The sequence below is a fragment of the Meles meles genome, chromosome 18, assembly GCF_922984935.1.
Source record: "Meles meles chromosome 18, mMelMel3.1 paternal haplotype, whole genome shotgun sequence".
Taxonomy (NCBI): Eukaryota; Metazoa; Chordata; class Mammalia; order Carnivora; family Mustelidae; genus Meles; species Meles meles.
In genome coordinates, this window is record NC_060083.1 from 12,006,522 (window position 1) to 12,138,051 (window position 131,530).

The following is a 131,530-nucleotide window of genomic DNA, read 5'->3' on the forward strand; positions in this document are numbered from 1 at the left end:
GGATCTGAATAAACATTTTTCCAAAGAAGACATACAGATGACAATCAGATATATAAAAAGGATGGTCAGTATCACTCATCATCAGGGAAATCCATATCAAAACCACAATGAGACATCGCCACGACCACACTTTATATTTCATTCAGAGAACCATATCTCCAAATGGAAAAAAAGATATATTTCACACATTCTACACAGCTTAATATCTGATTCTGCTAGGTTTCCAAATTGAGAAGCTTTGTTCTCAAGGTAATATAAACTTGCAACCTTTCAGAACATCAAGAAACCTCAAAATCTTGGATTTTCTGCACCTTCTATTAAGAAACAAAGAGAGTTTTGATGTTTTGAAGCTATTTTGTGACAAGTATCCATCAATTTGTGGAACTTTTAAGTTATAGATTGTCCGTGGAGTGATAGAGACTGGAGAGATGGTCACTAATCACCTGATGCCTGTTACAAGGACCGTCATCGATAAGACAAGAAATAGCAAATGTTGGTTATGGAGAAAGAGAACCCCCGTGAACTGTGGTGGGAGCGTAAACTGGCCACTAGGGAAAACCACTAATTAACTTAGTCAAAAAAACAGAGGGGGAAATGTATATACATATAGAATTAGACATAATTTTTTAAATGCGAATATAAGAAAAGCAAAAAACACAAATACAAGAAAATAAAAGCCTGCAGTTTTTTTCAATTTCTGCTTAAGAATTTGAAAACCTGGATGAAAATGATGATTTTTCAAGACATGTAAATTAATATTTTATGTTCCCGAGAAAACTATTAATGTCTAAGGTACTATTACTGTGGAAAAATTGAGGCCACTTAAAAAAAATCTATATTCTCCTCCCCTCCCCCCAAAAAAGCCCAGTAAGTTTCAGTCCATTTCATAGGTGACTTTAGCTCTTTTAAAGAGATCATTCCAAAGCTCCTTAATTTATTTCAGAGCATGGATTAGAGAAGGAAGAAGAGAAAGTTTTTGTCTGCAGCGCCATAATGTTGACACAACACCTGAGACCAAATTTCTAGGCTAGTAGCACTTATAATTCATAATGTAAATTTTAAAATGAAATACTAAAATATTCAGGAGAATAGAACCAATATCATAATATTTGTAACATGTTAAAATAATTCACAGTAACCTATAAAAAGGTAAAAATATCTCCTCAGGAGCTAAGAAAGCATTGGATAAAATCCACCATCTGACAAAACTCCTTAAAATGAATACTTTGTTGTTATGACATGATAATTGTGTGTCTGTGTGTGTTTGTGTGTTTCACCCTAAAACTAGTATGTTTAATAAGAAAACATTAGAAGCACAACCAATGAAAGTCAAAAGATAAGGATGTGCACGATTACATTAGTTATTCACCATTTTTCCTGAAATACTAATAGTGTGATGAGAATGAAGAAAAAAATCATGTTTATAAATTGTGGTTTTGTGAAGACTCTTGAGAGACTTTTCATTGTTGACTCCTTTGTGCTGATAATTCAGCATGTACTGCATTATAAAAAATGTGAAAAAATCAACTTCACAAATGTAAAAAATTTATCTCTTCGAAGTATATTTTGGTTCTTGGAATCCATGTTACATAAACATTAGGCTCAACAATTGAGAGAAAATTTTGTGGAATCCCAATTTCTATATAAACGGTTAATACATTTTAATGATGAAAAAGCAGAGGATGCATTCCAAAGTATAAAATGTATTCCTTAGAATTAAATTGTTTTGTGTTAACATAAACTGTTTCACTCTCACTCTAATCTTACTTTCCTATCTACAAAGCTATAACATGAGACCATGTTTATATGAATACATAATCAGCTGAACTTCAAATACGAAACCAAAGCCACTGTAGAGCTTCTGTTTGAAGTTACAGATTCTCTTGTGACATTATTCCATTTTAGGAAAGAACTTTTAGATGCTTTTGGAGTTAATCATGCAATGAGCTGTCACACATGCATTTGTGGGATTGCCCAAATGACAGCGCACTCCTATTAGAAGGAACTTAGGTTATGTATCACCCCCTAAGTTGATACAACACATTGCCCCTACAGCCCATCTTGTACATATGTTCAGTTACAAACTGTAAAACTCAAGGGACTTCACGAAGAAGGGATTATAGTTAAGATTGTTCTCACAGAAGACACGTGGGGGTGTGGGGAACTTGTAGAAGGTGACATTTAAAAGATATAAAGTATTATAAATACTTTATAATAAGCATGTTCTCTATACCTTTATAACTTGAGAAATGGACACTTGGTGAATCAGTAAGCATTCATATTTTCTGGAGGATCCCTATGCCCGCGAGTCCCTCATCAAAAGATAAGATTTCTGACCCAGATATTTTCTGATAAGGGGATTTTATAAAGATATTATAAAACCAAAACTAATAATAACAATAAAGCAGCATTCTATTCTTCTGTGACAGGGACAACTCTGCTCCTCAATTAATTTCTTTGTTGTCCCAGATTTCCTAGTCTCCTAAGAGTCAGGCTAGTCATGTGACGAGTCCTGGCCAATGTGTTGAGGACAGAAGGATGTTTCCCATCCATTTGGAAGCATAAGAGAACTCACAAACCACCGTCAGACCTGTTCTTTCTGGTCCAGCAAACCAGAAGCCACTGTTTTTAGGAGATGCCTCCAGAGCATGGGTCCAGTAGTGCAGCAATCCCTAGACCATGCACACTAGGCATGGAGAATGAGCACATCTCTTTCCACTCTGAAGGTTCCAGGGCTGTTTTCACATGGTTCCTTCTGATAGTACATGTCCCATGTTTGCTCCAGAGCCCTCTATGAAATGATTTCCTACAGTCCCTTCATGAGTCAGAGTCAGCAATGTCTTGCTAAACCATGACTCACTAAAGGAAACAGATACAATTAACTAATTACATGGTAGAATGGAATTTGATACTGCTCCAGTGATGGGTTGGGCCTCTTCCTCGAGAAACACCCGGATTATTCATCCCCGTTAAGTAGAGCTTGCCCCACTGGCACTTTTTCTTCCGTCTTTTCCTTAATGAACTCAATTTCCTCCATTATTTAGGAAGATTGCTGTAATATCTATGAACTAGTTGAAGCCTTGTGTTGTTGACTTGCTGAATTGTCTTAAGGCCCTGTGCCTTGAGAGATGTATCAAACACATTTATCCTAAGGTGCTCATATTGGGGAAAAACATTCCCAAACTCTGAAACAGTCTGGCTCAAAATAAGACATTTATTGTGTAAATACTCAAGGCTTCCACAAAATTAACTTCTTCGATCTCTGTGAGGGAAAATGTGCCACACTGAACTCAAGGCAAATGCTGGTCAGTAGAGTAGCAGATTATAATGGGCTGCAGGACGTGTCTCCTCAGAGTAATAATCTCTCAGGAGAGTGATCCCCATTGACCCAGGCAGGGCTGCCACTCTGAAATTTTGCTCCTCTGGCTACAGTGATTTCCCCAAGAATTGGGCATCTAATCCAACTCCGGCCCATCAGATTCTTTCCCTGGAACTGTGAGCCTCAGTGGATGTGAAGCTTATGGACCAGGACCTTCTAGAGACCATGGTTCCTGCTAAATTGCCTACAGCTGAAGAAAGACACTGAAACACATGTGAGGAGGGATGTGGAACCTGAAGTTCTGAGTGGCCCCAGGCCCATCCTGTGCAGACCTGAAGCTGCTCTGGTCACCGTGTTTCCATGTTTCTTAAGATGGCTTTTCTAGACCTTCATGTCTATGTTTTATGCTGTCTTTTGAGAGTTTCCCCTCTGTCGGCCTTTTTCTTTGTATTATTGTTTTTATTTCAAATTGGTTTCCAGTATTTAAATCCAGATTTCCTAGAAAATATGGGCCATATCAACAATTTGAAAATGGAGCAAGGGTTCTGGTGATGAGTTACTTGTCCTTCCAAGTATTTTTTAGGAGTAATTTGCACAGAAGTTGCTGATGCCATATGGTGGTTCCATAAGGAACCACCCAAGTTGGTTCCTTTTCAGCAACAGAATCATTAAGGAAGCAAGCCAAACTGAGCTAGCCAGCACCTTGGGGATTCTGCACCTTCTTATCTACCCACTGGAGCTACACTTTAGATGCAGCTTCCACTGTTGGGAGGAAACATGGCCCCAGTACTGGCTTCCTTCTGCCTCCTGTGCAGGGGAGCTGGGGAGTCTAGCTTCTATGCTTTGCATCTTTACTACTACCGCTTTCCCTACTTTGAAACCCACTGTTGTCCCTGGATATTAGTCTCCATGGACTGTCAAATAAAAAAGACAGCCTATCCTGCTCTACTTCTGTGTTCAGGCTACATCAGACCTCTTGGACTCCTTGTTCTCTGGGAAGAGATTTGAACCATAACAAAAGTGGTATCAGGGCACCAAGAGCTCTTACCAGCCTGCAGCAGGGAGCAGAGACACGGAGAAGGTGGTAAAGCCAGTTGCAGATAGATACCTGATAGACAAGTACTGGGAAAGAAGGCTGGGAATAAGACCGGAACAGGTGGCCCTCCTGATAAGACATGCTTCTGAATCTTTACAGAGAGATCACCGTGCGATAACAGATAATCTGCTGGATGCAAAAACACCTGATCTACAAATGGTACGTTGTGTGACATATATTCATGACATGGCTTAAAGTTTAAAGTTAAAATTTTAAAGTTTAAGCTTAAAATATAAATACACACACAGAGAGAAATACATGACAGAGTGGAAGCTACAGATGTTTATCCAAATTTGACTTTGATTCATTTTTCATCTCTGAGATTTTAATATGTTCACTTTTATATTTTCACATGATACAGGAGCTTTAAGCATAATTAGTATGCTTGACTTATTTTAGGATAACACTGTATTTTTTCACAGGTAAATCCAACATTAAACAAAAACAAATTCTAAAAGAACAAATAAAAGGGGGAAGGTAGCATGTCTCATGGTTAATGTGGTAGTCATGCCCTACTCCATTATCAGAACATTACAGTGTGAAGCTTGGTGTCATATTCTGGGAGTCTCATGGTAAGATAGATCTAGAGGATGTAAGAGAAGGTGTAGATGAGGGTTTGCTGAATATCCCCTCGTCCCTTCATTGAACGATCCTGGGATACAGGCATGAAAAGAAAATGCCTTGCATGTTCTCTATACTAGTTTACATCTCCCTGGTTTATTTCTTCACAGTTCTCTGTATTCCTTTATAACCTATAACAATACTAATTAATATTCTGCATAATTACCCATTTAACATTTGCCCCTTTTCCTATATTAAAGGATTTTTTTCTAAGATTTTATTTAAGAGAGGGAGAGAGAACAGGCAAACATAAGCAGGGGGAATGGCAGGCAGAAGGAGAGGGAGAAGCAGACTCCCTGCTGAGCAGAGAGACCATTGTGGGACTCAATCCCAGGACCCAGGGATCGTGACCTGAGCTGAAGGCAGACGCTTAACTGACTGAGCCACCCAGGAGCCCCTAAAAGATTGTTTTTAAAGATCATAGTTTTCTTCCATTCTGTTTGTTTATTTCCCCCATGCATGGTGAGACAGAGAGTAGATGCTCAATACCCATGTGTCTCAGGAACTTATTGGGAACAGAGGCAGACGCAGACAGCATACAGAGAAAACTCAAACAGGAATTGAGGGCTGACAGCAAACAGGTCAAATTTGCTTGGATGTATGAGTCCAAACACCATCTTGATAGTGCAGAAAAGCATACAGCTAGGATCAGCAAGTGAATGTCACAGAGAACGAGTCATTAGGAAGGAGAACTTTCTAACTCTGGGTTCATCCCCAGATGAAAGAACTCGTCAGAGACTATGATGAAGAAGACTGGTTCATGGAAACTGGAGATAAGAGGCTGAATCAAGGCATGTCAGCATAAATAAGTTAATACTGCTTAACTATAGTGGACAAAATACATCAAAGCCTGAGAAAACGAGTGAATAGAAACAGAAACTTTTAAAAAGTCAAGAATTACAAACAGTGACTGTGGAGACCACTATCGATTTTGAAGGGATCAGACTTTGTACCAGAGAACGTCTGAGCCGCTGTGAGCGCCATCTACACTTGCAGATAGTTGGGAACTGGGTGATATTTCCAGGTTCCGTGCTCTGCTCTGTCATCTGCTAATTTCATGACTTAGATAAGTGATATGACCTTGCTATTTCCTTAACTTCAAAATGCAGAAATTGAGATGATCTTTCTGTGACTTCACATCTTATGATAAATAGTGGGACCAATACCTCAGCATTTCCCCCAGTACAACCAGAGCTGTGCTGGTGTTAGAGACAATGATGGGAAGAAGACTGAGAAAAGGGGAAGATAATGAAGAGGGATAAATGCTTGTGACAATCCCAGACATTATGGGATCATTGAGAAATGGTTCATTTTATTGGCTGTTTGAAGGTACAAACTGCACACTGTAGTAACACTTTCTCAGCATTTATTGAGATATGTTATTTATTTTTTTAGTAAAACTAATAAGACAAAGTGTGATTTTTCAGAACAGGCATTTCCATTGATTGGAACCTGTAGCTTCGATGTTGGTCACTGTTGATCAGTCAAAGTAAGGGGTTAGAAGTTATCAACAACTCGTGAAAATGCATACCAACAGCTTTCAGAGTTATGTAAATTTCCATATTTCTAAATAATAGGTTCACCTCCATTTGCCAATGCATTTATTTCCTTATCTATTTTTAATTGTAGTGAGACCACTTAACATGAGTTCTAGCCTCTCAACAAATTCTAAGTGCACAGTAGAGCGTGGGTTAATTACAGGCACAGTGTGGTACACTACTCTCTAGAACTTGTTCATCTTGTATGAGGACACTTTACACCCAGGTAACAGCAAGCCTTCTTTCTGCCTTCCTCTAGCCCCTGGCAACCACCATTCCGGTTTCTGCTTCTATGGGTTTGACTTTTTTAGATACTTCCTACATGTGGAACGATGCAGTGTTTGTCCTTCTGTGACTGGCTTCTTTCACTTAGCAAAGCGTCCTCTAGGTTTACCCTTATTGCCATAAATGGCAAGATTACCTTTTTATAAGAAGAAAACTATTCCATTGTAAAAAATTCCATTGTCTCCATATCTCACATTCTATTTATTCATTTATCCTTTGATGGACATTTAGATTTTTTTGTGTATTTCATACTTTGGCTAGTATAAACTATGTTCCCATAAACATGGGAGCCCAGAAACTTCTTTGGGAACCTGATTTCAATTATTTTGAATATATACCCAGAAGTGGGATTACTGGGAAACTGGACATTCACATTCAAAAATAATAAAAGTGGACCCTTGGCTAACTTACACAAAAATCAACTCCAAATGGGCTGAGGAAGAACATGTAAGACCTGAAACTGAAAAACTATTAGAAGAAAATGGGAAAAGCTTCATGACTCTGGTGTAGGCAATTATTTCTTGGATGTGATACCGAATGTAGAAGCAACAAAGCAAAAACCGACAAGTAAATTACATCAAATTGAAAAGTTTCTGTCCAGGAAGGAAAATAATCAACAGTGAAAAGACAACCAATGGAATGTAAGAAAATATTTGTAAAACATTTATCTGATAAAGGAAAATTTCCAAAATATAGGAGGAACTCCTACAACTCAACTTAAAAAAAGAAAAAAAGAAACCCACAAACAATCTGATTAAAACTTGGACAAAGAGTCTGTACAGTCATTTCTGAAAAGGAGACAAACAAATAGCCAACAAGTTACAAAAAGATGGTCAATGTCACTCTTCATCAAGGAAATGCAAATCAAAACCACAATGAAATTCCACCTCATTCTTGTTAGGATGATAATTGTAAAAGAAACAAAAGAAGTATTGGAGGATTGAGAACACTTGTACACACTACTGGCTGGAATGTACATTGGTGCAACCATTATGGAAAACGGTAGGGATGTTCCTCAAAAAATTAAAAACAGAACTACTTTATGAGTGTCAGTGCATTTTAGATCATGCAAAGAGAGTGACATTTCTTCCCATATATCAGAAATCGTCAGCAGTGTGTGTGTGTGTGTGTTGATTTACCAATCCAGAACATATCACTGACAAGTGAGCATCGTGCGGAAGACACTATTTCTCTCACACACACGTGTGTATATGTGCATGTACACATATACGTGGCTTCCATTATAGATGGAAGGAAAACAAAACCACTAAACTAAGAATTACGTGACCTGGTTCTCACAACATCATTATTAGTTGTATCAAGTATGTGTATTCAGACCACTCATACAGAATAGACTTTATTAAATTCTCTTTTGGTGGGGCAACTGGGTGGCTCAGTGTGTTAGACCTCTGCCTTTGGCTCAGGCCGTGATCTCAGCGTCCTGGGATCGAGCCCTACATCGGGCTCTTTATTCAGCAGGGAACCTGCTTCCCCCTCTCTCTCTGCCTGCATTCTGCTTACTTGTGATCTCTCTCTCTCTCTCTGTGTCAAATAAATAAAATCTTAAAAAAATTCTCCTTTGGTATTACATGATTGGTTTCTATTAAGAAATTTAAAAATATAACCCTGTGAATCTCACTATTATGTTTATTATAAGGATGTTCCTGAAGCTAATTTTCATCATATTATATACAACTTATCCTACGAAGACCCAGGGGACATACTAGTTTCCTATAATTATTTTTTAAAGATTTTATTCATTTATTTGACAGATATCACAAGTAGGCAGAGAGGCAGGGTTTTGGGATCGAACCCCATGTCAGGCTCCCAAGCTCAGTGGGAAGTCTGCTTGAGATTCTTTCTCTCTCTGTCCCTACACTCCTGCCCCACAATAAATAAATAAACAAGTCTTTAAAAAATAAATATAGACTCCTAAGCAGGAAGTTGGAAGACTTTAAAATATGTCAATACTGGGCTGCCTGGGTGGCTCAGTGGGTTAAAGCCTCTGCCTTCGGCTCAGGTCATGATCTCAGGGTCCTGGGATCATGCCCCACATCAGGCTCTCTGCTCAGTAGGGAGCCTGCTTCCTCCTCTCTCTCTACCTGCCTCTCTGCCTACTTGTGATCTCTGTCGGTCAAATAAATAAATAAAATCTTTTAAAAAATAAATAAAATATGTCAATACTGTTTTCTATTTATGACATCTTTGAGATTGGTGGGAAGGGGTGAGGGTCAGAGTTTTCAGGAGAATGGAGAGTTTTTATTTGCCGCTATATAGAATAAAGGGAGAGGTGATTAAGGAACCATAGGATGACCTGGTAACTTTTCAGTCCTCAGTGGAGGTTGACAACTTTAAAGTTTTAGTGGTAGAGTATGCAAGAAAAAGTCTCTCTTGAAAAGCTCTTATGTAGGTGGGAGGAGACTTGGAGTTAGATTCCACTGAGACTGGTGTTTCTCCATGACATCTTTGGTAGAAGAAGACATCTTTGGTAGAAGAAGACAAGACAGGGAGGGAGGGAGGGAGGGAGGGAGCCGAAGATGCTGCAGCAGCATCACCCAGTCTGACGGCTCAATCTGGAGGAGAACGCTGACGGATATGAACAGAGGATGATGTGGACAGGCTTAAGGCATGAAGGAAAAATAAAAAGACATTAAAAAAGGAAAAATAAATGGTTCTGAGCACATAACCAGCTCTAAACCTATTATTTCACAAAGGGAGTAAGTCTAGTGTACGAGAGTTGGAATCAGAGCAGTGAAAGCAGGCAGCTGAAACCTTTGGTCCTTTGGGTTCCAGGACACAATTACAGTGTGTGTGTGGAGGCTACCCCACACCAACAAGCAGTTCAGGTGTCTGAGACTTCACCTCAATTCTGACACTATGTGGAGACAGAATCAGATTCCACAGGTCAAGGGCTCATTCCCACAAGCCTGCCTCCACTTCAGGTGCCAGTACACTCTCACGTGATCACCTGTACTCTGACTGATGGGCTATAAACCAGAAATTCGCACAACCCTTCCTTAGGTTCAACTAATTTGCTAGAGTGGCTTGCACAGATTACTAGTTCATCACAAAGGATATTAAAAGATGGGAATCAACAGCCACACGCAGAAGAAGGAAGGATGAGGCCCCAACAAAGGAGCTTCTCTCCCCGTGGAGTTTTTGACCTGGTACAGTAGCACATGGAAGGGTCCTGGCTTCTCGACCTGGAAGCTTTCTGAACCCCATTCTATTTGGACATTTATGGACACTTCATTACATAGGCATGATAGATGAAACCACCGGCCATTGCTAACCGATTCTGCTGCACTCACTCTCCCTTTCCCAGGAATCGGTTCCACCCTTCTCTCTTCTACCCACCTGTTTGTTGACCTGACCAAGCGTCCATCCTTGGTATTTTCCAGTATCACCTCATTGATACAGGCGTCCTCCCTCCCCCTTCCCCCCCACTGTCGTGGGAGGGGGCTTGTTATGATTACCGAGACAATCACCTTTAGGGCCCTGAAGGATTTCAGGAACTGGGGACAAAGAGACAAATATTAGAACAAGAGGAGCTCCCATTGCTCTTACCTCTCAGAGAATTCCCAAGTTCTGGGGAGCTGTGAGCCAGGAACCCTGGGAGAAAACCAAATACATGTAGAGATATATTCTGGTCATCTGAGTAAGTAAACTGAGAAAAAATAGACTCTAAATAATGTCCTCAAAGCTAGGATGGATCACAGGCTGAGATTGAAGTCCGAAAGTATCAGATCGAACCTGAACTTTTTCTTATTTCACAATCCTTAGACTGTTCACTCTACAAAAGCTACAGAAAATACCTGAATAGCCTTATACTTCACAAGACAGCTGTTCCTAAGAGTACATTCCCAGTTTAATTAGCAATATATATCTATATACATGCATATATATGTATGTGTGTATATATATAGCAAAGTGAAGCAGTGCTGGTTTTGCAATATTCTCCGTTTAGGCGATGATACATTCGGTATAATTTCCACCCAGGCTCAGTCACAGAGATTAATGTTGTTACTAAGGACACTGGGGAAAAGACCCCATATGATGAACAATTTTACTAACTGAAAATGATTTACATTATAATTTACTTTTTACATTTGAACAAATGAATCAAATTGCCAGTTTGACACTTATTAGCCTAGTATCAGTTTCTTGAGTTTTTAAAATTTTTTAAAAAATTTTAAAAGTTTTTTAAAGATTTTTATTTATCTATTGGACAGAGAGAGAGACAGCAAGAGAGGGAACACAAGCAGGGCAAGTGGGAGAAGGGGACGCAGGCTCCCCACTGAGCAGGGAGAGTGATGCTGGGCTGGATCCCAGGACCATGGGATCATGACCGAAGGCAGATGCTTGAGCCACCCAGGCACCCAGAGTTTGGTTTATTTTACTTATTTATACTATTTTTTTTTCATTTTCTTTTATCTTACTCTTTTTTAGTGCTTTTTAATTCATTTTTATTTAAACTCAATGAATTTAACATATAGTATTATTAGTTTCAGAGGTGAAGTTCAGGGATTCATCAGTTGTTTTATTCTATTTTGTTTCATTGTGGTAAGAACCTGTAGCAGGTTTTAAGTGTACAGTAGATAACTGTGAACTGTGAGCAGGATGCTGCACGCCAGGGACCTGGAATTTATTCTTCTGACATAACTGAGACTCTGCCCATTGGAGAGCAACTCCTCTTTCCTCTTCTCAGCCCCTGGCAACCAATTCTACCCTTAGTTTCTATGCGCTTGGCTGTTGTTGATACCTCATATAAGTGGAATCGTGCGGTGTTTGTCTTTTGGTCACTGACTTATTTCACTGAACCCTGCGGGTTCACCCATACTGATACAGACGGCAGGACTTCCTTCGACAGGTATCCAGGTGTCTGCACTCTGCTGGCTTCTGTTAGTGCCTAGAACTAGATCCTCTGGAGCCCCCTTATAGCTGGATTGTTGGGACCCCTGTCTAAGGAATTCCCCTCTAGGACTAAGCACAGGTGTGGGATTTTTCACCTGTTTACTCTTCGCTGAACCAGGAGGAGGCGCTGTGGAGACCAGCTGTGTGCTCAGTGTGACAGCTGCCCTTGCCACTGACCTGCGGGCAGCTGGAGTATGCTGGGGCTCAGTCCTGCTAGCACTCAGACAGAAGCTAGCCTTTTGGGCAACCCCAGAAAAGCTGGGACACTGGGCGTGTGGTACAATCTTTCCCTCCTCAAGAAGATGCTGGGGGCTGGGGTTCATCTCCTTCTCACCGTGCGCCGAGATGGGGACCAGAGTGTGGGAACTGTCTGCAAAGGGGGGGGGGACAATGTGCCACCCCAAAATATGCCACTTTGTATACGATTGTTTGGAGTTTTTTGTTTTTTTTAAAGATTTAATTAATTAATTGAGTTTAATTAATTTAATTTTAAAAATTAAAATGATTTAATTAATAAATTAATTTAATTAATTAATTGAGTAATTTGTTTATTAATTTATTTGACAGAGAGACAGAGAGAGCACAAGCCAGCAGAATGGCAGGCAGAGGTAGAGGGAGAAGCAGACTCCCCCGCGGAGCAGGCAGCCTGACTTGGGGCTCCATCCCAGGACCCTAAGATCATGACCTGAGCTGAAAGCAGAATTTAACTGACTGAGCCACCCAGGCGCTCCTTATTTTGATGATTTTGAACTAAAGTGGTTAAGTACAAGAAGAACACTCTGGCTTCTTTTGTCCTTCTGAAAGCAGAAAACAAATTCCCTACGGGAAAGGTACCCTCTTGTACCAGGAGGAAGAGAGACATCCTTATCACCAGAGATAGGGAATTTAGGGCTGAGAAGGCTGTGCAAACAAATCTTGTTCCTTCTTCATTAATTTACTACCCCAAGCCTAAACCCCTTTGTCTTGTCAATTCTCTACAAATTTATTGTCTCCTTGTCTAAAACACATGAAAGCTGCCTCTTTTGGTTACTTCCTTGAGTCTCATATTTCTATGAACTCTTGTCCGCATGAAATTAAATGTGATTTTTTCCTGTTAATCCGTTATGCTAATTTAATTATTATGCCAGCCAAGGAAACATAGAGGAGAAGAAGGGAAAAGCTTTCCTCCCCTACACTTGCATGCTAGTTCAAACCATCACCTGGCTCTGGACAGTCCCTTGCGGGAATGAGGGTATGGCAGCCTGCACAGCTCTCCAGGCAGGCAAGACAGAAGCTTCTCTTGGGAAAAAGCTAGAAAATCTGCAGCACTAAGTCAGTGCTCCTCTGTGACTCCTCAGGGCTTAGCTGGGCACTGAAGTTCCTTTCTCAGTTCCCTATAGCATGGTCGGTGGTGGTGATGGGTGCTCACACTTGCCCAGGATGCGGGGTGTTTCAACTAGATCCTGGATTTCTCACAAAGAGAACTGGTTTGTGTGTGTTGCTGCTAAACCCCAGTGTGTGGGGGGAAGGGAGGTAAGGAGAATCAGTTGAAGGCTTCCTATTCCAGTGTCCTGCTGAAGTCACTGTCACATAATTTGGACAAAATCAAGAAAATAGTATTTTCTTGAAATAGTTTGAGAAACCTACTGAGGATGTTATATTTATGTAGAGAATATGTACGAAGCACCTTCGTTCTTACTTAATCCCCTGGGAATAAATATACCTGTGTGAGAATTGTGACCATTGCTTAAAAGAAATAGAAAATAAGGAGTGGAAGGAAGTAGAATGGGAAAAGAGAAATCACAAAGGACTGAGGTCTTCACTCATGGAACTGAATCAATTTTGTAAATCCTGATCCACGATCTGTCCCTGCATGATCCTAAATTAATAAATTTATAATCATTATGATTATATATGATTATAAAATTATAATCATAATGGTGGTCTTTAACATTTTAAGTATTTTTTTCTTCTTGAACATTGTGCCTACCACCAGCACCAATCTACAGTCAACCAACTCTACCTCAAAGAGGAAAGAGGAAGAGTTCTGTGAGCTGCTAAAGGCTGTCCTGAACCTCACTTCTAGTCATTAAAAACTCAACACAATCTCTTCTTTGGGTTATTACTTGAATGGCATTTTTAAAGGTATGATTCACTTTGTGTCACTGCTTTTTATTTTCGAGGAAACCCTGATGACTGACAATTAAAAAAATGAGACTTGGTGTTCCGTGTCATGTATTTTTGTAATGATAGGATAAATTGTAAGTACATCATAAATAAATAAATAATCTTTGTATTTTCCAGAGGGGCAGTGAATTCATGCTTCCTCATAATGTCCTCTGAAAGTTACATGACTGAACAGACCCATGGTTCCAAAAGGCGAGGGGGTGGGGGAAATAAGGATGGGGATGAAGGAGTGCGCCCGGCCGGATGAGCCCTGGTTGATTACGGAAGTACTGAATCACTGTATTATACACCTGAAACTGATGTAATACTGTCTTTCAGTTATATGGGAATTAAAATTTAAAAATAAAAGAAAAACAAAAGTAAGACTTACAGACTCTTGGATGCTTTAGCCTGGTTTTCATCCCAGTAGGTTCCAGGCCAGCAGGTGCCTCAATCTCTTCCCTGGTAGAGTGAGGTCATGCCCATCTAGGCAAAAGAGGAAAATCAGATCAGCCACCACGGCTAAGAGAGAACTGCGACACTACCTTCACAGTGGCCCGTGGGGTACCCAGGGAGAGAACCCACTGCATGAGACTTAGTCCATTATTTATGTGGGTTTTGTAGGTCCATCTCAGGTCTGCCGTTTGAACTAGTTTCACATTTTGACACTGAACATTTAAAGGCAGCTGCTAATCCCCCTTTAAGGCATTCATTTCTTAAAACAAACATTTCTAGTTCATTTTACCATCGGATCATACATCATCATCACCTCGGTGTGTCCAGACCACAATTTCATTGGTGGTTCTCTAAGTGTTGATTTTGGCACCTAGATGCAACAACAGTTACTGAACTCTAGTTTGGTGGCATTTAGGTCAAGTGGTTGACTTACACCGGCAGTGAGCTAAAAACCCAGAGGTGTCTTACTTAAACTCCCTGCCATGAAGCCAGATTTACCCTTTACTGCCTGCTTCTACTCATGCCCAGTTGGACAGGATGATGTGCAAACCATCTGAAACCAGCAGTGTGCCTCCTTAAAAGTGTTACCCAAACAGAAGAAGGGTTTAATGAATCAGATTTTAAAGGACTTACAACCAAGTGAAAGGAACAAAAGAAACCATTAGTCTACGCATGGGAGAGAAGTACAGTTCTTCTGTAAAGAAGTCATGTATATTTTCATGAGTTCCAGGAAGCCATTCTACCTCTCTCATATCCCAAATAAACCGATCTTCATCAATGTAATTCTAAACATGAAAACTATTAGAAGGTTTTTATATGATAAGATACAACGCAAAAGGTATTCTATCTTTTAAAATTAATGTTTGCAATGAATTGACTTTTGGGAATCCATGAAAGTATTTAATTTCTTAGACCAAATAACATGTATGCAAGCTAGGAATTCAAGGTAGAAATTTTATTACAAGTTTCTATTGTCATGTTTAAAATAAAAATTGCATAGATTTTGCTTATCTCACATATGTAAATAAATATAACACTAAATATTAATAATATAAACAGTATAATAATTATATAAAAATAATATATGAAGTATAATAATACAAAGATATTAAATATTTAGATATAATTTATTTTTATTTTCTTTTTAATTTTTAAGAAGTTTTATTTATTTATTTGACAGAGAGAGAGAGTGCACAAGCAGACTGAGTAGCAGGCAAAGGGAGAGGGAGAATCAGGTTCCCCACTGAGCTAGAAGCCTGACTCAGCGTTCAATCCCAGGACCCTGGGATCATGACCTGAGCTGAAGGCAGACACCTAACCATACAAGCCACTCAGATGCCAAAAAATATTCAGGTAAAATTTAAATCAGAGAGCATTACTAATGAAATGGCATGGGATATGATTTTTCTTCATTTCAGTTTAATATTAATAAAAACTCTGCCAGAAATTTTATATGCAAACAAACCTCCAAATCATACACATTAATTTACTTATTGCTTGAAAACCCTTCAGCATAAATAATCTAAGGTTTCTGCTGATGAACTCTTGATGACTATAAAGATGGTTCTAATTGGATAATAAAAGAGAGATACAATGGTACCAAGTAGCATAACTGAAAAGTAGAGGTTTTCTCTTTTTTAAAAGTGCAGTTCAAAAAGGAACCTCCAAAGCCTTGCATTTCTCGGCTTTATAAAATAACTATCCTTGAAAATCAACAACTGTAAACTTTCTCATAAGCTTCTTCTTATAAACAAAGTTTTGATTTCATGGTTTAAAAATAGTGCATTCTTCATTATGGCTAGTTTGAAGGACATGGGATGGGGGGAAAAGGAAGGAAGGAAGGAGGGAAAGAAGAGGGAGGGAAGAGAAGGTGGGAGGGAGAAAGGAAGGAAGGAAGGAAGGAAAAGAGAGAGAGAGAGAAAGAACCAGGAAGAACCAAAGGAGAAACAAAGAGGGAGCAGAAGGTAGGAAGGAAGGAAGGGAGGGGAAAGAAAGAGAAAGAGAGAGAGGAAGGAAGGAAGGAAGGAAAAGAGAGAGAGAGAGAAAGAACCAGGAAGAACGAAAGGAGAAACAAAGAGGGAGCAGAAGGTAGGAAGGAAGGAAGGGAGGGGAAAGAAAGAGAAAGAGAGAGAGGAAGGAAGGAAGGAAGGAAGGAAGGAAGGAAGGAAGGAAGGAAAAGAGAGAGAGAGAGAAAGAACCAGAAAGGAAGGAAGGAGATGCAAAGGGGAGGAGGAAGGTAGGAAGGAAGGAAGGAAAAGAGAGAGAGAGAGAGAGAGAAAGGAAGGAAGGAAGGGGGAGGAAAGGAAAGGAGGAAAGAAGGAAGGAAAGAAGGAAGGAAGGAAAAAGAAAACAAGTTCCCATAATTCCCATCCAACAATTCTTAGTAGCATTTGGGTGTTCCTGATTCCATGGATGCGTTGTCCACCAGTACATAGTGGCACTTGTGCGGACATGCAGGCGAGTATGGGAACTTGGCAGCGTTTCTCCTCACCCGCTGCTCAGTGCCTGGGGACCAGGGAGGGTGCTCTGCCTTAGGGAAGATCAGTGCCGCTGCCATAACGGTAACATATTCTAGCTGAAAACAAGAAAAGTAAAATTGCTCCAGAAAAAGGTGCTAACTTGGAAAAAAGTTAGAAAGGCGATATACAGATAAGAGAAGATTTTATGTCCTGGGACCGGCTGTCACTTTTAAAGGAGGAAGTAGTATCTTATTAGGGCATCCTGACCATTTCTTAATTAGAAAATCATGCTCTGGAGTTCGTGAGCTTCTGACTAGTTAACCTTTGTTAAATCCTCAGGGCACCATGTACTTGAAGATAATGTTTTGTTTTGTTTACATACGAAAGGCAGATATATCTGAAATAAATATCTGTACTTGCGGATGCCAAACCTAGTTATACAGTGTATGTAAGTGATTTGCAGAGACCTGCTGGAACAAATAAGAAAGTTGAGTAAGGTCACAAGGGTGAAATAAATGAGTATTCAACCCATAAACAATCAGAAAACAAGATATAATTTCATTTATATTAGCATCACACAATGTTACACATTTTAGACTAAATGTAATGGACTAAGTACAAGACCTCTCCCGAAATCAACAGAATATTTTTACACAGAGATGATAGGCGGGTCGGCAAGCCTCAGTACGGATTGGTTGTCACTTGTCTACAAATTAATAGGCAGATTCAAGGCAATCACAGTGAAAAACAGCAACAGGTTTGTACAGAAATTGGCAAGTTTATTCCTAAATTTATACAGAAATTCAAATGACCTAAAATAGTGAAAGCAATTAAAAAAAAGAAAAAAACAAATGTAGAGAATTTAAATATCCTGATTTGAAGACTTGTGAAGATTCCAGAAATCAGAAAGTGGTGCCCCGACTTACAGAAAGACGCAGATCAATGAAACAGATTACTGATTGAATAAATAAATTCACAGCATAGGGTAATTTTCATCAAGGAAAGAAAAGTCTTTTCAAAAAAATGGTGGGAGTTCAAATCAAGGCAAAATTGTTTCTAGACTAAAATATAAATGGTAGCTCTATTTTCAACTTTCTGAGGAACCTCCATATGGTTTTCCAGAGCGGCTGCTCCAGCTTGCACTCCAGCTGACAGTGGAGGAGGACTCCCCTTTCTCCCCATCCTCTCCGACATCTGTCCTTTCCTGACTGGCTCACTGTAGCCCTTCTTACTGGTGTGAGGTGGTCATCTCATTGTGGTTTTGATTTGTATTTCCCTGATCCTGAGTGATGTGTAGTATTTTTCTTTTCATACATCTGTTGGCCATCTGGATGTCATATTGGGCAAAATGTTTGTTCCTGTCTTCTGCCCATTTTTTGATTGGATTATTTGTTCTTTGGGTGTTGAGTTTGACATGTTCTTTATAAATTTTGGATACTAGCCCTTTATCTGATTTTTCATTTGCACATACCTTCTCCCATTCTGTCCCAGTGGTTTCCTTTGTTGTGCAAAAGCTTTTTTATCTGGATGAAGTCCCAGTGGTTCAGGTTTGCCTTTCCTTCCCTGCCTTTGGAGACGTGTCTAGAAAGAAGTTGCTGCAGTCGAGGTCACCGAGGTTGCTGCCTGTGTTCTGCTCCAGGATTGGGATGGATTCCTGTCTCCCATTTAGGGCTTTCATCCATTTTGAGTCATTTTTGTGTCTGCTGAAAGGAAATGGTCCAGTTTCATTCTTCTGCATGTGGCTGTCCAATTTTTCCAATACCATTTGTCAGAGAGACTATCTTTCTTTCCATTGGATAATCTTTCCTGCTTTGTTGAAGATTAGTTGACCTATTAATTATTATTATAATTATTATTTAATATTTTATTTATGTATTAGAGAGAGAGAACATGAGTGGTGGGAAGGAGAAGCAGACTTCCCGCTGAGCAGGGAGCCCAACTCGGGACTCAGTCCCAGGACCCTGGGATCATGACCTGAGTAGGAGGCTGATGCTCAACAGACCGGGCCACCCAGGTGCCCCACTGTTACATTTTTTGAATAGTTTCTCTATCCACAAAGGGTGTCCAATGGACTGAGGACCACAAAGGAAGGATGGGTTTTTGTCCACGGATATTTCTGAATCGTACTCATGAGACCGGCAGCGCTCACACTGGCTGAGAAGAGTCCAGGCAGCGTGCCCCTGGTGAAATTTTCAGCTCCACTCTGGTGCCCAGAACCAGCCCAGTGTGGGCCGGGAGGTGCCTGGGAGAGCCCATCCTTCACCTGACGGATATCCCTGGCCTAGAGTCCCGTGGACAAATTTTCCAAGGCTCTGTCTGTGGCTGAGGTTGTATCTTTACGGCTGGTGCAGGCTGGCGAGCTCATCAAGACACATGAGCAGTTAATGGATGAATATACAGATGATTCTGGCTTTGTTATCTTGTGAAATCCATGTCAGTTTGCATTTAGCGTTATAAACTATACTTCTTTGGCTGGTTTTAAAATTTTGTATCTATTACCTGAAAATTGCTTTCTTTTTTTCAAACACTTAAGACTTTTAGGAGAATATAACTATGTTATGGTGTATCTTGATTTTACACAGTAATCTTCCATTAAAAATATTTGAAAATGATAGAATAGTAATTAGTGATGCCTGCACTGTGCCTAAATTTCATCTAATTCCTCTCCAAAACTAAAACAATGTCTTTGCTCCTAAGAGTGGAATGAGGCTTCAGATGTCATCAAAGAAACATACGTGTTGTTTTTAAATTTTTAGGTTAATTTTACTATGGCAGGTTACTCCTTTCTGTTAAAGAGAGTATCTGAAGTTTTGGGTACTTATTTTTTCCCCAACATATAAGGCCAGTATACAACAAACAAACAAACAAACACCACACACACACACACACACACACACACAAATAAAATCCCCAGATCTTGGAACTGATAAAGATCTTGGAGAAAGTACCTGTGACCCAACACTCTGCACACAGAACCAGGCTGAGTTCTTCACAAGGGATTGAGTTCCCTGAGCTATGAATTCCATCCACGTTCACACAGAATATAGAGGAGACAGAACAGGAGGAGGAGGCAGGCTTTGAGGATGAACAGACAATCCAATGGTAAATAGAGAATCCATTCTCTCTCAGTTGTGTGTGCGTGATATGAATGCCAATGATCGTTCTCCCGAGTTACAGAATATTCACTTGTCTGGAAAGGAGAGTCTGAGATAACTCGAGGAATACTGGAGCTATTATAGTCTTGATGCCAAAATAAAATAGCAAAGAGAAAAGAACACGATAGGTTCAAGGCCTTTGGGAAATGATTGTGTTGATCAGATTTCATCTTCTCACAGCCTGGCACCTGTCTTTTCCTTCTAACGAATTCATCAGCTGAGAGAAGCTGTCTTGCAGGACATGCAAGTCATCCAGCAAGTAAGGATGAGGATCTAGCGTTTTCCACATGCAAGTGTTTCAGATTCAAAGTAGCTTTTGGTCTCTTGTACTGAGTGAGCAGATGGCTTGTCTTGATGACGTGCAAAAGTAAAAAGGATACAGTGGGTGCTGAAGAGCTGAGCTGCAGTCCTTTTCTAGCATTTCCAGATCCCTTGAGATCCTTGGGAGTATTTCCAGATATTATCAGCCTCTTCAAGCTCTTTTACGTTCAAGATGGCATGTTTTTAAGTAATCTCTATGCCCAATGTGGGGCTTGAACTCATGACTCCCAGATCAAGAGGCACATGCTATACCCACTGAGCCAGCCAGGCACCCCTCAAGATGGCATTCTAGAATAACAGTGCTTTTAAATACTAAAATCTGTTTTGTCCTTCATGCCTCTGTGCATTTATTTTTCATCACACAATTTTCCAAGTTGAGATCAAATTCTCAGGGCTTTCACTGAAGACCTTTGACAGCAGAAGGGCCTTGCCAGAGTTTGTGGGGCCCACACAAAGCAGATCATAGTCTGGTCATGCAGGTGGTGGTCCCTTGCTCAAAGTGCTCTAAAACACTGATAATCCCTGTACAGAAACACTCAGTTATCTGGAGATCAGACACCTGGCAGTCTAAAGCATTGGGAGCAGCTCACAGTAAGGAAAAGGAGCATCTCTGGCTCCCAGTGAGTCAATCGTTTTTATCATAAAATTTTTATTATTTAATACTTTGTTAATGTATTACTTTATTATGTTTTAATGTAGTTTATCACTTATGTTATCATAATTCTTATAAATATGTATAATTACATACATACTATAAGCATGATATATCGATTATATAATTTCATACATATTAATGTTTATACATTGAATGATATGTAGGTGATTATAATTATTATTGATCATTATTGTAATTATTATGTATAGTACTAATCATAGTTGTTATGGCATATAGTTTCTCTATCCATAGAAGGTGTTCAGTTGTCTGAAGACAGCTTAGGAGAGGGATTCCAGTCTACAGAACATTCTAAATCTGCCAAGAAACCAGGCAGGGCTGGACCCACAAGCTCTGCAGAGGCCCTCCTGGAAAGCCAAGCCACATCTCTGCAGCGATCGGCCCCAGATAGCTTTTCTTGTTCTTGCTCCCAACTTAGCACACACACCCCCGTACTTGAGACCACGAGGGAAACAGATATGCTCCTCGAATATGGTCTATGACATAGAACAGTCCTGTTCTGTCAGCTCCCGTCCTGCTCCCCCACCCCAACAACCTGTCATCGGACCTTCCCCTTTCACCACCCAGAAGCTTTCCTGCTCCTCTGCCTGCCTTTGACTTGATTCTCTGCCAAATGCAGGGGATGGAGATGCCCCCCGACTCACTGTCCTGCTGTCAGTAAGTAGTTCCCGTTCTGTCGTGGGTGATGTTTCTTTACCTCAGGATTCTCTCTCCCTCTCCCTTACCCTCTGTACCTTCCTCTATTCAAGAGCTCACACACGCAGTCTCTCTCAAATAAATAAATCCAGGACCCCTGGGTGGCTCAGTCAGGTAAGCATGTGCCTTCGGCTCAGGTCATGATCGTGGGGTCCCAGGATCAGACAGAGTTCCACATCGGGTCCCCTGCTCAGCAGGAGAGTCTGCTTCTCCCTCTCCCTCTGCCTGCTGCTCCCGCTGCATATGCTCTCTCTCCCTCTCTTAAATAAATACATAAATAAAATCTTTAAGAAAAATAAAAATTCACATGAAACTTCCAAGTTGTATTGTGGTTCTAAATCAGGACCCTAGGTCAGAAAGTAGCCAACTGAAAACAGTCCTTGGCACTTATTGTGACTTAGGAGAGAACAGTTCTCCCTGTGGAGGCCAACCCAGACAGAGCCATGCATGCCTCCTGGAGCCCCTGCTTCAAACAGCCATGAAAACAGAGTAGTGGGCCCTGCAAGCAGCCCGTCAGAGAATCAACCGAGTGCCCTCGGGAAGATGCAGCGCAGGTATAGACACGACACAACAGGTGGACAACTATCTGCAAAACAGCAAGATGTCACAGCTGCATTAGAATTGTATTATCCCAAAGAACTGTTTAGAAGCCAGTGTTATCCAATAATACAGCCTGTAAGTGCGCAAATGCGGAGACCGTGAATGTGGCTAAGAATCCGGAGTCTGTTAGTGGTTCCGATGAAAGAAAGACATTTGTGGATTCAGGAACTTCTGCCCTCCAGCAAAAAAAAAAGGGAAAAGTTTGATTTGTCATGGCATTATGAGGAGGCTGTGTCTGAAAAATCCTAACAACAACAACAATAATGCTGCCTCCTTCTGCAAGGGTCTGGTAAGTGTGGGATGGAGCACTGTCTTTCCGTGAAGGAGACAGGAAGCAAGTGTGAGAAAAGGTACATGGGTCTCACCCAGGCATCGTGGCAAAGCTATCTCTTGAGGTGCCATCCACTTCATGTTGGGAAATCTGAACTTCTAGGTCACCGCATGGTGTGCAGGTCCCACAGAATCTGGAGATTTCCTCAAATGTGCCACGTGACTCCAAGAGCCTCTTCCCTGGAGTTTGGCAGCACAGGGTTGGTTAGCAAGACCTGATATGGGCCTTTCCAAAGAGCTTGAAGAGATTTTTTTCTGGAGCTCTTTTCCAGTAGACAAGATCTCCAGGTTGCAAGATGGGATGCTTAAGGTCATCCCCTTAAATGCACTGGGAAACCACTCCTCTCCCAAAACATGGTTATTTTTAACATGAACACTTAAGCCTTTAAATATTGATTTCCATTCATTTTATTTACAAATTCCCTTTATTAATTTTCATAGCCTGAAATTCACATTGCCTGTGTGGACTGAGAAATCTAAGCCAAAATGTGAGTTTACTACATCTACTCCCATTGGAGGTACCGAGAGGAATACGTATACTCTACAGGAATATGCTTTAAAGCCAGGCATTAATATATTCCTATTGAAAAACTTTTGAGGAAATAATCAGAACCCATACAACAGTGCAGAATGTGAACCAAAGAAGAAAGTGGGGGAGGAGGAGGGGACTGGGGGCAGGGAGGGGAGGGACAACAGTGCAGAATGTGAACCAAAGAAGAAGGTGGGGGAGGAGGAGGGGACTGGGGGCAGGGAGGGGAGGGGAGGGGAGGGGTGGGAGAAGGAGAAGAAAAGCTTGCAAAGACCACATACTGCAAATTACAGGCTCTGTATATTTTCAAAAGAATGTATTGACATCAAGATGAAAGATTACCAAAAATGTCCAGACATTTGAAAGGAACCCAGGCGAAACTTCCAGAATTGACTAATGAAATAACTAAAATTACAAACTCAGCTAGAGGGCTAAGCAGATACAGAGGAATTAATTAACTAGGAGCCAGATTTGAAGGTACTCTCAACAATGCCACAAGGATTAGAACATGGAAAATGTGGAGAAAACTCTCCATGAAATTTCAAAGCGCTTAAAAGGTCCTCAAATGCACTTGCACAGCCTCCTAGATGGGAATCTCTCTTTTCTTCCTCTGTGACCTCATTTGGTATCATTTCCCCGTGACCCAGAAGCTTCATTCACTCTTGTGGAATATGCTGTGATGGTTCATTTTTTGTGTTGGCTTCGCTGGGCCACAAGGTACCCAATTGGATGAAACTTTGCTCTGGTCCTATGAGAGTGTTTCTGGATGAGACTAACACTTGAATCGGTTACTCAGTAAAACAGATTGCCACCCCAATGCTGCTGGGCCTCATCCAACTGGTTGAGCCAGAACAAAAAGGCTGAGTAAGGGAGACGCCCCTCTTTCTAACCCTCTGACTTTGAGCTGGGACATTGGTCTTCTCCTGCCTGGGCCATAACCGTGTGAGCCAGTTTCTAATAAATCCCTCTCTAGAGAGAGATTACATGGAGATGTAGGTATAAACAGTCAGTTGTTTCTCTGGAGAATGCCAACTAATACACATTCAATTCCTCCTCCTGACTTAGTTCCATTGATTTAACTCCTTCCTTTCTTTAGGAAATGAGGATCCCAGTTAGATGCCCTTTCTGACCTAAACAAATTTAGACCACACAGATCCGCAGGTCCCGCCCCAGTGAATGGAAACACCACTCTGTTGTCCAGATCGTGGATCTACATTGTCACAGCTCTGTCCTAGGGAGGCTTCGGGTAGTTTGCTATGTTCCCCCAGGGCCACGAGAAGCCCTTATTATTGCCAAGTGGGCTGCTAAGAGGCACATCCTGGGATAAATAGAGCAGAACAACAAGTGGATGAACAAAAGAGCAGACCACTTGCAAATGAAAAATGAAATGAAATGAAAAACTGAAAGAAAAATGAAATGAAAAAATGCTTTTCAACCAATTCTCATGTAAATTAGGAAATCTGAGTTGCAATTCACATAAAATCAACAATTTAATATGGCAGATGGGTGTTTTGAAATTTTTCTTAGGAAGACAGGAGACCTGCACCAGGGAGTGTTAAAATCCCTTTTAACTGATGATTAAACAAAAAATTCAAATGATTTATTTGACCAAGAAACAGTGGATCTCAATCTAAACAAATCTCAAGGGAAAAAAAAAAAAGGACTGATAGAATGAGAGTGCAGATTTAGACATTAACTAAAATTGAGTAGAGAATATATGATGGATACAGAAATATCACTGAAACCCAGTGACTTGCCACATTCCTCATGTCTAAATGTCCAGTCAAGTACTTCTACTTATGCTCAAGTCCCAGGCCATGCTGTGCTATGTGATACATCCCAGACCCATATTACCAGTCATCATGGTGGTAATTTCACTGTGGATATTAAACAGCTTCAAGATACTATTCAGGGCATTCCTCAGTATTCTTACAATCAGTTCCAAGAGTGAGTTCCACGTAAAGGATTAATGATATTCTGTCTGAGGTAAACTCCTTCGCTTGGATCAAAACACTGGTCTTGGCATTATAGGTGGAATGATGACACTTTTTATTGCTATAATCATTTTATGCTTAGTCCTCAGATGCTCACGGAAATCTTTCTGATGACTAACGGTACGACAACTTGCAAACGGATTTTGCTGCTTCTGCATTAACAAAAAGGAGGAAATGTAACCGTCCCTCAGAATGATAGACTGCTTAAAATATCACCAAGTGGTGATATTTTAATAAATAATATTTTAATAATAACAATTAAATTTATTAAAATAATAATATTTTAATAAATAAATGAGAAATGGTACTGGTCACGCAGCATGCTTGAGGATGACCTTGAGAAAACCTGTACTAGCAGCAGGCCTCCGGTGGAGAGGAGGATACACGTCCTTGGAGCCCAGCAGCTGGGGATGCCCTGGTCGCTCAGGGTGGAACATTGCCTGTTTCCCTTTTCCATTATCTCCCCGGCCTCATTAAAGCCTTCTGTTAGAATAATCCCTTTCTGTGCTCTTGCTCAACTATAAATTTCATGCTGCTGGGCCAGGCACACCCTACTCTGTTTACCTACAAGACTATGATCGATGTAGGACTCCCATTCCTTCTGGTTGGCCTACAAGACCCATGACTAATGTATAACCTCCTCCTTTGTTGGTTGTTATCTTGTATCTAATAAATACGGGACTGAGGAGTTTTTTGGGGTGACAGTCCTTTCAGCTGTTGTCCTGCTCCCTCTTCAGGTGACTTGTTTGCACCTCATTCTTCTCCTGAGTGCCATCAGGAAGCAGCTCCCCAAATCCCGGCAGAGGGAAGAGATGCACTGAGGGAGGCCTGGTGCTTGTGTGAAGTGGGATGTCACTCAGCACTCAGGGAGCTGTCACACCCTCACGGCAAAGCTGTCCTCCTTTGCCCTGAGCCTCAATCTTCGATGCCAGACCCATACTCTAGGCCAGGAGTGTCTTTACATTGCCCTAGGGCTGTGAAGCAAAAAGATTCCATGGGGTCCCCAGTGGGAGAGAAGTGGCGCTTCCAATAGGGAAGGGTGAGTCTCCCCCACTTGCCCTCCCCAGGCCAGTGTTCTCCCAGGCCCATCCCCGAAACTGAAAACCTACTCCCACTCTTCAAGGGTCCATCCTTCTAGCCCTACCCGCTCTGCTGGGCCATGGGAACCTGGAAACGATGGCGTCTGGCTTCCCATGCCAGCACCCACTCGACTCCCAACTTTTGCACACTTGACCCACAGAAGAGACTCAGGAGAGCTATGCAGAGAAACAAGAACAAGGCTTTAATGAATGAATGAACACTACCTAAAAGTTCTGGGAAGAACATGGGGAGAAGGGAGGGGAAACCTGTGGCAGCAGCAACAGTCCCGGGAGCTGTGCGGGTCTTGAGGCCAAAGGGACACGGATCTCCGTGTACTGTCCCAAGGCCGATGGCTCCTGGGATCACACATGAGGCCTCAAGCCCTCATGTTCTTTCAAAATGGTGGGTCAGGGATTGGGAAGTTTCCCCAATGCTGGCTGGCTGGCTGGGAGCCTGGTTTTGCTCCAGGACCCGCTGGATTTGTCTCCCGTGCCACCCTATTCTTTACCGGTGTCACCTGGAAGGAAGCAACACCGGCTACTTCTCCAGGAAGCTACGGGCTCAGCCGAGCCTCCGCCTCTTGGGCCCCAGAGGAGTGGGCTGTGATGTGGAGGAAGATGGCTTGTTGCATGGTGCAGCTCGTTTGCGTCTCAAGCGCTGGGCAGGGGATGAGCTTGTCTTGGTGGCAAGGCTGCTCTGGGCCGTGCTGACCAGCGAGGTGGGTCCACTAGGAAGAGAGACCGGGACGCCCCCGCTCCCGCAGGCGGCCTTGCTGGCAGTGCTGTGGCCATCTGAGCTGGATGTCTGCTTGATCAGGTGCCTGGGGATGTGACTGGAGGGAGGGGCACTCGGGGCTCCCGACACAGGGTGGTTCATCGTGCTGGCTCCCGTGGTCCCTGACAGGGTGTTCAGGCCCAGGCTTGCCCTGGAGCTCTGCGGGCCGCTTGGGGCGCTGCTCATTCCTGCTGTGATGCTGAGAGCCCCAAAGCTGGAGCACAGATCCGCAATATCAGCACCTCTCCCCAAACCTGGGGGTGCTGCCGAAAGCCCCACCCTGATGGGTACCGCCATTCTGCTGCCAGCTGTGGGGCGGGGCTGCTGGTTGTTGGGCCCAGCATGGGACACAACGCGGGGCACCTGGGGGGCAGCTGCCAAGCCAGGGGCAGCGGCCGCTCCAGGGGCGAGTACAGCAGGGGTGGTAGTTGAAACTGGCTGGGCACAGGCACGGGTGCCCTGGGAGGCAGATGCAGGTAAGGGAACCACATAACCCACCTGGGTGCCGCTGCCCAAGGATAGCTGGGCTAGAGCTGTGCTCAGGGCCTGGACTGGGTCTGGAACCTGAGCTGCCGGCCGTCCATGCTGGGGAGAGCTGTGAAGGGTGCTGGCTCCGGGCCACTGCCCACCCACAGCCCCGAATGCGGTCTGGGCAGTGGATCCCGGGTTGCCACTACCCCCGGGCAGTGCAGGCAGCCCTATGGGGACTGTGACTGAGGCCATGCTGTCCCTGGATGGCATCAAGGGGGCCTGGGTAGATGCACAGTTGCTCCCACTGCAGCCAGGGTGAGACCGCAAGAGGACAGGCTGCGAAGGTGGGGAGCTGTCCACGGGGGTGACCTGGGTGTCAGAGGCTGGCAGGGGAGCAGCCACTGCAGCAGACAGGGACAAGGCACTGGATGTCCAAGTTGGGCCAGAGCTGCAGGTGTCCTCTGTGTCCCCTCGAAGAGCATCTTGGATGCGCTGGAGAGCAGCTCTCTTTTCCCGGTCCAGGTCCTCAGCAGTCACTCGAAACCCCAGCTCAGGGGGTGACGGCAGCCTCAGAGGCTCCCCTCGCCTGTGTGGCAGCAGACAAACCTTGCGTTTTCGGGCTCTGGAACAGTCAGCTGGGGATGAGCTGTTCATCTGCGTTGCCTTCTGCCTGGTGGTGGTATCGGCATCCTTTTCCAGCTGGTTCTTCTTCTGGCAAAGTGCAGGCACTCTGGCAGGACACACGGGGCCCTCTTGGCTGACTTTTCTGGGGGACCTCGGGGGCTGCGAGGCCTGACTTGTGGCCAGACCCCTCCTCCTCTGCCCCAGGTGGAAGCCCCTGGTGGAACTGTAGGAACTCGTGATGGCATTTCGAGTGGGGCAGGAGCTCCTATGGGAGCTGGGGGACTTCTTTTTGCATGGGTCTTCTGAGCTCTCTTCCCGGGGGAGGGCTCTCAGCAGAGGCCCAGGCCTGGGCACAAAGGATGAGAGGCCTCCGTGGACCCGTAGGGGCCTAAATGCCCCCTGTGAGGCCCCAGTTACTTCAGGGTCCCTTCTGTGAGTCTCTCGGTGGACCATCCCTTTGCCGCTATCTTTGGGGTCTCTACACACGCTCTCCCCTGTGGAGACATTGTGGACATTCCTGGGTGCTGAGGGCAACAGCCCGGTGACGACCTGCTTCTGCACCACACAGGGGGTGACCGTGTCCACGATGGACTTGCAGCAGCGGCGGCAGGACACCTGTGATCCAGCAGCTGACAGCCTCGCCATCAGCCGGCAGCCCCATCTGCAGAAGGAGGCGGGGAGCCCCAGAAGAAAGCGCAGGATCTCCAGGATCATGGAGTACTTTAGGCAAGCTGCAAGCACTGAGCATAGTTGCCAACTCGCGGGGTACTTGGAGGACCGCCTGCAAGTGGACGCCGGGGCGTGGACCGCCGGGCGAGCCCTGGGCGCCAAGAGTAGTCTGCGGCCACAGTGAGCGGGATTGGGGTGGACCAGCCCTCCTGGCAGGTGCAGACCCCACAGAGACCGGGGCTGTGGAGAGGGGCACGGCCTGCTCAAGGAGGTGCCCATAGAGCAGTCAGGTAAGGCCAGATGCTGAGGATACCAAACTAGGCTCGCAGCACTCTCCTTCAGCTGCCAAGTCGCGGCAGAAGGCCTAGAGCACAATGCAGGGCCTGTTGCCAGGACACAGCTTTGGAACCTGGAACCTGAGGAATGAGCGCACGTGCAGGAACCCCTGTGCACGCGCACAGCTTCTGTTGGGCCGCCGCCCAGTGCATGAATCAGGCCTGCAGAGGTGCCTTGTAGGGGTCGACTCCCTTGTTCCCAACCCTCAGGGGGTTCACAGATCTCTCAGGCTTGAAGGCTGAACTGAGGAAGAGGAATGGGAATGCAGTGGGTGCCAGCCATGTCAACTGGCTGGGCCCCAAGCCGTCAGGGACAGGAGCTGGTCCCACAGCCGTGCCCCTGTGGACCCGTCAGGCGGGCATTGCAGGGCTACATGCATCCTCTCTTCCCTCGGCAAGTGATCGCATTTTCTTCTTCTCTGGGTGTCAGGCCCTTTGGTTCTGGGTGACATCCCGGACAGTGGACTCACAGTGTTGTGCGACTCTGGCCTCTAGGAGACGCTCTGAAGACCTTTAGGGTTCTTTCCCCATTTTGATTAATCAAGCAACAGAGTGAATGTCCAAGTGGGCTTTCCATCTTGCCTTTTGTCCACCATTCCTGTTCCAGTGCCCATGGCCTGCCCTTGCCATGCTCTTCATATACACTTTACACACCCACGTCTGCGGTTACAGCTACAGCTCAGTCTCTCCTCTACTCTCCCTAAGATCCCATGGACTGTTTTCCATTCACAGAACTTTCCTTACTTTCTGACAGCACCAGCACCCACTGTGGAGTCTCCTTGGACAATCCCCACAAGCACAAACTGAAACCCAAAGGGCAATTGTTTCTGGTAACACCCTCTCACAGAGACCCCAGGGTCGGTCCCCTGGCGCATGTGGGTCCACACGGCAACCAGTGGTAAGCCCCCCGGTCAGCTACAGCTTCGATCCTGGTGGTCTCTGCGCTTTTCTCTCTTGCTGCTGCTGCCACTCAGAACCGAATTCTCACCACTGCCTGTGGCAACTGCAAGAACTGCCAAGTTCTTGATGTCTGTCCATCCCTATCCCACTCAGAGGCACATTAAGAAGGAGGGAGTCTTCCCTGTTCCGTAGTTGGGGACACTGAGACACACAGAGGATTCACCGCCTGTCCCGGGTCACCCAGCTGATAGGCTGCTGCCACCCTGAGTCCATGCTGAGAACTGGGTCCTAGAGGCTTGCAGGCCTAGTTAGAACTCAGGCCCTGACCTTCCCTCATCCGTATAGGTCTGAGAGCTTGCTGGAGAAGGGTGGTAAGGGGGAGAAGGTGCTGAGCAGTCCCCACACTGGGACTGGGGCCTGAGCGGGGCCCGTTCCCTGTACCCTGGCCCTGACCCCAACAGCTACATTTTCAGTGTGGCCCATAGGCCAGGTGGACCCCCGTCCCCCACAGGGCCGCCTTTTGCCACTCTCCCAGGAAGTACAGCTTGAGCTTTAAGGATGCTGGCCTGAGCATGCAAGAAAGGTGGCCTGGGGGCTGAGAGACGACGCTGACTGTCCTGGACGCAGTGGCAGGTGGTTGGGAAAGATGGGGCAGCAAGCAGACAGAGAAGCAGAGAAGGGACAGCACTGCAGGAGGAGGTGGGAGGGGAGAGGAACAGAGGGGACTGACAACACACACACACACGCACACACACATACACTCACATGCACATGCACACACAGAGACACAGGGCAGGTAGGAAAGAGGGGAGGAGCAGCGACCCAGGGATACAGTAAGGCCATCTAGATCTTGCCCTTCCTCCTGGCTGCACGTCAGGACCCTAGTGGGCAGCTCACCCCCGCTGTGTCCTAGTCAGTCTCTTCCTCATCTGCATAGCACTTTGGTGGGACCCTGTTCCTGCTTGCACGAGTGGGTAGCATCTACTGTCCCCTGTGTCCAGGGCTGGCCTAGTACCAGAGCTTTCATCTGCTCAGGGCCCAACCCACACCACGGGCACACAGAGAAACTTTAAGCAATGACTGCTCCCGAGGCCACAGACATGCTGCTGGGGGCTCAGGAGGCTGAAAACTTGGCCTGGGAAGAGAATTTCTTTCCCTGGGGGTTTTCTGCTGAAAACGATTCCCCCCAGGCCAGGAGCCAGCTGTTTTCTTGGATAGTCTGTGGCCATGGAGCAGCAAGAAGACCCCCTACCCCATGTGGGAAGCCTGGGAGGTGGGTTTCTGAAATCCTGAACTGTAATCCCATCGGTAATAGTCCAACAGTTTGCTTTGACCAAAGATCCTTTGTATTTGAACATGCTTTCCAATTTTTCATTAATGGGAGTCCCAACATAACACAGCTCACATATTTTTATATGTGGGTATAGATTTTTATCTATCCATAGAGAAAAATTATGAAATCCTTTGTTTTTGGAGGTACTCTCTCATACCTGAATTCATCTCTACACCCAGGGTGGGACTCAAACTCACAACCCTGAGACCAAGCATCACACACTCCACCTAATGAGCCATCTGGGCAGCTCATCATTTTGAAAGTCATTTCTAAAATTCTGCCTTAAAATTTTTTAAAGATTTTATTTACTTATTTGTCAGAGAGAGATGGAGAGCACAAGCAGGGTGGAGGGACCGAGGCAGAGGGAGGAGCAGACTCCCCTTTAAGCAGCGAGCCCAATGCGGGACTCCATTCCAGGATGCCGGCCTCATGACCTGAGAAGGCAGATGCTTAACACACTGAACCAGTCGGGTGTCCTGAAAATTCTGCTTTGAAATGTAACCTGGGCAATTATCAATTTATTTATTTTATTAGTAGTTTTATTATGAAGATGATTATTAATTTTTAATATTTTATTTGTAAATTACTTTTTAATTTTATTAATTTTATTTTTAAATTTATTTTATCATTTATTTTTATTTATTTATTTAAGATTTTTGCAATTTATTTGACACAGAGAGAGAGAGGTCACAAGTAGGCAAAGAGGCAGGCAGAGAGCAATGGCAGAGGATTAACCCCCTGAGCCACCCAGGAGCCCTGGATTCATTAACAAGTTACCTTATAATAAAAGGTCACCTTTTAGAGTACAGTCTGGAGGACAGTTTGATTTTTCGGTGGGGGAGCTGTTGGGGTCTTGGAAAATGACAGTGTCCTTAAGGAGCTCAGTCTGAAGTTGCTGTACCAGTTAACAATGGACAGGGTCCGATCGTAGAACTTAATGTTACCTCTATTATCACCTGTGACAATATAGCTGAAATGGAGAAAAACGGTTTGGGAACTAACCGTAGTAAGTACCATCTCCTGAACAGCTCATTTTGGGTCCAGCTCTGGACTCCAGGTGTTGTACAAATTTCACTTTAATACCCTCCTACGAGGCTGATTTTACATTTGTTCCACTTTACATCTGGGAAACTAAGGCTCAGAGAAGTTGAGAAATTTGACAAAGCCTGGGGTTGCCAGATTTAGCAAATAAAAAATGCAGGATGCCCAATGAAATTTGAATTTCAGTGAAACAAGCAGTAATCTTTCAGTAGAAGTATGTCCCAAATACCGCTGGGGACCGACTTACACACGGCAGCTTCATCAGGCCCGGTGGCTAGACTGTGCAGGGACCCAGGAGTACCTAATGCAAAGCACACGCTCTGTCTCGCTCTCCTCTCCCCGGCCTCTCCCATTAGCCACGTGCAGTGACGGTGGGCATTGATTGACACTCTCTGCCACGAGACCACAGAGGACACAAGAGTCTGTCCACCAGCCCTCTGAAATCACACTTGGCAAAACCACACAATCCACTGCCCTCAGAGCCATATAAAACCTTGTTTAATGGTCACAGCCAAAGGCAGTGTCCTGTGACAAAATGGCTTTTATTTCCAGTTCTCAGATCCATCCCAAATGTTTTTTTTTTTTTTTATAAGCTTCTGGCATAAGTCTAATCACGGGGGGGGGGCAGAATGGGGGATGAATTTCCTCTTATAGATGCAAAGTGATTAAATGCAGTTTCTGATTGATCAGCAAGGCAGGTGGGCAGAGTAACTGATGAGAACATCTTTCACTGCCCTCTGCTGGAAATAAATGGGAAAACAGGCCAAGTGTTTTCAAGATCCTTGGTGGGCTCCCTGGTCCTGGCTGGGTTTTATTTACCATGGAGAGTGGGGAGCACAGGACTGGTCTTTACTGGGCCCTAGCCCCCAACTAATTAAAGGCTGATTCACCATCAGTTGCAATTCTTCTACTGTATTTTCCACACCCCTGAGTGAGGACAATTTGCATTTCTCTTTATAAAGACATGCCAGGACCTCACCGCTCTCTGTATTAAAAGAAATGAAAAAAAAAAAAAAAAAAGCAGGGCTTTTGGAAAGCAGTTGGCACAGGGACTCCAAACACATGTGCATGGTCCCTGTCATGAGGCAGAGTCCTCCGTCCCTTTCGGGAACTTCTCAAGCATACAGATAACAACAATTTCGTCTAGAGCTCCCCTGTGCCAGACAAGGTGCTAGAGTTTTACGTGGCTTGTCTCACAAAAATTCTCATAAAATCACTCTGAGGGAGAGTGTCGTCATGCCCATTTTGCACGTGGAAAAATGGAGGCTCAGCCAAGTTATGTCCCTTGCCCTGAGTCCTTCAGCAAGGAAGGGATATGTCTGGAATGTGAACCCCTTTCTGTCGGAGACTAAAGCCTTTAATGACACTGTATGAGCCCCCACAGCCTCTTCAGTCAGCAAACTTTATAAAGTTCTGTTGTATTTCATCTTTTCATACTGGGTAAGTGTTGTTTTGTAATCAGAAGAAACAATATAGTTATTTATGCCATTTCCTTAAAATTAAAGTACATACTATTTAGGGTGAAAATGACTCTAATTAGTGTGGAAGGAAAAAACCAAGTTTTTGTTTCACCAACACAAAGGGGTTCTTTAAAAGTAATACATGGCCATGATTTAAAAGAAAAAAAAAAAAAAGGCAAACCAGGGAGGAGTCAGGATGGCGGAGAAAAGTAGCCCACTGAGACAACATCAGATAGTAGGAGATCAGCAAGATAGCTTATCAAACCATCCCGAACACCTACAAGTCTAACAGGAGACTGAATAGAAGAAGAGCAACAATTCTAGAAACAGAAAATCAACCACTTTCTGAAAGGTAGGACCAGCGGAGAAGTGAAATCAAAGTGATGGGAAGATAGACCATGGCGGGGGCGGGGGGGGGGGCGCTCCCAGCAAGAAGCAGGGCAATGGAGCACAAAATCAGAACTTTTAAAAGTCTGCTCCACTGAGGGACATCCCTCCAGAGGCTAAACCGGGATGAAGCCCATGCGAGGAGAGCGTGGCCTCAGGTCGCTCAGGCTCACAGAAGGATCGGGGCTGTCTGAGTGTTGCAGAGCTCATAGGTATTAGAGTGGGGAAGCCAGCTACAGAGACGGAGTTGGGGAGCGAGCTCTCAACTTGGGATTACCTTATCGTGATCCGTGGCACAGGCCATTTCTCTGTGAGCAGGGACCCCATAAGATCCGGGGAGACCCCCCTGGAAGAACTCAGGGATCGGAGGGGTTCAGAGACTCCAGGCAGGGTTGTGTGCCAGAGACAGAGAAGCTTGGTCACAGTTTGGAGGCCAGGGAGATGGGAGTGACTGAGCGCTTTTCTCCGAGGGCGCACAGAGGAGTGGGGCCCCAAGCACTCTGTTCCTCTGGGCCAGAGATTGGGAGGCCGCCATTTTCATTCCTGAGCTCTGGAACTCTACAGAAAGCATTCAGGGATAGTGAACCCCAGCGGATTACGTAGCCTGGCCCCTGGTAAGGGCGATGCATTTCCGCCTTGGGCAAAGACACTTGAGAATCACTATAATATGCCCCTCCCCCAGAAGGTCAATAAGAAATCCAGCCAAGACCAAGTTCACGTACCAAGAGAACAGCGGAATTCAGAGGAGGAGAAAGCAAAGCATGGAATTCATGGCTTTCTCCCCATGATTCTTTAGTCTTGCACAGTTAATAAATTTGTTAAATTTTATTTTTTTCCGCTAAATTTTTTTTAATTTTACCCTTTCCTCTTTTAACATTTTTAACTAGTTTCTCTTAACAATACCTTTCGTAAAAAAAACAAAAAACAAAAAACAAAAAACAAAAAACATTTTTTTGGAGGCTTCATTATTAAAGTCATATTTTATCCTTCATTGCATCTAACTTAATTTTTTGTTTACACATAGGGTTTTTTCTTCTAAATAAAATTTTGGGTTACAACTTCTTCTAATAGATCAAAATACACCCTATAACTAGCACAGGGCTTTGTTATAATCTCCAGCTTCAGCAAATTGTCTCCAATTTCTTATTCTTTATTCTCCCAACCAATTTATCCTTATCAATTCCTTTTATAGAAATTAAAAAATTTTCATCTTTATAATCATATTCCATCACTTCATTGTGTTTACCATTATATATTTTTTTCATTCTTTAAAATTTTGGGAGATACTTTCTTTAGTTTCTTCTAAGAGACCAAAATACTCCCAAAATTAAGTGGGAGACCCTATTCTATTCAACAGTCTAATATATATATATATATATTTTTTCTTTATTTGTTTACTTAAAAAATTTTTTTCTGAACTTCTTTTTACCCACTTTCTTCCCCCCATGATTTGGAGTCCCTTCTGATTTGGTTAAAGCACATTTTCCTGGGGTCTTGGCCACCCTTTGAGTATTTTATTCACTCCTTCATATATTCTTATCTGGATACAATGACAAGGCAGAAAAACTCACCACAAAAAAAAAAAAAGAACAAGAGGCAGTACCGAAGTCTAGGGACCTAATCAATACGGACATTGGTAATATGTCAGATCTAGAGTTCAGAATGATGATTCTCAAGGTGCTAGCCAGGCTTGAAAAAGGCATGGAAGATATTAGAGAAGCCCGGCCTGGAGAAATAAAAGCCCTTTCTGGAGAAATAAAAAAGAACTAAAATCTAACCAAGTTGAAATTTAAAAAAGCTGTTAATGACGTACGATAAAAAAATGGAGGCTCTCACTGTTAGGATAAATGAGGCCGAAGAGAGAATGAGTGATATAGAAGACCAAATGACAGAGAAGCTGAGCAAAAGAGAGAGAAACAACTACTGGACCACAAGGGGAGAAACTGAGAGATAAGAGATACCATAAGATGAAACAACGTCAGAATAATTGGGATTCCAGAAGAAGAAAGAGAGAGGGGAGCAGAAGGTATATTGCAGAGAATTATTGCAGAGAATTTCCCTAATATGGCAAAGGGAAAAAGCATCAAAATCCAGGAGGTGCAGAGAACCCCCTCAAAATCAGTAAGAATAGGTCCACACCCTGTCATCTAATAGTAAAATTTACAAGTCTTAGCAACAAAGAGAAAATCCTTAAAGCATCACAGGACACGAAGTCTGTAACATACAATGGTAAAAATATTAGATTGGCAGCATACTTATCCACAAAGACGTGGCAGGCCAGAAAGAGCTGGCATGATATATTCAGAGTACTAAACGACAAAAACATGCAGCCAAGAATCCTATATCCAGCTAGGCTATCATTGAAAATAAAAGGAGAGATAAAAACTTTCCAGGACAAACAAAGAATTTGTAAACACCAAACCAGCTCTACAGAAAATATTGAAAGGGGTCCTCTAAGCAATGAGAGAGCCTAAAAATAGTAGACCAGAAAGGAACAGAGACAATATATAGTAATATTCACTGCAGAGGCAATACAATGGCACTAAATTCATATCTCTCAATAGTTACCCGGAATATAATGGGCTAAATGCCCAATCAAAAGACACAGGGCAGGGTATCAGAATGGATTAAAAAAAAACACCAAAACCATCAATAGGTTGTCTATGAGAAAATCATTTTAGACCCAAAGTCACCTCCAGATTGAAAGTGAGGGGTGGAAAACAATTTACCATGCTAATGTTCAAAAAAGAAAGCTGGGGTGGCAATCCTTATATCATATCAATTAGATTTTAAGCCAAAGACTATAGTAAGAGATGAGGAAGGAGATTATATCATCCTCAAAGTGTCTGTCCAGGAAGGAGATCTAACAATTTCAAATATCTATGCCCCTATCATGGGAGCAGCCAACTATATAAACCAATTAAGAACAAAATCAAAGAAACACATCAATAATAATACAATAATAGTAGGGGACTTTAACACTCCATCATTGAAATGGGCAGATGATCCAAGAAAAAGATCAACAAGGAAATAAAGGCCTTAATGACACACTGGACCAGATAGACATCACAGATATCCTTAGAACATTCCATCCCAAAGCAACAGAATACACATTCTTCTCTAGTGCACATGGAACATTCTCCAGAATAGATCACATACTGGGTCATAAATCAGGTCTCAACTGGCATCAAAAGATTGGGATCACTCCCTGCATATTTTCAGACCACAATCCTCTGATGCTAGAACTCATTCATAAGAGGAAATTTGGGAAGAACCCGAATACATGGAGACTAAAGAGCATCCTTCTAAAGAATGACTGAGTCAACCAGGAAATTAAAAAAGAATTGAAAAAAATTATGGAAACAAATGATAATGAAAACACAATGATTCAAAATCTGTGGGACACAGCAAAGGCAGTCCTGAGAGGAAAATATATAGCAATACAAGCCCTTCTCAAGAAACAAGAAAGATCTCCAATGAACAACCTAACCCTACACCTTAAGGAGCTGGAGAAAGAACAGCAAAGGAAGCCTAAACCCATCCGGAGAAGAAAAATCACAAAGACAGAGCAGAAATCAATGAAATAGAAACCAGAAAAACAATGGAACAAGTCAAAGAAACTAGGAGCTGGTTCTTTGAAAGAATAATAAGATTGATAAAACCCTGGCCAGACTTATGAAAAAGAAAAGAGAAAGGACCCAAATTAAGTGAAATCATGAATGAAAGAGGAGAGATCACAACTAACACCATAGATATACAAAAAATAATAAGAACGTATTATGAGCAACTCTAAGCCAGCAAATTTGACAATCTGGAAGAAATGGATGCATTCCTAGAGACATATAAACTACCACAACTGAACCGGGAAGAAGTAATAAACTTGAACAAACCCATAACCAGTAAGGAGATTGAAACAGTCAAAAAAATCTCCAAAGAAACAAGAGGCCAGGGCCAGACACCTTCCCAGGGGAATTCTACCAAACATTTAAAGAAGAATTAATTCCTATTCTCCTGAAACTCTTCCAATAATAATAATAATAATAAAGGAAGGAAGGAAAACTTCCAAACTCAGTTTAGGAGGCCAGCATCACCTTGATCCCAAAACCAGACAAGGATTCCATCAAAAAAGAGAGTTACAGACCAATATCCTTGATAAACACAGATGCAAAAATTCTCACCAAAATACTAGCCAATAGGATCCAACAGTACATTAAAAGAATTGTTCACCACGGCCAGGTGGGATTTATTCTGGGGCTGCAAGGTCGGTTCAACATCTGCAAATCAACCAATGTGATACAATACATTAATAAAAGAAAGAACAAGAACCACATGATACTCTCCATAGATGCTGAAAAAGCATTTGACAAAGTACAGCATCCCTTCCTGATCAAAACTTTTCAACGTGTAGGGATAGAGGGCACATACCTCAATATCATCAAAGCCATCTATGAAAAACCCACTGCCAATATCATTCTCAATGGAGAAAAACTGAAAGCTTTTCCTCTAAGGTCAGGACAACAGCAAGGATGTCTATTATCACCACTGCTATTCAAAATAGTACTAGAAGACCTAGCCTCAGCCATCAGACAACAAAAAGAAATTAAAGGAATTCAAATGAGCAAAGAAGAAGTCAAACTATCACTCTTTGTAGATGATATGATACGATATGTGGAAAACCCAAAAGACTCCACTCCAAATCTGCTAGAACTTATACAGGAATTCAGTAAAGTGTCAGGATATAAAATCAATGCACAGAAATTAGGTACATTTCTGTACACCAACAAGAAGACAGAAGAAAGAGAAATTAAGGAGTCAATCCCATTTACAATTGCACCCAAAACCATAGGATACCTAGGAATAAATCGGACCAAAGAGGCAAGAATCTATACTAAGAAAACTATAAAGAACTCTGGAAAGAAATTGAGGAAGACACAAGGAGATGGAAAAATGTTCCATGCTCATGGATTGGAGGAACAAATATTGTGAAAATGTCTATGCTACCTAAAGCAATCTACACATTTAATGCAATCCCTATAAAAATCCCATTCTTTTTTTTTTTTCAAAGAAATGGAACAAATAATCCTCAAATTTATATGGAACCAGAAAAGACCTCAAATAGCCTGAGGAATATTGAAAGAGAAAGCCAACGTTGGGGGCATCACAATTCCAGACTTCAAGCTCTGTTACAAACTGTCATCATCAAGACAGTATGGTACTGGCACAGAAACAGACACATAGATTAATGGAACAGAATAGAGAGCCCGGAAATAGATCCTCAACTCTATGGTCAACTAATCTTTGACAAAGCAGGAAAGAATGTCCAATGGAAGAAAGATATCCTCTTCAATAAATTGTGCTGGAAAAATTGGACAGCCACGTGCAGAAAAATGAAACTGGACCATTTCCTTACACCACACATGAAAATAGATGAAAAATGAATGAAGGACCTCAATGTGAGAAAGGGATCCATCAAAATCCTTGAGGAGAACACAGGCAGCAACCTCTCCGACCTCAGCTGCAGCAACTTCTTCCTAGGAACATCGCCAAAGGCAAGGGAAGCAAGGGCAAAAATGAACTATTGGGATTTCATCAAGATCAAAAGCTTTTCCACAGCAAAGGAAACAGTTAACAAAACCAAAAGACAACTGACAGAATGGGAGAAGATATTTGCAAGCGACATATCAGATAAAGGGCTAGTCTCCAAAATCTATAAAGAGCTTAGCAAACTCAACACCCAAAGAACAAATAATCCAATCAAGAAATGGGCAGAGGACATGAACAGACATTTTCGCAAAGAAGACATCCAGGTGGCCAACAGACACATGAAAAAAGTGATCCACATCATTCGGCATCAGGGAAATGCAAATCAAAACCACAATGAGATGGTACCTCACACCAGTCAGGATGGCTAAAATTAACAAGTCAGGAAATGACAGATGCTGGCGAGGATGCGGAGAAAGGGGAACCCTCCTCCACTGTTGGTGGGAATGCATGCTGGTGCAACCACTCTGGAAAACAGCATGGAGTTCCTCAAAAAGTTGAAAATAGAGCTACCCCATGATCCAGCAATTGCACTACTGGGTATTTACCCTAAAGATAGATATGTAGTGATCTGAAGGGGCACGTGCACCCAAATGTTTATAGCGACAATGTCCACAATAGCCAAACTATGGAAAGAACCTAGATGTCCATCAACAGATGAATGGATAAAGAAGAGGTGGTATATATATATACAATGGGATACTATGCAGCCATCAAAAGAAATGAATTCTTGCAATTTGCAACGACATGGATGGAACTAGAGGGTATTATGCTTAGCGAAATAAATCCACTGGAGAAAGACAACTCTCATATGATCTCCCTGATATGAGGAAGTGGAGATGCAACGTTGGGGATTTGGGGGGTAGGAAAGGAATAAATGAAACAAGATGGGATCGGGAGGCAGACAAACCATAAGAGACTCTTAATCTCACAAAACAAACTGAGAGTTGCTGGGGGGAGGGGGGTAGGGAGAGGGTGGTGGGGTTTTGGACATTGGGGAGGGGATGTGCTACGGTGAGTCCTGTGAAGTGTGTAAACCTGGCGATTCACAGACCTGTACCCCTGGGGCTAATAATGCATTATATGTTTATAAAAATAAAAATTATTTAAAAAAGCAAACCAATTAGTACAAATGAGATCATAAGAAGAGGTGAAGCCACCCCCACCCTTGATCCCGCTTCTCTGTTCTTTTCCTCAGAGGCACCAAACATTCCCAGTTAATAAGGAATTTCTCCAGAAATATTCACTGCATATACAAAATATGTGTATACATCCAAAAGGGTTGTAATATACTTTGATAATCACTGATAGCTGCCTTTTTATTATGTTAATTACAGATCAACTGTAATGAACACAGTGATCCGCTCTTTCTGAAAATGAACCAATTTACAAGGTTTGATTTGAGGAAAGCCCACAGAGGCGGAGGTAGGCTATGGTGGGCGGTGGATGTCCCAGACAACCAGCTTCCTTTCCATTGTCGTGGAAAGTATTTGTGTTAAATTCAAATGAAAGTAGCCGCAAGACTAAAGCTAGAACTCAATCACAAGAGGAAAGCTGGAAAGAACCCAAATACATGGAGACTAAACAGCATCCTTCTAAAGAATGAATGGGTTAACCAGGAAATTAAAGAAGAATTGAAAAAATTCATGGAAACAAATGATAATGAAAACACAACAGTTCAAAATCTGTGGGACACAGCAAAGGCAGTCCTGAGAGGAAAATATATAGCGGTACAAGCCTTTCTCAAGAAACAAGAAAGGTCTCAAGTACACAACCTAACCCTACACGTAAAGGAGCTGGAGAAAGAACAAGAAAGAAACCCTAAACCCAGCAGGAGAAGAGAAATCATAAAGATCAGAGCAGAAATCAATGAAATAGAAACCAAAAAAACAATAGAAAAAATCAATGAAACTAGGAGCTGGTTCTTTGAAAGAATCAATAAGATTGATAAACCCCTGGCCAGACTCATCAAAAAGAAAAGAGAAAGGACCCAAATCAATAAAATCATGAATGAAAGAGGAGAGATCACAACTAACACCAAAGAAATACAGACAATTATAAGAACATACTATGAGCAACTTTACGCCAACAAATTGGACAATCTGGAAGAAATGGATGCATTCCTAGAGACATATAAACTACCACAACTGAACCAGGAAGAAATAGAAAACCTGAACAGGCCCATAACCAGTAAGGAGATTGAAACAGTCATCAAAAATCTCCAAACAAACAAAAGCCCAGGGCCAGACGGCTTCCCAGGGGAATTCTACCAAACATTTAAAGAAGAACTCATTCCTATTCTCCTGAAACTGTTCCAAAAAATAGAAATGGAAGGAAAACTTCCAAACTCATTTTATGAGGCCAGCATCACCTTGATCCCAAAACCAGACAAGGATCCCACCAAAAAAGAGAACTACAGACCAATATCCTTGATGAACACAGACGCAAAAATTCTCGCCAAAATACTAGCCAATAGGATTCAACAGTACATTAAAAGGATTATTCACCACGATCAAGTGGGATTTATTCCAGGGCTGCAGGGTTGGTTCAACATCCGCAAATCAATCAATGTGATAGAACACATTAATAAAAGAAAGAACAAGAACCATATGATACTCTCAATAGATGCTGAAAAAGCATTTGACAAAGTACAGCATCCCTTCCTGATCAAAACTCTTCAAAGTGTAGGGATAGAGGGCACATACCTCAATATTATCAAAGCCATCTATGAAAAACCCACCGCAAATATCATTCTCAATGGAGAAAAACTGAAAGCTTTTCCGTTAAGGTCAGGAACACGGCAGGGATGTCCATTATCACCACTGCTATTCAACATAGTACTAGAAGTCCTAGCCTCAGCAATCAGACAACAAAAAGAAATTAAAGGCATCCAAATTGGTAAAGAAGAAGTCAAACTATCACTCTTCGCAGATGATATGATACTATATGTGGAAAACCCAAAAGACTCCACTCCAAAACTGCTAGAACTTGTTCAGGAATTCAGTAAAGTGTCAGGATATAAAATCAATGCACAGAAATCAGTTGCATTTCTGTACACCAACAACAAGACTGAAGAAAGAGAAATTAAGGAGTCAATCCCATTTACAATTGTACCCAAAACTATAAGATACCTAGGAATAAACCTCACCAAAGAGACTAAGAATCTATACACAGAAAATTATAAAGTACTCATGAAAGAAATTGAGGAAGACACAAAAAAATGGAAAAATGTTCCATGCTCCTGGATTGGAAGAATAAATATTGTGAAAATGTCTATGCTACCTAAAGCAATCTACACATTTAATGCAATCCCTATCAAAATACCATCCATTTTTTTCAAAGAAATGGAACAAATAATCCTAAAATTTATATGGAAGCAGAAAAGACCTCGAATAGCCAAAGGAATATTGAAGAACAAAGCCAAAGTTGGTGGCATCACAATTCCGGACTTCAAGCTCTATTACAAAGCTGTCATCATCAAGACAGCATGGTACTGGCACAAAAACAGACACATAGATCAGTGGAACAGAATAGAGAGCCCAGAAATCGACCCTCAACTCTATGGTCAACTAATCTTCGACAAAGCAGGAAAGAATGTCCAATGGAAAAAAGACAGCCTCTTCAATAAATGGTGCTGGGAAAATTGGACAGCCACATGCAGAAAAATGAAATTGGACCACTTCCTTACACCACACACGAAAATAGACTCCAAATGGATGAAGGACCTCAATGTGAGAAAGGAATCCATCAAAATCCTTGAGGAGAACGCAGGCAGCAACCTCTTCGACCTCAGCCGTAGCAACATCTTCCTAGGAACAACGGCAAAGGCAAGGGAAGCAAGGGCAAAAATGAACTGTTGGGATTTCATCAAGATCAAAAGCTTTTGCACAGCAAAGGAAACAGTTAACAAAACCAAAAGACAGCTGACAGAATGGGAGAAGATATTTGCAAACGACATATCAGATAAAGGGCTAGTATCCAAAATCTATAAGGAACTTAGCAAACTCAACACCCAAAGAACAAACAATCCAATCAAGAAATGGGAAGAGGACATGAACAGACATTTCTGCAAAGAAGACATCCAGATGGCCAACAGACACATGAAAAAGTGCTCCACGTCACTCGCCATCAGGGAAATACAAATCAAAACCACAATGAGATATCACCTCACACCAGTCAGAATGGCTAAAATGAACAAGTCAGGAAATGACAGATGCTGGAGAGGATGTGGAGAAAGGGGAACCCTCCTCCACTGTTGGTGGGAATGCAAGCTGGTGCAACCACTCTGGAAAACAGCATGGAGGTTCCTCAAAATGTTGAAAATAGAACTACCCTATGACCCAGCAATTGCACTACTGGGTATTTACCCTAAAGATACAAACATAGTGATCCGAAGGGGCACGTGTACCCGAATGTTTATAGCAGCAATGTCTACAATAGCCAGACTATGGAAAGAACCTAGATGTCCATCAACAGATGAATGGATAAAGAAGATGTGGTATATATACACAATGGAATACTATGCAGCCATCAAAAGAAATGAAATCTTGCCATTTGCGACGACGTGGATGGAACTAGAGCGTATCATGCTTAGTGAAATAAGTCAATCGGAGAAAGACAACTATCATATGATCTCCCTGATATGAGGACATGGAGAAGCAACATGGGGGGGTAGGAGATAGGAGAAGAATAAATGAAACAAGATGGGATTGGGAGGGAGACAAACCATAAATGACTCTTAATCTCACAAAACAAACTGGGGGTTGCTGCGGGGAGGTGGGATTGGGGGAGGGGGAGCGGGCTATGGACATTGGGGAGGGGAAGCGAACCATAAGAGACTATGGACTCTGAAAAACAACCTGAGGGTTTTGAAGGGTCAGGGGTGGGAGGTTGGGGCAACCTGAGGGTTTTGAAGGGTCAGGGGTGGGAGGTTGGGGGAACAGGTGGTGGGTAATGGAGAGGGCACGTTTTGCATGGAGCACTGGGTGTTGTGCAAAAAGAATGAATACTGTTACGCTGAAAAAATAAATAAAATGGGAAAAAAAAAAATTATAAAAAAAAAAAAAAAAAAAAATTCAAATGAAAGACTGACTGGCTAAATTTTCCCACGAGCTTGTTGAAGGTCTGCATTTCAGAAGACAGATTACACATTACGTTGGTGATAAATATAAAACAAGCATTTGTCAGTATGGCATATTTTATAATATTACATTGATTTACAGTAGGAAAAAAGACAAAATCAAAAAACCAATCACTAAGAAATCTCGTCCCCGTGAATTGCCATAGTGCAGGCTGTTCTGAACCTCTGAAGGTTTGCTAGGAGCAAGTGAAGGACTGTGTACGGGGTTCATGAAACTGTTTGCTTTAAGCAAATGAAAAAGTGTTTAACCACTTGTTTATACCTATTCAAATTCTCTTACCGAGGTTTCATAGATTGATAAAAGAAACTAATGTCTGTCTTGTGCAAAAGCATGCTCCAGTTGTAAGATATCACAAAATAATTATCCCAGTCTTATAACTATAAACTTTTCCCATAAACTATTTTCCCATCAGAAGAAATTAAGTACTATACACAGACATGCCCCTGACACCTCATGAAATCTGTGCTACATAAAAAAAAGCACGAGAGCCATCTTTTTTTTTCTTTTTTGTATTTTTAAAGATTTTTTTTTATTTATTTATTTGACAGAGAGAGATCCACAAGTAGATAGAGAGGCAGCCAGAGAGAGAGAGAGAGAGGGAAGCAGGCTCCCTGCTGAGCAGAGAGCCTGATGCGGGACTCAATTCCAGGACCCCAAGATCATGACCTGAGCTGAAGGCAGCGGCTTAACCCACTGAGCCACCCAGGCGCCCGAGAGCCATCTTTCTTAGGCAGTGTCTTGGAGACGAATTGTAGAAAGAACCCAGAGTGGTGAGTGGAGCCCCACGATGAATGTACAGCAAATGAATCAAACAAAGAAATGCCTTCATTTGTCACGTGATACAGCAAGTTTGCTGCCCCCTTCTCTAAAGACACAGAGAAGACCCTAGGCTCACCTCTTCTGCCCTGAGCACAGGAGGGTCAGAAAAACAATAACTGGTCAAAGGAGGGCATCAAGTTCTCCCCAAGAGCTGCTCTACTTCCATACAAGACATTGTCATGGCTTGTGGGTTGTGTATTTGCAAACTCACCTACTTGCTACAATTTATAACCCCAACATCAACCCTTGTGGCCCTTTCATGATGGTCTGCAGACATGTGCAAATACGGAGTGGCAAAAATCTGATTCTCCCTGTGCACACATTCCTAGCTGAGTCCAGTGAGGACATGCTCTGCCTTCTTATTCCAGCTTTCAAACTGTAAACAAGTGTCTTTCCAGGGTCTGCTTAGTGCCACGTGGGTCACGTTTTTGAGGTGCTTTTGTTGGTGAGGGCAGTATTTAAGCTAATGCAAACACGGTACTGAAAGGCAGTCTAGTGATGTACCTTCCAGAGAATATACCTGAGTTAGATAAATGTCATTCAGGCACGTGTTTCAGAGCTGCTGGCTGTGAGGCAGCGCTGATGCATCAACATTATGTATTAAATGCGATGTCTTCAAAAGAAAACACACAGAAGACAAGGTTATGTATCTATCTGTTGGGGAAACTTATGACCCAAGGCTGGCAGGAACGTAATCCTGTACTTCTCCTAGGAGCAATGATTTTGTACTCACTGAGGTCTGCAGAGATTTTGTGCAACTTAACTGCCACACATAATGAGAATTGACTTTATTGTTTGATAACTTTGATTTATGAAAAAGAGGTTTGGACAGAATCATCTTTGTATTCATCCATCTCAAAATTTTTTTTTGCATGTCCTCTTAAAAATAAATTTCTATAAATCCTACCAAGAGTGAAGAAAGGAAGCAGAAGAAACACCATAAAGTGCTCACTGAGGGCAGATTACATGGGTGTCAAATGCAGAAATTGTGGCAGGAGACGAGACCCGAGGTCCACCTCAGATGCGACAATGGCTCCAGGTGAGCAAGCAGGAAAGATAACCTGTTTCCTCCAACACCTGACGCACCACCTTTGTACTGGCTCTGAAACATCTCAATATCTAAGATCATGTTTTATTATTCTGAAAACCGGCTAGCCTAAAAATGAGCCACTCATGTTCAACTCTTTATTATATCACTCCGAAATAACTTTTCACTCCTTGTCGTATGCACACACATATTAGTAAAGCCATCACTTTTGGGGGGGGTATTTTCTCAGGGTAGTCAAATTTCTCTTCCATAATATTTTATTTTGAACAATGGTTCCATTACTGTATTGACAATTCAATATAGTAAAGGACCCAAGTAAAAATGTCCAATGATTTGACCACGGTGTACTATCAAGACAAACAAAGAGTAGCCCGAAGTGACTAAGCTTACACATATTTACTCTCCACAGCATCTGGCATATAAAAATGCAGGAAGCATACTCACTTTTTCTGTTCAACGTGGGGCACTGTGAGCAAGTATACCTCCCTCTTCATACTGAGGGGTACAGAAAAAATAATCACCACTACAAAAAGACCTGGTTTCTAAAAGAAAGAACGACTATAACCACAAAATCAAAAGGAATGCATCTAAACAGGGGCAGAGCTTTGCAACCTCCTCAGATAAGAGAACCTGCCTCAAGGAACAGCTGAAAGCATTCTGAAAGAAAAGCAAATGTGTAAAAAAAAAAATGCCACAAATGATTGTGAGTTTAAATGATAGTAAATGAAAATCTGAATGCTACATTTCTAAGGCATTAAAGCTACAACATGTACCAGAAGTAACAACTAGCACTGAAAATTGGTGATTGAATCTTGGGTTTTGTTTTGCATTGAAAATTTCCATTTTCAATTGAGGTAAGGTTCACCTACCATAAAATTAACCATTAATCATTTTATTATTTTTTAAAGATTTTATGCTTAAATATTTTTAAAATTTAAATTCAATTAATGATAACGATTTCATTTTGAGAGGTACCTGGGAAGCTCAGTGGGTTAAGCCTCTGCCTTTGGCTCAGGTATTGATCCCAGTGTCCTGGGTTCGAGCCCCACATCGGGCTCCGTGCTCAGCAAGGAGCCTGCTTCTCCCTCTGCCTCTTGTGATTACTTGTGATCTATGTCAAATAAATAAATAAATAAATAAATAAATAACGATTTTATTTTGAAGCAAACTCTACCCCAAACAACTCCAAGATCAAGAGCCACGTGCTCCACTGACTGAGCCAGCCAGGCTTTCCAACCATTAGTCATTTTAAAGTGTACAATTCAGGGACACTTAGTGCACTAACAATGCTGGGCACCATCCCCTCTGTCTAGTTCAGGACATTTTCATCACCCCAAAAGGAAGACCCCCTCCATTAAGTTATCATACATGCCCTTCCCCAGGCCCAGCAACCACCATTCTGTACTTTGTCTCAATGGGTTCTCCTCTTCCAGACATTTCACATCGATGGACTCATACAGCACATGGTTTGTTGTGTACGGCTTCTTTCCTTTACCATGATTTGTACGAGGTTCATCCATGTCGCAGTGGGCATCAGTGCCTCGTTCCTCTGTATGGCCGAATCATAGTCCATTGCACGATGGGCCACATTTTGTTTCTGCATTTAGTAGCTGAGGGACATGTGGTTTGCTTCTACCTTTGGTTACTGACGATCATTCTGCTGCTACAAACGTTTGTATGTCTGTGTTTGTCTGAATGCCTGTTTTAAATTTTTAAATTCTTTTGGATTTAGGAATTGCTGAGGCATGTGGTAATTTTATGTTTAAGTTTGATTTTTTTTAATCTCACAATTCTGCCCTGTGTCAGCACATACATGCTGATCTCTTTTCTATGTCCTTTCTAAAAGGGGGTAAAAACCAAGGTCTTGAAAAACCCTGTATTTTTTAAACATGTTAAATACATTCAAATAAATATTTGCGTTACTTTAAAAAAATTAAATGAAATTTAAATTTCTGCCTCTGATTTAATACACTAGTTTCCAATGAGATTAAAGTAAATGCTATAATTAAATTGAAATATTTTAATAGGGGGGAGGAGTCAAGATGGCGGAGAAGTAGCAGCCTGAGACTACATCAGGTAACAGGAGATCAGCTCGATAGCTTATCTAAACATAGCAAACACCTACAAATCCAACGGGAGAGCAAAGAGAAGAAGAACAGCAACTCTAGAAACAGAAAATCAACCACTTTCTGAAAGGTAGGACTGGCGGAGAAGTGAATCTAAAACGACGGGAAGATAGACCGCGGGGGGAGGGGCCGGCTCCCGGCCAGTGGCGGAGGAACGGAGCACAAAATCAGGACTTTTAAAGGTCTGTTCCACTGAGGGACATTGCTCCAGGGGCTAAACCGGGGTGAAGCCCACGCGGGGCCAGCGTGGCCCCAGGCCCCGCAGGGTCACAGAAGGATCGGGGGTGTCGGAGTGTTGGAGAGCTCGCAGGTATTAGAACGGAGAAACCGGCTGCAAAGACAGAGCCGAGGACTGAACTCTCAGCTCGGGGTTACCTTGAACTGGTCGTGGGCTGGGTGAGCTCAGAGCGCGGCTAGAGGCTGGGGATACGGGAGTGATTGGGTGCTGTCCTCTGGGGGCGCACTGAGGAGTGGGGCCCCAGGCTCTCGGCTCCTCCGGGCCGGAGACTGGGAGGCCGCCATTTTCATTCCCGTCCTCCGGAACTCTACGGAAAGCGTTCAGGGAACAGAAGCTCCCAAAAGCGAACCCGAGCCGATTACTTAGTCCGGCCGCCGGTAAGGGCGGTGCAATCCCGCCTCGGGCAAAGACACTTGAGAGTCACTACAACAGGCCCCTCCCCCAGAAGATCAAAATATCCAGCCAGGACGAAGTTCATCTATCAAGGAGAAAGCAGATTCAATTCCTAAGACAGCAGAGCAATTCCAGAGGAGGAGAAAGCAAAGCACAGAACTCATGGCTTTCTCCCCATGATTCTTTAGTCTTGCGGCTACGTCAATTTTTTTTTCTTTTTTCAATTTTTTATTTTTTTTTCTTTTTTCAATTTTTTTTTCTTTTTTCTTTTTTCTTCTTCTGCTAAATTTTTTTAAAAACTTTTTCCTTTTCTTTTTTAACGTTTTTTGACTAGTTCATCTAAATATATATATATTTTTTCTTTCTTTTTTATATTTTTTTATTTGTTTTATTTCTTAAATTTTTTCTTTCTTTTTTTTTTTTTCTTTTTTTTTCAGAACCTGTTTTTTATCCCCTTCCCCCCCCCCCCACAATTTGGGGTCTCTTCTGATTTGGTTACAGTTCTGATTTGGTGAATAATCCTTTTAATGTACTGTTGAATCCTATTGGCTAGTATTTTGGCGAGAATTTTTGCGTCTGTGTTCATCAAGGATATTGGTCTGTAGTTCTCTTTTTTGGTGGGATCCTTGTCTGGTTTTGGGATCAAGGTGATGCTGGCCTCATAGAATGAGTTTGGAAGTTTTCCTTCCATTTCTATTTTTTGGAACAGTTTCAGGAGAATAGGAATGAGTTCTTCTTTAAATGTTTGGTAGAATTCCCCTGGGAAGCCCTCTGGCCCTGGGCTTTTGTTTGTTTGGAGATTTTTGATGACTGTTTCAATCTCCTTACTGGTTATGGGCCTGTTCAGGTTTTCTATTTCTTCCTGGTTCAGTTGTGGTAGTTTATATGTCTCTAGGAATGCATCCATTTCTTCCAGATTGTCCAATTTGTTGGCGTAGAGTTGCTCATAGTATGTTCTTATAATTGTCTGTATTTCTTTGGTGTTAGTTGTGATCTCTCCTCTTTTATTCATGATTTTATTGATTTGGGTCCTTTCTCTTTTCTTTTTGATGAGTCTGGCCAGGGGTTTATCAATCCTATTGATTCTTTCAAAGAACCAGCTCCTAGTTTCATTGATTTTTTCTATTGTTTTTTTGGTTTCTATTTCGTTGATTTCTGCTCTGATCTTTATGATTTCTCTTCTCCTGCTGGGTTTAGGGTTTCTTTCTTGTTCTTTCTCCAGCTCCTTTACGCGTAGGGTTAGGTTGTGTACTTGAGACCTTTCTTGTTTCTTGAGAAAGGCTTGTACCGCTATTTATTTTCCTCTCAGGACTGCCTTTGCTGTGTCCCACAGATTTTGAACTGTTGTGTTTTCATTATCATTTGTTTCCATGAATTTTTTCAATTCTTCTTTAATTTCCTGGTTGACCCATTCATTCTTTAGAAGGATGCTGTTTAGTCTCCATGTATTTGGGTTCTTTCCAGCTTTCGTCTTGTGATTGAGTTCTAGCTTCAGAGCATTGTGGTCTGAAAATATGCAGGGAATAATCCTAATCTTTTGATACCGGTTGAGATCTGATTTGAGACCCAGGATGTGATCTATTCTGGAGCTGGTTCTTTGAAAGAATCAATAGGATTGATAAACCCCTGGCCAAACTATCACTCTTCGCAGATGATATGATACTATATGTGGAAAACCCAAAAGACTCCACTCCAAAACTGCTAGAACTTGTTCAGGAATTCAGTAAAGTGTCAGGATATAAAATCAATGCACAGAAATCAGTTGCATTTCTGTACACCAACAACAAGACTGAAGAAAGAGAAATTAAGGAGTCAATCCCATTCACAATTGTACCCAAAACTATAAGATACCTAGGAATAAACCTAACCAAAGAGACTAAGAATCTATACACAGAAAATTATAAAGTACTCATGAAAGAAATTGAGGAAGACACAAAAAAATGGAAAAATGTTCCATGCTCCTGGATTGGAAGAATAAATATTGTGAAAATGTCTATGCTACCTAAAGCAATCTACACATTTAATGCAATCCCTATCAAAATACCATCCATTTTTTTCAAAGAAATGGAACAAATAATCCTAAAATTTATATGGAACCAGAAAAGACCTCGAATAGCCAAAGGAATATTGAAGAACAAAGCCAAAGTTGGTGGCATCACAATTCCGGACTTCAAGCTCTATTACAAAGCTGTCATCATCAAGACAGCATGGTACTGGCACAAAAACAGACACATAGACCAGTGGAACAGAATAGAGAGCCCAGAAATCGACCCTCAACTCTATGGTCAACTAATCTTCGACAAAGCAGGAAAGAATGTCCAATGGAAAAAAGACAGCCTCTTCAATAAATGGTGCTGGGAAAATTGGACAGCCACATGCAGAAAAATGAAATTGGACCACTTCCTTACACCACACACGAAAATAGACTCCAAATGGATGAAGGACCTCAATGTGAGAAAGGAATCCATCAAAATCCTTGAGGAGAACGCAGGCAGCAACCTCTTCGACCTCAGCCGCAGCAACATCTTCCTAGGAACAACGGCAAAGGCAAGGGAAGCAAGGGCGAAAATGAACTATTGGGATTTCATCAAGATCAAAAGCTTTTGCACAGCAAAGGAAACAGTTAACAAAACCAAAAGACAGCTGACAGAATGGGAGAAGATATTTGCAAACGACATATCAGATAAAGGGCTAGTATCCAAAATCTATAAGGAACTTAGCAAACTCAACACCCAAAGAACAAACAATCCAATCAAGAAATGGGCAGAGGACATGAACAGACATTTCTGCAAAGAAGACATCCAGATGGCCAACAGACACATGAAAAAGTACTCCACGTCACTCGGCATCAGGGAAATACAAATCAAAACCACAATGAGATATCACCTCACACCAGTCAGAATGGCTAAAATTAACAAGTCAGGAAATGACAGATGCTGGCGAGGATGTGGAGAAAGGGGAACCCTCCTCCACTGTTGGTGGGAATGCAAGCTGGTCCAACCACTCTGGAAAACAGCATGGAGGTTCCTCAAAATGTTGAAAATAGAACTACCCTATGACCCAGCAATTGCACTACTGGGTATTTACCCTAAAGATACAAACATAGTGATCCGAAGGGGCATGTGAACCCGAATGTTTATAGCAGCAATGTCTACAATAGCCAGACTATGGAAAGAACCTAGATGTCCATCAACAGATGAATGGATCAAGAAGATGTGGTATATATACACAATGGAATACTATGCAGCCATCAAAAGAAATGAAATCTTGCCATTTGCGACGACGTGGATGGAACTAGAGCGTATCATGCTTAGTGAAATAAGTCAATCAGAGAAAGACAACTATCATATGATCTCCCTGATATGAGGACATGGAGAAGCAACATGGGGGGGTAGGGGGATAGGAGAAGAATAAATGAAACAAGATGGGATTGGGAGGGAGACAAACCATAAATGACTCTTAATCTCACAAAACAAACTGGGGGTTGCTGGGGGGAGGTGGGATTGGGAGAGGGGGAGCGGGCTATGGACATTGGGGAGGGGAGGCGAACCATAAGAGACTATGGACTCTGAAAAACAACCTGAGGGTTTTGAAGGGTCAGGGGTGGGAGGTTGGGGGAACAGGTGGTGGGTGATGGGGAGGGCACGTTTTGCATGGAGCACTGGGTGTTGTGCAAAAAGAATGAATACTGTTACGCCGAAAAAATTAATAAAAAGGGAAAAAATATTTTAATACATATTTATTGCTTCCTAAGTAGATACTGTACTGTTACATTACCAAAACATCTCTACTCGGGGAATGAACATCTACTTGTCCCTACATTTAAGACAAATCAAAATATTTCTGGATTAAAAGTAAGATAGTTCTGATATATAAAGTATGGAAATATATTACATTATGACAAATTTTCTGTTTCTCCCTGGCTAAGCTAAGCATTAAAAATAAATAATATTTATATTATATTAAATAGCTGAGTAGGAATAAAAAACAGAAAAGACAACAGCATTTTGTATGCAATAGGAATAGAATTGAAACCCTGAGTGTTAAAATTAATGGTCTCAAATGTGTCCCCATTTTTAGTCTTATTTATGATAATTCATCATCTGTAAATTGGAACAAGCAAAAGTAGCACAATATTCACTAATAACCTTTACCCTGTGTCCTTTTGGACAAAAACTGCTGCATACACATATCTATATTTGACAAGGCCAAAAGGTAACTTGGAGTGAATGCCAGATACTGGAAAGAGTTTCTGATTCCTGCCAACACGGTGAATAGCCTGGACTGCCTGGCTCCCTTCCCATAAATCAACCCTGTGGTAACTACGCAAGTGAGGAAACCACAAAGTGCAGAAGCTGAACAACAGCCACACCACCATGGAGCTCCCTGGGGAGACTGAGGCACGTGTCCTGTGGGGGTATGTGTGTGGGAGGGGGTGGCTGTGGCCTGAGGTGAAGGGGCAGCCCTGGGAGACAGCTTCTAGAAACATGACTTAAGTTCCCTTCCTGCCACCTCCACACCATCACCTACTCCTTGCCTGCTCCAGGAAAGTGAAGGACCAGTGCCAATGTTTGAGAAGTAATTTCAGGACAACTCAACGGCCTCAGCAGGGGTAGGGGATGGGGTGGTGGGGGGAAGGGGTGGGCAGAACTGTTGGAAGCAAATGCATGGACAAGTCCTCACAAAGGCTGGAAATCAGCGACAAATCACTGTGATTTGTGATGCGATTAATCAGTTAATCTCGTTAACTCTGCCAGATGCCAGCAAGAAGCAAAAATGAGTTTTCCTTGGAGGAAGGTATCATCCTGAGACTCAAATTATTCCTAAACTTCTTAAAGCATGACACTGGGCACCCGATGAAACACAACCAGGCATAAGAAGGAGACATTTCCAAACGACTGACAACCAAGAGGGAAGCAATCATCAGCAAGGACCCCAGGAGATGCAGGCATAACATCGACACACGCAGACTTGACAAGAACTGTGGTCACGAGGTGCCAGAGAGTAGAGGGCCACATGGGCAATCTCCACAGTAACTCTATTTTTAAAAAGAATCAAACAGAAAATCTAGATCTGAAAAAAAAAAAACCTGATTTAAAAAACTTCAAAAGAGGATTAAACAGAAAATAAAATATAGCCAAAGAAATAATCAGTCAGTACAATGGGAAGATAAATTATAGGAGAAAATGTCCAGACTGAAGGACAAAGACACAAAACAACAGACAATATAGACAATAAGACACATATAGCACAGGACGGGTCTAATGTCTGTATAATTGGAGTACCAAAAGGAGAGGAAAGAAAAAAAGGTGGTAAAAGTGATTTTAAAAGAAGTAGTGGCAGAGAATTTTGCAAAACTGAAGAAAGATATGATGTTGCAATTTCAAAGAACTCCAGAAGATATGTTTTTTTATTTTTGTTTTTTAGATTTTATTTTTTATTTATTTATCCTTTTTTCGGGAGTAATCTCTTTGTCCAACATGGGGCTCGAACTCACAAGCCTAGATCAAGAGTCACATACTCCACTGACTGAGCCAGCCAGGCACCAGTTTTGGATTTTTTAAAAAATCAACAACATATCCATATGCATACAGACACATCCTTAAAAACTGCTAACAATTACCAGAAAACCTTAAAAGCAGCCAGAATGGGGCAGGAGGGGAAAGACATACGTAACTTTCAGAAGAGGGAAAAATAAGATTGATAGTTGACTTCTCAAGGGAAATGGTGTTAAGTCTGAAGACAATAATATCCTCAAAGTATGGAAATAACTACCCCCCTACAGTCCTATAGTTAGGGCAAATAGCCTTCAGAAACAAAGATAATTACCAAGAAAAACGAAAGCATATATCCTACAAAGACTTGTACATGAAAGTTCATGCACCTTTGTTTTCAACAGCCACAAACAGGAAACGGGGCAGATGTCTTTTAACAGGTGAATCAGCAAACTGTGACATATCCATTCGATGACTACTCAGCATTCACATTTTAAAGGACACATAGAGAGGAATAAAGAGGAATAAACCATTTTTGCATACATAGATGAATCTCAAAATTTAAATCAAATAAAAAAATTAAATTGAATAAAAGAAGTCAGCGCACTCCACAAAAAGAGTCCATTTCTGTAAAATTCCAGGGCATACAAAGGAACAGACATTAATAAACAGGAGGGTAGATGCTGGGAGATGGGTGAAGGGGAAGCTTAGGGTTATCCCCATCACAAAGGGAAGCCACTCAAAGACTTTAAGTAAGAGAGTGTTATGATCTGTCCGGCTCACTTAAGAACTATCACTCTGGCTGCTGCAGGAAGGCGGGAAGGACTGGGACAAGAATGAACACAGCTCAGCCTGAAGGATGTTGTAGTCATGCAGGGAGCTGTGGTGGCAGTGGAAATGGAGAGGGGAGGAAGGATTTTGGGTGCATCTTGGGAGTGCACAGGACTTAAAAGTCATGGGAATGGATGAGGACACCCAGGAAGAAGGTGTCGCCCTAAGAGGAGCTCCCACAACTCAACCCTGAGGACGGCCAGCATTTAGAAGGTGTGCAGTGAAAGGGGACAAGCCCACAGAGGAGCCCAGGGAAGGCTATGAGCCCAGGGAAGGTGTCTTCAGCACCCACTGGGAATGGTGCTCATGCCGATGTAATAGTGCTCGCTTCACTTGGAAATGCCAGTGACTGTGATAAGCATAGATTTGGTAGAGCTGTGGGTAGGTGGAAGACAGATCAGAAGAACCAAATGTTCATCATCAGTAGGATAGATAAATGAGCTACATTATACTCAAGACAAGAAGAGACTAGATAGGCGTGAAAATAGTGAATTATAACTCAGTAATCAAAATGAATGAATCTCAGAAACAAGGCAGACAAAATGAAGCAATTATGATTCCCCATATGCACCAAAAAAACCCAGGTAAAACAAAATAGGATAGTACTGGGGGAGGGGCACCAGCTGGCTCAGCCAGTAGAGCCCACAGCTCCTGATCTCAGGGTCCTGAGTTCCAGCATGGGAATTTAAAAAAATGTGGTGGTGGGGAGGGGACCCGGGGGTCTCAGTTGGTCAAGCATCCGACTCTTGATTTTGACTCAGGTCAGAAGCTCAGAATCCTGAGTTCAAGCTCCACATCAGGCTCTGCACTAAGCATGGAGTCTGCTTGAGAGTCTCTCCCTCTCCCTCTATGTCTGCCCCTCCCGGCTCACATTCTCTCTCTCTCTCTCTCTCTCTCGCTCAGAAAAAAAAAAAAAAAAAAAGGAAAGTACCAAGAGATACTTGCTAGACAAAAGTATACAGGAAGGCATGGGAATGTGTAACACAAAATCGGGGACACTAGTTAACTAGTTAACCCTAGTTAACTTGGAGATGGGATTGTGGAAGGAGGTCAAAGGGATTTCTAGCGTTTGGGTGGTGTTCTTTCTTGATCAGGCAGTAAACACACCTGTACCTTTTGTTTCATGCCTTAAAATGTACACATTTTGGATGTATGCCTCCTTTAGCAATGAAAATATAAAGAGATCAAATATTTTGTGCACAAAAGAGTAAATGAGATATGATGAAGTCAGAAAGCAGGCACAGACAGCACCTCAGAGACATGTAACTGTGAAGAGGCGCAGAGGGCCAGAGTCGGAAGGAGACGCATCATCAGTGGTGTCCCAGAGACGGGGGAAAGGAACGCACGTGTGTCTGCTCGGGGTATAATCACCCAGCAGAGGGGGTGTGGATCGCTGCAGGAGACGGCCTCGAGCGCCTGAGAGGAGTGGCATCTCAGGCAGTGGCTGCTCTTACACGCAGAAGGGCAGGAGACGGTGGTGAGGATGAAGCAGGTTGTAGGCTGGGAGTGAGAACAGGCCGGGGTTTGTATCCGATGGCCCCCATTCTCTCAATGCAAAATGAGAGAGGTCATCAGCCTAGAGGAAGAGGAAGGGCTGGGAGAGATGAAGAAGAGAAGGTGTGAGACCGTTCGCTCTAGAAATGAAACAGCCAGCCTACTAGAAAGCTGGGCTGTGCTGAGAGCTCGCTCACCCTTTGTGACTCAAGCCCAGATTGAAGGGTTCGGTCCAGCTGGGCGGCAGGAATGCAGAGCAGGAAGAATGCTTCCAGACTTGGGGCCTTGCAGCGCTGCCCACAGCACATTCCTCTGTGACCGAGACATTGGCTCATCTGTTGTCAAACATGGCAGCTACTGGCCACAGGTGGCTGGGGAGTACTTGAAATGTGGTGACCCCAAGGAAAATGAATCTGCAGTTTTGTTTGTCTGTTTTGTTTTAAAGATTTTATTTAATTGACAGAGATCACATAGTAGGCAGAGAGGCAGGCAGAGAGAGCGGGGAAGCAGGCTCCCCGCTGAGCAGAGAGCCTGATGTGGGGCCAGATCCCAGGACCCTGTCATCATGACCTGAGCCAAAGGCAGTAGCTTACCCCACAGAGACACCTGAATCTGTAGTTGTATCTCACTCTAATCGACTTAAATCCAAGCAGCCACATGCATTCAGCAAAGTTTCGTCACACACAATCCTACAAATAGCAGTTGTGTTTCTAAAGACTAGCAATGAAAACCCACGAAGGGGATGAAGAACACCAATCCACTTATGATAGTATAAAAAGACCTAGGAATAAACCTTCGGTGGAGGGTTTGTTTGCTGCAAAGGACACTGCTGAAGGAAACTCAAGAAGATGTAAGAGAATGGAAAGACAGCCTGTGCCCATGGATTGTTTTGCTTTTTGTTTGTTTGTTTTAAAGATTTTCTTTATTTATTTGACAGAGATCACAAGTAGGCAGAGAGGCAGGCAGAAAGAGGGGGGGAAGCAGGCTCCCCACTGAGCAGAGAGCCCGATGCAGAGCTCGATCCCAGGACCCCGGGATCATGACCTGAGCAGAAGCTCAGAGGCTTTAACCCACTGAGCCACACAGGCGCCGCTGTGCTCATGGATTGTTAAGAGGACAACTGCCCAAAGCAATCCCCAGATTCAATGCAAGCTCTAAAATGTCCCAGAGCGGTTTCTGGCAGCAACAGAAAAACTCGCTATGGCTGGTGGCTACCGTATCAGCTCAGCTTATAAAAGCTGTGAGGAAATTTTTTGCGGAGACCTAGAGGGACGGTGGGGGCCAGAAGGAGAGACACGGACATGAAGCTGCAGCGTGACATGTGCCCGGCTGAGCCCAGTCACCTGGGCCCTCTGACTGGGTTCTGGATCCTGCATCCAGGTGAGCACTTTGCACAGTGTCTGGTGCATCGTAGGGTCCGAGCAGCCGTGTGGTGAGCGAAGGGTGCAAGGATGAGTACGACGACACAGAATGGAAGAGTAGACTTGGTGGGTGCCCTTGACACGTCGCTTCAAGCAAACTGAGACTAATAATTTCTGAGTCTCAGGAGCAGTTAAGAGCATGTCTAGAACAGGAAAGGCCGCTGGCCCGTGACTTCAGACAAATTATCTAGTACTTAACAGTAGCAGTCCATTGTATTTCTAAAGAACTCCTTCCCAGCACGTTTGCATGGACTGCGGGAGATACTTGCTGTAACAAACTTAGCAGAACCTGGCACATAATACATGCTCAGAACAATATTACTCACTATCAGGAAGATTAAAGTGAGATCAAGGACACGGCAGTGTTTTTTTACAAGCACTAGTGTACCATAACTGAACGCCAGTAAAACCGAAAGTAGGTTTGGACCTGGACTCGGTGTGACTGTAGACATAGCTTTACACACTCAAACTGAGCTCACCTGAACACCATACTCTTTGAGGAGGTTGAGGGTACATGCTGGGGTTTCCACGGCTGAGGTCCACCTCCAGATGCAAACTTCCTGCGAGTGACAGCAGATGGAGGAGAATGAGAAGGTTCCTGAAGGCTGTTGACAAACCTGACACCTCTCGTGGTAGCCATGTAACTGTGGCTCGGGAACATGGCACCGAGAGCTATACCTCAGGAAGAGAACCCTCAACGGGGGGCCATGGGGTCCGGTCCTTCCCTGAGAGCATCACATCACCACGTGGCCCAAGCCGAGCCAGCCCACTGAGGCCGCCTCCACGTGCCCCATACCTGGATTTCAGCATCGGAGATGGTTGCCAGATATTTGGAATCCCGGGTGATGGCTGTGGCCCCGATGCCGTTGCCTTCTGGGCAGCTGTCAAATATTGCGTGCACAGGAATGCTGCAAAACAGGACCAGGGAACCCGATTTGAGGTCTGCCTTGCTCCCCGGAGGGACTCGTTTCAAAAGCTATGGAGGAAACAAATGTGCTCCATCCATACAACAGACTGCAATGCAGCCATACAGAGGAAGGAAGCACGGACCCCTGCTGTATCAGGGGTGGACCCTCATACATCACGTGAAGTAGAGAAGCCTGACACAAAGACCACACGTTGTTCGAGCTCATTGCTATGAAGCGTCCAGAATTAGAAAATCCACAGGGACGGACCGGCATGTCAGTGGTGTCAGAGGGAATGGTAGGGATGACTGATGGCTTTGGGGTTTTCTTTTGGGGTTTTGGAACTAGGGGCATCCAGCAGGCTCAGCTGGTGGACCATGTGACTCCTGACCTCGGGTTTGTAGGTTCCAGCCCCACGTTGGGCAGAGAGATGACTTTAAAACAGCAGTTGGAACTAGAATCAAGCCGCGATGGCACAGCATTGTAAACACACTCAATGCCACTGACTCGCAGGCTTCACAGTGGCGAATTTTACCTTATGTGAATTTTATCTCATTTTAAGAAATAATAGAACTAACTCAGCATTATGCAAGCATGCTGTTCATTCTCTTCATGAAGTCGACTGTCACCCACTATTGAGCGCTGATTCCGTGTCAGGCACGAAGGACAGGAAAAAAAAAAAAGATGCCTAGGACAATACCCCAGCTCTCAGGAAAACGAGCGCCCTCCCACCTAAGCTGGATCCCAAGACTCTGAGGTCATGACCTGAGCTGAAGGCAGAGGCTTAACCTGCTCAGTCACTCAGGCGCCCCAGCATATGGTAATTTCTTAGAGCGGCCCAAGGAAACTAAAACAGTGGGTATGATCAGCCTCTCTTTTTGTAGATGGGGAAAATCACTTTACTTCCTTGGGCCTCCAAGCTGCGTTAGTGTTAACCTCCCTCATCTACTCTGGGACATCGCCAAACCAAGTTTCTCAGCCTGAAGAGCCAAGAATTGTAAATGGGGAAATTCACGAAGGTAATATCACTCGACCGGGCCTCAAGGCAACAGGACGACCAGCCTCCCCAGGCCGCTTCACCCTCTCCCGGCATCCCACCGCTGGCTTCTGCATGCCCAGACCGGTATTTCTTATTTGTTGCGGATATGCTACACTGAGTAGGGAAAAGGGAGCTTGCGCCACGCCTACCCTTGAAGGAGTCCCATATGATTATCAGGCACTAGGGCACTTTGTCGGCCGCGGCAATCCACCGCCTGTCTTCACTGATGCAGAGGCAGGAGATCACGTTAGTGTGGCCCTGCAGAAATGCAGAGAAAGTGCTCTGAAAGATTCAGGATGGCCAGAGAGGCTGGAGCCCCACAGAGAAAACTAAGCTCCTCTTCCAGGTTCATCGGGCTGAAAGTTCCACTCCGATGGCCTTCCCCTGGCATTTCTTCATAGCCAGTGGTTTTCTGATTTTCTCTCCCTCAAACCCCTAAAGTGTAAGCCACACTCCCCACAAGGACAGTGCTCCCTACAGATGTAGGCATGTGCCCAACTCTGAACCCAGGTGGGGAATAAATGTTGGGGTTCTGCCCCACCTCCAGCCCCCTTGAAGCCCTGCTGGCCTCATCTCCCTTAAACAGTGTCCACTCAGGCCACTGAGCAGATCTGGAGCAAAAGCCTCTTCGCTGGTCTCCCTGCTTTCATTCCCATCCCCCCACAATCCTTTCTCAGCAACTTAGGAACCTTCTGGAAACAAATAAGATGCTAGTGCTCCCTGCCAGGAAATAGTTCATTTCTTCCCTCCTTCCTCTCCCCTTGCTCACTCCATGCCAGTCATACCAGCCTTCTTTCTCGGCCCCATGGGCAGGCCTGCAAACCTGGAGCTCCCTGGGTCTGGACTGCTTCTCCCCAAACTGCCCCTGGTTCATCCTCCTCAGTGAGTCAGATCTCGGCACAAAGGGCATGTTTTCCAGCGCAACCCACTGAAGGGCCATCTCTCACTCCTGATCTCTCTCCTGCAGCAGCCCACATTTCCTTTGGAGTGCTTGTTGTAATTCATAATTGTGTATTTATGAGACTATAAGCTCCATGGGGGGCGGGGGGGGAGCTAGATCTGTTTTGTTCATGACTACATGCCCAGAATCTGAAACAAAGAGTTTCTGGTAAATACCTATGGAATAAATGAATGGAGGAACGAATGGGTGGATGGATGGATCGTCAAAGCCACTCCCAGCCACCTGACTCTGCAGGAGGCTGGACAGCTGCCTGGCATGGTCCTTATTTCTCAGCCTGTCTGCCTGCTGCTCCTTCCTCACTCTGCAGATACAAACTACCCCCTCTCCCTCCCATCAGCACTGTGCTCAGTGCTGCACATTCAACTAAGCTCCAAGAAGGGCTGCTTGCTGGGCCTGTGTGTGTTTCTGGACATCTAGAGAGCAAATTCTGCACCTACGTGGCATGGATCCCTGAATATGACTAGGCTTTTGGGAAACCCTCTGTGATGTTTTTGACCTACGCATTGACTTAAGGAAGGTCCTTATTAAAATATATGTCAAATGCCCAAATAAATGCCCATATATTGGGCAGCTCAGTCGGTTAAGCGTCGGCCTTCAGCTAAGGCTTTGATCTCAGGGTCCTGGGATCCAGACCCACGTCAGGCTCCCCGCTGAGCAGGGGAGTCTGCTTCTCCCTACTGCTCTCTCTTGCTTGCTCTCTCCAAATAAATAAATAAATAAAATCTTAAAAAGCAACAACGAGAACTTGCATACCTGAAGGTGCTGCTGAGTATTCTTGAAGACATCGTCGATGACCACAGTGTGAGCACAGACGTACAGAAGGACTCGCTAGTGTTCACCTCGAATGTAGTAAACGGTAAGAGAACTGGTCCATCTGAAAGACCAAGTCATGGTCTGGAAGACAAAGGCAAGACCAGCAAGACACTGAGTGTGCCGAACCCAGAACTGTGAAGCCAGGCACCCCTGGTGCAGTCTCTGGAGGGGAAGGATTTCACATCATCAGTCCAAAGTGAGGGAAATCACTTCAAGAACATCCTCAAGCACATGCTAGGGCCTGGAGGGCTCTCGAATCCATGATGCTGAGTGAAAGGGGCCACACACAGTGCAGGGTCAGTCCAATCCATAGAGACGGAAAGGAGCCCAGGGGCTGCTGGGGGCCTGGGGAAGGTGGTCGGGGAGTGACGGCGAGAGGATATGGATTTCTTCTGTGGGGGATGAAAATGTTCTGGAATCAGACAGTGGTGACAGCCGCACAACCTTGTGAACATGCTAAAAAGCAATGGATGGTGCGCTTTAAAGGGGTCACTTTTATGAGGATGTGGAGAAATTGGAACCACTGGCACTCTTGGTGGGAATGTGAAATCGTGCAGCTGCTGTGGAAAACCCCAGGGAGAGCTCTCCAAACACTGAAAGCAGAATTAGCGTATCATGCAGCAATGACACTTCTGGGTACCTAGCTCAAAGAACTGGAAGCAGGGTCTCAAAGAGACAGTCACACGCCCATGTTTAGAGCAGCATACTTCACAGAAACCAGAAGGTAAAAGGACGCCAAGTGTCCCATGACGGATGAAGGGATGAACAACATGTGAGTGCTGTTCAGGCTTCCACAGGAAGGCAACCAACGCTCTACAACGTGGATGGACCTTGGGGACATCATGTAAGCGAAATCCACCAGTCACAAAATGACAAATACGGTAGGATTCCACGGACATGGTCCCAAGAGGAGTCAGATCCATAGAGACAGAAAGTGGAATGGTGGTTGCCAGGGGCAGGGCTGGGGAACGGGGAGTTGTTCAATGGGTAGGGAGTTTCCATCTCACGAGATGAGTTCCAGGTGTTGGTTGCACCACAGTGTGACTGTACCTACTACGACGCTGTACACTTCAAAATGGTGAAGATGGTAAATTTTAGGGATGCCTGGTGGCACAGTTGGATCAGCAACTGACTCTTGGCTTTGGCTCAGGTCGTGATCTCAGGGTTGTGGCATCCAGCCCGACATTGGCCTCCAGGAATAGTCTGCTTAAGACTCTCCTCTGCCCTTCCCTACCCTCCCTTTCAAATAAATAAATAAAGATTTAAAAGAAATATGAGGGGCACCTGGGTGGCTCAGTCATTGAGTGTCTGCCTTCAGCTCAGGTCATGATCCCAGGATCCTGGGATCGAGCCCCTGCCAGGCTCCCTGCTCCTCAGGAAGCCTGCTTCTCCCTCTCCTACTCCCCTTGCTTGTGTTCCTTCTCTCGCTGAGTCTTTCTCTGTCAAATAAATAAATAAAGTCTTTTTTTTTTTAAAGATGGTAAATTTTACTTTATGTGTATTTTACCACAATTTTAAATTTTAAGAAGGTAAATTTAATGGTATGTGAATTATACCTTGCTTAAAAAAGAAAAGGAAGTCAACAGTAAACAGAAAGAACGTCCTATCCTCCTAATCCCCAGAACCTAGACTGCTCAGTACCTGACACACAGTGAGCACTTAATATTGTGAAATTCAATTTACTTTATGAAAATATATGGAAGGGGGAAGTTACAGTATAGTTACTAAGGAACTTCATAAGAAAGATAATTATTCAGCTGGGAATATCTGTATTTGTTCTTCATATACCAATTCCTCTGGAAGAATGAAGCACAAAGGGACAAAATTACCTAAGCATGATTAAAAATTCCATATTCAGGGTGCATGGGTGGCTCAGTGGGTTAAAGCCTCTGCCTTGGTTCAAGTCATGATCTCAGGGTCCTGGGATCGAGCCCCACATCGGGATCTCTGCTCAGCCTGCTTCCCTTCCTCTCTGCCTGCCTCTCTGCCTATTGGTGATCTCCATCTGTCAAATAAATAAATAAAATCTTTTTAAAAATCCATATGACCAGGAATAAATCCAAGATAAAAATTTTCTGAAATGAAAAATTAGAGGTATTATAAATCTATTACTTTTAATTCAATAGTAGCTTACTTCTGCATATTTTTTGTGTGCAAAGTCTTTTATAAAAAATCATGGATGTGATGAAAACACTTTATAAAAACTGTGGATACATACAAAAAGAGTGCTACTCAGAAATAGAAAGTAATGAACTAGCAAGCCAGGAAGAGACATGGAGAAATCTTAAATGCATTTTGCTAAGTGAAAGGAGCCAACCTAAGGAGACTTCACAGTGGGGACACCTGTGTGGCTCAGTTGGTTAAGTGTCTCCCTTTGGCTCAGGTCATGATCCCAGAGTCCTAGGATTGAGCCTTGCATTGGGCCCCCTGCTCAGCCAGGAGTCTGCTTCTCTTTCCCTCTCTCTCTCTACCCCTCCCCCAACAGGTGTTTTTTCTCTCTCTCTCTCTCTCTCTGACAAATAAATAAATAAATCTTAAAAAAAAAGGATTTCACATTGTATGATTCCAACTACATGATATTCTGTAAAAGCAAAACTATGAAGACAGGGGGGGAAAGTGGTGGCCGGGGAGCGAGGGGGTGAAGGCAGGGATGGAGAGTGGGGCACGAGGGATTTGAAGGCAGTGACACAAGTCTGTAGGACACTGCAATGGTGGATATACCTCATCATACCTTAGTCAAAGCCCAGAGAATGTCACACCACCAGGCGTGAACCCTCAAGTAAAATATGGATGTTAGTTAACAACAGTCAACATGGGCTCATCACCTCTAACAAATGTCCCCCATTAATGAAGATGTTAACAAAAGGGGAACCTGGTGGGGCACACAAGGGAGTATATGGGAACTCTGTACTTTTCATTTCGTTGGCTATCAATCTGAACTGCTCCAATAAATAGTCCTTAGGGGCGTGTGGCTGGCTCAGTCAGTAAAGCCTATGCCTCTTGATCTGGGAGTGTTCCAGCCCCATGTTGGGTGTAGAGATTACTTAAAATAAAAACATTCCATTTAAAAAATTAACCGAGGGGGCGCCTGGGTGGCTCAGCGGGTTAAAGCCTCTGCCTTCAGCTCAGGTCATGATCCAAGGGTCCTGGGATCGAGCCCCGCATCAGGCTCTCTGCTTAGCGCAGAACCTGCTTCCTCCTCTCTCTCTCTCTGCCTGCCTCTCTGCCTACTTGTAATCTCTATCTGTCAAATCAATAAAAAAAAATCTTAAAAAAAAATTAACTGAGGCCAAGTAATCGAATGTGGTAGCATCTAAAGTGATGGCTAAGTGATCAGAGACTTTTAGCAACTGACTCACTCAGGATTGACAGGACCTCCTTGCTCCAGCAGCGCTCACACTCATTGAAAGCACACGGTATCCGCTGACGCTGGGCCCTAGTGTTACCGTTCGTGGTGAACGGTTATGGAGCTAGCCGGCTCTTACAGCAACCTTCCAAACGCGAAAACAAAACGCTATGGTCCAAAGCAGATTTCACTGCGTTCGACAATCATCAAAGATTCCTTCTCATAAATGCGTGACACCTTGTTTTCTTGGTGGAAGTCGGTATCCAGGGTTATGCCTACTTACCAGGAGCACTCTGAATTATTCCAGGACTCTGGGGTAAGGCAGGGACCCCAAAGGAAAAGGAGGAGGCTGCAGGCAGAGAGAGAGGCAGGAACACACTTGTTGAAGCCCCTTTGGTGAGAACAAATCAGAAGTAACAAAAAGCGCCATCCATAACAGGGCACCGGTTGAATTTAAAATGAGGAAGTGGTTCTACACGCCCTGATACAGAAAACCCTCTGAGACATACTAAGTGGTCATGCAGAAGATCTGACCGGTAAAGAAAACAAAACCTAGCATGTGTGGTGTGTGGGTGCACACACACAGACGTGTCCACAGATGCCCAGGAAAAGGTCTGGAAAGATATACAGTTATACCAAAATGAAACGGTAGTCACTTCCAGGAAATGGATTTGGCATGGTCTGTGCGAGAAGAGGAATCTGCCTGAAAGTGTTTTTTTTTTTTGTTTTAACTTATTTATTTATAGAGGGGGGAGGGCCCAAAGGAGAGAGGCAGAGAGAATCCCAAGCAGGCTTCATGCCCAGTGCAGAGCCCCATGAGGGGCTCAAGCTCACAACCCTGAGATCACAATCACAACCCCAGCTGAAATCAAGACTCAGACACTTAACCCACTGAGCCACCCAGGTGTCCCTGCTTTCTTTTTTTTTAAAGAGCACCTATTATTTTTTTTCCATTTTATTTTTTCAGCGTAACAGTATTCATTCTTTTTGCACAACACCCAGCGCTCCATGCAAAACGTGCCCTCCCCATTACCCACCACCTGTTCCCCCAACCTCCCATCCCTGACCCTTCAAAACCCTCAGGTTGCTTTTCAGAGTCCATAGTCTCTTATGGTTCGCCTACCCTTCCAAAATTTTTTTTTAATAAACATATAATGTATTTTTATCCCCAGGGGTACAGGTCTGTGAATCGCCAGGGTTACACACTTCACAGCACTCACGATAGCACTTACCCTCCCCAATGTCCATAGCCCCCTCCCCCTCTCCCAATCCCACCTCCCCCCAGCAACCCCCAGTTTGTTTTGTGAGATTAAGAGTCATTTATGGTTTGTCTCCCTCCCAATCCCATCTTGTTTCATTTATTCTTCTCCTATCCCCCTAACCCCCCATGTTGCTTCTCCATGTCCTCATATCAGGGAGATCATATGATAGTTGTCTTTCTCCGATTGACTTATTTCACTAAGCATGATACGCTCTAGTTCCATCCACGTCGTCGCAAATGGCATGATTTCATTTCTTTTGCTGGCTGCATAGTATTCCATTGTGTATATATACCACATCTTCTTTATCCATTCATCTGTTGATGGACATCTAGGTTCTTTCCATAGTTTGGCTATTGTAGACATTGCTGCTATAAACATTCGGGTACACGTGCCCCTTCAGATCACTATGTTTGTATCTTTAGGGTAAATACCCAGTAGTGCAATTGCTGGGTCATAGGGTAGTTCTATTTTCAACATTTTGAGGAACCTCCATGCTGTTTTCCAGAGTGGTTGCACCAGCTTGCATTCCCACCAACAGTGGAGGAGGGTTCCCCTTTCTCCATATCCTCGCCAGCATCTGTCATTTCCTGACTTGTTCATTTTAGCCATTCTGACTGGTGTGAGGTGATATCTCATTGTGGTTTTGATTTGTATTTCCCTGATGCCGAGTGATAGTTTGACTTCTTCTTTACCAATTTGGATGCCTTTAATTTCTTTTTGTTGTCTGATTGCTGAGGCTAGGACTTCTAGTACTATGTTGAATAGCAGTGGTGATAATGGACATCCCTGCCGTGTTCCTGACCTTACCGGAAAAGCTTTCAGTTTTTCTCCATTGAGAATGATATTTGTGGTGGGTTTTTCATAGATGGCTTTGATAATATTGAGGTATGTGCCCTCTATCCCCACACTTTGAAGAGTTTTGATCAGAAAGGGATGCTGTACTTTGTCAAATGCTTTTTCAGCATCTATGGAGAGTATCATATGGTTCTTGTTCTTTCTTTTATTAATGTGTTCTATCACATTGATTGATTTGCGGATGTTGAACCAACCCTGCAGCCCCGGAATAAATCCCACTTGATCGTGGTGAATAATCCTTTTAATGTACTGTTGAATCCTATTGGCTAGTATTTTGGCGAGAATTTTTGCGTCTGTGTTCATCAAGGATATTGGTCTGTAGTTCTAAAGGGCACCTATTATTTTTAACAGGAAGAAAAAAAGGGGGGGGGCCTGCGTGGCTCAGTGGGTTAAGCCTCTGCCTTTGACTCACGTCATGATGTCAGGGTCCTAGGATTGAGCCCCACATCGGGCTCTCCACTCAGCAGGGAGCCTGCTTCCCCCTCTCTCCCTGCCTGCCTCTTTGCTTACTGGTGATCTCTCTCTCTGTGTCAAATAAATAAAATTTTTAAAAATAAAAGAGAGAGAAAACCAATACAGGAACGGGAAGAGAAAGGAACAGAAAGGAGGTGTCGTAAAGGTGCTAAACAAATTTGCGGAGGGAGGTGGTCTAGAAGAGTTGAGTTCTACAGTGAGCCCAAGGCTAACAGGGGCCCAAACCCCTGGCATGCAGGACACTTGCTCTCATTAGCGATATCCCCGGGTGTCATGCTAACTGGCTAAACAAGCCAAAAGTCTTCACAGGCTCTAAAACTTGATCTATCTTTCATCCTGGGCAAGCCCAAGTTTTGTCCTTGAAATCCACTGCTCAAAGTAAACCCCATTTACAGAAACGAGGCTGGCAGTTGTCTGCATCTCCCACTAGGAGTTTCCCATCATCCTCCTCATCACTACCATCCTTGCCACCACCACCGTCATCGTCTAGATGTGAACACCCGTCCAGTGCTCGCTATGTGTCAGGAACTACATTAAACACTTTACGTGCATCCGATCACTTACAAATCTTCCAAAGGCAGAGTCTACAGGAAAAAAGGGAGGTGAATCCTAGGAAGCAATTTTCAGTGCCAGGTGGAGGAGGAAGGGAAAAACTCTCCTCCTCTTCCTTCTCTTGGTAAATGGTAATATTTGTGCGGCAAAGGCAGATGCCAGTCGAGCCCCTGGTGCCTTTCTCAGTGCCTTTCCCTTTTTCATACCTTTTGCTTTCTGGTCCATCTCTGAATGCACAGTTTGAGGAGCCCATAAGAGTTTTAGGAACTTGTGAAGAGGTATCAAGCCATCTAAGGCAGAAGAGGTGAGGAGAGGAGGGAAAGGGGAAAGGCATGGAGGAGCGGAGGAGGAAGTGAGAAAGAAGGGGAATGGGGAGGAGAGGGAAAGATTGACCTTGAGTCTCCCACAAGAAAGGGCACCCTAGGTAACAGACAAAGCAGGTCCGGAATTTCCTGCCTGGGAAGCAACCCTGTCGGACCCAGATGTCAGGCCCAGACGCAGCACTCCTCTGACCCATGTCCCGCCAGAGCACTGAACTTCAAAACATACAAGTCTATTATTAGTTCAAAAGGATATTTCTGGTAGTATTTTTTTCTTCCATATGCATAAAATCCCCTTATTTCACAATGCTTTTAAAGCACTAGAGGACATGAAAAACCATGTTACACTCCCTTACCAAAGGATACACGTTGGCGCGGTCATCCTTTCAAACAACATGTCCTCGCTGGTAGACACCAGTGATTTCTTGGGAATCTCTTCTATGGACTGGAATTCTTCCTCTCGTCGCTCACTTAAGTCTGATCATCTTTTTACCTCTCTTCTTTCCCGTCCCAGTTCATCCTGGGGCATCTGGTCGATTTTCTCCCCAAGCTTGCTTGAGGGCTGTGTTTCAGGGAAACTAATCTCTGCTTCCTCAGAACCGCTTTGATCCAAATCAAGAAATTTTCCTTTTGAGCTCAAGTCTCTTAAAAGCTCATTTGTTTCCAAATGTTCTGATTCTAACGCATCCTTTGACTCGCCAAGGGTTCTCTTAAAAAAGAAATAAAAGAAGATTGTGATTCCAAAGACAGTACAGAGCTGCTTCATTCCCTCCTTTACTTTTCTTTCTGTTCCTACTCAGCCAGCCTTAGTGCTCGCCTCACACTGGAACTCTGATCTGTTTCAAAAAGGTACCTGGGGGGTGCCTGGGGGGCTCAGTTGGTTAAGTGTTTGCCTTTGGCTCATGTCATGATCCTGGGGTCTAGGATGGAGCCCCACATTGGGCTGCCTCCTCAGTGGGGCGTCTGCTTCTCCCTTTCCTGCTCTCCCCCTGCTTGTGCTCTCTCTCACTCTCTCTGTCAAATAAAAAAGTAAAATCTTAAAAATAGTAATAATTTAAAAAAATTAAAAGGAGCGTGGGACACTTCGTACTTAAATAACATGAATCATGCATGTGCCAAGTTTACTCTTGGCCTCCGAGCAGAACCACACAGCAAAACCCTTCTTCTAAGTGGCACTGGTCACCTCCAAGGATGGGCGAGTCACAGTCACTTCTCCTTGGACCACAACTGAGTTCTCCTTCAGGGGGAGAGCCTACATTACTATGATCACGCTGACTCTGTTCTAAGACAAGTGCATTCCACCTAACCCCTAGGAACTCTTTCTGTCAGCTCCTCTGCACACCTCCCCCAGGAGGCCTTCCCTGACCATCCTCCTAGCTGGGCTAAGTGTCCTTGATTTTTGTTTTGTAAATATCTCCCATGCATCACTCAATCACTGCACTTAGGATATTGTTTTATGGTGTTCATGTATCAGTCTACCTCCCTATACACCCTAGAGCTCCTTAAGAAATGGACTGTATCTTATTTGTATTATCCCCATAGCATGGCAAATGGTGAGCATTCCATGATTCTGAATGAATGAAAGAACAAATGAATGAATGAATGAATAGATGAATGACTTAAAATTACTACTTACTAGGGATGTTCCTGACATGCCTGACTGGGAATCAGTCAGGGTAAGTATCTCCCCTGCACCTGACATTCTTCTTTGTGGAGTTTCCTTTAGAGAAATATTGACCATAACCATTAGCAGTTCACTCTGTTTCCCATTTTAATTTCCTAGTGCATGAACCTATCAATGAACAGTGCAATACCTGCTCTGGTTCCTTTCCACAGGAATAAAAAGAATTTCATACTTCTGGGAACGCCTGTACCAAATCGGAAGCGTAGTGATGCCAGGGCCTCTCACCTTTCCAGGAATAATTTAGAGCCCTCTAACTCACTTTGTATATATCCATATTCCCACAGACAAGCAAAATGATAACCCAGGCATTAACAACAATTCTCATAATGTAAATAAGGACAGAAGCAGCGGTTTAGTGGTTAAACGCGTGGGCTTTGTAGTCGGTCTCTCCTAGCACCCAATCCTGGTTCCACCACTCACTTGCTCTGAGAACTTGGACAAGTCGCTGTACCCTCAGAGTGCATATTTCCACACAGGCAGGATAAAAGCAAGAACCCTAAATTCTGGGGTTGAGTTGACCTATGTAAAATGTTCAGTGCAGCTGCCGCAGAGGGCTTGAGAAAGGCAGCGATCGTTTACAAAGTTTAACAGCCTTCTAACATAGTCTCTCATTCATTTTTTTCAGCAACCTGGGGTTTGAGGCTCTGGGAGTTGAAATGACATAATGGGCTCACACCACTGGAAAGAAGCAGACCTCTCCAATGCTGGGTTCCTCCAGGTGGAAAAAGCATTGCTAAGATTTCAAGCCCAGGGCCTTGATTGTAGGGTCTGCTCTGACTGCAAACTTTGCCAGTGCATTTCGAACAGGGGCCCAAGGGAGGGGAGGAAAGTGTGGGGGGTCTGTGCGGGAGGGGAGGGGGACACAAAGGCGGAGGTGCTGCTCCTTCCTCCAGCTTAGGTCTCTCTGTGGCCGCCCTGGGCCCCTTCCCGGGTGGGGCGAGCGCCCCCAAACCCCGCGGGGCACCAGGCCCTCCCACACCAGGACCCCCAACCCTGAATCACAGAGTGCGCCCTCCAATGGCCTCAAAGGCCCTGCCCTCCCATAGCCTGGACTCCTCTGGCAACCAAGGTTTTCTCCTCCAGAGCTCCCTACCTGCGGTTGTCACCCCCAAGCCCCGCCCCAAGATAACTGCCACCAGGGCAGCAGCCTTAAACTGGAAGGCTCGAGAGTGGTCACATGTCCAAGGCTATGCCTCGATCCAGCCGGCACGCCCCCTGGCGGTCAGCAGGGGAGAGGCGCCGCCTGGGCCCTCCTACTGAAATTAGCCTTCCTTGTCCCAACCACTGTCTGCAGCTGCTCCCCCAACTTTTTCCAGAGGTGGCAAGGTCTGAGAAGCTGCATTGGTGGCTACCTGCAATTCTGACTTTCTGAAGACTAGGTATGAGCTCTTTGGTAAAATCCTCTTTGTCAAAAGCAAACTAAATATCCTGGCCTCCTGGACACAGCACAGATCAACCCTCCCCACTATCTCATGGGCATTACATGTTGTGTACAGTATTTCAGCTAGCTGGGAGGACACAGTATGTAGGCTACCATTATCTTGCTGCTCCTATCACAACAGGTGTCTTTGTTTCCAGAGGTTATTTCTCATACCTGAAGTCATCTCTACACCCAGGGTGGGACTCAAACTCACAGCCCTGAGACCAAGCATCACACACGCCACCAACTGAACCATCCGGGCAGCTCATCTTTTTAGAGGTTATTTCTAAAATTTGGCCTCAAAATTTTTTAAAGATTTTATTTACTTTTTTGTCAGAGAGAGATGGAGAGCACGAGCAGGGGGGAGGGGTTGCAGCAGAGGGAGAAGCAGACTCCCCTTTGAGCAGGGAAGCCTATGCGGGCCTCCATTTCAGGACCCCCGCATCATGACCTGAGGAAAGGCAGATGCTTAACACACATAGACATTCAGGGGTCCCAAAAATTCTGCCTTGAATTGTAAACCTGGCAATTATCAATTTATTTATTTATTATTAATTTTATTTATTATTCTTGTTAATTTTAATTTTATTTTATTAATTTTTTCATTTATTAATTTTTTATAATTTATTTTATTATTTATTATTATTAATTAGTATTTATTTTATTTTCTTATTTATTTACTATTTAAGGACAAGTTTAGGGAGTCTGTGACACTCACCCAGGCCCGCCGTGAGCCTGCTGTCTGGGACTGTAAATAGGAACATTTGCTGATAGAACTGTAGGCCAAGGTGGAAATGGCCCTCTGGACATGTATCTGGGGACCTAAAGAATCAGAAATGAAGAACAGTCACTGACTAACTAAACCTACATTCCCAGAGCTAAAAGCAGGTCCCTCTGAAAATAGAGAATTCCAAAAATAAAGTGAAAACGAACAATAGGAAAGTCAAATGACTCAAACATCAATATCAAAAAGCAAAGGCATGACATGACTGAAACAAAGCAGAAGGCACTCGAAAGTAGCCACTCTAAGATGGAAGGACTGATGTGATCAAAATAATTCGGAGAGAAAATAGGGTTTAAATACTGAATAAAAATAGGTCTCAATGATTGGGAAGACCCACGTCCATTTTAAAAACTGCAGCCCCCCCCCCCTTCCCGGCTGTCCAACCAGAACCTGGAAGGCACACACAGGTGCTGCAATGATGGGGGAGGCACAGAGACGGATGGAGGAGGCCCCCTGGTTGGGTGTCTGGGACCCAGGCGGCCCCATAGATTCTAGAAGGGGACCTTGGCCCTGACATCCCCAGGGCACAGAGCCACAGGGCACCAGGGCCCTCGCTGGTCTCAGCTCACTGTGCTTCCTGGAGCTGAGAGTGTCTACGAATGTTCCCCAGGAAAGACTTCACCTAGGCATTTGGTTGGGCAGACTTCAAGGGACTGGTCCCCTGGACAGTGATGTGATGTGCAGGAAAGGGGAGCCTCTAGGCTTCAGGATGAACAAGCTCGTTGTACCCCTAAGCCCCAAGAGCAGCAGTGGCCCAGATGACACAGTGTGGGAAACGGTCAACCTGCGCCTGCCTCCCTCCCTCCCCCCCACACAAAGACCCATCATGAGACCAACACAGTCAAAGTGCACAGTTCTTGCAGCTCCCCTTTCCTTCTGTGAATCCTTTCCTTTCTAATACCCCAGCCAAATCTGAAGGTGCTTAAAATAAAAGGTATTATGCTATGGTAATGAAAACATGTCATTTCTCTCTAGTGCTTTCCAACATGAAAGCTTGCCAAAACATGAGCTTTTATTTATTTACTTTTTTGAATGATTTATTTATTTATCTGTTTATTTATCTAATTTTTTATCTATTTATTTATTTGGAGAGGGAGCCTCTGTGCAAGAGAGGAGGGGCACGGAAGAGGGAGAGATGCAGACTTCCTGGTGAGCAGAGAGCCCAAACTGGGGCTCCATCCCAGGACCCTGAGTTCATGACAGGCAGTCAAGGCAGATGCTAGTGGACCTGGCCACCCAGGCTCCCTGAAACAGGAGCTGGTAACACGCGACCAAACCAGTTACGATTATATTATTGAACAGTGGACTTGGAGAACAAATAGAAGGAATATAAGTCATTTGAATGCTGCTTCTTTAACTATTTCCAGGGAAATAGGGCATGAACACCGGCCTCAGGTGTCCCTTTCGTTCAACTCCAGAAGCTACTGGAGCACACACCTCAGGTTGAGAAACGGTGCCATCATGTGACCCCATGTCCCCTGCATCAGGCAGGGAGCCTCCAGTGTCCCCTCGATACCAGCACCACCCCGTATGCACAGGGAAGCAGGGTTGGTCCTGGGGAGCTGTCTGTTTGCATGAGCACTGCCCTGCCTGTGTCTTCACACTTTTCCCAACAGCTCTGAGTTGGGGCAGTCAGAGCTATCCCCAAAGTCTCTTTATGTAAAGATTTTACTTAGTATTTGAGAGAGAGAGATCTTGAGTGCAAGAGCAGAGGGAGTGGGAGAAACAGACTCCCCGCAGTGCAGGGGGCCAGATGAGGGGCTTGATCCCAGGACCCTGGGATCAGGACCCAAGCCAAAGGCAGAGGCTTTAACCCACTGAGCCACCCAGGCGCCCCTGTGAATAGGTTTATTACCAGTGCCTTGAACGCCCTGGCATCCGCAGCAGCATCTTCCTCCTCCTCCTCCGGGTTTTCAGAGTCAGTGTGCTTGGACTCCTCCACCAAGTTGACCCCCTTACTGGGGGTGCCACCCCCAGCGGCGGTGCCGGCGTCCCCCCAGGTCCCACCCTCATGGCCAAAGTCCCCGCGTCTTTGCCCCCTTTCTCCTGCTGCAGGCGCATGAGGTGCAGCAGCGGGAACTCCAGCAGGTTCGCAGGCTGGTGCCTCGCCACCTGCCACCTGCACCGCGCAAAGCCCTGCAGCAGCTCAGTCAGTCCCCGGGGTCTCCATGCCTCCTGTCTGCCCCCAGGCTGCCCTCGCTGCCTGCTTGGACGGGCCTGCGGCCCTGTGGCCGCCAACCAAGCGCGCTAGGCCAGCGCTGGAGGCGCTCCTCGCTCCTAGCCGGGCGCAGCCGGCTGGCAATCTTCCTGGCTCAGGGCGCTCCTTGGCTCCCTTTGGTGGTGGTGGTGGCCGCTGAGCCAGCGCGGCCCTCGGGCAGCTTCCTCCAGCCCCCGCCCCCTTCTCTCCCCACCCCTCCCACTCTCAACCATTGTTCATTTTTGTTAATGATTTTTGTTTGTTTGTTTGTTTGTTTGAGAGAAAGAGCACACGTGAGTGGGGGAGGGGGAAGGGCGGGGCAAAGAGAGCACAGAGCTTGCCTCAGGGCTCAATTGCAAGACCCTGAGATCAGGACCTGAGCCAGAGCCAAGAGTTGGGCACTTCACTGAGGGTGCCGCCCAGGTGCACCTACCCTGTTTTGTTTTGTTTTTTTAATTTCTGGAGAGGGGCGCCTGCGTGGCTCAGTTGGTTGAGCAACTGCCTTCAGCTCAGGTCATGATCCCCGACTTCCAGGATCTCATCCTGCATCTGGCTCCAAGCTCCTTGGGGAGTCCACTTCTCCCTCTGACCTTCTCCTCTCTCATGCTCTCTCTCACTCATTCTCTCTCAAATAAATAAAATCTTTTTAAAAAATTTCTTGAGGCTTGTTTTTTGGGCTTGAATGTGGTTGATCTCATGACTATTTCCTGCGTCCTTGGGTATTCTGCATTTGTTGGGCGTTGTGTTCGAGTGCCAAACAGGTCAAGTAGCTTGAATGGATTTTTACATACATACATATATATATCTCCACTTTTTTTTTAAACTTCTGTTACTTGTAAATTAAGGTTTTTATTTTTCTCTTTATGCTATCCTGTCTCAGAAGTGCTGCTTTTTGCTGCCTGGTAGTGTCTTTAACATTACCTCCCATGGAGAGATAATATCCAAACTAATAAAATTAGAAATGACTCTAAATACTAAGAACTGTATTGGAGTAAGAACAGAATAACTACCCATCAAAAAGTAGACTTATATGATCTCTTTGAAAATCCCAATGCATTTTTTTTACAGAAATAAAAACGGCTATCGTAAAATTCATATGGAATCACAAGAGAACAAGGATAGCCAAGACAATCTTGAAAAAGAATGAAGTTGGAGTTCTCACAGTTCCTGGTTTCGAAACTTATCATAAAACAACAATACTAAAAGCAACGGAGTACTCGAATAAAGACAGACCTATAGGGCGCCTGGGTGGCTCAGTAGACTAGGCTGCTGCCTTCGGCTCAGGTCATGATCTCAGGGTCCTGGGATCGAGTCCCACATCAGGCTTTCTGCTCAGCAGGGAGCCTGCTTCCTTTTCTCTCTCTCTGCCTGCCTCTCTGCCTGCTTGTGATCTCTCTGTCCAATAAATAAATAAAATCTTAAAAAAAAAAAAAAGACAGACCTATAGGTCAATGGAAAGAACAGGGAATCCAGTAATAAGCTCTCATCTAAATGGTCCAATGATCTTTGGCAAAGGTGCCAAGATCATTCAATGGGGAAAGGAGAGCCTTTTTAACAAATGCTTTTAGGGAAATTACAAATTCACAAGCAACACAATGAAGTGTACACTTACTTTACACCATATACAAAACTTAACTCAAAATGAGTCAAAAACTTAAATGTAAGAGCTACAACTATACAACTTTTAGAAGAAAACAGGGGAAAGTCTTTATGATATAGGACGTGGAAATGAATTCCTTGATATGACAGGAAAAGCTCAGGCAGCAAAAACACAGAAAAAGTGAATACATCAAAATTGAAAACTTTTGTGCATAAAGGACATAATCAATAGAGTGAAAGGCAGCCTACAGAATGATAGAAAATATTTGCATATCATATATTTGATAAAGGTTTAATATCCAGAATACATAAAAACTCCTTCGATTCAACAGCAAAACAATCCAATTAAAACAATGATCACGGAAGCCTGGGTTGCTCAGTGGGTTAAGTGTCTGCCTTCAGCTCAGGTCATGATCCCAGAGTCCTGAGATCAAGTCCCATATCAGGCTCCTTGCTCAGCAGGGAGTCTGCTTCTCCCTCTGCCTGTTGCTCCTCCTGTTTGTGCTCATTTTCTCACAAATAAATAAATAAAATCTCTAAAAAATAAATAAGTAAAATAAAACCAAAAAATGGGCAAAGGACTCGAATAGACATTTTTGCAGTAAGATGCAGAAATATCCTATAAGTTCATGAAAAGTTGTTCAACATTAGGAAAATGCAAGTCAAAAGCAAAATGAGATAGCACCTCACACCCACTGTGATAGCTACTATCAAAAAAAGAAATAACAAGTGTTGTGAAGGATGTGGAGAAAAGAGAATCCTTATGCACTACTGTTATATTAAAAAAGGTGTAGTTACTGTGAAAACCAGTATGGAGTTTCCTCAAAAAATAAATACAAAATTTCCACAATATCTAGGAATTTCACTTTTGGTTTTATACCTATCACAAACAGAATTATGTCCCTCCAAATTCCTAAATCCTAGTAGCTCAGAAAGTGATTGTATATGGATACAGTCTTTAAAGAGATAATTAAATTTCTTTTAAAGATTTATTTATTGGGGCACCTGGGTGGCTCAGTGGGTTAAAGCCTCTGCCTTCAGCTCGGGTCATGATCCCAGGGTCCTGGGATCGAGCTGCACATCGGGCTCTCTGCTCAGCGGGGAGCCTGCTTCCTCCTCTATCTCTGCCTGCCTCTCTGCCTACTTGTGATCTCTGTCTGTCAAATAGATAAATAAAATCTTTAAAAAAAAAAGATTTATTTATTTGACAGATAGAGATTATAAGTAGGCAGAGAGGCAGGCAGAGAGAGAGAGGAGGAGGAAGGGGGCTCCCTGCTAAGCAGAGAGCCCGATGTGGGGCTCGATCCCAGGACCCTGGGATCATGACCTGAGCTGAAGGCAGAGGCTTTAACCCGCTGAGCCACCCAGGCGCCCCATAAAGAGATAATTAAATTTAAATGAGTTTGGCCCTAACATAGTATGACTGGTGTTTTAATAAGAAAAGGAAGTTAGGATATAGATTTACCTAGTAGACAGACAATACAAGGAGAAAATGGCCATTGATAGGATAAGAAGAAGAGCCTGAGGAGAAATCAAACCTATGATCTAAATTATTATGATCCCGGGGCGCCTGGGTGGCTCAGTGGGTTAAAGCCTCTGCCTTTGGCTCAGGTCATGATCCCGGGGTCCTGGGATGGAGCCCCGCGTCAGGCTCTCTGCTCCGCGGGGAGCCTGCTTCCTCCTCTCTCTCTGCCTGCCTCTCTGCCTAGTGGTGATTTCTTTCTGTCAAATAAATAAAAAATAATAAAAAAAGAAATATAACTTTAAATTATTATGATCCCCCAATATTTAAATGTTAGAATTGTAATACCAAATGTGATGGTGTTAGGAGTTGAGGCCTTTGGCAGGTAAATAGGTTGAGGGTAGAATATTCATGAACAGGATTAGGGCTTTTATAAGAAAGATCCCACAGAGCTGCCCAGCCCCTTCTACCATGGAAAGACACAGTGAGAAGTCTGCATCTTGTAAGAGAGCCCTCACCCAAACACGCCTCCAAAACTGTGAGAAATGCATTTCTGCTATTTATAGGCTACCCAGTCAGTGGATTTTTGTTACTGTAGCCCGAAGGGACCAAGACACCAACTCTGAAGCATTATTTGTAATAACCAAAAGAGGTAAAAGCAATCCAAATATCTATTTACAGCTGAATAGAGAACTAAAAGTAGAATACTATTCAGCCTTTAAAAAGGGTAGGAAATTCTGACACCTGCTACCTGTGTAAAGCTTAAAGACACTATGCTTAGTGAAATAAGACAGTCACCGGAAAACAAAAACAAAAACCCCAGTACTTCATGATTCTACTTATAAGAGGTTCCTAGAGTAGTTAAATTCAAAAAGACAGAAAGTAGAATGGTGATTGATGGGCCGCAGTGAGGGGGAAATGACGGGTTCTTCCACGGGTATAGAACTTCTGTTTTGCAAGACGGAAAGCGCTCTGGAGATTGGTGGCACAATGCGAATGCACTTAACACTACTGAACTGCATACCTAAAAATGGTTAAGACAGCAAACTTTATGTTATATGGGTTCTATCGCAATATTAAAAAAAAAGGTTAATGCAATGTGATGATCCTATGTAGCTGTTAGCAGGTGTTGTTGTCTTGAACATCAATATGAACACTGATTTGAGTATAGTGTTAGATACATAAAAATAGTTGCCAGATAAAGTACATGATACCTAGTTCAATTTCAATTCAGATAAAAATGGATAATGTTAGTATACATGAATCCCAAGTATTGTATGGCACATGCTTATACTAAAAATAACATTTGTCCTTTATCTGAGAAGCATATATAACTGTGTCCTCTGTGTTTTTATTTGCTACATATGGAGATTCTAATACAAATGCACATGTTCATGATGCCTTGCCATAAAGAGTGCATGCTGTTCCATGTAAAAGAAATGTAGTATCTAATATTTGAGTATTTAGAATTGTAAAGTGTGGGTACATCTGAGATGTCCAGTGACATTCTGAGTACCGTAGGTGGCCCTGGTAAATAATAGATATTTATTATTCATTATATTCCTATAAATAATAATTTCAACTTCTAGTCTTTACTCTGGTTTCTTAATCACTCTCCTATGGCATGTGAAATATTTCCACATTTAAACCTATTTGCCTCATTTTGAAATATGATTTTTTTGGTAGAGGTAATAACTTAAAACTATGTCCTGAAGAAAAAAAAATACCTGAGATGGAACGTAATTGCTTTACATGTACATACACACACATACACAGACTCATTTCTGTGACCAAATAAATCAAAGTTAAATCAGTTAAACTTTGCCCCTTAAAGAACTGGAGCATCAACAACAAATGAAGCCAACCCCACATACAAGATGGGAAATAATCAAGATTATTGCAGAGATCAATGAGATAGAAACTAGATACAGAAGAACACATCAACGAAACTAGAAGCTGGTTTTTTGAAAGACTCAATAAGATCGATAAACCACTGGCCGAACTAATCCAAAAGAAAAGAGAGAAGATCCAAATTCATAAAATTATACATGAAAAGGGAGAGATCACGACTAACACCAAGGAAATAGAAACATCATCAGAAATTATTATCAACAGTTACATGCCAATAAGTTAAGCAACCTAGATGAAATGGATGCATTCCTGGGAACCTATAAACTTCCAAAACTGAATCAGGAGGAAATTGACAACCTGAATAGACCAATATCTAGTAACGAGACTGAAGGAGTGATCAAAAACCTCCTAAAAAACAAGAGCCCTGGACCTGACGGGTTCCCTGGGGAATCCTAACAAACTTTCAAAGAAGAAATAATACCCATTCTCTTGAAGCTGTTTCAGAAAATTGAAGCAGAAGGAAAACTTCTGGACTTTCTTATGAAGCCAGTATTACACTGATCCCCAAACCAGGCAAAGACCCAACCAAAAAGGAGAATTTCAGACCAATATCCCTGATGAACATGGATGCCAAGACTCTGAACAAGACCTTCGCTAATAGGATCCAACAGTACATTAAAAAGATTATCCACTGTGACCAGGTGGGATTTATCCATGGGTTGCAAGGGTGGTTCAACATGTGCAAATCAACAAATGAGATAGAACAAATCAAGGAGAGAAGAACCACATGGTCCTCTCAATTGATGTAGAAAATTGACATGATAAACTTTGGAAAATTATCTACTGACTCTTAATCACTGTCACCCTAACTCAGATGAGTCAATCAAACAAAACAGTCATTTACAAATAAAGGACAGCAAAAAACACATGACATTTTTGATCAGAATGTCTGTGTTTGAATATAAGCTTTGCCACTTCTTGGCATTTTTTGGTTCTTGGACAGGTCGTATAACCTCTTCAGTAACATTGATAAGAATAATAATACCTACTTTGGGGGATCACTGTAAAAACTATAACGGAGTACAAAGTTATATATCAACCTATCTCATGATAGGAAAACATGTAGAAAGGCATTAGGACATGACTAATTTGAGAGGAATAAAGAAAGGTGAGCTCGACAGGAGGCTGGAGTGATACCAATGGAGGGTGGGAAGAAGTAGAAAGAAGGTTCTCAGGAAGCAAAGAGGAGAAATAGACATTAAAAGGCAGAAATGCATGGAAGGGATGAGGAAGACAAATCACAGATTTTCTACATATTTCTTGGTCTTTCTCACTTTTGACAAAACAAGTTAATAGAGAAAGAGAATCAGTTGTTATGAATAAAGGAATTGAGGGGCGCTTGGGTAGCTCAGTCCCATAAGCATCAGACTCTGAATACCTTGTCAAAATAGTAAAGTTAACACAACAACCGTGGTAGAGGCATTCAGTGAGAAAAGACTAGCAAATTTCATATTCAGTCCTGAAACAGCAATGCATTGATCTACGAGGAATTAAAAAGGGATCCTGTCAGTCTTACACTATTTACAAACATTAACACCAGTTGAATTAAAACACTGATTGTTTTCTGGCAATAGTGCAGGAAAATCTAGATAGCTCATGTGCAATGCTAGACACCTAGACTACCTAGAAACTCAGCATTTATTAAATGAAATTTAAACCATCTGTATCCAAAAAAAAAGATATACCAAGCAAGATAGATGTGATATATCTGGAAAAAATGAAAATGCAAATAACGGGCCATGAGTTCATTTCAGTAAGACACAAAAATTTCTTACAAATTAATCTGGAAAGACACAAAAAACAGAGTCTAAAAATGGGCAAAGATATGAATATACAGTGTACCAAGTGCAAATCCAAATGACTAACACCCTTGGGAGAAAGGAAACTGACTAATTACTAGGGAAATAGAAGTCAATATACTGATTTAACCCGAGAGAAAGTTTAAATGCTCCAGATTTCATGTTGATATGGACAGGAGGTGAAAGGGTAGGCTTAGATTTCTGGCTGAAATGTAATGTGAATTAACCGAGTTCAGCCTTCTGTTCTAAAAAGCCTCAGTATTATTACTCTGTAAAATGAGAATATGACAATACCTACTAAGAAAAAAAACCTATTCCTTTCCTAGAAAGCTATTCTGTAGAACCAAATGTACCAGTTTGTAAGAACTTATAAAGATAACTTTAAAAACTTATTTTTATTTATTTATTTGACACAGAGAGAGAGAGAGAGAGCACAAGTATGCAGAGCCGCAGGCAGAGGGAGAGGGAGAAGCGGGATCTCTGCTTAGCCGGGAGCCCAGTGTGGGGCTTGATCCCAGGACCCTGGGATCATGACCTGAGTCCAAGGCAGCTGCTTAACCAACTGAGCCACCCAGGTTTCTCTAAAGATAACTTTTACAGAGTTATTCAATGTAATGAAAAACAAAAATAAAAACAGGAACAACGAAAACCAACTCCGTATATGCGTGTATGAGGACGTACATTGGTACATATCTACATAGCTTTACACAGTCCCTGAAGCCCGAGAGAGGGTGAGGGGCCACACACCTGCTCATGGAGACTGGAGCCCCTAGCAGGAAGGCGGGAGGTGCTCAGCACGGCCTCCCAGGGCTGCCCTCAGCCCACTGGCACCGGGACTGCAGAGTGCTGGCCCACCTGACAGGCTCCCAGACTCCAGGCCTGGTCCTGCTCTACGGTTTTGCATGGAGATGCCACCCAGGGCACTGGCTGGTGACAGGGTCTCCATGCTATTGAGGTGGGCGGGCAAAGCAGGCACGTGACAGCAAGGCTCCCGCCTAAGCAGCCCTGACGAGTGTGGCCAGAGTACAACCTGTCAGAGCTGGAACATTCCAGAAGGCTCAGCAGCCAGGACCCTACTCGGGGCTGTACCACTCCACCTGGGCTAGAGGACAGCTTGTGGGCTTGGGGAGCCTTCCTGGGGCTGGTGGGAGTACGGGTCTGGACCCTGGAGCACAGCGAGGGGCCGCAGTGGCATTTCACATTTCTGGATCTACTTTTCTCCTCGTACCTGCATGGCAGGGACATAAAATTTTCCAGAATATCAGCAGCTTGGGTGGCCAAATGCAGATCTGTTGAAGGAAGGAGGGATGGGGCGAGGACGGACACCATCCCCCAGGAGCTGGTGGGAGAAGGAAGGAGGGACAGAGGGGGGACAGACACTATTCCCCAGGAGCTGGTGGGAGAAGGAAGGGGGTGACAGATACCATCCTCAGGGAGCTAGCAGAAGGAAGGAGGAATGGAGGGGGGCAGACATCATCCTGCGGAGCTGGTGGAAGAAGGAAGGAGGGACAGAGAGGGGGCAAAAACCATCCCACGGAGCTGGCAGAAGTGGCCTGAGGTCAGCAGCTGCAGCCACGTGGCCCCTTGTCAGTGACTGTGGTAAGAGGTTCGGGTGCCCAGGGTCTCAGGCGCCTGGCCCACCACACGCTGTCCAGAGTGGTCTGCTATCTGGCTTGAAACCCCCACTGACTATTTGCCACTTTCCAGACCTTGAACCCACCGTTTCCCCCCAACAGCCACCAACAGCCAGGGGCACCGTGTCTCACCAGAGATCCATTCCATCCCCACAGGGAGGACTGTCATGTACCGTGGGTGCTTCCAACTGCCGGAGAATGGTACCCACACCTTCCCAGACTCCCCGGAGCAGGCCAACATGATGGTGGATGCATGCTCAGGGTTTTGTTCCCAGAAGGTAAGGGCACTTGTGATGCGTGCACATGTGCGGTGCCCTGCACGGGGCAGGAACCCGGGCCGGACGCAGGTTTGGGATGGCCGTGTGGTCTGTGCTTGCGTGGGCACCCCAGGCTGGCCGGAGTGCTGTCCCCTGGGCCACGAGGCTGGAAGGATCATGCTTTCCCCGATGGCAGGTGTTAAACTGAGTGTTTGTTAGAGGGACGTGCTGGCTCAGGCTCGGGGAGAGTGGACGGCTTATCAGTTGTGCCGATGGACAGGGCTGGGCGCTGAACCCGGCGTAAGGGCCATGGTCTCACGTGTGTCTTTGTCTCAGCCGGGGCTCGGAGGTAATTCTGCAGAGGGCGGGCAGGGTGCAGAGGCCTCTGTCCAGGCCTCGTGAGAGAGCTCTAGGTGGGACACGGTGGTCAAGGCCAGGTGGGGCTGGTAAGCAACGGGACCCTCAGAGTGCTGAGGTCTGGTGTGCGGTCCAGTGGTCCACATGTGGGCCCCGGGGTATGGCAGTAGGCCGAGGTCAGGGCTGTTCCCATGTGCTGGGGACTGTGACCGGAGGCCACGTTAACAGTATGGGGCTAGGACGGGAGCGTCCTGGTGATGGTGGCACATATGTCCTTGTTCATCCGGTGGAAGCCACACCCCTCGCCATGTAGGAAGTCACTCTGCCCTCCTAACGGCCATGTCTGGCAGGTGCTGGGACATGCTGTGATTGTAGCTGAGGAAACAGCGGCAGAGAAGGTCACATATGCTGTCCAAGGTCACCTATCCCCTACGTGGGGGACCTGGGATTTGGACCCAGATAGGCCCCCTGGTTCTGACCCCGCTGCTGGCTTGGAGCTGTGGAAGTGGGCTTCTCGGGATGCCAGGGAGCCTGCCCTACCTGGTGCCTCTTGAGATGCATCCATTAGGGCGGAGAAGGAGCCTTTCCTGCACTTTCCAGCCCAAGCAGCAGCCTTTGGAGTGGTTCTCTGTGGCTCTAGCATTTCGGGGTATCTGGGTTGTCCTTGGGGGCTCATAGCATCCGGCTGAGGCCCGCGTTCCCATGCTCCACATGTGTGAGCAGAGCTGTGGGTGGAAGGCTGTGTGCACCTGCTACACGGGCCCTCCCAGGGCTTCTGCACACCTGCCAGAAGTCCGCAGCCCTGGGAGTGCCCACTGCCATCGCCAGTCCAAGGAGCTCGGCTGTACCAGACCTGGCCGCTCCATCTGCAAACCTGGAGGTGCCCCATGTGGCGGGTGACCCACTCTACCCTCCCGGTGCTCTGAGGGGGACACACTGCCCCCCACATGCTGCCTGAGCCAGAGGGGGTCGTGGCCGTGGAAGCAGGCACCCGTCCCATCCAGACGGTGCCGCGGTTCCTGCCGAGCAGCGTCTTGGGAGGGAACGGGCAGCTCCTGTTCCTCGCCCAGTGGGTCGGGCTCAGGGACCGCTCCGTCCTGGCACGGGCAGAACTTTCCCCATCTTGGGCTCCCTCGCGCAGACATCCTGGTGCTTTCGCGACCCTTCCCCCACTGTGTAGCACGTCTGTGGTTTTCAGTGTTCTGCTTTGGTGAGCGAGGCCACAGTGATTTCAGGGACCCCCACGGTGGAGCGAAGGCAGGGGTCCGGCTGGGCTTCTCGAGGACCGGTCTGGGTCACGCGCTGTCAGTGGCATTTGTAGCCCCAGAGGGGACATCTCCACCATGGTTTGTGGGTTGGTCGGGATGGTTCAGGAACATCACGATGTGGCCGGACAGAAGGACACGCGGGGCACCATCAGTGCCATGACCTCTGACTACCGGCGCGGGGCTCAACCAATGTCATGTGTGTCCGAGCACAGAGAGGCCATCTGGTCTGATATTCTGCGGCCATAGGGACAGACCTGCCCTGTCTCCATGCCTGGACCTGGGATGGCAGACATGGGGCCTCCAAGGGGCTCCAGCACCATGGGCAGACGGGCTGCTGGCCCCTGACGCTTCCACAGGGATCCTGCATGCAACGAGAGGTCCCCTCTCCCTGCACCTGCTCCTGGTCTGTCGGAGGGCGAGAATGAAGGGAGACAAGTGTGAGTGCTTCCTATAGATGACTGATGACTCGGGCGGGTCTTCTCGGGCTTTCCTGTGGTGCTGACCCGGCTCGTTCCCTGCACCACGGCTGTTCTGCCGGTCCCACCTGGATCCCAGCAGGTGCAGGTTGTCCCGGGTTGGGGGTGGGGCACTGCCTCTGCAGCAGGCCAGCAGTGGGGCTGTGAGCTTCTGGGTTTTGTGAATTAACCCTCTGGACCACGGGAGGTTTTTCCCTTTGCTAAAATGTTCGCTGGTCCTGTCTGCTGGTGACAACCTAGCACAGCCTTGGGGTTCTCTCACGATTTTGGCCATAAACCTGTCGATGTTACACCATGTGTGTCTTCAGAGGAAATTTATTGTGTTCTGGGGGTGGATGTCTATAAAGATAACACATATTTATTTTAGAAAATTTGGAAAACATGGAATTATATTAGAACTCACCAGTGACGTTACCACATCAGAGAAAAACACCAATGGCATTTAACATTTTTAGGTCTTTCGTTCAAAGGGTATGTTCCCGGAATTTGAATCTTTAACGTTGAATCTTTTGGGGCACGTGGGTGGCTCAGCCGGTTGAGCGTCCGACTCTTAGCTCAGCTCAGCTCATTGTCTCAGGGTCATGAGATGGAGTCCCGCCTCGGGCTCTGTGCTGGGGATGGAGGCTGCTTAACGGGGAAAAAAAAAAAAAAGGAATCTCTCCTTCCATTTTCCTTTGTTCCACGTGTCCCTCGTGGCATGAGCCCCCCCTCCTGCCCACTCTGGGCTCTTTCTTCATGGTTACAACCCATGCTGCCATGAACATTCCTGAAGGTCAACCTTTCAGTGGCTCATAATGCTCTCCTCACATCATCACACGTGGAGTCACTGGTGTGAGGGACTCGCGTGTCTCCTGCATCACTCGTGAGACTTCAGGTGCATTTCCACAAGCGAGTCACGTGGCCTCATTCCAAAGACGGTGGAAGGTGGCTTCAGAGTCTGTGACCTGGGTGCGTGTCCCTGTGCAGACACGTCCTTGCCTTGTGTTCCTGGCCAGTCTCATGGCCCTGAACCATGGCATTCTCACTGATTCTCAATGATGCCATTTGAAGCTGTGGGTTTCCATGGCAGAGGGGAGCATGAGCTGGTCCTGGCTCTGGGGCTGCCTTCCCAACCACACGGCTCCTGCTTTGCAGACGAAGAGCGTGTTCTCGTGATTCAGACCACGCAGGGGTTTCTAGAGAGAACGCCGGCCCCATGTCACACCGGGGCCACCAGCGCCCACACAAACAGGTGCGTCCTCTGTCCAGCACGTCTACGGGATGACGTTACTCCCACGGCCTTTCTAAACATTTCTGCCGAAACACTGCCTAAATGTCCTCTGGTTCAGGGCATCCTGACATGGACGTGTGAGCTTTCTTTCACCGTGGGCTCCGCGGCTAGTGAATTTCGACGCGTTCTGCCAAACTGCCCTCCAAACGCACATTGTCAACAGGATGCAAGTGTCCCTTTTTCTCTGCTGTGTTTCTAAATCTGGTATTTAATTTTGCTACATGGACGGCTAGAGAGCCGTCCTCGCCGGCTTTCCAGGAGTGTGGCTCACACTGGCTGTGTGTGCTGTGCCCATGTCTGGTTGGTTTCCCATTACGCTGTCTTTTTCCTTACTATGGAATTTGGGGATCTTCACCTTTGTCTTTTGAAACGTGCACGGGCAGGACACCCCCCCCCAACAGGACCACAGTTCACATTTCTCCTGACTTTTCCTCTGACGCGTCTGTGTCTCTCTTTTGTGCTCATCCCTCCCCTGCAGCAGCCGTGCTCTGGGGCTGTGTCCTCTGACTCCACACTCTCTCCCCAGGCAGTGGGGTTCACGTGGGACACTGGGCCCTGCCCGTTAGGGTCATAAATCCCTCAGGAGCATCTCCATTCTTTCTGGGCCCTGCCCGTGTGTATCTCCCTGTCTGCTTGATGTCACAAAGTGCCACCAACTCAGCAAACCCAAAACCACACTCAGGATCTTGCTTCCCAAACCTCGCCTTCCTTTCTGTCCTGGCAAACATGCTGTGCCATGCGCTGGGTCCCTCTCCTGTCACGGGCGTGGGGGGTGGTCTTCATCAGCTGCTCCCCCAACGATGGCTGCCACTCTGCTCTCCCCACCCCCTGCCGGCTACACTCTTATCAGCTCCAGGCCTTCCTCACGCAGCAACCAGACCCATCCCGACAACGCACAAATGGGGTCCCATCACCCACTTCTCGAACCATCAGGATAAAGAAGGCAGCTTTCCTGTGACCAACAAGACATGCACATGAAGTTGGCCTGACTGTTTTCTGCTCCCAGGCTAGCTCCCCATGCACCGTCCTCGGCCAGCTCTGTACCATGGGACCAGTCAGAACACTGGGTCTCCACACCTGTCTCAATGTCTCTGGCAGGTTTTGCCCTCAGTGGGGCTCGAAGCTGGCCCAGCCCTGGGCACATGCAGCGGAGCCTGCAGTGGGAAAGCGGGGAAGACAGGGCAGGAGGGCGCTGGGATGCCAGCGACATGCACTTTCTACGGGGCAACCATGTGGCCAGGCACACAGTCTGAGAGGGAATTCAGTTTCTACAAGCAATAAGGGAGGACAGAGGAGGGGGTGAAGTGGGGAGAAGAGAGGCCTCTCCCCCATTGGAGACACTGCCCTAGGGCAGACCCAAGACGAGCAAAGGGACACCACAAAGCCCTTCAGTGAAGTTGTCATCAGAACCACAACCCACACAGCCAACAGTGGTTCCCTGCTAAATAGAGAAATGAAACCAGGCCCCACATCCCCCACTATGAAGGACGGCACATCCAGCTCAGGATCAGAAGTCACTTCTCAGGCCGAAAACCAGCAAAACCGCGATTTCAAAGCAGTGCCGAGAGGAAATGTTACAGCATGAAATGCAGCAGACATGAGGAGCATCCCCAACCAGTTAGCTAAGTCCGTCCTGCAAGAAGCTGGGGAAGAAGAGCAAAAGAAATCCAGAGCGGGGAGCAAGAAGGAAATTATAAAAATCCGAGCAGGAATCAATGAAAGTGAACATAAGAAAACAGTAGAAAACAATCGATGAAACAAAAATCTGGTTCTTTGCATGAAAGTCAATAAAACTTACAAACCTCTGGCAAAACTGACGAAAATTAAAAAAGAAGGAGCCACGGTTCTCCAGTAACAGGAATTAAATAGGGATTATCTCTATGGAGCTTATAGCCATTAAAAGGATTAGGGGAGAAGAGGACAAACAATTTCTAATACAACAAAAAAGAAATGAACCAATTTCTAGAAAACTTAACCAAAACTTAACCAACATAAGGACACAGTCTAAACATCCCCATAACCATGAAAGAAACTGAATTCAGAATTAAAAGTACACTTGACAGAAAATCCCAGGCCTGGATGGTCATGTGGGAGAATTCTACCAAATATTAAAAAAATAATAATAATAATCTTTTTCAGAAAAGGACATGCAGATGGCCAACAGACCCATGAAAAGATGCTAGCATCACTCAGCTTCAGAGAGATAAAGGTCAAACCCACAATGAGGTATCCCCTCACCCCCATCAGAATGGCGAGAGTCAGCAGCGCAGGAGAGCAGGGTCCGGCAAGAGAGCAGAGAACGGGGACGCTCGTGCACTGCCGGTGGGAGTGCAGGCTGGCGCAGCCGCTCAGGAGAACAGCACGGAGATTCCTCAGAAAGTTAAAAATACAGCTGCCCTGCCACCCAGCAACCCCACTTCCGGGTATTTGCCCAAAGGAGTGGTATCTCGAGGGCACCTGCACCCCCATGTTTACGGCAACGTCACTCCCAACAGCCAAGATGTGGGATCACCCGCCGGTGCCCACCAACTCATGAACGGGTAAAGAAAATACAGGCTGTCCACACAACGGAATCTTAGCCTTAAAAAAGATGGACATCCTGCCATTTGGGACAACAGGAGAGACCCTGAAGGACACTATGCCCAATGACATCAGCCAGGCATAATCTCACTTACGTGTGGAACCTAAAAGTCAACTCCAGAAGCAGAGAGTGGAAGGTTGGCCGCCAGGGACTAGGGGTAAGTGGGCAGGTGTTGGGTAAAAGGGACAAAGCTTCAGTTATGCAGGACGGAGTTCTGTGTGTCACACGTGCAACACGGTGACTGTGGCTAACACCGATACAGTGCACCCTCGGAATGCGCTGGGAGAGAATTCTAGAATATTCTGGCACACACAGAAACAACTTCGTCAGGGATGGACGTGTTAACGGCCTGACCTGGTAAGCATTTCACAGCGTGTACATATAGCAGAACGCCACGCTGTTGCCAGCCAGTATACACATTTTTCATCAATTATACATCAGTAAAGCTGGGGACAAGATTAACTCCAATTTTCCACGATCTTTTTTGGAAAACAGAAAAGGAAGCACTTGCCAGCTCATCTCATGAGGCCAGGTTTTCCCTGAAAGAAAAGCCAGACAGTATACAAAGAAAGAAAAACACAGAGGCTAAGATCGCTCATGAATTAAGATGCAAAATCTCTCAACGAAACATTATCAAGGAGAATTCAATAGAATCTAACAGGTGTTCCATGTCATGATCAAGGGGATTTATTCCAGATGTGCAAGGCTGGTTGAATATTCAGAACCATCGATTGTGATCCACTGCCTCAATAAACGAAAGAAAAACCCTAGCAATTAATGCAGACAAAGCTCTTGACAAAATCCAACAGTCATTCGAGATTTTTTGAAAATCCAGGAAGTTTGCAATAGGATGAAATCCCCTCGTTGATAAAACACAGCTACAAAAACAAGCAACACTTCACGTTCTATTTAATGGTTAAAAATGGAATGCTTCCTGCCTACGAGTAGGAACAAGCTCATCTGACATAGTCCTGTACTTTCCAGCTACTGCACTAGGCAGGAAATATGTACATGTATAAAAGGCCTGCAGGTTGGAAAGGAGGAAATAAACTGTGTCTATTTATAGACGACAAGATTATCGATGTGTAACATCTCAAGAAATCAACAAAAACACTCCGACATGGAGTACATGAGCTTGGCGCATTCTAGGATATTGGACCGACTCACAAAAATCCACTTTGGTCCTGTATGCTAATGACAAATATGCCAGAACTGCAATTAAATCCACAAGGCCAAGTACAACCACCTCGAAGAGGATGAAATCCTCAGGTGTGCCCAGGATCGGCAGGCTGTACATTCCAAAATGCCGATGGAACACAGCAAAAGGCCCAAACTAATGGAGAGATGAGATGTGTTCATGGGTTAGAAGATCCAACCTGGTGAAATGAGCCCCAGATTGATGTACGGGTTTAATGGAATTTCTGTCAAAACACCAGCAAGTTTTTTTATGGGTGTAGACAAGCTTATTCTAAAATTTATTCGGAGAGTCACAGACACCCTGCCCCCAGCATAATTAAAGCAATCTTGGTGGAGAGGAACCGAGAGGGTGAGATCACTGAAACCACTGCCACAGTGATAAAGACCATGACCGTGGTACCGCGGGGGGAGAGACACAGATCGACAGAGCAGAACAGAGAACCCAGAAACAAGCCCACAGCAGTGTGGGTCACTGATGTTTGACAGAGGGGCACAGACAGTCTGGTGGGGGAAGAACGTTTACAGGTAGAAACTGAAGCTCGCCTGTCACTTCACGCCTCGTACAAAAGTTAGATCAAAATGCATCAGGGAATTCAATTAAAATGCGAAATCGTAACATTTTTAGAACAAAAAAAGGAAGAAAAAAATCTGATACCTGAGACTACGAAAGCAGCTCTCAGAGCTGACACCAGAAAGCACGGAAAATGGGTGGGCTGGGGCATATCGGAATGGGAAGGACCTTGTAAAAGGGATGGAAAGACGAGCTTGAGACCCCGAGGAGGTGTTTGCAAACCGTCGTTCCTACAGAGGACATGGCCACAATATACCGAGAAACTTCAAAACCCACAGCCAAATCCAAACGAGCAATCCAATCAGAAAATGAGAAAAACACGTCATCAGACATTTCATTTTTGAGAAAAAAGCACATGAAACATGCTTGGCATCAGCAGTCGGCAGGACAGTGCAAAGGAAAAAACCACGGTGAGACACCACAGCACATCCATCAGTTTGGCGGAAACGGACATGGGGATGGAGACGGGGAATGCGCCGCGGGGAGCAACTCTACAGGACAGTTCAGCAGCGCCTTGTAAAGGGAAATGTGCAGCTCTTACTAACCAGCGTCCCAGAGAAACAAAGGCTGTGCCCACAGAAAACTGTGGACTTGTTCACAGAAGCTTGATTCCTCAGAGCCAAAACCTGGGGCCAAGCCGATGTCCTTTGACGGGTAAATGGAAGGCATGCCCACAGCATTTCATACAGCTGAGCCATAAACAGGAGCCAAGGACAGACAGACACAGAGCCTGGAAAGCTCTCTGGGGCGCCGTGCTGCGGGAGGGAGCCGGGGCAGAAGCAGACAGGCTGTATGGGGTTATGAATGGGAAAGGGGCACAAGGGAGGTGCCTGTGGTTGGAACAGTCCAGCAGGCAGGATTGTCTTTCCCCAGGACAATAGGGGAGCTGGTGAGTGACCTGCTGTCCATAACTGAAGATATTGCACACATTAGTAACATAGTAACATTAGGAACCCTGGGGAAACTGAATAAGAGGCATGGGTATATCAATGTCAGTGTCCTGATTGTGATGTTATGAAATGTTACCACTGGAGGAAAATGGGTAAAGGCCCACAGAACCTGTGTGTTATTTCTTAAAACTGCATATGAGCCTGTAATTATCTCAACAAAAATTTCAATCTAAAAGCTAAACACATACCTGCTGTAAGATCCGACTCTCCTGCCCCTCGGTGTGTACGCACACAAGGAAAGCGTGGAACCGTCATGATGATGACTTGCAAGTCGATATTCGCTGCAGGTTCATTTGTTTTCACCCCGAACCGGAAACACCTCCACTGTTCCTCCACAGAGGATGGGGAAAACGAGCTGTGGGCATCGTGGCATGGAGAACGATTCGGCCATACGACAGGAGGGAAATCCTATCAGGGGGAAACATGGAGAGTGTTCATGACAGAGGAAGCCAGAGGCAACAAGGAGTAGGATTCTGCTTACAAAACTCTAGGAACCGCTACGTGGTCTACAATGAAAGAAAGCAGGTCAGTGGGCGGCTTGGGGTGAGGAGGGGGCAGCAGGAAGCTTCTGGGGTGAGGGGTGTGTTCACTGTCCCATGTGTGCTGAGGGCTTTGTGGGCGTGTGCACCTCAGGCTGACCTAACTATGCTCTTCCAATGTCCAGAGCCTCATGCCTCAATACAGCTGTGTTTAAGAGGAACATGGGATGTGCACATGAATGACTGGAAAGGTCAAGAACGGGGGTGCGTATGTTTAAATGAACAGGAGGGGGAAAAGCAGATGTGAGGTGGGGTGCAAGGAAGGAGGAGCCCTTGAAGAGTCTCCAGGCAGAGGCCAGACCCAGACATCCACTCTGGCCCAAGTCTGGCATTCAGACAGTCGCTGTCCTGGGTCCTGACCAAGAAGCAGGTCTCAAGCCCGGGACCTTCAATTCCGCTCTCCTGGGCCCCAGTTCCCTGGCACTTCTAGGGCAACGCTGCCAGAACGCTGGGACATGTGCTCAGAGCACGAGGGGGCAGGAGTCACCCACCGTTCCCAGCATAGGACGCAGGTCGAGGGAGTGGCGGTCACTGAACTTGGCTCTGACCCTCCCCAGGAATGGCCAGCCTGCCTCCCACCACCTGTGCCAGATGAAGGGACCCCCAGCCAGTGGGCTGCTCAGGTCCAGGGCTGGGACTCAGGAGGGTTCCAGAATAAGAGAACTGGGACAGGGAGGACCTGACCAGGAGGTGATGTGGGTGATGCCTGGGGGCAGGAGCTGCTGGGAGGGACCAACTGCAGAGCTTGGGGTGACTTCCCAGATGGGGTGAGGACAGAGGGAGCCCTCCCCAGAGCCATGCAGGCCACCTAGAAGCACCTGCCAGGTAGAAGAAGGTGTGGTGCCTGCCTTGAGGGCAGGGGAGAGAGTCCGGCCCCATCTGAAAGACTCCAAACTCCCCACCAGGTGCTGCAGACCCTCAGGAGGACCCGGAATGTGCACGCTTGTAGCTGTGCCTGAACCTAAGTCATCACGACCCCTTCCCCGTCCTGCACTGGGGAAATACAGCTGCCCAGAGCCAGGACAGGGGAGACAGCTAGCAAATACCTGTGGCATGAGGGGGAGAAGACAACCCCGAGTACACGCGTGCCCACAGGCACACACCCGTGCACCCGTGCACACACTTCAGCAGCTCTTGGAATGGTAGACGCATGGAAGGTGCCAGACCCGGCAGCCCCTGGGGTGGGAGGCCTGGTAATCCTCTCAGGTAGGGACCCCGGCTCTCGGGGGTGGTCCTCACCTACAGCACAGCTTCAGGGGGTTGGCTCCTGATTCCCTGCCTGGGGTTTGGGGGGAAGCTGAGTTTGGCCCTGGGTTGGTCCTAAAGGCTCCTTGCTGACTCTGGGGCTGAGGGCTCTGGCCCCATGGCTGAGCTGGTCAATTTGGAAGTGGCAGCAATAACTCTCCAGGTGTGGGGGATGGACAGTTCAGTCCTGTAGCAGTGGCAGACCCACAGGGCTTGTGGCCGCTGAGAGCACAGGGGCCTCTTGGGCTCCCGGGAAACTGCTGGCCCAGCTGTGCCCATCCAGGGGGTACAGACACACACTCGTGTTGGAGAAGGCAAGCAGGGCCAACACCCGCAAACTGGGTGCTCAGACTGACCCAGGAAAGGGGCCGTGGGTGGGAAGGAGCCTGGGATGCAGGCCCCACCAGCTTGGGGGGCACCCCCCGGTGCTCAAAATGAAAACAGCAGTAACAACCAGGCCACCCGAACCCCAGCCTCACAGAGCTGCTCCCACTTGTCTACCCTCCTTCCAGCCCTGGTCCTGTCCTTGTCACTCTGCAAGTATAATATGTACGTCATTTTGCATCCGGGGGCGGGGGTGCTGTCCACTTAACAATATGTAATAAACATTCGTCAAGTTTCCACACAGGTTTCATAATCAAACAACAAACAAACAACACCACACAGAGGGCCCTAACTTAATAGATAACCCCATCACTGGGTGCATTGGTTTCTGCCGAACTGTCATTACTGACAGAGGCCGCGTCTCACATTTCCAGGAGAACATTTTTTCTTTCCAGAAGTAAACTGACTGGGCCAAAAGACGGCAGTTTCTGACTATACCGCACTATACTGACTATATGTTCTGACTATACACACACCATCTGTGTAGAGCAGTGACGTCTCCTTCACCACCGAGAGGAACCGAGTTCAAGGGCGACGCCACTTTCACGCCCCAACCCCGACCCTGCCAGGGCATCTGGTGGGGGGGGGGCCCTTTCTGCCAGCTTAGCAGGTAGTATGCAGCACCTCAAGACGGCTTCGACTGCCCTCGCTCTGACGACCAGCGAGGCTCCCGGTTTTCCCAGAGCGGCTGGCTCTCTGGAACACCCCATGTGAGCAGCCGGGCTGGAACGCGGAGCCTGCTGGCAACCGGGTCACCGTTTGCCTCTCGTGAACCGTGACGAGCCCCTCGTGGGCACAGCTATTCCCCCTCTGCACACCCCAGCTGGTGCAACCACCTCCCTTCCCCTGGCCTTTCCCCATGTACACGGGTCTTGGCTTTGTTCTTGCTGTCATCTACCCATATTTCTCTCTGCGGCTTCTTGTGAGGCTTCAAAGCTGAGAGTGGTCTTTCTTCATTAGTATATAAATATTTCATTATGTGCTAACTGTCCTGTTTTTTTTGTTTTGTTTTGTTTTGTTTTTTAAAGAGCTTTGGCTCTTTGAGGCATCTGTTGTCTATTCCAGCACGGCGGGTGGGGGGGGGTGGATCTAAATTAAAATTCTTCTATGTTATCTGGTTTCTCAACATCATTCATTTTTAATTATTATTTTATAAAGTGTTCTAACGTCAGAAAGGTGAGGCCTTCTGACTTGCTATTTTTATTTTTCAAGTGTCCTATGAAACCCTCATCTGTCTGCTTCTGCAGAACCCACAGAAAAATACTGTCGGGATTGATTCGAAGGAGGCTGTGTCTGCAAATGAAGCTGGTGACCTGTTCTCCCCCTACGACGTGTACTCATTGTGAGAGAGATCATGTCTCTCACCTTGTCCCTAACCCACAGGGGCTGTAATTTTCTTTACAAAGGTCAGGCGTTTATTATGTTCCTAAGTCAGTCAGATCACCTGTTTCTGTTACAAATGGATTTTTTCATTATATTTTCTGGCCTGGGCATTCCACTATGAAGGGCTCTGCCCACAGGTGCTCAGAGCTGGCCAGGAGGGCTTGTATGCTCCAGGGGCTCAAGGACAGAGTGCACTTGGTGGGAGGGGCTCGGTCTGGCTTGCCAGTTGAGGAGGGGCTACAGGTGAGAGAGAAGCCCAACAGACCCCATTCTGAGTGGGAGGAGGCCCCAGGGGACTAGGAAGGAGGGACAGATGGAAAATCCCTTGGGGAATGAAGGAGAAGAGTGGGAACTCCAGCCCAGAAGGTGGGGCTGTGGACGGAGGTGAGAGGCTAGTTCACAAAACACAGTGAGGAGAAGCAGACAACCCTCCAGAGTTAGAAAAGTGAGGAGTCCAGGGTCCCACAGCCGCAGGTGCAGAGCAGGTGAACCCAGGGCTTCCACCCCCAGCCAGGGCTCTGTGGATGGGCCACGGTTGCTGGAGCAAGTACACCTGCAGCACGCCAGCAGGCAGGGCAGGTCCAGGGCTCCAAGCTGCCGACCCGGTGAGTCCCACAGGTGATCCCATCCCAGTGTGGGTGCTGGCCAGATCAGTGAGAGGACCCAGGGCCCTGAGAACAGAAGAAATACAGCTGGGAGTGGCTGCAATCTCTACAAAGGGGCCAGCACGCGCACCTGCCCACTGAGGCCTCACTCCCTGCAGAATCTGCCGACAGCATCAACAGGCTCTGGGATTCCTGTTCTAAAACATCCTGCTGTCGGGGCACCTGGGGCCTCAGTGGGTTAAGCCTCTGCCTTCTGCTGGGGTCATGATCTCAGGGTCCTGGGATCAAGCCCCGCATTGGGCTCTCTGCTCAGCGGGGAGCCTGCTTCCCCCTCCCTGCCTGCCTCTCTGCCTACTTGTGATCTCTGTCTCTCAAATAAACAAATAAATAAACCTAAGAAAAATAAAAATGAAACATCGTGTCACTCCCTGGCCCTACCTCCCTCCAGCCACCACCCGGTCTCTGCCCCCAGGCTCCCCAACAAAGCTTGTGAGTGCTGTCTGCAGCTCCAAGCCCTCACCTCCTGCCCTGCTTAACCCATCCTGGCCTGGCTCCTGTCCCGGCACCCCTGGAGCCGCCTTTGTCCGGACCCAGGGTCCCCTGCCCTCTGCTCTGTCTGGATCACTACTGGGATTCAGAACGAACTGCCCCAAGATGGGCCCCTTGGCCACGCAGATAATTTTGAGCTGGAAACAGTCAAGGCCCAAAAAACTCAGGAAGAAACTGTGACCTCCTCAAACTGCCTGAAAGCTTAGAAAAACTCAGGAGGAGCACTCTCTTGGTAGATAGCTGCGTCATACTGTGAGCGAGGTATGGGGAGCGGGAGGAGCCCAGGAAGGCCTGTTTGATCAGAGTTCCCTGCGTCCCAACATTTCACCATGGCCCAGCAGACACCTGCTACCAAACATGGGTCCTGTTTGTCTTCCTGTAGACTATATTCCTTCCAAGTTCCCAAGCCCTGCCCGGTCTCAGTCCCAATGACAATGCCCCTCATTTCCTTGCATTTGGAATCTCACATTTTTGCAAGAGCGGGGCGGGGGCAGGATGTCCCTATTCCTCACGCTGTTATGCCCTGCCTGGGCTTCCTGAAGGCTCCATCTGCCTGCACCGATTTGCAAATGAGGACACAAAACAGGGAGGCTCCTGGAAAGAGTCTCCTCTGAGGGGTGCGCTCCGGTTCCTTGTCCCCCCACCCTCCTGTACCCCCATCCCTGCTTCTGTGTTTAGCCATTCTAATTAATGAGCAAACATTCTTTACAAAACAATGTTTAAAAACCTTGGGGTTAATTTAATCAGATATTTAATTGCCCTGTAATTAATCATCTAAGCTTAACGAATTGAACCCAGATCTCTGGGAGTTGGGTGTATCTCACTGACTTCTGAAAATAACTATGTGTCAGAACCTCAGGCTTCCTGCTCCCACTTGATGCCTATGGCCCCTGATACCCTTGCCCCCAGCAAGCAGCCTGGGCTCGGCTCTTTGAGGCTGGAGGGCACAGCCGTTGCTGGGAGAGGTTGCCGGGCTACAGGTCACCCTAGGCTGGGGAGGCTGATCCCGCTGTGCCGTGTGCCTCTGTGCCCACCGCGTCCCCTCTGCAAGCTGCCACAGTTTCTTCATTGGTGGCAGGGGGAGGGCCCCGGCCAGCCAGTCTCCCTGGGCCCTGTACAGGCTCAGAGTGTCTCAAGGAGGGGCAACAGGGTTTATAGACTATGAAGTCTACCCCACTAGTGAGAAAGACCCTGAAACCCCACACTTGGACCCTCTCTCCACTGTCCCCCAAGTCCCTCTGGTCCCCTGCCCGTAGCAATGAAGGAGGGCAGTGGCCCACATCTGAGAGCATCTGAGGGGCTGACCCCTATTTGGGCTGGGATCTGAAGAACCCCAGCTGAGATGGCCATCCCAAGAGCCCTAAAGCCTTCTCCTGGGAGACTGGTGGAAGGCCAGGGCACAAGGGCAGACGAGGTCCTCATGGATGGGAGCACTCCCAGTGGGCCAGGCCCTGGGCTAAGGCTCACTTGCACTCATGTGTGGCGTCTTTTGAAGCCCTATGCTGGGCCGGGCAGGGTCATCCTCCTATAAGTGAGGAAAACAAGAACCAGAGCCAGCAGAGGATAGGGTCAAGCGCTGGCCGCACAGGTGAGAGATGAGGCAAGGGCCAGTGGCTGATGGGCAGGACCCCTGCACCTGCCCAGTCCTCTGGGAAGACTGTGGCTGCCCAGCTCATTCCGGGAGCCGGCTGGACTTCTGTCTCTGGGCCACCAGGGACAGAAGGCCAGACTCCTAGCCCCCAGGGCAGCCTTCCTCTGACCAAAGGACAGCAGGTTCTGGGTAGCTGCCTCTGCCCGGAGGGAATTAGCCCCAGACGGGCCAACCCCTGACTAACCCCAGACCCTCTGACGATGCATCGGCCAAGGACTGATGAACTTGTCTGACTTGGGGGCTGCCAGGCCAGGGTCCTCCCCGGAGTGATTTATGCCACCCCATTAGTTCAGGAAAGGCAGGATTCATAGAGCATCATGGGTGAGGACCCAATGCAATTCATATTTCTGTGCCCAGGCCTCCGCTAGCGGATCGGGAAGGAAGTGCAAATCTTTGGATTTAGAATCAGATGGAAAGAGGAGTCTGGCCACGTGTCCAGCGAGCGACATGGGCGCCTGGAGAGAACGCTGCCCTGTGGCTCTGTGCTGGGAGTGGCCCCCAGCGGAGTGGCCCAGGATGTCGTGCACCGCGGGCAAACACAGCCCTTCTCAGCATCACGGTCTGGACGGCCTGGTCAGCGCAGAACCCAGGACCCGCCGTGTAGCAGGGGCGTATGTCCAGGCGTCTGATAGTTTGTCTTTAAGTTACCCTGGGTCTACACAGCTATGCTACTGAGCTCGCCCACACCTCCCAGCCCCAAGGAGAGAAAATGGGGGCGGGCAGAAGGCGAGACACACTTTGGGTCCAGGCCCAGGCAATGGCCCCACTGGGGTGGGCTCCGTGGCAGGTGTGGGACGCCGGCAGTGGGCCAGGGATTTGCTGGAGTTCCGCGCCACAGACTGGGAGGCCAGACAGCATGAGGGCACGGGTTCATGGCTAGAGAGGAAGGGTCTGCTCCTAGTCCTTCCCCAGGCTTGCATGCGGCTGTCTCTCTCCCCACCATGGTCTTCCCTCTGTGCCCATATCTTTGTCCTAATTCCTCTTTATTTCCTTACTTCAGGAGACTAGCCACACTGGATTGGACCCCCAGCCTGGTGGCCTCATTTTGACTGGATTCGTCTGCCAAGCCCCTCTCTCCAAATCGGGTCATGTGCGAGGCAGTGGGGGCAGGAGACTCATCAAACCCATACAGTCTGCAGCTGGAGATATGCAGCCCCCAGCACAACAGGCCACACGGCCTCGGGGTCGGGGCTCAGACACACCAGCCAGGCGTGCCGACAGGACATCTATGCCCAGTGACAGTGAAGATGGCTCCGGGGAGGCCCACACAGCTGGACGCCAGGTGCAGGAAACCCCTCAGGGCCCCCCAGCACCCCACAGAGAAGCCACTGACCCCCTTGGGAGAGAACACTCGATCACACGCTGAGCTCTCTCTCTGACCAGCTTATGACCTCAAGAAGTCATTCTTTCTCCCTGAGCTCCTGTTTTCTCACGTGGAAGAGTGAAATAAAATTATTTAGGCTGTCTCATACCATGCGACTTTCTCCGCAGATCGGACGGGCCACCGGCTGCAAGAGCACCTTGTACCAGTCAGTTCTTGCTATGTAACAGGCAGCCACAATGATCTCTGCGATTTCATCCACATGCCCGCAGGGAAGCTGGGGCTGCCTGGGCTGGGGCAGCCGCTCAGCATCAGCCTGCAGGTTTGCCACAATGTGGTCAGTGCCACCAAGCTGGCTGGTCCATTCCCTCTGTGTTACTTCTGCTGTGGGCTGGAGGAGCAGTGAGGGCACAGGTGCCAGACGCACGGCCGCGTGTGAAGCCCATGCTTGTGTGGGGTCTGTCCACACCCCAAATAACCAACAGGGAGAGAGAAAAGGGGTGGTCAGCTGGGTCTCACATCCCCCACGTGTGGACAAGTGTCCCCAGATGGCACACGGACTCTATCGGACCCCACGGCATGACCCTGTGCAAGGCTAGCCCGGTGACAGTCCCTCTACCACAGGCACAAAGGTTTAATCTCTGCCGTTTATGTGGACAGAAATAACTCACTAAAATTTAATTTGGTAAATTCCAGTCTTTGTAAGCAGTGAATTCAACAGAGACACGATCAGACAGGGGGCAGCCAGCCAACCAGAGAACAGCAAAAGCACCGCATCGCAGACTGCTTTAAATCCCCATTCCCTCGTTACCGTGTCAAGGGCAGTCATTATGTGGTGACGGCAACATTCCCCACCTAGAAAAATAAAACATAACCTTGTGTGGGGGATTAGCATTCTCTGCCGGTTGTCAAATGGGGAGACTTTAGAAGCACGATTTCTGAATTCCATGGTCGGACGAGGTGTTAGCCACGTTAATGGAGACAACGATGGACCCAGCCCAGAGCAGTGCTGCCCAGTACACCCACCCCACGTCTCGTGGGTCCCCTTGGAGGCTTCTGCCAGAACCGGGGAGCCAGGCCCCACATGCTCTGGGGAGAGGCAGGGGCAGGGCCGACACACCAAGACCTGGGTCACACACAACTGCCCACATGGACCAGAGCTCTGGGGACTTCCTACGAGTTGATGACGACAGAGTCCGTGCACACCTGGTGAGCAGCACGGCCTGGGAAGCAGGTGACCTCAAATGTCCGTGAAAGCCTGTGCCTCGTCATCCGCATTGGACTGATTTGCTTCTGCTGGGTCCAGGGAAGCAGAGCTGACTCCCTCGGGTCAAGGAGAGAGGATGAGGTGGACCTTGGAGACCCCAGGACTGAAGTCACTACAGAAAGGCAGGTGAGAGGGGACCACCTTACACACAGTGATTGGTACAGTCGTGTGTTCGCAGGCACAGGGTGGTTCAGGGAGGCCTCCCTGGAGGTGAGTGGCTGGAGAGGCAGAGCGCTTGGGGCGCACCCAGGAGGTGAGGGCCCAGAGCCATGCATGTGGCAGGCAGAACCAGAGTTTGGGCTCTGGCCAGTGGAGGACAGGCTGAGGGCAGAGGGAGAGCAGGACAGGTGGAGAAGCCTGCTGGTCAGCAAGAGGGTGGCATCCACAGTAGAGGGGCCAGGACTGGGGGAGTGGACACGGCCAGTGGTGGCGGCCACACGAGTCTGACGGTTGGAGGCATGTGGCTCCAGAAGCTCGGGCCCCCCTCCAATCCGTCCCATTAATCCGGCCTGGGACCGCTTTTCCTTGGCTGTAGATCTCTCTAGGCCTCTAATGGTACTTGTGAGACCGGACAGGTCGGGACACCAGTACAACCCCTAACCCCGACGTGCCCGACACTTGTCGGGCAGCAGATGTGATGCTGTGGAGTCCCCGCGTCAGAGGGCGACGGGCGGGTTCTGAGATCCAGGTCTGAGTTGGGCCTTAAACCTGCCAACCACCTGGTATGAATTTCACTCATCAACACAGGGGTCCTTGGCATGGGCCCAGCAGAGGGCCCCCCCCCCCCCCATGGGGGACTGGCTTTTCTGGGACAGATTCACGTCAGGACGTCCACATTCTCCCCCCTCCTGCAAGGTACCATCAGACAGGGGTTGACAAGCGATGGTCTGCAGCCTGTTCCAGCCCCACTCGGACGGTGCTCAACTCCACCACACCCTTCTACCCACTCCAGCATCTCTGCTCATGTGACATGTCACGGCTAACACCAGTGACATCGGAAGTGCACCCTCCCCCCAACCCCAGCCCTAAGCTGCAAACTGGTGTGCTCACCGATCTGCTGGACATCGCTCCGTGGGTGAGGGCCTCCTGCTAAACAGACCCACACGGGTGGCTGGAGACCCCCTTGCCCACTCCTGTTCTCTGCTCATGTTCTACACCAGCAGCCCTGGCCATGCTGCAGGCAGCTCATGGCCCCTCAGTGCCCACATGAGAGCCTCCAACCAGGACTGCTGTGGGCCTGACTGGCTAAGATGGGTTCACATGGGAGTGGGGCGGGTCCTAAGCGGTCTGACCAACGTCCTTACAAGGAGACATTTGAACAGAGAGATCCACACATGGAGAGCATGAAGGCAGAGACTGGGTGAGTGTCTACAAGCCAAGGAGCTCTGGAAACTGCCAGTGACCTCAGTCACAGGGGTGAGGCCTGGGGCACTCTCTCCTCCCAGCCTCAGCCAGAACCAGGTCCGCCGCCCTGACCCTCCAAAACCGTGGGATGCGAGCTAGTTCTGCTGCTCACACCCCTGTGTTCGGATGCACCGAGTCGGTCATCACGGGGCGGGAGTTACAAATACCGACAGGGAGAAAACCCGAATCTGAACCAGGTGTACCGATGTGAACTCAGGGCTTCCCGTGTCTGGAGACTGATGCAGAAGTGTCAGCGTGTGCGTAACGGGGACTGACGGTACATCCGGATACGCACCATACGGCCATACATACGATATGTGAACTACACGCAGATAACAACAACACGTAACATAGTGTGACATGGTATCTCGCAGACATCTTTCAGCTCTGTTCTCAGAAAGCCGGAAAGCAGGGGCGCCCCGATACCACTGAGCACGTCTAGCATCTGCGTCTGGGCTTCTACATACCACCATACTACATACCACATTCCACTGAAAGCAGAAAGGGCTCCTCAGAGAAGGGACTGATCCCAGACCTGGAGGGGTCAAGGTCAAGCAGGAGGCATTCTTAGAATGATGGGGACAGAGCCAGGACGGGTCAAGGGACACAGAGGGCTCCCACTGGTCAAATACGAGATAATGTGAGTATGAAATCGAATGGCGGTAGTAACGGATTAGAACCTGCTGAGTAAAACAGGAAACCGTGAGTCCACATAGATGTTCACGTACAAATGAACTGAAAATGTGACGACGAGTAAAATACTGACACAACTTGAAGCACGGTCTCGCAGCGCAGAGGCATGACAGATGTCCTCCTGATGAGGGGACTGGAGCCATCGCCTCCAGCAACAGGACACATGGGAACAGGTACCCCATCCTGCGGAGGATGCATCGACACACCTTCCTCTTGAGGAGCCCCACACGGACCCAGGCTCCTGTCCCGCAGCCTTCTGCATCCTCAGGGGAAAGCCGAGGGCCTCTCCAGCCCGAGGGAGCCCAGGGAAAGGGAGAACTCAGGGAAGCACATGGTTCTTGGGCAACGCAGGTCACCGGCACAGCTGGAGGGTGTGGGCTCTGGGATCAGGCACACTGTGGCTACCCCCTGGGTCGGGGGCTATGTCCTAGTTGTGTGGGAAAATATCCTTGTTTACAGAAACATACACTGAAGCCCGTTTGCAAATAACTTTGGGGCACCAAGGAGCCCCGGAAGCCGTCCTGTGGCCCACAGCCCAGAAACCACTTCTCTCCATGCAGTCTTCCCAGTCCAGGCTGATCTCCCCTTTCCAGAGGCCATGGTGCTGGTGACTCATGACGTCTAGATGCTGCTGAGGGCTGGCCCACCCTGTGCCCGGCCTGTGGGTGCTCACAGGTGCAAGCAAATGAGACCGACGCTAACCTGGGAGCCTCTGACACTCACAGGGTCAGAAGGGGTTGGAGCCTGCAGTTTTCAACCTCGTGTGAGAAGGAACGCCTCACGTGAGATGGATGGGAACCTCCACGAGTAGGGGATATTTAGTCGTATGTGCTGACGTCTGGACAGTAACGAGCGGCCGCGGAGCTGGCTCTGCCCAGCACAGCAATTAAAGCACAACGCGGGGAAGACATCCTCACCCTGTGGGCCGACGGGGGCTCGAGGCTCGGCTCCCTGCGCATCTGAAATAATGACGCCTCTGTGTCCAGGAGGAAAATGCCCACAAGTTCCGCCCACTGCGTGTCATGGAGCCAGCGTCTCGGGGCCCCTTCTGTGCCGATCCACAATCTACCTCACGTGCACATCTTCGTCTAACAGGCTCCCGACACCAGCTGTAGGCCGCCCCCTTCCTGCCCCTCCGCACCCTGGGATCTCAGGACAGCCCAAAGGCAGAAGGGAGCCTGACATGAGGCCCATCCTTCAGGGTCCGGGTGGGTCCCACCTGCTCGCTCAGTGAGGAGCACGGGAGGGCGTCAGCTCTCACCAGGCCCCGAGATTCCTGTAGGTGGACTTTTCCCTAAACTTTCCCTGACTCCTGCCCGACATGCTCCTCTGGTGCTTCAGCAACTCCTCGGCTCCGCCCTCTAGCAAGCGTGTCGGGCTCCAGCTGCAGCACCATGTGCGAGTTCCCCACACACCACGCTGCACCACATGGGACGGGGACTTTACGCCAGCGGCCTCTGTCAATATTGCGCACGACCCAACCTTCCCTTGGCACAACTGCCACTGACGATGAAGTCCTTGAGACTGTGCTAGGGGCACCTCCGCCAGGAAGCCCTCCCTGATTACACAGGAGTTATCTTGAAGATCCTCACCCTCTCTATATCAAATGACTGTCCTCAGCTCCACTGCGTGTGCCCACACGAGCCTGCACTCCCTTAGGTCATAACATGAACCACTCTTGGTGTCACCTTCTCCACCAGACTCTGATCCTCTCCACGCTGTGGACTCTGTCAGCAGAGACTTGACCAACCGAGAAAAGCTTTCCTTTTGGGTGGGGTGGTCTCAAGGTCTGGTGTGGACCAGAGCTGGCAGGGACTCACATGGCCTTGTGACTCTGCTAAGTCCGGAGCTCCTCACCGGGCCACCGCCAGCAATGTGCCCAACTAGCCTTCCGTGCAGCACCCAGGATGCAGGGATGAGGGATATCCAGAAGAGCCGGCCCCGGAAGAAAGGCATCTTCACCGCCAAGACAAGGGATCCAGAATTTGCCCTGCATGCAACAGGGGCCAGGACAGCCCCACGCTTCATAGAGACACCACCTTCTTGGGACCTGAGCCGGCACCCCAGCAGTTGACGACTTGCTGGCTCTGAGCTCCTCCTGCAGCAGAAAAGACAGACAACCATGAAGGCCCAGGAGGCTGGAGACCAGGGGCAGCTGTCCTTCTGATGGGGATGTCCTCTTCTTGGCCATGATGGATCCTTCTGCAGCCCTCAAAGCAGAAGCCCATCAAAGCGCAGACAGAGTGACGGGGCCGCGACGCCTCCTGGACCCCGGGAGCATGCTCAGGTCTGGGCGAGATGGCGCAGAAGTCAGAGAGAACACGGCCTCACTGGGTTGAGGATTCGGCCAGTCAGAGATGATGGGCTTCCAAGGAAGCCACGGTCTCCACATCCAAACCATCTGAACAGCGTCCCAGGCTTGTGATCAGGATGCAGGCCTCGAGCACGGAGAGAGGGCAGAAGAAATCAGACGCTGCCAGGCCTCTCCCCCAACACCAAGCGCACCATCCCCAGGACCGACCCAGGAGCCCCAGGCCAGGGCAAGCACCTTCCCTGGACATCAAGACCTGGGCCTAGCCCTGGGGAAGCAGGATGGAGAGGAAGACTACGTTCTTTGTGCTGGTCCTGCCGGCCTCCTGCTCATCCCCTCAGGAGCAAGGGGCAAGAAGGAGCAAAAGACAGAGTTCTCGTCCCTGGGGATTCTCAGTCCACACGGAAAGAAAGGCCCAAAGGAGCGCCCCAGCGAAGCCACTGGAAAGTCACAGTGTCCAGCCCCTCCCTGGTTCTCCTGCACAAGTGGGAGATGCAGCTCCTGAGAGACCCCCGCGTCCAGGGCGATGCTCCCTTGCCTGTGATCCTCCACACCCATCTGAGCTGGGCCTGCAGCCCCACCCATGCAAGGATTAGCTTTTTTCTCAAAACAAGGAGTTCCCTGAGGCCAGTGGCTTTGTCAAGCCCCAAGCATGGCCTGCAGCAGGTGCATGGTCCCAAGTCCTGAACTGCAGAGACACGTGCCACCAGGCCCCCACAGGAGCTCATGCGGTGGGTGCGCCACCCGTCCTAGATCCTTCCGTGCTGCTCTCTGAGATGCAGGACCTCAGCACCTGGACGAGCAGAGACGATCACCGACAGTCTTTGCCCCAATGGAGGACCCTCCTTTCTCAGGGAAGTAGGTCCTTGGTGGCCAGTCACACCCCCTGGCCAAACCATGGGGACAACCCCTCCCTGAGCATGGCTGACGCACCCCTACCCCCACCAGGCACCATGGAGCGCAGGACATGCACGCGCTGGGGTGGGGTTCCCAGAGGTCGGCCTTCAGCACTGGAGGCCGGTGGGTGACCAGCACAGAAGGGCTTTGGGGGGTTCCAGGAGCGGGCAGACCCCAAGAAGCATTCCCCCGGGCTCACGGAAACTGTTCACGTGGGGGAGAACCCCGTCAGGCCGGCCCGTGACGATCCGCCAACGAAGAAAGGCAGGCATCAGTTTAAATATGTTGTCTGCTCTTCATTCCAGGAGACTGAAACTGGGACGGCACGGTGGAAAGATATTTCTGAACACTCGGAATATGTCTGAATGAAAACTTTTGCTTGGAGACTTTACAAGTTCCATCTTGTGCCAAAACATACACTTGACTTTTTTTTTTTTTTCCCCCAGCTGTTTTTGGTCTTTAACTTATTGATTGATTCGATTACCTAAAACTGCATAATCCTGTCTTCCAGTCGCCAAGAAAGGCACCGTGCACATGTGGCCTAAAACTTCCGGGCCACCCCAAGGTCGCGGTCAGTACTAAGACAAACTGCTCACAGCCCATCTCCCTCTTGAACTAGAGGCAGGCTGTCATGCCTCCAACGGGTTTCCCGTGGCCACTGGGAAAAGTCACAACACATTCTCTTGCAGCTCTGGGACCATGAGGTCTACATTCGGGGCCGTGCTCCTTCTGGAGGACCCAGGCAAGTGCGTTCTCTTGTCTCCGAGGAGTCCAGACACAACTGTGCCCTTGTCCCCAGGGCCATCCTCCACCTCCAGCGGCGGCGGCAATCCCCCACCTGCTTCCCTCACTCCCGGTCTGTCTCTTCCACGCGCAAACACACACACGGCAACATACACACGTGTGCACACACACGCCTCTGCCTCCCTTGTCTCACTTCATCTGATGCAGACCTGCCTGCCCCCACGTAGGAGGCTCCTCGCACTGACCTGGTGTGTGTCCCAACAATCCAGGATCACCCCACCCTCAGTGAGAACCCTGAGTCAGTCCCATAGGTGAAGCCCCTCCTGAAAGGTGACGTCACACATTCCCAGGTTGGGGGCAGCAGGACATGGCATCTTCCGAAAGCCGGGACCCCATCTGGCCCAATCCCCGGTCAGCTCCTCAGGTGCAGCTCTACAGCCCCTCGGGCCTTGGGCTGACCCTCCCCGGACAAAGCCTATCTGTGTGGCTCTGAGCAGTGTGCCACCCCCACTGCCCGGCCCTCAGTCTCCCGTGTCTGCAGGGGCATGGGCTTCCAGTTCTGCCGTCCTGCCGCAAGACCGCTCGGCACACAGGCTGACCAGGGAGGCCCCGGCCTGTCGCTCACAGCCTGGCAGTGAGGACAGCTATGTCCAGAGAGAAGCTGCTCGCCCAGTACCCAGTCATGGGATGAAGAACTCCCTCGGCTTACATGTTCTAATTGAATCGGCACAGATTTAACTCGGGTGTGACGTTCAGAACATGAGCCATAAAAATTCCACCAGTGCTGCTCTACGGGGCCAGCCGGAGGAAAGATGCGCTCAGGGGTCCAGGAAAGACCACCTGGCTGGGGCTGTTAGCCAGAGGCCGGGAAGGGCTGGCGGGAAGCATGTGAGGAAGGGTCTACGACAGGCCAGAGGATGCTACCTTCCCACCTGGACATCCCGAAGCAGAGAACGGTGTGTAGGGATGGTGAACAAGCCGGCCACGGGTCCGAGGCTCAGTGTTCTTGGCTCCAAGACGTGTGTGCCCCTCAGCATGGCTCTGAGACGGACTGAAGGAAAACCCATCGTGCTGCTCGGCCAGCAACAACCTCCAGCGGCAAGTGTCCACTAGACCTCCTGACCTCTGTCTGACCAGCCTTCGCCCAACCCCAGAAACACTCTTACTGGTTCCCACTCTGCTAGTGAGGAAAAAGCCCTCCTAATAAAAGCTCCTCCCTAATGACAAGAATCCCGTGTTGTGGAAATTTGGCACACATTCTTCAACAATAAAAATGAAAACAGGATGTCTGCTTTGCAGCACTTACCAGCCCTGGGAAGGAGACGTGGTGGACTCTGACTCTATTTTGCAACCACCCCGGGGAACGGAGATGCTGTCAATGTGAGCACGAAGGAGCTGTGGGGACAGAAGGTAGAGATGGAGTCCATGAGAGTCTAATAGATGTTATTTTTGGAATTGGATTTGGGGGCAGCAGCCAGAACCGTCACTGCTGGGGCTGTGAAGGTCACACCTGCGCTAGGACACCCGGGGCCCCAGTGTCGGAAGCAGGAGCTTCCAAGGGGCCAGGTCTTCCCCGATCCTGGTGTGGTGGATTTCCTCTGAGAACACCTCCATCCTCACACGAGGGTCCATGTCCACACAGGAGGGACGAGAAAGGCTGACACAGAGAGGGGCACGTGGGAGTGGGGACAGAGGTTAAACCCGTCGGCCAAACGTGGCACGCAGCCACCAGGTAAGCCTGCGAGTGGTGCCAGGAAGGTGCCGGAAGACGTCCTGGCAGAGAGGGTCGGAGAGACTGCCTCCCCTGCGGACGCAGGGCGTGAGCAGGAGGCCAGGGTCGCCTATTTACCGGACTTCCAACTCCTGAGGGCTGGCTACATTCTGCCTTGTCCATCCCTCTATGTCCCATGCAGAGGAATGTGCCCAGCAGACAGCAGGTCCTCACAACGTGCTAGGGGGCTGAAGGAAGGATGAATGAGTAAGTTCCCAAGCACACGGTGCTGAACCAGCTCAGGGCTGAGCCCTCGGGACTCCAGTGCACTCTGGTGGGGGATCACCCAAGCCAGGTCATCTTGAGGACCCCCCCAACCAGCTGCCCTCCACGCAGACTCCTCTGGCTTCTCTGGGTCTCCTTTACTCAGCCCTGCCTGATGGCCGGCTGTCCATGGGATGGGACCTAACCCAATGCAGGGGCTCCTGGGGTTGCCTGGACAGCTACCTCCCAGTCCCGCAGCCTTTTGGCCACCAAACCCTCCTCATTCCACCTTCCATCCCCCTTTTGCCTTACAGCTAGATCCCCGCGTCTCTGCCAGCCCTGAGTCCTGCCCCACGTCTTGGCCCTCCGGCCGGCGGGCCCCAGCCGGCTCTGCTGCACTAACAAGCAAGCCCCATTTCAGAGCCGGGGGCCACCATCACTGTCACCTGAGGCAACCACGGCCACTCTACCGTCACAGCACCCAGTGTCCAGGGAGGGGAAGTCCCATCTGGGACACAGCGTTTTCACAGCACAAACAGAAGCCAAGCCAGTGGTGGAAAAACTCAGTGCCTCCAGATGGTTCCATAGCTGGTCCCCAAACATGTGATGCCCCTCTCTCCATGAGAGCGGGTTATTGGCCCCACTGAAGCTGAGCGGGACTACTGGCCCACTGCAGCCAGCAAATGTCCGCCCGGGTTTCCTGGAACCCCTAGGCTGTGGCTGCAGGGCCCCCGGGCAGCGTGCTGGCTTCCACCTGTGCCCAGAGGGCTCTGTCTCCACCGTCTGGGTGAACCGGATTTCCACCGTGGGAGAACGGGGTGCAGGGCATTGCCTGAACCCTACACCAGCAACGGGCGCAGAAATGTGTGCAGAGAGGCGGGACAGCAGGCCTGCGACAAGACTGGGACACACCGCTCACACCCCAGTAGACTGCAGCCTGGGAGTGGAGACCGGGATCTAAGTGATGCCCTTGTCCCCAGCAGAGGGGAGCTCCCCAATGACCCCACCAGTGTCCACTCACAGCACCCTTCCCCTGCCTCTCACCTCGGGACACACCGTCAACCTGCCAGGTCACGCAAGGAGACTTATCACAAACCCGTGTCGATGGCAGCACCCCTTCCCCCTAAAACCTGCTGTGCCTCCCAGTTCCAGTCGCCCACTACCGCTCCAGCATCTGGGGGCGCAGAACCACAGGGTCACATCATTTCCCGTGAGTGGGGTTGATGGGGCAGGGACACACGCGCAGCGGCACTCTGCTGGCCGGCTGGGGTTGGGAGCGCTCCTACAGGCTGGGCAGACGTCCAGGAAGCACGGCCTGCTGCCTGTCCTCCCCGGGGGCCTCTCTTTGCAGGTGGTCCTCGCCCTGACAGCATGGCAGCAGGATTGCAGGGAAGTGGGAGCATGGGATGGACTCTCAGGGGCCAGCCCTGAACAACACGGTGTTGCTTCTGGCACATTCTGCGCATCTGAAAAGACCGCAGGGCAGCCGAGTGCTACAGGAGGGGATGAGATCCGTCCTCTAGCAGGAGGAGCAGCGTGTGCCTTTGTGGAGGGGGACTCGCTGCGGTCCATGCTGGGATGCTGCATCCCATCACAGGCTGAGATCAGGGAGCTCGGTATCTACACACTACAGAGATGCATTAGGTCATCTCAGGAGGGTCTGCACAGGGTTGACCCCAAAGTCACACACTCCGCAGGTCTGCCAGGGAGACTTGGGATGGTGAGACGGAGTCCCACAGGACTCTCCGGAGCTCTGCGGTGCCTTCCCTCTCCTCCCCATGGTAAAAGAGGTTTCCTACCTGGTCATAAGCCCAAGGCAGCCTTCCAGACGAACACGGACTGATCGGTCTTGACCACACGGGCTGCGGCACGTGCACCCCACTGACAGCACACAAGCCTTCCAGGACCGCCAAAGGGTGAGCAGGAACGGCTGCTGGACACAGACCAGCTCTGGGGTGGGTGGGGGTGGATCCCATCAGAGTCTGCAGAGTGCCCAGCGAGAAGCCAGGGCTGAGGGGCACCTGGGAAGGAAGGACAACCCACCCATGCCAGGGTGCTGCCACCAGAGTCCCCGAGAATCCCCGAAGCGTCCCAGTGAGAGAGAACCAGCTTGGACGCAGCCCACCCTGAACCCCAGCCCCTGGGGCTGCCCCCCTCAGCTCCCCCAGTAGTGGAGAGGGGGCGTCCTTGGCCCTGTTGCCCACGCGGCTGTCGCAGCCCACGGGATATCTGGCTGAAAGGGGGTGGAGACAAAGTCGTTTGGAGCAGTGCATGAGATTACGCCTGGATGACCCAGAGCACCAACTCTTACGGACAGGGGAGGGGACAGCTCGCTACCAGTAAGAGCAGTGGAAGGTCCACCGGAGACCCACCTTGGACGACAGTTCCTCAGGACCAGGGAGCTGCGGGCAGAGCCGTCAGTGTACCGGGCGCACGCGTTCCGGTCTCTCGCGGCTGGGGGGGCACGGGCTCTGGAGACTCTGGGGCACCTCTGTCCCGCAGGCCGCGGGATCTAACCCCAGCTCTGCCGCCACAAGCCACGCGACGGGAGGCGAAGTGCGCAGCCGCCCGTGGCACCCACCAACGAGGGGCTCGCAAAGGAGTCACAGGGTGACCCAACGGGCTGAGCTGTTAGGAGTGGGGTGTTGACAGCCGAGCTCTCTCAGCGCCTCGGCAGCCGGCCTGGGGGAGCAGGCGGAGGGGGCGCAGGCCGGCCGGGCGCCTCAAGAACATCCTGCTCCGCAGTGTGCCACGCTCCCTGTGAACGCCCTGCGGACGTTTCCGGCGAACTTACGGCACTTCCGGCGTACTTACGGCACTTCCTCCTACGGCCATCCCACGCTGCCGGCTGGCATGGGATACTTCCGGCACTTATGGCTGCGGCCCTCGAATGCTCACAGCGAGCACGGACGCTCAGGCACTTGCGGACGCTCCAGCACTTCCAGCCGCGACGGGAGGACGGGCTGCTGCTGTGGTCCCGCTGTCTTCCTTGGAGGAAGGAAGGAAGGACGACGGAAGCTGCATGGCCCCAGCCCTCAGGCTCTGGAAGGGCGCTGGCAGGGCGGGCTGGGCAGCAGCTCCAAGCATCTTCAGGCTCATTGCCCGGTCCCTGGCCCGCCCACGTCAGCTGGAGGACCCGCCCTTCCACACACTCAGGGACAAAGGACACGTGGCTGGACAGTCCACGGTTGCCCCTGGGCTCCGCGGCTTCTCAGGATAATGGCCCTTGCTTCTGGGAGCCAACTGCGGAACAGATCCCGGGCCGCTGCAGTTGGGTCTGCCCTACCGTGGCGACCGCATCTCCAGGCGGCAGGAGCCAGGGGACCGACGCCCGCCACACAGCTCCTGGGGATTCCGGAGCTAGGGGCGCTCACCGGATGTGGGAAGGCGGGCTCCACTCTGGCGCTTGGCTGCTTCTGACGCGCCTCCCCCAAATGCCGCTTGTCCAACGCGTGCATGTCTACTGTGGGCGCCTGCCCGGGCTCAGATGCTGGAGGCAGGGCTTGTCCACAGGTGGCGACTGGGGTTACTTTCAGACGACCCCATGCTGGGTTGAATGGCCCAGGGTGGCAGGCCGAGGAGGATGCCTAGGACCCTCAAGTCCTGCGTCCTTCTGCGTGGAGGGGGGACAGGAGGCAAGTCTCTGTGCAGGGCGCATGTGGGTGCTGCCTCAGTGGACTTCTTCTAGCCAGCGACCAGCAGTGGGCAGCCCACCCTGCAAGCATCTCTGCAAGGGAATCGGGCTACTTGAGTGCCCCTGGCAAAGCTGAGGTGGCCAGGCGTCACCACCCAGACTTCACAGCTCTCGCGGCTTGCAGAAAGCTCCTCCACGGGAACCTCCAGTCGAGCGGCGCCTGGCCTCTCAGCGCACAGGAGGGTCTGGCATCTAGGAGCAGCTCCATACTGCAGGGTGCCCTCAGGTGCGAGAGCGCGGCCCTGGCCTCCTCGGCTGCGCCGCAGGCCTCCCGGCTCCTGGAGAGCCCGGAAACCAGGGCCAGAATTGCAGGACGAGTGTCCTCTAAAACCACACATGGCCACGGACACTCTGAGCTGTGTCAGTGAGGCTCTGTAACCAGAGCGGGATCAGGGCAGCACCGGTTGGCTGCCCCAGGACAGGAGGGGCCCTGGCACAGACAGACTCCGCCACGCTGTCCTCCCTGCCAGCAGATGCCTGGGAAGGGGATTCAAAATCAATCCTTCCCATTATGTATATGCACTTGCCGGTCTTTTAATGACAGAAACGGCCTACGCTGAAATCAAGGCACCACAGAGCACAGAGAGAAGGGCATCTCCCTGCCTGCCAGCAGCACCCAGTAGCCCGGTCACGGTCCGAGGGCATCGGCCAGCAGCGTGCCATGTCCCTTCCACCTCCCCTGTGCCTGTAAGCATGCACACGCTTTGCCCCTGTGCACCTGTCCGCTGAAGACGTTGTGTGCTTGAGAAGCTAAACTGTCTTCTGACCGATGTCTATCTAGGTCAGAAAAAACTGGTGTGACCTGTTCTCTTCAATGACTGCCTGCTACGCCATCCTGGTACACCTCATGCTGTTGAACTGTGGTCCTCCTCGTCGGTGTTTTAGTCAGGATGGGCGAGAGAAACAGAACCAATAGGATGTGTACAGAGATGGAAAGTTATTTCCAGTGATGGGCTCATGGACGGTGAAGGCTGGCAAGCATGCACTGTGGCAAGTGAGGCTGCAGGCGGTAGGCCCAAGGGAGTGTCTCAGCTTCAGCCTGAACGCAGTCTGGGAACAGAATTCCTCTTTCCTAGGAGGGCCTTCAACTGATGGGACAAGGCCCACCCACACCATGGAAAATAATCCCTCTTTTGTAGTCTTAGTCTCACTTTCGTGAGTCTTAGTCTCACACACACACACACACACACACACACACACACCTCCACAGAAACATCCAGAATCACGTCTGGCTGAGTACCTGGGTACCGGGCCCTAGCCAGCTTGACATAGACGATCAACCATCACAGCAGACATTGTTCACTGTCAAATTCTAGACTGGAAGATTTCCATCCACGTAATTTTCCTGAATCTTCCCATTAACCCCTGAGATACGCAGAACCGCCTATTTCACCATGGCAAAGCGAGGCTTAGCATTCAGGTTTGCCTCGGGGCGCCTGGGTGGCTCAGTGGTTTAAGCCTCTGCCTTTGGCTCAGGTCATAATCTCAGGGTCCTGGGATCGAGCCCCGCATTGGGCTCTCTGCTCAGTGGGGAGTCTGTTTCTCCCTCTCTCTCTGCCTGCCTCTCTGCCTACTTGTGACCTCTCTCTGTCAAATAAATAAATAAAATATTTTTAAAAAAAAAGAATTCAGGTTTGCCTCACGACGTGTTCTGAGCACTTCCATGAGTTCAACATCAGCTGTGTTCTCAGGATGAATGCGGACAACGTACCTGGCAGAGAATAAACATCTGACAGAGACAGAGACCCCTCCTGTTCCCAGTGGGCGGGGATGCCTGGGCAACCCCTGCTCTAAGCGAGGGAGCACTCTGACTGCACGTGCGTGGGTGTAGCCAGTGCACAAACTACTTACAAACCACAACTGGTGCCTGCAAGCTGGGAGGGTCCTTAATTAAGCAGCAGCCTGGCCCACCATCTGGCAGTGTTTCCATTTCCTAGCCTGAAAGATGGTGTTGCCACAGTTGGGACTTTGCAGAGGAGATCTGAGAAACATAGCGCTCTCCGAAGCCCACGCTCCAGACCGGCTGGGGAGCCCACCTGGCCATCTGCCGCCGGCCCCGAGCTGAGCCTGCACCGACAGCCCCAGTGCAGGGGGCAGAGGGGGAGGCCGAGGAGCTCTGTGCTGGGCGTGTTCTCCTCCCACACCCGAGCCAGGGCCCCGAGCCAGTCTGGACAGCAGGACAGGGGCCTCATGGCATGTTCCGCTGGTGCCACTCTGACCCTGCACTCCCTGCACTGGACTCGCTTCAGGGGCACACGGTGTGCAGAAGCTGTTGCCATCTGCTCATGCTTCTTCCATTCCAGACACCTGGGGCTGGAGGGTGATGCCAGGGACCTCAGAAATGGCACACTGCTCTGCTGTCCGCCACCCCCACTGCACAGACACAGACACTCCCCCCCATTTAAGTGTGAGAACCGGGGTCATTGCAGGGACTGCTGATGTGCAGTTTCTCTCTGGGCTTCTAAGGTGGAGACAATAGGAGCATAGAAAGGCGAGAAATGCAGGCAGGACTGACCCTCCAGCCAGCCATCCTCACCCTGATCCATATGGGAAGGCCCCCACTGCTGGCAGAGGGTGGTGGAGGGAGCAGGTGACTCTGACCAGCGCAGCTGAGCACCCTCCTGCTCCAGGGTCTGGAGAGGGAGTGATGTAGAGGAGGAAGGTCTGGTTGGGACCCGCAGGCGTGGGGAGGCCAGGTTCTCAGGGGTGTAGACGACAGGCATGCACACCTCAGGGTCCCCAAGTCAGGGACTCAGGCCGAGAGTGGGCCAGCGGTCCCAGTGAGTGGACAGGTGAAGGGATGAAATCACTCACTGGGCACTTGGAGTCAGAAAATAAATCCAGCTGCAGCAATCAGGAGCATCACACTTCCCCCCCAGTCAGCTCTGTGACCACTGAGATTCCATGCCCTCTACACAAATGCCAAGTGCAGGGCTCTTCAGGAGATTGGTCTCCAGAGCACGGCGCACAGCCCTTGACTGCTGGCTGGGAAAGACAGCTGCTGACTTTAGCACTGTCGTAAGCGTGGGGCTCTCACGGCTGGGATTTCTGGACTGGACATGTTAGGGCCACATGTAGGGAAACCTTAGCACATATCCTTTCTTGTCATGGGAGGGATTACTCCCCCCACCCCCAGGCTCCCTGTGGTATCAAAGTCTGGGTCCCCCCAGAAGTAGATTTCAAGATCGAGGTTTGAGCATGGGTGGTTCCCTGGCTGATTACTATCGGGAGCCCTGTGAAGAGGTGGGAAGGGAAGGGGGCCGGTTCCAGGGGCCTTCATGAGCAGGATGCCCCTGTGGGCAGCGGGTCTGGAGCGCTCCCATCGCCACCACCCAAGTAAGGAAAATGAACTCCTTGTTTGACCGCTTCTCTCTGTCATGGGCCAAGGGGGGCTACTGGAGGCCCGGACCCCCCGGTGCTTCTGAGCCTGGTCGGAGCATGCGGTGTGTGCCAGCCACACAAAGATGCTATGCTCAACATGTGTGCATCTAGTCCCACCTGAGACCCACTTGTGTGTGTGTGTGTGTGTGTGCGTGCGTGTGTGTGTGTGTGTTGGGGGTGAGGCTTAAAAATGCAGCTTTCCAGAGCTGGCTGGCCAGCTCACTTGGGACAGCATGTGACCCTTGATCTCAGGGCTGTGAATTTGAGCCCCGTGTTGGGCATAGAGATTGCTTAAAGAAATAAAATCTTAAAGAAGAAAAGTACAGTTTGGAGAACCTGGGCGACTCAGTTAAGCATCTGTCTTTGGCTCAGGTCATGGTCCCAGGGTCCTGGGATCAAGCCCCGCATCGGGCTCCCTGCTCAGTGAAAAGTTGACTTCTCCTTCTCCCTCTGCCACTCCCCCTGCTCATGCTGTCTCTCTCCGTCTGCCAAATAAATAAATAAAATCTTCAAAATATAAATTTAAAACCCCTCCCACAGATCTCTAGCTTTCAGGGATCACACTGGATTTTATTTTCACTAACTGTGGTGATCTAAGAAGACCAGGACAAGGAGGCATGCTCTGCAGGAAGGCAGTGGGACATGGGGAGCCATAGATGGCTTCCCAGGAGTGATGACAGGAAGGCGGAGCCCATGCTCACAGGAAAGGCTGTGATTGAGGCCTGGTAAAACAGCATCCCATTAAGTTAATGCTATTAATTTGGATTTTATTTATTTCATAATTTGCATTCTGTAATTCATCCATTTGTTTTGCTTTTAGAGTGAAATGAGAGCCATAAACAGAATTCTCCTCCAGCTTCGTGTTGGTACATGTTCAAGTGACATTATAATGGGGAATACTTGAGTCAACAGAAGTGGGTCAGAGTTCTTTGGAAATATGTTCATTTTAGAAAGGGATCCCAGCATTGCTTGGGTTTGAGATAAAATTTACTTGGTGTTAGCTTCTTCTGCCAAGGTCAGCGTCTTCAAGCCTTCCAACCACAGGAGACTTCATCACGTGGCATCTCTGTGATGTCTTTTGGAGGCACTGTCCCCCCATGGGCAGCTCGGAGCCTGCAAAGTGACATGTGGTGGGCTCCCCACGTGCACCCGAAACACGCCACAGCTGTGTGTGGCTGTGCAGACAACCCCAATTCAAATGATAAAAGCCAGTTTCTCTCTGCCTACCAGAAAATGAGCTGCAATTTGAAACACACAGGAAAATATAATCTTTCCTTTTTAACACTCGAGCGCCTTCATTCTCGAGAAAGCCAGTGGTGGGCAGATTGGATTTGTGGGGTTTTTGTTTGTTTGCTTGTTTTTTGAGTTCTTTTTCCCCCCCAAATATACATTTTGCTTCAAAAGCTGCTGGGAGAACAAAACAGAAGCGAGAACAGAGACTGTCATTCTTCAAAGTTGGCCATGCCCACCTCCCGGGTCTGCAGCTGAGCACGTGACTTATTAGCGCGAGCTGTGTGACAGGCCAGAGTTACGACTAGTGTTTACACACGAGTGTGCCGTAAAGAATGTCCTCTATTAATGACAACAGCTGTCGGTTTAATAACCCCAGAGAAGATCATTAAATTCCTTCACATTTACCAGAAACAGATGGAAGAATTGCAGAAAGGTTCAGGCATATGGGGGAACATATGGGATTATGGCAGCGCCGCAGAGAGGCCAAGTCTTCTGCACAGATGGAGGGGTGCTGGGGCCCCACGGAGGTGCGGGAACCACAAGCCTTTGGTGCCCCAGGCCCGGCGGGAAAGGGGGCTGCCCACTGGCGGGTTTGGGGAAGGCCGAGGGGTTGGTCCCACTTTGCCGCCTCTGCCATTGCGGGAGGTGCCAGCCATTGGCCAAGGACAACGTGCTCAGGTTCCCACACATGCTTCTCTGGATCACCGCTGGCTCATGGATGTGCGCAGATGTATCTGGTTCAGTGCCTGGCGGGGGATGGCCTGGCAGGTACAGCAGCAGATACAGCGTTGAGGGAAATGCCCACATCAGAGGCCGTCAAATCCCAACCCATCACTTCCCTGAGTGCAGGGTCCCAGGACCTGCGCGTCCCCTCGGTGCATCCAGGCACAGGACTACATTCATTCCAAGAGCTCAGGGGCCGGTGTCCTGAGGATTCAGAGCTGACCCTGCACCCTCGGAGGAAGGGAACAGCCACCATGGGGAAATGCAAGGTTAAGACATTATCTCCTCCCAGAAAGGGCACAGGATCCTTCACTCACACATGCATTAACTCCCGCGCTGCGTCAAGGGCTCCCACTCCAATGCGCCGACGGATTTGGAAAGCCAAGCTGCACTTTCTATGGAGGAAGCAGGGTCCGCATGGCACATGGCAAAACGTCAGCAGAGGGAGAGTGAGGACACGCATGTCTGGGAGTGCTGATACACGTGCCTGTATAAGCAGAGGCAGGACAAAGAGAAAATTACTCGGACAAATAAATGGATTGATCATGTTTGCAAAAATGGCTTGAACTTACATCGTTAATGAGCAACGGAGAACACGTCTGATGCTTTTGGGTGGAAATGTGAAACGGGGTAAGGATGTCTTCTGCTGTTCCCTTCGATTTGTAGTCTTCCCAAATGTGTTCATTGGTGTCATGGGTTGAATGGCTTCCCACCCAAAAACGATACGGTGAAGCCCTATCCACCCCCCACTTGCCTGAGAACAGGACCTTATTTGGAAATAGGGACTTGCAGATGGAATTAGTTAAGGTGAGGTCATGCTAGGGTCAGGTGGGTCCTTCATCCAGGAAGACTGGTGTCCTTATAAGAAGACAGAGACACGAGGAGAAGCCCAGACCACAGGGGCAGAGACTGGAGAGCGGCACCCACCTGCCCGCCCACCGAGCACACCAACCATGGCCGGCAGCGCCAGATACCAGGCAGACGCAAAGAAGAACTCTCTTGTGGGTTGGAGAGGGAACAGGGTCCTGCGGACACCTTAACTTTGGATCACAGGCATCCAGAACTGTGGGACCATAAACTCCTGTGATGTTGAGTCAAACCCTGTGTGGTTCTTTGTTATAGCCTCAGGAATCCCACAGAAATGGTTTAAATCACCTGCCCATGAATGACAGACAGCCAACGGGCTGTTTTTCCCCAGCCCTTGAATTAACAATGTTTTTTATGTTTTACATTTGTGGAAGAAGAGGAGGGAAGATTGGGGGGAGGAAAAGGAAAGAGAGAGGAGGGAGAATTATAAAACACCTGTGTCCCACAAAGACTAGAATATTTAGTATTTGACCCATTACAGAAAAAGCTTGCTGATTCTTGGTTTAATACAACCCTAATGAAAATTCCGAGCAGATAAACTTGGGAGAAGCAGGAAAAGGACAAAGTTTCAGCTAAGAAATCTTTGGGTAGGGGCGCGTGGGTGGCTCAGCAGGTTAAGCCTCTGCCTTCAGCTCAGGTCATGATCTCAGGGTCCTGGGATCGAGCCCCTGCATGGGGCTCTCTGCTCAGCAGGGAACCTACTCCCTCCTGTCTCTCTACCTGCCTCTCTGCCTACTTGTGATCTCTCTCTCTGTGTCAAATAAATAAATAAAATCTTAAAAAAAAAGAAATCTTTGGGTAAAGGAACAATGAGGGTTTGTACGTGAGATACTTACATATATAAAGTCTATAAACCCACAGGATAAGGAAACCAGGAGAAATATCAGCAAACAGATCAATGAGACAGGACATTAAATGAGTCTGGTTTATAATAATGAGTAAGCACTCTCATTAATATTTCCTGTATATTTCCTGTAGCAGCAGCTGGTGGGAATACATAGAATGTTTTCAGTTTGGGGGGAACTTGTGGTATGGGGAAAAATAAATTATTAGATCATCACATCACACAATTTGGTAAAAATAAGTCCTAGACTAGTTTTTTTTTTTTTAAATTAACTGTTAAAAAAAAAAAAAAAAAGCCTGGAAGATGATGCCACCATTTTACCAGCTGCCGGCTGGCACAAAGCCACAGAGAAAGTAGTAAAGACGTGATGACAATGTTGAAAATTCTGTGCCTCAGGAGAATCCTAAACAAGGGGTGCCTGGGCAGCTCAGTCAGTTAAGCCTCTACCTTCAGCCCAGATCATGATCTCAGGGTCCTGGGATCAGGTCCCACATCCGGCTCTCTGCTCAGTGGGGAGTCTGCTTCTCCCTCTCCCCCTACTCTTGCTCTCTCTTTCTCAAATAAGTTTTTAAAAATCTTAAAAAAAAAAGAAGCATCCTAAACCAAACCAAGAAGAAAATGACAAGCTGAGAGAGTATCTGACTGGTCACGACAGAGAAAGGATTAATAACCTCCATACATAAAGAATACCATGAACACCCCAGTGGAAGAACGGACACCACCAGGCCCCAAAAGTTCACTCAGGCCATAGAACTGGCTGAGGAACATATGAAAAATAACCATTTCCATGGTGATAAACAAAACAAAACAAAAACCACACACTGAAAACCAAGATCCCATGTCTATCAAATTGGCAGTTTTCTGTGTCGGGAAGAGTCCAGGTAAGGACGCTCATGCACTGTAAATGGAAGGATACTTAAGCCACCAAGCTGGCCTGCAGGTTTGCAAACCAGTCTGTCCATCCTGCTCTTTGATGCGAATGAGGGCGTATATATGCATATACCTACATATGTATAACGGTGGATACTATACATTTGTACAACATCATAGAATATGCAATACCAAGAGAGAATCATAATGTAAATGATGGGTTTAGGTGGTAATTATGTGTTAGTGTAGGTTCACAGATTGTAACAAATATACCACTCTTGTGTAAAAATGCTTATAATGAGGGAGGGATGGGGTATGTGGGAAATCTCTGTACCATTGCTCAAAATACTACTCAATAGTAAAAGAATAAGAACATAAGGGAATAATCACATATATGCAATATTGCAAATTAATTTTAAAGCATTACGCTAAGTAAAAGAAGCCAGATACAAACACCTCATGTTATATGATTCCATAAACTACAGTGTAATGTGTAAAGAAAACAATCCTCTAAGGTCACTGAAGACTGAGCAAAGCAGGCAGATGTTACAGGTAAGTCAACACTTGGTAGAAGAGAATAATCCTAGGTAAGCTTCCTAATTTTACTACTCAGAGCCTGAGGTCAGACACCATTAGTGCAATGTTGTGCAACTACAATATGGATGTGATAAGACTTTTTTATTAGACTGATGAACCAAGAAGGACAGAATCTGGGACAACTACACAGCTGAAAAATTAAGAGGGGGCAGAGTGGAGTGAGGGGAGGATCTCTAAAAAGAGAGACAAGGTAGGAACACCACATCATACCTAAATGTTTGGCTGAATTTGCCATGCACCACATGGAAAAAAAAATTGTAGTTTGAGTTCTGTCAAACTGAACACTCAAAAAAAAAAAAAAATCAACATTCTTTGAAAGCATATATCCTAATCCAGAATCTCAACAATGCATAATTCATACCCAGAACACAAATCCAAATCACACAAATTTCAATGAAATGGAAAAATGCCACACTCAAAGAAAAAAACAATCAATGAAGACAAAACTAGAGATGGATCAAATGTTGGAATCAGAACAGATTTTAAAGAAACTACTGTAATTATCTTCATGGATATGGAAATATATTGATGATGAATAAAAAGACAAGTCTCAGCAAAGGAACAGAAGCTATAAAAGAAGTATAAAAAGGAAATTGAAAAGTGAAAAATAAAATCTGAAATAAAAATTTCACCTAACAGGATTAACAACATATTGAAGATAAAGTAAATGAACTTTAAGACAGATAAATAATAAATTAGATAAGAGAGACAATTAGGGGTGCTTGGGTGTCTCAGTGGGTTAAAGCCTCTGCCTTCAGCTCAGGTCATGGTCTCAGGGTCCTGGGATTGAACCCCACATCGGGCTCTCTGCTCAGCAGGGAGCCTGCTTCCTCCTCTCTCTCTCTCTCTCTCTCTCTGCTGCCTCTCCGCCTACTTGTGATCTCTGTCAAATAAATAAATAAAATCTTAAAAAAAGAGAGAGACAATTAAATGCAAAAAATGAACAGACTCAGAAAAACTGCAACAATTGAAGACGGTCTAATATATATGCAGTTATAGTACCAGGAGAAAAAAAAAAATTAAGGGACAGAATAAGTGGATGAAGAAGTGGGGCTTATGTCTCAAATTTGGTGAAAAACATAAATGTACAAATTCAAGCTCATCAGAACACAAGCATAGTAATTGCAAGGAAAGTAGCGTCTACTCACATACAGTCAAATTTACACTTAATTTGAAAGTTTTGAAAGCAGCCAGAGAAAAACAACATATTAAACAACATACAGAAGAACAAAATTTACTTGAGATCAGTCAAGGCAACTCTTCATTCTCTACTGTGTAACACAGAGATGTCAGAAATACTAGAAATCTTGTAGATATTTACTGAACAAATAAGAGATTTATTGAGATGTCTAAATGAGGCTATTAATTATTGGAGTGGGCAAAGGTAGTGGAAAAGACACCATACTTGGGGTAGAAGAGCTCAGTTAAGGTTCTAACTGAACAAGTTCCTAAGACTCTGTAAGTCTAATCTTCTTATCTTTAAAATTAAAATAATTGCTCCACAAGGTCCTTGTGAAGATGACCTAAGATAACGCACTGAAGAGGTGCCTGCGTGGCTCAGTCTGTTAAAGTGGCTGCCTTCAGCTCAGGTGGAATCTCAGGGTCCTGGGACCAAGTCCTGCATTTGGATTCCTGCTCAGTGGAGAGGTGGCTTGTCCCTCTCTCTCTGCTCCTACCCCTGCTCCACCCCGCTTGTGTGCCTGCACACTCTCCCTCTCTCTCCCTCTCAAATAAACAAATGAAATCTTGAAAAAAAGATGATCCAGCATGCCTGGGTGGCTCAGTGGGTTAAGCCTCTGCCTTTGGCTCAGGTCATGATCTCAGGGTCCTGGGATCGAGTCCCACGTCGGGCTCTCTGCTCGGCAGGGAACCTGCTTCCTCCTCTCTCTCTGCCTGCCTCTCTGCCTACTTGTGATCTCTCTCTGTCAAATAAATAAATAAAATCTTTAAAAAAAAAGATGATCCATGTGAAAATGCCTGTTTTTAACATATAGAAAGTATAATATTTATGATATTCAGTTGAATCTAAATGATGTTTCATGTTCGAGTATTTCTTACAAAGATACACTGTTTAATTTCTGCAAGGAAAGGCCATAATTTTGGTACAATTTTTCTGTGTCAATAGTTTATGGACTAAAAATAATTGTCCAACATAAAGGCAAATTACCTGTTGACATCTGCAAAATGACTTAAATCTTTAAAATCTTGTCCATATGTCCTCTCACTCCCCAGCATGGTGACAGAAATTTTCCTTTAATGCTTCTAATTATCGATTTTCAACGACTGACCATCCTCCAGAATTTCCTTACATGGACTTTTTAAAATATGTGTTATATTAAGATTTCTAATAAATTGAAATTAGTTTTCCTTAAAATTATTGGAGAATTATATTTTGCATTTGCCATTCATTCCATCTCATTAAACATCACCATCTAATATCTACCTCCAACTAGCTACTAGTATTTTTTACATTTGTACCACAATAAACTTTGATGGTTTAATAGTTGTAAAAGTATACTGCAATGTTTAGCTGTGCTGCTATTGCATATATAATCAGGACTTCAGAAAGCATATCAAATTTACACAAATGTACATTTTTTATCTAGCAAGATTCAATTTATCTGAGGTAGGCTGTTTTATATAGAAATATCTCAGGGGAGCCTGGGTGGCTCAGTGAGTTAAAGCCTCTGCTTTTGGCTCAGATCGTGATCCCAAGGTCCTGGGATCGAGTCCGACATCGGGCTCTCTGCTTGGCGGGGAGCGTGCTTCCTCCTCTCCCTCTGCCTGCTTCTCTGGCTACTTGTGATTTCTGTCAAATAAATAAATAAAATCTTTTTAAAAATCTCAAACATATAGGAATATGTTTTCTTCTTTTATGGATTAATATTTCCAAAAAGAGATACCTTATTTGACAAAGTTTCTGAAACAAACCATGAGCTCCTACAAAACTGAAGTGGTCAAAAAGACAAAATATTACTAACTCGCCAACAATACTATGTTTTTATTCCCTGGAATCTGGAGATTAAGAAAAAAAATACACTGTACTCTAAGCCATGTTAGGTGGGATTATTATCCTAATACTGTAAAGAAAATTTTCATTAAGTCATGGCTTTTTCTGTGTGAAGTACAAGCAGAGAATTACCTTTAGGAGATGGGGGAAAATTGTAACTACTTTTCAAATGTAACCTTGGCATTTTGAAAAGTGCAGTTATGGATCTGTCCTCATGGAGACAAATATTTTACCCTTCATTTCTGCACCATAATTCAGCACATTATACCCACGTCTGATCTAGTCTCCATGCTCTCTCTTAGGAAGGTTATATGCTTTTAAAGATATATCCCGATGAACAGCAAAAATTCACTGAATGTTTCTCTTCTCCACCCTTTTAACTGATACTGACAGTAATCTTCTTTTTTAAACTTCAGGTTTTTCAAGACAAAAATCCATTTTTATGCACTAAAATAGATGATTCGGTCAAAAGAAAAAAGTTTGTGAGAACTTCAAAGCAACCACAATCCCTGGGACTGAGAATGAGACCCTATGGCCCCATTCTCCCAGTAGGACACACTTACAGAAATCAACATCACTTACAAACATCCAGAGTTTGCCTTCATTTTATCCCTTATTAATGAGAAGTGGAAGAAATGTTTAGAGTCACAGAATTCCACTGCTACGTATGTCATTATTTTACTTTTTTCTCCTCTTAACATTGAGATAATCTACACAAAATTGCTTTACCTGGTACCTAAAATATATTAGTTGTCCAGTAATGTGTTCATTTTAGTCTTTTCATTGTTTTGTTTCATTCATTTTTCCCTTTACACCTTGAAAAGATGCTAATTAAGAAATTCTAATCAATACAGTCAAACAGCCGACCTCATGTTTTTTTTTTTCAAGAGTTCAGCTTCTTATTGAGCAGCTTATACAAGTGGTTTAGTCAAAAAGACCAAAGCCCATGTCATCATCAGACTCCTCAGATTCTTCTTTCTTTGCTTCCACTTTCTCCTCCTCAGCTGGGGCAGCAGTGGTGGAAGGAGCGGGACGTCCTGCTGCTGCAGCACCCGCTGCGGGGGCAGGTCCACCAGCTCCTCCATTGCAGATGAGGCTCCCAATGTTGACGTTGGCCAGGGCCTTTGCAAACAAGCCGGGCCAGGAGGGTTCAACATTCACACCCGCTGCTTTAATGAGGGCATTGATTTCATCCTCCGGGACCGTCACCTCATCGTCGTGCAAGATGAGGGCCAAGTAGATGCAGGCGAGCTCCAAGACCGAGGCCATGGTGCTGGCGAGTGCTGAGCGGACGCTGCTGGGCGCGGTGCTAGTCCCAGGATGAAGTGAGGGCCTCACCCCAACATGGCCTTAGCTTCCTCGGAAGAACCGAGCACCTTAGCGGCAGCTGAGGAAAAAAGGAGACCTCATGTTTATTATCTGCAGAACTTTCTAAATCCGTAGAACTAAAACAAAACTTTTTAACGAATCTCATTACTGGCATGTTCTTACTGGTAATTTCACACATGTGACTCATCAAATTTTGCCTCTGTGTATGCTGAGGAATAGGAGATCTTAGATTGTTACTATGCCAATGTACTTAAGCATTATCTCTTCTTGTATTTCAATGTTGTTGTCTACCATGCGGTCTGAGACCTGGCCTTTGAAAGCACGATAGAACTTGCTCTCAATACAAACACAGTAATTTCACTTCAACACCGGATCACGATATATCTAAACAACAAAATCACATAGTTAACCCAATCTAATTCAGTCACTTACTCATTTCAAGGTTTTATTTTTTCTTAATCGCTTTATATTTTTACTGTCCACATGGAATTTTGCCTTTATGTACCTCCATCTCCAGAGTAGGCATATCAAACATTATGAACACAGTTCACTTACAAAGGCAAAAACTTTCTGATAATTCATCTCATGGATTACAATTGGGTTTTTAACCTAACTGATTTTTCCTCATGGAAAATTTTAACACACAAAATTACATAGTGCATTTGTTTCTTTACTTACTTGTCTCTCTTCTACACTAGAATATCAAGTTTAGGAGGGCAGGGACTATTTCTTTGCTGCTATATCCTCACTGAATACAGCACGCAGCACACGGCAGATGGACGATAATGATTTGTTGGATGGCTGAGCAGATAAAAAAGCACAGGGGAAGTCTGTCTGTACTTGTTCAACCTTATGGAGGGTCAGAAGTTTACACTATTAGTTGGGACAGGATGGCTCCAATGGAATGGAATTGAGTATTTTGCTTCTCTTAGGTCAGTTAGGCTCTGTGAAAGGACCAGAAGGTTAGGGTGTGGTTAAATCCTCCTGAGGGCTAACATTGTGAAAAACAGAATGCACATGGTTCCCATGAGAACCTGGTAAAGCTTCAAGAGATCAATGTGTGGGGAGTGGGAGGTCTATGACTGGGTCCCCATGGAGTTTTTGTCTCTTAGACTTGTCCATACCAAGCCTCTAGAAGTTGTCAAAGTTCAGCTTTCCCTACCCCAATACTGCTCCTAGTTTTCTGCCGGTGGATTTTTGCCATAGTAATCTATGATTCTCTGTATTCACCTGTCTTTCCAATTCTAGGGACAGCAGTCTTGCTTGCAAACTCACTTCTCTCAAAGATCTCAGAAGAGCTGTTGACTTTTTAGTTTGTTCACTTTTTTACTTCTTAGAATACAGTGGCGACTTCCCAACTTCTTCTACGGTGGACAAGAAACAGGAAGTCCAAGTATGTGTTCTTCATTCTATTTAAGAAATCTTTGCCAGACAAAAAATCAATTTCTCCTATTGTTTTTTCTAGATGTTTCATAATTGGGGGTTTATACTTAGGTCTATGACTCAATTTGAGTTTGTTTTGTGTGTGATAGGAGGTAAAATTTGAGTTTCATTTTATTATCTGTATGTGGCTAGCCTCTATTTTCAGCATAATTTGTTGATCTCTATCCCCACTGAATTGCCAATTGGCTTTATGTATGTGGTTCTATTTTTGGTTTTGTTATTCTGGTCCATTCACTTTTATCTTTTTTTTTTCCTTTTAAGATTTAATTTTTAAGTAGTCTCCTTACCCACCCCAGGGCTTGAACTCACAGCCCTGAGATAGTCACATACTCCACCAATTGAGCCAGCCTGGCACCCCTCGTTCAGTTCTGTCTTACCTTTATGCTTATGCTACACTGTCATGATTTTTGACCTGTATAATGAATCTTGAATTTAAGTGGTGTAAATCTCCAAAGTTGTTCCTATTTTTTAAAATCATTTTGGTTATTTTAAGTTCTCTTCATTTCTTCATGTATTTTGAATGTACTTTTCAGATTCTGTAAGGTGTCTGTTTGGAATTTGATGGAGACTGACTTAATTCATAGATAAATTTGGGGACAATGTACATTTTAACTGATTACTTTGGTCTGTTGGACACTTCTTTGTAAGCTTTGAAGGCAAGGTCTAAAATAGCCTTTACTCTAGGTTAGTTCATTCCTGCTTTAAAAAAAAAAAAGCATTTTATGTGTCTTTCCTGAACACCCCAGTTATCCTCCCAGGTCTGTGTGATCTCTGAATTATTCAGCACAGAGGTCCTGAGAATTTGCACCTCCTTAGCCTGATGAAGGTTACTCCTTTGTGTGCACAGATTAACATGCACCCACCATTTAAAACGATCCCTCTGCCTACTTCCATCCTTTATAGTATTCTGCCTTGCATGACCAGCTGGCTCAGGCTTCCCCAAAAGTAATTTCTGTTTTCTAAATGCAACAAGACAACACAGTTACCATTGGATTTCTCCTCCCAATGCCATGATCTGGAAAGTGTTTTTAGATAGCAAACGTAGTAACCATGATTTTAATCTCTTTTTTTTTTCCTTGCCTTATGTGTCACACTCCCATGCTGTGTTTTCCAGTTTGTGAAATCAACTCTTTCATTTGGGTTATCAGGTTTTTAATAGCAGAAAGGGATATTTGATTCCAGTTAGTCTAATATGGACAAAGCTTGAACTTGTGAATATTTTAAATCAGAATTTTCTTCTCTGCTTTTGCTTATATAATAATACATATGAACACTGATTTGGATGGAGGCTTTGTAAAATATTGTTACGTGGAACCTTTACTCTTCTGCTTTTTTCCCTTCTTCTTTTACATTTCTCTCCACAGAAACACCTTTTATTGAATCATATGCTTCATGGGACCCCATCATCATCCTGTTAAGGGTGATATTGCTAGGTACTCTAACGACACCACATCTCGCTAGCTTAGCAGCCTAAATGATTCTTTCTCACTTAGTCATGAGCCAGGCAGACTCTCCGTGGTAAGTCAGGTATCCAAGATCTTTTCATCCATGATGCTGAATTCACAAGCAGAAGAAGAGAACAAAGGGGTGATTATGCACAAGGTGTAATGATTAGGCTAAAAGTTCTGTTTTTCATTTCATCATTCAGAACTCACTTACATGGTTGCAATCAACTCATATGGAGTCTCAAAGACACAGTCTTCCATTGTGTTCATAGGAGGCAGTGGTGTGAGTGAATAATGACTCAGTCTTTACCACAAATACTAACTCATGCACAATGTCTCTATTATTTTATTTTATGTTATTTCTCCCTCTCTAGCTCTGATTAGAAGGCCCATTATCACCCATCATCATAGGCAACTACTCTGGTGGATTTCCTTTGCTATGACTTTTACTCGAAACTTTGAGTTTTATATAATATGTATGTATATATACATACATATGTCTATGTCTATATCTATATCTATATATTTAAATTGTGCTGTGCCTAAGAATTGTTTATACTTAGTAATATGATTTAAAATGCATTTCTGTTGTCATATGTATCTTTATAGAATATAGAGACTTTAAACTTTTAATTATTTAGCATCATAACTTGAGATTCTGATTTAGTAATTATAAGGCAAGGAAAACATTCAATAAAAAAGGACAAATAAATCAAAACACTAAACAGACATAAAATAAAATAAAAACAAAATTAAAAAAAAAACAAAAAGCAAAAATAAGCTTTCAACAGAACTGAGATTCACAGCCATGATAGAGACACAGTGATATAGTTTTCAAAAATCATAAGAAATATATTAAGAACTGTCATTATTGGGGCACCTGGGTGATCAGTCTTTGCGTTTGGCTCCGGTCATGATCCCGGGGTCCTGGGATTGAGCCCTGCATTGGGCTCTTTGCTCCACGGGGAGCCTGCTTCTCCCTCTCTCCCCTCTCTCTCTGCCTGCCTCTCTTTAAAATTTAAAAAAAAAAGGGCACCTGGGTGGCTCAGTGGGTTAAGCCCATACCTTCGGCTCGGGTCATGATCTCAGGGTCCTGGGATCGAGTCCCGCATCGGGCTCTCTGCTCGGCAGGGAGCCTGCTTCCTCCTCTCTCTCTCTCTTCCTGACTCTCTGCCTACTTGTGATCTCTCTCTGTCAAATAAATAAATAAAAATCTTTTAAAAATTTTTTAATTAAAAAAATAAGAACTGTCATTATTATTTGTAATCTCAAGAACTCCAAATTCTGCTTATTTCTTCCATTTGTATCTTCCTTTCCCCAAATTATTTTATAGGCATCTGTCTCATCTATTGATCAGAGATCACCACTCTATGTCAGAAATATCCTAATAGAATCTGTATTCCTAATATTTCTAATAATGTTTTCTAAAAATAAAACCAAAAACAAGGTACTCACTAAAATCATTTGAGAATCATAAATTTATGACATTTCTCTGTTCACATTATATGTGCACATACATGTATACTATATACTCATATTCTTACAAAAACAAGAATATAAAATGCATATACTAATTGAGAAACAAGCCATGAAGATAGTTTAGAAATAAGGAATTGTTCAAATCAATTAAAATTGTAGAGTTTTTCATAAATTTCTATTGCCGTATTAGCAAATTGGAGGTTTTTTGAATGGCTAATTATCTCCTTAGAAAGTATATAACTCTTCTAGCCTCCAAAGGTGACAGACAGGACCAAACCAGGGAATATTAGTAGTTGGATGGTATCAATGAGTTCTGAGTTCCAAGGTTGGAAAGTAAACTAGAGAGCTCCAAATGTGGAATTCCTGAAAAGTCAGAGAAACAAGTTAAACAAGAGAGCAACTGGCAAGGGGTGGAATGTCTTAAAATGTGTCCATTTCATATATGATGTCTTTAAATATGCAGGTTTTCTAGCGCTGAAAAATTTTCCCTTTTATGCCTAGTATTTTAAAAATTTGTAATCATTGCAAATATTGAACTTCAAAAATGTTGTTATGGGGCCTGTGGGTGGCTTGGTAGGTTAAGCATCTATCTGCCTTTGGCTCAGGTCATGATTTGGGAGTCTTGGGATGGAACCGCATGTAGGGCTCCCTGCTCAAGGAGTCTGCTTCTCCTTCTCCTCTGCCCCTCTCCCTGCTTGTGCTTTTTTTTTCTCTCTCTCTCTCAAATAAAATATTTTTAAAACGTTATTACATCTATTTTTTAAGTGCAGTGACACATTGCCTGATATTAGAATGCTAAATCATCCTTGAATACTTGGGTAAGATCTTTCTTTCATGTCATGTGTTACTGTCATGTATTTTACAGGGTAACTGTACTATTGAATTTATATTATGTTCCTGACCTTTTCCTTTTTTTTTTTTTAAAGATTTTTTTTTTTTTATTTGACAGAG

The 131,530-nt window shown here is 46.5% G+C and overlaps 1 protein-coding gene and 2 pseudogenes across 1 annotated transcript in view; all 3 read right to left on the bottom strand.

The window, feature by feature from the left end:
- Positions 1-20,154: 20,154 nt before the first annotated feature.
- Positions 20,155-22,689, bottom strand: LOC123929381 (annotated as a pseudogene).
- A 30,654-nt stretch (positions 22,690-53,343) lies between these two features.
- LOC123929382 lies at positions 53,344-102,705 on the bottom strand (annotated as a pseudogene).
- A 23,066-nt stretch (positions 102,706-125,771) lies between these two features.
- The window catches only part of LOC123929909 (60S acidic ribosomal protein P1-like), an 8,630-nt gene continuing 2,871 nt past the window's right edge, over positions 125,772-131,530 (bottom strand). Inside the window, exon 2 of the mRNA XM_045986063.1 lies at positions 125,772-126,270. Coding sequence (XP_045842019.1) covers positions 125,808-126,152 — 345 coding nt within the window. The 5' untranslated portion in view covers positions 126,153-126,270 and the 3' untranslated portion in view covers positions 125,772-125,807. The remainder of the gene's footprint in view (positions 126,271-131,530) is intronic.